This window comes from Lissotriton vulgaris, chromosome 2_1 (assembly GCF_964263255.1).
Source record: "Lissotriton vulgaris chromosome 2_1, aLisVul1.2, whole genome shotgun sequence".
NCBI classification, from domain to species: Eukaryota; Metazoa; Chordata; class Amphibia; order Caudata; family Salamandridae; genus Lissotriton; species Lissotriton vulgaris.
The window spans coordinates 1,277,573,731-1,277,717,909 of NC_141687.1; the positions used below are offsets into that span (position 1 = coordinate 1,277,573,731).

Consider the following 144,179-nt stretch of genomic DNA (forward strand, 5'->3'; position numbering starts at 1 on the left):
TATACAATTAACCTTATGATTCTTACTGTCGAATCCGAAGCTGCACCAGTTCTCCCTGCTATGTCAGTATTACCAGTCACTGGTGATTTATGTGTCAGAAAGAAGGGTTCAGTACACTTAGGTCATAGCAAATGTACTACTGTGGTCGAATTCAGTGATCAAGGCAAGTCTTCCTTTAGAGCTACCCGTCATTCCTATTTTGTTTGTGGCCATACCGCATACATACGCTTACCTCCAGATTGGGATGGTACCTGTTACATTGCATTCCTTCTGCCACCTGTTTTTCTAGCACCTCCTGATTATCACAGAAATACAAATCTAGTAAAGAATAGACTCCGAAGAGATCTCCCGATTGTCGACTATACTGAAACGGCATGGGAGCAATACACAGATTTCAATAAAGGATTCTTTTTCTTCACGGGTCCCGTCCAAAACAGTAAACTAATACGTAGATTAACTAGAACACTCGAAGCTGTAGTGAATGAAACTGCCTCCGCTCTAGGCAACTTAACAGAAGAGCAGTCCGCCATGCGGGTTGTTGTTCTTCAGAATCGTCTTGTTATTGACGTCATCTTGGCAGATAGAGGCGGAGCTTGTAAGGTCATCGGGTCAAGTTGCTGTGTTTTCATTCCAGAAAACGCGCCAACAGTATAGCAAGCTATTACACGTCTTCATAAAATTGCAAGTTTGATACATCAGAATCCAGGCACCTGGACTTGGTCGGTTGGTTCTGGACAACGTTGACCGCTTGGGGATGGAAGATCCTATCCTTCCCAGGCATTGCCCTTGTCATAGTATTCAGTTGCTGCCTGTGCCTACAGTGTGGGCCAGCGATTTGTGGTCTGTGCGCCACATCGTGCATTGCACATTCTAGTTTTCACTCAAAACGCGAAAAGAAGAAAGAGCAAATGATGTTACAAGAACAGACTGATCGATTCATGAGGATCGATATATCATGAAGGGTCCGTAGGGAACAAGGAGGGAATGAGGAAATATAAATTTTATGGTCAAGTAATGTTCCCTAACGTGTACCCCACCGTCTCCATGTACCAGCTTAAAGTGCATGTAACTTCCCTCCTGTGCCAGCTATGAAGACGCAAATACATTTGCGTCCAACGTTAACATGTCCTCTTTCAGACCCACCCTGAATGGGTTGAATATTCCGTTCCTAAGTATGCTATGCCAACGTCTTTTTGTGGTGTACTTTACACGTTTTTCAGCTCTGGCGAAGTAGGCCCTGAATTCTGCCATCGAGCCTTTTTCTGCCTTCTAAATCTGAACGCCTCAGCCTGGGCTGTCTCTGTGCCCGTGACCTCTGCCTTACTCCCTGTGCGGCTAACGGCGCTTAGCTCAGCCTGCTGCCTGCCAAGACTGAATTCAACCTTCGAAATATCTGTTCCGCTCCTCGAAAATGCATTCCTACCTATTAGTTTAAGTAAACATCCCCCCAGCTGCAGAGCAAAGGGCCCGGCCTTACTGTCTCCGTGCAAGTAATTCATAGCCTCTGTTACCATGGTAGGCCCATGCCCCCTCGCATCTCATGCAGACACTTAGACGCTTATACACGCACTCACAGTCAGTATAGAATAGCTTCTGCCCCAGAGACCTTTTCCTTCTAGATAATATGGTTCCTAAAACATCAGATACCAGATATGATAGAGGTACGAGTTGATCTGACATGCCAGACTTCTGTCTCTTTCCGTCAGTGTAAATGTCAAGTCCCCTGCACCCTCCAGTTTCACGTCAATCACACGTCATGCAGCTGCGCGCGCATCCAGGCCTCAGATTTCTGCTGACATTGCCAAATTCTGCTTTGTACCCACCTATTCGTGACACTTACATGTGACGTTTCTACCACACGCCTCTATGTTCACGCCTAGTTCACGCCTTCTAATTACGTATCACTACCACGTGTATGCTGTTATCTTGTTTCTCTCAGCTGTTACGCCTACTGTATTGGTTTCTATTATATGATTTAAGTATATAAGCTATGTATTGTCAATAAAATATTGCTCTATCCCTTCCTGCACCCCAGTGGTGGCAGGAACATGATATCCGATCTGGTACCATGACCATTCCTTTTTAAGGAATAAAACCCCTAAGAACTCTAACACCACGGACTCTGCCTCTTTCTTTCCGATTGAGTTATTTTTGCTAAGTACTTACCTGCATAGAAATTAGGACGGTAAATCAAATATTTACCACAGTGTGACGATTTTTGTGTGATGTGAACACACGTGTGCATGCCCTGATGTGTATAGCTCGACTAAATATACGTTGCACACATTTGGATGGATGAGAGAATTATTTTGTGCGTGACTTAAGTAATGATCGAACGACCGATGGAGGGGGGAAAAAGGGAACTGGACATGGTACCTATACATGACGGACAAACAAAGATATAGCATTCCCTTACTTACAAGTGACTCTCTCTGAACCCAGCAACTGGAAGAGTGGTCCGAAGTAGAAACTTGACGGGGTATTACAGTATGGCAAAATATGACTTTGCCTGATACCCCAAGTAATACAACCAAGCAAGGACGCGCACCAAAGAGTAAACTCTGCCCCGTTGTCCTCCCAGTTGATGCCCCTCTGTCGCTTCAGCCTGGAAAATCATTCGTTAGAAAAGAAAAAGAGAAATAATTCAAAGGCCCCACTGTGAGTATTAGCCCGACCAGATTAATTCCCGACCAATTAGCAGAGGTGTAGAGAAGAAAAAAAGGTAAAAAGCTCAACGCCCAGGTGAATTAAGTAGGATACTAAGAATGCGCAGCATGCAGGAAGAAATATTTTTGGCCAGAAAACTGTTCTATGTTCTGTCTTGGATCATTTGTGTGTAAATACATGTATTGTCACCTCCACCTGAATTCGTGTGTACGTAATGTATGGATCTATGTCGCCCTTCTGCCTGTGTTTCTATATTACTTAACCCCTGCTGTTCTGTGTTGTGTGCGCACTAAATGGCCTATTATTGTACATGTTTCTTTCTCTCTCTCTCTCTCTCTCTCTCTCTCGGTCATGCGTGTACCAAGTGGTTCATTTAGAATGCGGACGACTCTCACTCTCTATGAGAGTCCCCCTACTCCCTCTTCCTTTATGTGGTAACGTTGTGCCCCGCCGGCACGAGCCTAATTGGGTCTTTTTGAACACAAAGGTGTTCAGCAAAATTGACAGGAACTCAAACGATTGTGACTCTCTATGTTACTACCTCTCCTTTCTGCAAAATGAAGGAACTTGAATTGGCTAAAAAGGAAAGGACAGGTGAGACAACTGATGTCCCCTAATCTGGCCTTTTATAGGGGGACTATACGTCAATGGCCTTCTATTCTCAGTCCTTAGAAAAACAACCCCCAATGCCCAGATTGTCCCACCCATCTGCGCCCAAGTGCGGATGTCCAAAGCGTCCTCGTCTCTCCCGATTGACCCCAGCTCCATAACTGTTGCCCCCGAATTATAACTGATGACCCTGATTAACCATTGCTCTCCGGGAAAAGAATGTTTAGCCTCTGTCCCTTTCTCATGATGTTAGATGTTAGTACACCCACCTGTTCGCTAGAATTAGCAGACACTGGAGGGAAATGTAAGACTGCTAGGACTTGGGTTAATAAACGGGTCTTTCCCGAAGGATCCGATTCCGAGTTTGATAAGAATACACAGTCAATAGGAGCCTGACTTCTCTCCATACATGCCATGAATGAATGCCAAATAGACTTAGTACAAACTCAGTAGAAATGCCTGCATACATACTACATAGTGATGACTTCTGACTGTGACTGATGAACAAGTCCCCAGCCACTTAGGATTGAGGACGGGATTGAAATGTATAAATATCCTCTGTTGACCGGTTCTCTAAAAACTTGTTTTGTACCCATTCAAGGATACACAATCACCGGAGGAGAGGGGCCGGACGTGACGCTCAGCCTGGCCACAGATCATGAAGCACGTATGACCTGGACCAAAGGTGGAGCCGCAGAGCAACGAGACGCGGGACGAGGCACCACTTTCAAACACGGAAAATGAAAGAATGAAGGGCTGCCCTGAAGCCCCTGTTTGCTGACCAACCTGTGCCAGAAGTCCCCCGCCCCTCTGAGCCCGATCAATGGGCCTGCCTGCTCGTTATCATTTGCTCCCTGGGTCTGCTTCAGAGAATCTGACTCCACTCCGCCCTCTCTTCCCTCGATTACCCAACGACACCCCCATTCGAACCCCTGGATTTTGACTCAGAAAAAGGAACGACATTTAGGAAGAATAGGGTTTTGCCACGGAAGGAAAAGGAAATGCAGGTGCTGAGCGTGAGGCACCCCTAAAAAGATTAGTTAGAAAACAGGACTGTGATCTAACAGCAGAGGACAGATCGCACCCTGCAACGTGTAAAGTTGGATCCGAGCTGGACTCATAGCTCCACCGCCGGTGCTCAACAGCGCCAACGAAAGAAGACGGACTAGAGCCTACCAGTGATGGCTCACTGCTAAAAAGACACTGTGGCGAAGATATCATCCCCCTTTCCCTTGACTGATTGCTTGTACTGAACTGAATTCCTCCCTCAACCACTTTGTATTGTTTTCAAAATGTTTATCGGTCACTTTTACTGTACATTGATACCGCCGAAGAGAAAGTCAGAACGTCTGTAGTATGTAGTATGCTGATCCCTAGATGAATAACCCACCAAATGTAAATTCATATGTACTGCATTCTGCCACCCGTATCGACTGATCATGTTTATACACAATCTGCTAGTATTGACAAACGCTATCTCATTGACCACACGCGACTATATGTACGCCCATCGATGGGGAAGAACAGGAAAATGAACTAACTTATGTTAAAAAGCGGCGACTGTGGAAAATGACAATGTTAATGCACATAAGCGGCGTTCATTTGCGTTCATCATACCCTCACTGTAAGCAGAATGAATACCGTGAAGCGTTGACCGCATCATCTCGCCAGCATAGACCCATGCACGCACACACACAAACAACCATTTTAGACACCATGGCCTCTCTGCCCATTTGTTAAACTCCCGGCACCCCTCCTCCGCGCACTCTGGCTGCCCCCGCTCTCTCCTGCACGGGTCATAAGACTTCTCCTTCTGTGCGACTCTGCCCCTGGGAATCACACCCCGCGCCTGACCAACACCTCCCTTCCTTTCTTGAATACCCCTCCTTTGATGACCCCTTCCACTAAGCCCGACTGTCTGCACGGACCGCTGGTCATCCCTTAGCCTGAGGATACAGTTTATTGCCCGCTACTGTATGCACTCGCCCCTCTTCAAAGGAGCTACTATTGATCATGACCTCCCCACCCCCTGAGATCCGATCAGGCGCACACATTCCAAAGGAATCAGCGGAACACTCTGCTGCATTGTAGCCCCCTCCTATTGTATGGGGGGGTGAGGACCTCTACTGTAGCCACGTGTTGGAATAAACCGGAACGGGGGGGGTACCGGGGATGTCTTTTCCTTGCTTCACAATGTCTTTATTGTAATAAGGAATGTTTATGCATCATCAACTTGTGTATAAAAGACGCAGTCTCAGAGAACTTGTTAGAGCACCTCCCGAAGACACTGTGTTTCGTGTCTGAAATGACAGGCTCTCCTCATGAGTAATAAAACTCTGTTCTTGTGTCCCTGTTTCCAGCGCCCGTCTCTTTGTTTGGTAACTATTCAAGATGGGAACTAAGAGGCGCTTTGCGCCAGCAGCCTGGGCATCGGTAGTAGTTTGGGCTGATTTTCCTCAATGTCTGCCTCCCTCCATCTACCCAGAATGTGGTGTTATGGAGACAACTGCCAACCAGGTTAGAGTCTTGACATTGTCTCAACACCCTGTGCTTCTGGGCAAATAATCTCACCCTACCTATAAATAATTAATGTGACCTTGTGTAATGTAACTAAGGCTCATATAAAATGCACACTATATAAAAACTGCAGAAAAATGCATGAAGCAAATCCTTAACATAAAGAAAAACAAATCGACCTTTCCTGATAGATTTGTACAAAGTGAAACCAGAAAAACTGGATAAAATCACAGCTTCCCCACTTAAAGTGTGTGACCATAGGCAAATATTTTATGTAATAAAGACTCTTTTTTTCCCTTCATTATTGCGTATGAAACCACGTTCAAATATGTGAGTTCAGAATATCAGTTGTACAAAAACCTATTGCGTACTTTTCGATGCAGTGCTATAATATTATTTATTAATGTCAAAGCTTCACATGTTAAGGTATGACACTTTCTTGAATTTTGAAGTAGTTTCATCATATTTTATGTGATGTTGGTTGTATGATTTACTCAGTAAATACATTCAGCCCTCGCCTCCTGCACAGGCTCTAAGATCTAGACTTTTGGATCGACCCTACCTCTAAATCGGTTGACACGCCCAACCCCAAAGGCAACATGAGCACTTTGAAGCAGACTTAAAGAAAGAAGTAAACACAAAAATGAATATTACCATTATACATCATGCAACAGCATCGGAAAAACTCCAACAATGGCGAGCAGTTTTTGCTCTGTATATATGTAATATATATTTGTCCAACCATAGTCGCTCTATATTTTTCAAGCAAAAGTAATCTTGAGTGAATTTGCAACTTGTATATATGTAACTTTAACATCTATAGTAGACGTATGTACTTACTATTCTTATGTGAGTTTAGATTGTATCTGTTTCGTATCTTTTATGTAATTTATGTACTCTTAAGTCCTTATGTAATGTAACTGGATGAGGCTCCTTTGTAAAGCGCTCTGAAACCTTCGGGTAAAGTTCGCGGAATATAAAAACACATAAATAAATAAATAAATGGCTATTTATTGGCAGGTTGTTGGAGTCTGTATTTAGACCATAAAGCTGAACGTGCTTCCTAAAATCCTACCTCTGGGACAGACCTGGGCCGTATACAGCGGTACAACCCCGCACAAAACGGAACGACTTGCCAATCCGTCTGCAAAACGCATAATTAACCACGGCCACAGACCTGTTTTGTTGGAACTGTAATCAACGCTTTGCAATTTAAACGGAAATATCTTCAGCTGGTGCTTTGTGAAATCCCGCGGTAAATGAATGGAAAAGTTATTTCTGCATGTTTAGTTATTTAGATTCCCCGACCACCCCCTCCCCAAGACAATTTCGTCGCCTATCTACATCAGTGTGTGTGCTTAGCTGCTTTCGAACGATTATCGACAGGGAGTTGGGCTTCTTTTCATACCTGTTGTGGGAGCAACTTTCGGGGAGGGGCGGATTGAGCATTTGTGGTATTACCTGCTCTACCTTAATTTCAGTATATTCGATTTGCTTTGCTCACTGAGATTACCTACCTGTATCGCACAGTTTACATCTCTTTCAGAAGCTGTACTGTGCTGTCCTACCTATCCTACCCGCTACCCCATTCCCTCAACCGCTCGTTTACTGTGTTTCTGGAGTTGCAAATTCTACTCCACTTCCTGTATTACCAGTCTGCGTCATTTCCGGTATCACCTGAGTCTCCTTTAGTTTACGACAGCACCTATCAACATTCGAGAGAGCTGTCCCGAGCTGGAGCCGAGGAGGGGATGGGGCTCGGGAGGCTTCTGCTGCTGCTGTTACTGGGTGAGTCTCTTTGGCAGTGCGATGGAGCCCCAACGTTAATAGGACCTCAGTATTAAACTGACGCATCATACCATGGCCTTGTTCTGTCACAGTAGTTTATCGCCATTTCTCAGCTAGTGTACATATAGTACTTAATCATGTTTTATCAGCGCTTCTCGGCAGGGTTACTACATGGCTAATGGAACTTTGCCAGTAGAGATCGTAACTTTTTAAGGGACCCACACCAGCACTTTTTGTCAGTGTTGTTCAGTTTTATTCGAATTTCACCATCATTTATGAGCTTCGCTGTTACACTTTAAATGGCTCTCCAGCGTTCTCAGCACTTCAAAGCTGAGTTGCTCCGCTTTCAGCCGGACCTCAGTAACGTTTCACCACATACTTGTCCTTTTATTGTGACTTTATAGTAGTTTCCGCTTTTAGCGTGACCTCGGTAACACGTCACCACATAATTGTCATTTTATTGTGACATTATAACCACTTCTCGTATTTTCTATGACCTCAACCAGTTAGTAGAAACACTTATGAGCACCGTTGTATGTTGTTAATAACACCGCATTCGTATAAACATCCTATTACTTCGTTACTTCACAAGTTAATTTTGTAACGAGAAAGTGTCCTCGCATCTTAGCGGGGCTCTTTGTACCGCAAGTGACACATATCTAACATTACTCGCCAGGCTAGGTATCTATTTTTTAGTCCAGTACTTGTACTCTGTTAGGGCTGCAATAGAGTATTCGTACGTACCCGCTTTATGAGCACTATTGCTCAAGTGTGTGGAAGTGTTAACGCTCACAGTGTGCGCTAGACTGCGTTAATTCGTGGGATTTGAAAGGGCACTGAGACGATGGAGCCATGTTTCATCCGTAGAATGCTTACTTTTGACAATGTAAGTAAACCAGGGACAGCACTCCCCCCTTTTCAAACTATGTAAAACTTAATATGGGTTGAAAGCTACTTTTAGGCAAAAAAGAGTAAATGACAAGCGAAAGATCAGGAGCAGACTCCATAGAACATAAATATTGAGTAGATAAGAGTAAAGTTGGCGACCTTGTGGCATCGGTGTTTGTTAGTAATGGTCAAATGGGAAAGTGATTGCATATAGGGTTGCTTAGGAGCTGTTAAACGATTACTTGCTTCTTTGCAATTAGTGCAAACACTTCTTGGCGTGGAAGTTTTGTTGATTCTTTTAAAATTTTGATTTCTATGATGGGAACATTTTGCTTCAGAAATTGAATGTCCTCTGTACGATATCCAGGACAGTCAGTGAGATACCAAGTCACCCGTGCAACTGCTTAGGGGAATTGTTTGCTGGTCCCAGGAGATTTTTTTTTTTTTTTTTTTTTATTAAACTCAATCCAACAGGTACATAGCAAAGTAGTATTACAGACGGATCATAGGAACAAAAATAAGAAAAGGAAAATAAAAAAAATAAAAAGAACATATTAAATGAAATACAAGTTAAAATCAAAATCTTAAGACATCATACTCATGATCAAAAGTCAAAGTCAAAAGATTTATATAGCGCGCTACATACCCATAGGGTCTCAAGGCGCTTGAGGAGGGGTGGGGAATTACTTGTCGAATATCCAAGTTTTAAGTAGCTTTCTGAATGCTAGGTGGTTCTGAGTAAGGCGAAGGTGAGTAGGGAGAGAGTTCCAGGTTTTAGCTGCCAGGTAGGAGAAGGATCTGCCTCCCATGGTGGTTTTGTTGATGCGAGGTACAGTGGCAAGAGCTTGGTTGAAGGATCGTAGATGACGGGAGGGGGTGTAGAAGGACAGTCGTGTGTTGAGGCATTCAGGTCCAAGTTCGTAAGGTGCTTTGTGTGCGTGGGTTAGGTGGCGGAAGGTAATCCTCTTATTTACGGGGAGCCAGTGGAGGGTTTTCAGATGACCAGAGATGTGTTCCTTACGCGGGATGTCTAGTATGAGTCTGGCAGAGGCGTTCTGTATGCGTTGGAGTTTTTTCTGGAGTTTTGCGGTAGTACCGGCGTAGAGGGTGTTTCCGTAGTCTAGGCGGCTAGTGACCAGTGCGTGGGTGACCGTTTTACGAGTTTCGGTTGGGATCCAGCGAAATGTTTTTTTGAGCATGCGAAGAATGTTGAAACAGGATGATGAAACGGCGTTGACTTGTCTGGTCATCGAGAGTGAGGAGTCCAGGATGACGCCCAGGTTCCGTGCGTGGTCTGTCGGGATGGGGGCCTTTCCAAGGGCCTCTGGCCACCAAGAGTCATCCCAGGCGGAGGGGGAGGTGCCTAAGATGAGGACTTCTGTTTTGTCGGAGTTCAGTTTCAGACGGCTGTGCTTCATCCACTCGGCTACTTCTTTCATTCCTTCGTGTAAGTTGGTTTTGGCGGTGTTAGGATCTTTGGTGAGTGAGAGGATCAGTTGAGTGTCGTCAGCATAGGAGATGATGTTGAGGTTGTGTTGGCGAGCGATGGTCGCAAGGGGGCTCATGTATACGTTGAAGAGGGTGGGGCTGAGAGAAGATCCTTGTGGCACGCCACAGATGACTTCCGTGGCCTCGGACTTGAATGGTGGGAGGCGGACTCTCTGGGTTCTTCCGGTGAGGAACGAAGTGATCCATTCCAATGCTTTTCCTTGGATTCCGACGTTTCTGAGGCGCTGTAGAAGGGTGCTGTGACAGACTGTGTCGAAGGCAGCGGAGAGGTCGAGGAGGATGAGGGCGACTGTGTCTCCGTTGTCCAGTAGAGATCGAATGTCGTCAGTTGCAGCGATGAGTGCATTCTCAGTGCTGTGTTTGGCTCGGAAGCCGGACTGTGAGGGGTCGAGTGATTTGTTGGTTTCGAGGAAGGCGGTGAGTTGATTGTTGACAGCTTTCTCGATGACTTTGGCAGGGAATGGAAGAAGCGAGATGGGGCGGTAGTTTTTGAGTTCGGTGGGGTCCGCTGTGGGTTTTTTCAGAAGGGCGCTGAGTTCTGCGTGTTTCCAGCTTTCCGGGAAGGTGGCGGAGTTGAGGGAGCAGTTGATGACATCTCTGAGGTGTGGTGCTATGATGGAGTCTGCTTTGTTGAAGATATGATGAGGGCATGGGTCAGTTGGGGATCCTGAGTGGATGGAGTTCATCAGGCGGATGGTGTCCTCAGTGGAGATTGGGTTCCAGTCATTGAGGGTGTTCAGGGGGGGTGAAGGTCCTGCAGAAGGTTGGGTGGGTTGGTCTTCGGGTCGGTTGTTGAAGCTGTTGTGGATGTCTGCGATTTTGTTGTAGAAGAAGGAAGCTAGGGAGTCGCATAGGGCTTGTGAAGGGGTGATGTTGTTGGAGTTGGCCGATGGGTTGGTGAATTCTTTGACGATGTTGAATAGTTCCTTACTGTTGTGGGCGTTGTTGTCTAGTCGGTCTTTGAATGCGGCTTTCTTGGCAGATCGGATAAGTTGGTGGTGTATGCGGGTGGCGTTTTTGAAGGAGTCCCTGGTGCTGGTGTTTGGGTCTTTTTTCCAGGCCTTCTCGAGGGAGCGACAGAGTTTTTTTGATTTCTTAAGATCATCGTTGAACCAGGAGGCGTTTTTGCTGCCAGGTTTGCTTTGACGTTTTTTCAACGGGGCTAGAATGTCGGCGCTGTTGGATATCCATTGGGTGAGGTTGGTGGCTGCTTGGTCGGGGTTTGAGGAGTGGACAGGCGGGTTTTGAAGAAGCGAAGAGGAGATCTGGTTGATAGTGATTTTGTTCCAGTTTCTTCGCATGGTGGGTTGAGGATGGTTGTAGATTGTGGACTTGTTGTATGTGAAGTGAACGCAACTGTGGTCCGTCCAGTGGAGAGCAGTGGTATGACTGAAGGAGACATGTTTGCTGGAAGTGAAGATAGGGTCTAGTGTGTGGCCAGCGTTGTGGGTGGGGGTAGTGACCAGTTGTTTGAGTCCGAGGTTGGCAAAATTGTCCAGAAGGGTGGTGGTGCTGCCGTTGTTGCTCTTTTCCAGGTGAAAATTGAGGTCTCCCAATAGAATGTAGTCCTCGGAGGGGAGGGCGTGTGGGGTGATAAAGTCAGTGATGTCGTCACTGAATTGTGCACGGGGTCCTGGACGTCGGTAGAGGAGGGTGCCTCTGAGTGTTGTTTTGGGGTCGATGTGGATCTGGAAGTGGAGGTGTTTGGCGTTGACGAGGTGGGCGTCGGTGCTGGTTGAGATGCGGATGGAGTTCTTATGGATGATAGCGATGCCTCCTCCTGTTTGTTCAAAGCGGTCCTTACGGATGATCTTGTATCCATCCGGGATGGCAATAGTGATGTCTGGGGCTGATGAGGCATTCATCCATGTTTCTGTGAGGAAGGCGACGTCCGGTGAGATGGTGTCGAGTAGATTCCAGAGTTCAATGGCGTGTCTGTGGTCCGATCGGGTGTTGAGCAGGATGCATTTTAGGTGGTTGGTGTTAGGTCTATGAGTGGTGTTGGTGGATGAGGAGCTGGATTTGGTGCCGTCGAACTTGCAGGAGTTGCAGGAGAAAGGTCCATGGGTGAGTCCAGGAGCGGCTTGGACGCAGTTGGGGGGACGACCGGGGTTAAGGGCTAGGAGGGTGGAGGCGGCGTAAGTAATGCGGGAGGGCTGGGAATAGCGTGGACCAGGGAGACTTGTACTGGGTGCGGTCCAGGCGCAGACGGGCGTAGACGGGCTTACCTTTGGCGCGGATTGGGCGCGGTCGCTGCGCGTAGACGCTGCGCGCAGATATTCCTGTCATAAATGGGGGGGAGGGGCGAGGGCGGGTCAGCTGGGAAGGCGGGAGCGGGGTGGAGACTAGGGCAGGGCGATCAACAACAACAACACAACAACAAAATGGCCGGCGGCCTTACGGGAATGATCAGCTGGACTGTGCCTGCTGAAATCAATTGTGTCCTCTGTGACACACAGCGCAGCAAAGCGGCAAATGAAATGTGATGTCAGGCAGGTAGCAGCGGCCGGGGCAAGCAGCAGAGCGGCGCTAAACAGATTAAGTGATTTCAAAGCAGTAATTATAAATGCGCACAGATATCAGCAATAGCGCGATGCAGATAAGTCAGGCACTGTCAAGCAGCAATGTACAAGTGGCTAAAGCAAGCAGCGGAGCTGCGAAATGATACTCAGCTGAGAGGCAAGGCGGGTCAGGGAGCAGCGTGGGGAGCGTCCGTGTCCGAGGTTTACATATTCAATTTTTTTTTTCCCATTCAATAAGAAGGAAGAAAAAACAATAGAACAAGATTTAATACATAATTAAACTATTTACTATCTTCCACCCCTTCTGGAGAAATCTAAATAGGTGGATTTAATCCTGATTTCCACCTCAGAACTGGAGACCAGATTGATTCGCCCAACTTTTTCCATTTACTACCTCTTGTTGAATATATGGCTCTTTCGAAACTGAAAACAGCTAAAAACCGAGCTAGCCACATCTGGAAGCTTGGTGGTTCAGCTTCTTTCCATCGGGCCGACAAAATAATTCCAAGCACCGCAGTGCCTATAAATAATAGATTTTGCTCACTTTTTGATAGGGCGATTGAAGAATCATATCCTAAAATAAACAGTGAATCTGTCTCTGGAAGATTATGGCCAAACAGCACCTCCCAAAAATTAGCAATCATTTGTTTAATTTGACTAAGTTTGGGGCAGCTGCTTAGCATATGTATTAAATTAGCTGGTCCTTGTGAGCATCTTGGACAGAAATTATTCTCTCTTTTACCCCAGGAGTATAATTTAGCGGGTGTATAGTAGAGGTCAAAAATAGTTTTATATGTTTGAGCTTTAAGGTTACTGGCCCTGAACAGTCGTTGGCTCAGCTCAATACTCTTATAGATGTCAACATTCGGATTGCTAAATTTAATAGGCCAGTTAGATTCAATCTTTTCCTGATCATCTTGCAGGTTTACAAGAAGAAGATTATATATAATCCCAATTCGTGTGTTAGACCTATTAATGACCTCCAACAAATCTATTTTTCCTAGCCCAAGGGTAGATCTTTTTGCCTTAAGGTTTGTATATAATTGAATATATTTAATGTAGTCCCCGTTGGAAAGATGATATTTATCCTTTACATGTGAAAAAGTGGTTTCTAAGCCATGTATCAGAAAGTCTTTAACACGCAGGATCCCAAGTCTCTGCCATTTTCTTGCTATGGTATCGTTCGAAAATGCTATAAACGCTTTCATATGCCATAAGGAAGTGTACCTGTTCACATTACTAATATGCAAATGTTTAGCAACTTTGCCCCAAACCTTAAATGCAGCGTTTATAACTTCATATTTCCGATCATGTGAGTAGTCTCGTGCCTCCTTCTGTTGTAAAAGTAATCCATTGGCCACATTTCCCAATAGTAACTCATAAATTGAGGGTGGAGTATTATTATTCATAAAGGGTGTTGTTTGTAAATTAAAGCTAATCAGTGGGGTCATTTGTTTAAGGCGTGCAGCCCAATAATACATACTAATATTGGGTATTGCCATCCCACCCCTTTCACTAGGGAGAGACATTAATTTATAAGACCTTCGAATTTTGCCATGTTGCCAGATAAACTTAATCATAAGAGATTCAAGAGTTTTCAGAATCTTAGGGTCAATAGCCAATGGAATTGCTCTAAACAGGTAGAGGCATTTAGGGAGTATATTCATCTTAAGAAAATTAGCTCGTCCTATAATGGTCAAATGAAGTCCATTTACTCTATCCAGATCTTTTTTTATACTTTGAATTAAAGGGTTATAGTTGTAGTTAATTACAGATTTAATAGCGGGAGTAATAACAATTCCTAAGTATGTAGCACTTGCTGCTTTTCTTTGATCGTTATAGTCAATGTTGTCCGTACAATTGTCTTTGTCTTGTTCAAGGAATATCCAGAAAAGATGCCAAATTCTGTGGTTATGGCTTCAATTTCCCCCATAGCTTCAACCGGGTTTGATGTTACAACCGCGATATCATCAGTATATGCTAATACCTTAGTGGAATAAGGGCCAAGGACAATTGGAGTGATAGCGGGGCTCTCAATAATTTTCAAAATCAAGGGGTTAATATATAAAGCGAATAATAGGGGGGAACACGGACAGCCTTGCCTCGTGCCTCTAGTTATATTAATATTGTCAGATTCAGAGCCCATCAATTGTATTTTAGCTTTAGGGGATAGGTAGATTGATCGTATTGCTTTAATAAATTTGGGGCCGAAATTATTGAGCTTCATAGTTGCCCACAGGAATTTCCACGAGACGCGATCAAACGCCTTTTCAGCGTCTAGTAGTATCATTGACATTCGAGCCCCCGTTACAGTCATGGCATCGAACAAGGCTATTGCCCTGGAAGTGTGATCTGTTGTTCCTTTACCAGGTACAAAGCCATGCTGCCACGGGGAGACGATTTGCTCAATGACCCTGCTAAGTCTCATGGCTAACACCTTGGCATACAATTTGGAGTCCGCATTAATTAACGATATGGGTCGATATGATGTTTATTGTTCAGGTGATTTTCCTTTTTTTGGAAAGACAATTATATTAGTATTATTCCAGGAATCCGGGGTTTTCCCGTTCCACTGGATACCTAAGAAAAGATCATGCAGTATTGGACCCAATTGACAGCTTAGAACTTTATATAAATCTATAGGTAGTTTGTCAGGGCCTGCTGCTTTACCTGAAGCTAGTGCGGTTAGAGATCATATAACTTCATCAAAAGTGATTTCACCTTCCAGATCCTGACGTGTAATATCATCTAATTTTTTTAGGCCTTCGGTATTATTCATAAAGTTATTCAAAAACTCATATTCTGTACTTGTTGGGGGGATAGAATCCTCCGTATAGAGATTTTGATAATACTGATGGAATAAAGCAATGATCTCATCTGGTTGTGTATGCGATTTACCATTCACAGTTATTGACTTTATCTGGTTAGAAACATTCCTTTGTCTGGTGTATAGCGCCAACTGTCTCCCCACTTTTTCTCCATTCTCATAAGTATCTCTTCTATGAGCAGTATAAGTTTGAGCTGCTTTTTGGCTAAGGTTGTTGTTTAGCTCATTTCTTAATAGAGTAACTAAGTACATTAGCTGGGTAGCATCTATCCCCTGAGAAATAGCTGTGGTATGTTCCTCCTCTGCCTTTGCCAAGGCTAATACCCTAGTATTAAACTCGTTCTTATTTAGCTCTCTTACTCTAGCTTGATAGCTAATAGTCTCACCCCTAAGAGCTGATATATAAGAGTCTCATACAATGTTTCTGGGGGCACTAAAGCGATTAATGTCAAAATATTCCTCCGTCCATTTCTTGATGTAGCTAATATATTCATTGTCAACCAGTAGTTTTCGATCGAATGACCACTGTCTGTTGTTTTCTTTCGCCAACTATTACTGTAAGAACAAGGGGATTATGATCCGATATGATCTTGGGATATTTAGTTATTACTGCATTAGCCACTAAATCCCTTGTTACAAAAAAGTAATCTATCCGGACATGCTTTTGGTGTGGATGCGAAAAGTATGTACAACCATGAATCTTGTTGATTTTTTTTTTACACCCCATATATCCACTAGTCCATGACTATTTGTTAATCTCTTGATAGCCTTATATACTTTAGATTTACGTCCTACATAATTCTGCAGATTATAATTATTTTGACCAGTAAATAAGTATGTTTTTAAAGAAATATTAAAATCTCCACAAATTACTAGCGAACCTTGCCAGGTTGCAAGCTCAACTTCTAGTAGTGAAAATATGGTAGGATCATCTTGATTGGAGCCATAAATTGTGGAGATAACCAAACCGTTTGCTAGTTTCGCTATTGCCCATCTGCCATGTGGATCCGAAGCAACGCGAATAGGTTGACCAAGATAAGTTTTTGCGAGTATTGCTACCCCTCTTATATTTGATGTTTGGGTAGAAACGGCTATCAGGTTATATCCTCTAATCCTCAGTTGTGACCTTTTTGTCCATGGTATGTGTGTCTCTTGTAGACATAAAATGTCTACTGTATTAAGTTTGATTAATTCGCACAAGCGGCGTTGTTTTTCCCTATTTAATAATCCCCCAATATTCCATGTTTGAATTTTAAGTCTAGCCATTAGCTAATGTGTCAACATAGATAAGAAACTCTTTGATTCTCTCGTTATACTTGTCAATGATCTTTACCTTCTTTGTCGTACCTCTACTTCCTTTATTCTTACAGTATTTGGACTTTACACAAATAATGCTACCTTCTGGATCAAGATTCTTTTTCTTTTTGTTCCCCCCCCCCCCGAAGCCCCACCCACCCCAACAGGTCCCTCCCCCTCTAGGGACCCCCCCTCCCCCCCACCATTAGTGGGCAATCGGACTCTACCAGAGTCCTAGTGATGCTAGCAGTGTAGCACCCGAGCTACAGTGTCCATTAAACAATATATTATCGGTTTAGAATACAAGACGCAGAAAGTTACACAATATATCCTAAAGGATGCTTACTTAAACGGAGAAAGGAAAATAGAACAGAGAAAACATAAGCATCAAGCATTGTCAGGTACTAATAATCAATCAATGATATCAATGATATCAGTTACACAAAAAGCTCTGAGTTCCATATCACTATACAACATTATAGGCCTCTAGTTGTTAATCTCCTCAAGATAAGCCTTCGCTTTAATTTCAGAGGTAAAAAATGTTGCCTGCCCTGCCCATATAACCTTTAGCTTTGCAGGATTGTTTAAATACGCCTGGGCTCCTTTCTCTTGAAAGGGTTTAATTAAAGACCTTAGCCGCCATCGCCTCTCCACTGTAGCATGGCAAAAATCAGGCCTGGTAAAAAAAGAAATCTCATTACAAGTGATTTTATGATCAGGTCTAGCCTTTTCGGCCACTGACTGTCTCAATAAGAAGTTTCCAAAGTAGACAAGAATAGCCCGAGGATATGGGCCAGGTTTAGCAGGAGGGTTGAATGGCATCCTGTGGGCTCGCTGGATCTCAAGCTCCCAGTTCCAATTTTTTAAATCTGGCATAGAGTCCTTGAACAGTTTGATCACAAATGCCCGTACATTCTCTCCCTCGATTTTTTTCTGGTACTCCCAATAGGCGTAGATTGTTTCGACGCTGTCTATTTTCAAAATCCTCCAATTTCCATTTCATATCCATCAATTCAGCTTCCTGAAGTTTGATTTTTTTCTTCATTAGCTCGAGTCTCGTTTTCAGTGGTCATCACTCTTGCCTCCATTTCAGTAACCCTTTCAGCAACTGATTTACAGGTTTTAGTCAGATTTTTTACCACCCCTTGTATCTTGGATAAAGCTAGCCTTGATCTTTTGCTGTCCGCCTCTGTCTGTTCTCTATGGGCTGCGATGGCCTGTAAAATTGCTTCTACTGCAGTAGAGGGGATTGTGTCTTGACTCGGTGGGTCCGTGCTGTAAGGATCTCTTTGTTTAGCCCTGGATACATGTTTAGGTCTGGATTTAATTGTATTTGATTGTCCTTCTTCCTCTATGCTTTCTTCTGGTGAGGTTGTAAACAGAAGGCACTCGCCATTTTCATCATATTCCATATCACTCTCTTCACACTCATTGCTAGAGTTATCAGGATCTAATTCATCTTCCTCAGACTCTGCCTCTACTCCTGTTTCATCCGAAAAGGAGTAAAATACATTCCCTTCTTTTCCGGGAAGGGAGGATCCTTGAGTTGTCAGCTCCCCTCTGTCCGGTATATTACTGTCAATCAGCGGCTGGGGGTCAGTGTTCACTTGGCCGTGAGTTAAGATGTGATCTCTTAGAGGTATTTCTTCCATCACATTCATCGTGTTTGCTAAAGAGGAACTTTCAGTCAAGCCATTCTTAGGTAGCGTATCTTCAACTACCCCCACTATATTTTCACCGGACTCACAGAATGACATTGAAGGTTTATCTAGTGTATCATTTTGTGTATTAGGAGAGACAGTAAGTAAATTGTTGGGAGAGGGAGAAGCGGTTAGGGTGATAGTAGTATCTATAAAGTTATTATTACTAGTACCAGTACCAGTACCCTCTTTGGTGAATCTTAAAGTACTCACAGTTGCAATCTCCCCCTCCTGGCTCGTCTCCAGGCTCGATGTGTCCTGGACAGAGGTGGGACCTTTTCTCTCTGGTTGCTGTGAAGGCAGCAATATCTCAGGGGGTCCTCTTGTGTCCGGTGAGCATAGCGATTGCACTTGGATATCCTCTGTGTCCAGGTTTGCTGAAGCTGTTTGTTTTCTTCTAAGCAGGTCGATAACTGTATTGCCTGGGCTCGCCATCTCATGAGTGCTGTTAATCCTCCGTTTAGTGGCTACGACCTCCTGGCGTGGCAAACATGTAGTCGGTGTCTTCTGGTTTTGTTTTCTAGTACGAACACTGCTTTTAGGTGCCATTGATATTTCACCGCTCAGACTGCTGACAGACTGTTGTAGCTGCTGCTCTTCCAGCTCCGCCTCTCGTAGTGCTCTCGCTGCTTTCGCAAGTCTTGCCCTTGCTGCCGCTGATGAGGCTGATTTAGAAGGCATTACTCCGGCAGAGCTCAATTGAAACCAGCGATCAGGCAGTATCAGGGAAGTCAATTCTGCTAGCTCTGCAATTACCTCACCCAGCTGTAAGCAGAGATTATCGATACAAGATTCCTTGTTGTTACAGCCAAGACTGACTTTGTGCAGCTCTAAATGCTTACTATGCAGCGCCGGTATCTTCAATGTGCCTTCGATACAGGTCTCCCATTCCCACTCTCGTTCCGCTCCGTTTTGCTCTGCTGAGATGTCTGCTGTGGGCTCCGCTGTGAACTCCGCCCTGTGCTCTGCGGAGTCAGCGGAGTCAGCCCACCAATGCAGCCGCTCCCTCAAGCATAGCCTCAGCTGTCGATAGATTGACGGCGTTACCTTCGTGGCAGCCCAGCCCAGAATGATCAGCAGCTCTCTGCGGGTCGTCTCGTCAAGCGCCGGTAATTCACTTCCAAACTCGAGGGAAGAAGGTAAAATAGTTGTGTGCGAGCCCATAATATTTCTCGCTTTCCCTCTGTAACCAATTCCGACCTCTCACTTTCTTACTTCTCCGCTTCCGATTCAGCTCCGCTCAATAATCTTTCCTCTTAATGTTTCTTAAAGCGGACAGAAATCTATGTTCTAGCGGCTATATTTCCGCATTTAGTCTCTTTCTTATTTCCGTTCGTTCGACTTCGCTTTCTCCATTGTTAACTGCACCTTGTGGCTACGTTTCCACGGAGCTCGGGTAAACGCTGCTAACGCGATCTACGGCCAGATCGCCATCTTGTCCCGGTCCCATGAGATTTTTGTAGCATGTGTGACTCTCTTGTTCTCCATTTACTTTTCTAGTTAGCAGAACTTTAAATTGTTGGCACAACCGCGCTACGTGGGCTTTTATGAATCAACCTAGACAAAAATAGTGTTCATTAATCTATTGAAAATCGACCAAGCGGTGTGAAGATGTGAAATTTAAATTACAATGACAATTCCACAACTAGCAGCCCTGTGTGCAGGCATTCGCTTTAGGGATATAACTTTTTACCTTTCCAAGGGCCTCTGGCCACCAAGAGTCATCCCAGGCGGAGGGGGAGGTGCCTAAGATGAGGACTTCTGTTTTGTCGGAGTTCAGTTTCAGACGGCTGTGCTTCATCCACTCGGCTACTTCTTTCATTCCTTCGTGTAAGTTGGTTTTGGCGGTGTTAGGATCTTTGGTGAGTGAGAGGATCAGTTGAGTGTCGTCAGCATAGGAGATGATGTTGAGGTTGTGTTGGCGAGCGATGGTCGCAAGGGGGCTCATGTATACGTTGAAGAGGGTGGGGCTGAGAGAAGATCCTTGTGGCACGCCACAGATGACTTCCGTGGCCTCGGACTTGAATGGTGGGAGGCGGACTCTCTGGGTTCTTCCGGTGAGGAACGAAGTGATCCATTCCAATGCTTTTCCTTGGATTCCGACGTTTCTGAGGCGCTGTAGAAGGGTGCTGTGACAGACTGTGTCGAAGGCAGCGGAGAGGTCGAGGAGGATGAGGGCGACTGTGTCTCCGTTGTCCAGTAGAGATCGAATGTCGTCAGTTGCAGCGATGAGTGCATTCTCAGTGCTGTGTTTGGCTCGGAAGCCGGACTGTGAGGGGTCGAGTGATTTGTTGGTTTCGAGGAAGGCGGTGAGTTGATTGTTGACAGCTTTCTCGATGACTTTGGCAGGGAATGGAAGAAGCGAGATGGGGCGGTAGTTTTTGAGTTCGGTGGGGTCCGCTGTGGGTTTTTTCAGAAGGGCGCTGAGTTCTGCGTGTTTCCAGCTTTCCGGGAAGGTGGCGGAGTTGAGGGAGCAGTTGATGACATCTCTGAGGTGTGGTGCTATGATGGAGTCTGCTTTGTTGAAGATATGATGAGGGCATGGGTCAGTTGGGGATCCTGAGTGGATGGAGTTCATCAGGCGGATGGTGTCCTCAGTGGAGATTGGGTTCCAGTCATTGAGGGTGTTCAGGGGGGGTGAAGGTCCTGCAGAAGGTTGGGTGGGTTGGTCTTCGGGTCGGTTGTTGAAGCTGTTGTGGATGTCTGCGATTTTGTTGTAGAAGAAGGAAGCTAGGGAGTCGCATAGGGCTTGTGAAGGGGTGATGTTGTTGGAGTTGGCCGATGGGTTGGTGAATTCTTTGACGATGTTGAATAGTTCCTTACTGTTGTGGGCGTTGTTGTCTAGTCGGTCTTTGAATGCGGCTTTCTTGGCAGATCGGATAAGTTGGTGGTGTATGCGGGTGGCGTTTTTGAAGGAGTCCCTGGTGCTGGTGTTTGGGTCTTTTTTCCAGGCCTTCTCGAGGGAGCGACAGAGTTTTTTTGATTTCTTAAGATCATCGTTGAACCAGGAGGCGTTTTTGCTGCCAGGTTTGCTTTGACGTTTTTTCAACGGGGCTAGAATGTCGGCGCTGTTGGATATCCATTGGGTGAGGTTGGTGGCTGCTTGGTCGGGGTTTGAGGAGTGGACAGGCGGGTTTTGAAGAAGCGAAGAGGAGATCTGGTTGATAGTGATTTTGTTCCAGTTTCTTCGCATGGTGGGTTGAGGATGGTTGTAGATTGTGGACTTGTTGTATGTGAAGTGAACGCAACTGTGGTCCGTCCAGTGGAGAGCAGTGGTATGACTGAAGGAGACATGTTTGCTGGAAGTGAAGATAGGGTCTAGTGTGTGGCCAGCGTTGTGGGTGGGGGTAGTGACCAGTTGTTTGAGTCCGAGGTTGGCAAAATTGTCCAGAAGGGTGGTGGTGCTGCCGTTGTTGCTCTTTTCCAGGTGAAAATTGAGGTCTCCCAATAGAATGTAGTCCTCGGAGGGGAGGGCGTGTGGGGTGATAAAGTCAGTGATGTCGTCACTGAATTGTGCACGGGGTCCTGGACGTCGGTAGAGGAGGGTGCCTCTGAGTGTTGTTTTGGGGTCGATGTGGATCTGGAAGTGGAGGTGTTTGGCGTTGACGAGGTGGGCGTCGGTGCTGGTTGAGATGCGGATGGAGTTCTTATGGATGATAGCGATGCCTCCTCCTGTTTGTTCAAAGCGGTCCTTACGGATGATCTTGTATCCATCCGGGATGGCAATAGTGATGTCTGGGGCTGATGAGGCATTCATCCATGTTTCTGTGAGGAAGGCGACGTCCGGTGAGATGGTGTCGAGTAGATTCCAGAGTTCAATGGCGTGTCTGTGGTCCGATCGGGTGTTGAGCAGGATGCATTTTAGGTGGTTGGTGTTAGGTCTATGAGTGGTGTTGGTGGATGAGGAGCTGGATTTGGTGCCGTCGAACTTGCAGGAGTTGCAGGAGAAAGGTCCATGGGTGAGTCCAGGAGCGGCTTGGACGCAGTTGGGGGGACGACCGGGGTTAAGGGCTAGGAGGGTGGAGGCGGCGTAAGTAATGCGGGAGGGCTGGGAATAGCGTGGACCAGGGAGACTTGTACTGGGTGCGGTCCAGGCGCAGACGGGCGTAGACGGGCTTACCTTTGGCGCGGATTGGGCGCGGTCGCTGCGCGTAGACGCTGCGCGCAGATATTCCTGTCATAAATGGGGGGAGGGGCGAGGGCGGGTCAGCTGGGAAGGCGGGAGCGGGGTGGAGACTAGGGCAGGGCGATCAACAACAACAACACAACAACACAACAACAAAATGGCCGGCGGCCTTACGGGAATGATCAGCTGGACTGTGCCTGCTGAAATCAATTGTGTCCTCTGTGACACACAGCGCAGCAAAGCGGCAAATGAAATGTGATGTCAGGCAGGTAGCAGCGGCCGGGGCAAGCAGCAGAGCGGCGCTAAACAGATTAAGTGATTTCAAAGCAGTAATTATAAATGCGCACAGATATCAGCAATAGCGCGATGCAGATAAGTCAGGCACTGTCAAGCAGCAATGTACAAGTGGCTAAAGCAAGCAGCGGAGCTGCGAAATGATACTCAGCTGAGAGGCAAGGCGGGTCAGGGAGCAGCGTGGGGAGCGTCCGTGTCCGAGGTTTACATATTCAATTTTTTTTTTCCCATTCAATAAGAAGGAAGAAAAAACAATAGAACAAGATTTAATACATAATTAAACTATTTACTATCTTCCACCCCTTCTGGAGAAATCTAAATAGGTGGATTTAATCCTGATTTCCACCTCAGAACTGGAGACCAGATTGATTCGCCCAACTTTTTCCATTTACTACCTCTTGTTGAATATATGGCTCTTTCGAAACTGAAAACAGCTAAAAACCGAGCTAGCCACATCTGGAAGCTTGGTGGTTCAGCTTCTTTCCATCGGGCCGACAAAATAATTCCAAGCACCGCAGTGCCTATAAATAATAGATTTTGCTCACTTTTTGATAGGGCGATTGAAGAATCATATCCTAAAATAAACAGTGAATCTGTCTCTGGAAGATTATGGCCAAACAGCACCTCCCAAAAATTAGCAATCATTTGTTTAATTTGACTAAGTTTGGGGCAGCTGCTTAGCATATGTATTAAATTAGCTGGTCCTTGTGAGCATCTTGGACAGAAATTATTCTCTCTTTTACCCCAGGAGTATAATTTAGCGGGTGTATAGTAGAGGTCAAAAATAGTTTTATATGTTTGAGCTTTAAGGTTACTGGCCCTGAACAGTCGTTGGCTCAGCTCAATACTCTTATAGATGTCAACATTCGGATTGCTAAATTTAATAGGCCAGTTAGATTCAATCTTTTCCTGATCATCTTGCAGGTTTACAAGAAGAAGATTATATATAATCCCAATTCGTGTGTTAGACCTATTAATGACCTCCAACAAATCTATTTTTCCTAGCCCAAGGGTAGATCTTTTTGCCTTAAGGTTTGTATATAATTGAATATATTTAATGTAGTCCCCGTTGGAAAGATGATATTTATCCTTTACATGTGAAAAAGTGGTTTCTAAGCCATGTATCAGAAAGTCTTTAACACGCAGGATCCCAAGTCTCTGCCATTTTCTTGCTATGGTATCGTTCGAAAATGCTATAAACGCTTTCATATGCCATAAGGAAGTGTACCTGTTCACATTACTAATATGCAAATGTTTAGCAACTTTGCCCCAAACCTTAAATGCAGCGTTTATAACTTCATATTTCCGATCATGTGAGTAGTCTCGTGCCTCCTTCTGTTGTAAAAGTAATCCATTGGCCACATTTCCCAATAGTAACTCATAAATTGAGGGTGGAGTATTATTATTCATAAAGGGTGTTTGTAAATTAAAGCTAATCAGTGGGGTCATTTGTTTAAGGCGTGCAGCCCAATAATACATACTAATATTGGGTATTGCCATCCCACCCCTTTCACTAGGGAGAGACATTAATTTATAAGACCTTCGAATTTTGCCATGTTGCCAGATAAACTTAATCATAAGAGATTCAAGAGTTTTCAGAATCTTAGGGTCAATAGCCAATGGAATTGCTCTAAACAGGTAGAGGCATTTAGGGAGTATATTCATCTTAAGAAAATTAGCTCGTCCTATAATGGTCAAATGAAGTCCATTTACTCTATCCAGATCTTTTTTTATACTTTGAATTAAAGGGTTATAGTTGTAGTTAATTACAGATTTAATAGCGGGAGTAATAACAATTCCTAAGTATGTAGCACTTGCTGCTTTTCTTTGATCGTTATAGTCAATGTTGTCCGTACAATTGTCTTTGTCTTGTTCAAGGAATATCCAGAAAAGATGCCAAATTCTGTGGTTATGGCTTCAATTTCCCCCATAGCTTCAACCGGGTTTGATGTTACAACCGCGATATCATCAGTATATGCTAATACCTTAGTGGAATAAGGGCCAAGGACAATTGGAGTGATAGCGGGGCTCTCAATAATTTTCAAAATCAAGGGGTTAATATATAAAGCGAATAATAGGGGGGAACACGGACAGCCTTGCCTCGTGCCTCTAGTTATATTAATATTGTCAGATTCAGAGCCCATCAATTGTATTTTAGCTTTAGGGGATAGGTAGATTGATCGTATTGCTTTAATAAATTTGGGGCCGAAATTATTGAGCTTCATAGTTGCCCACAGGAATTTCCACGAGACGCGATCAAACGCCTTTTCAGCGTCTAGTAGTATCATTGACATTCGAGCCCCCGTTACAGTCATGGCATCGAACAAGGCTATTGCCCTGGAAGTGTGATCTGTTGTTCCTTTACCAGGTACAAAGCCATGCTGCCACGGGGAGACGATTTGCTCAATGACCCTGCTAAGTCTCATGGCTAACACCTTGGCATACAATTTGGAGTCCGCATTAATTAACGATATGGGTCGATATGATGTTTATTGTTCAGGTGATTTTCCTTTTTTTGGAAAGACAATTATATTAGTATTATTCCAGGAATCCGGGGTTTTCCCGTTCCACTGGATACCTAAGAAAAGATCATGCAGTATTGGACCCAATTGACAGCTTAGAACTTTATATAAATCTATAGGTAGTTTGTCAGGGCCTGCTGCTTTACCTGAAGCTAGTGCGGTTAGAGATCATATAACTTCATCAAAAGTGATTTCACCTTCCAGATCCTGACGTGTAATATCATCTAATTTTTTTAGGCCTTCGGTATTATTCATAAAGTTATTCAAAAACTCATATTCTGTACTTGTTGGGGGGATAGAATCCTCCGTATAGAGATTTTGATAATACTGATGGAATAAAGCAATGATCTCATCTGGTTGTGTATGCGATTTACCATTCACAGTTATTGACTTTATCTGGTTAGAAACATTCCTTTGTCTGGTGTATAGCGCCAACTGTCTCCCCACTTTTTCTCCATTCTCATAAGTATCTCTTCTATGAGCAGTATAAGTTTGAGCTGCTTTTTGGCTAAGGTTGTTGTTTAGCTCATTTCTTAATAGAGTAACTAAGTACATTAGCTGGGTAGCATCTATCCCCTGAGAAATAGCTGTGGTATGTTCCTCCTCTGCCTTTGCCAAGGCTAATACCCTAGTATTAAACTCGTTCTTATTTAGCTCTCTTACTCTAGCTTGATAGCTAATAGTCTCACCCCTAAGAGCTGATATATAAGAGTCTCATACAATGTTTCTGGGGGCACTAAAGCGATTAATGTCAAAATATTCCTCCGTCCATTTCTTGATGTAGCTAATATATTCATTGTCAACCAGTAGTTTTCGATCGAATGACCACTGTCTGTTGTTTTCTTTCGCCAACTATTACTGTAAGAACAAGGGGATTATGATCCGATATGATCTTGGGATATTTAGTTATTACTGCATTAGCCACTAAATCCCTTGTTACAAAAAAGTAATCTATCCGGACATGCTTTTGGTGTGGATGCGAAAAGTATGTACAACCATGAATCTTGTTGATTTTTTTTTTACACCCCATATATCCACTAGTCCATGACTATTTGTTAATCTCTTGATAGCCTTATATACTTTAGATTTACGTCCTACATAATTCTGCAGATTATAATTATTTTGACCAGTAAATAAGTATGTTTTTAAAGAAATATTAAAATCTCCACAAATTACTAGCGAACCTTGCCAGGTTGCAAGCTCAACTTCTAGTAGTGAAAATATGGTAGGATCATCTTGATTGGAGCCATAAATTGTGGAGATAACCAAACCGTTTGCTAGTTTCGCTATTGCCCATCTGCCATGTGGATCCGAAGCAACGCGAATAGGTTGACCAAGATAAGTTTTTGCGAGTATTGCTACCCCTCTTATATTTGATGTTTGGGTAGAAACGGCTATCAGGTTATATCCTCTAATCCTCAGTTGTGACCTTTTTGTCCATGGTATGTGTGTCTCTTGTAGACATAAAATGTCTACTGTATTAAGTTTGATTAATTCGCACAAGCGGCGTTGTTTTTCCCTATTTAATAATCCCCCAATATTCCATGTTTGAATTTTAAGTCTAGCCATTAGCTAATGTGTCAACATAGATAAGAAACTCTTTGATTCTCTCGTTATACTTGTCAATGATCTTTACCTTCTTTGTCGTACCTCTACTTCCTTTATTCTTACAGTATTTGGACTTTACACAAATAATGCTACCTTCTGGATCAAGATTCTTTTTCTTTTTGTTCCCCCCCCCCCGAAGCCCCACCCACCCCAACAGGTCCCTCCCCCTCTAGGGACCCCCCCTCCCCCCCACCATTAGTGGGCAATCGGACTCTACCAGAGTCCTAGTGATGCTAGCAGTGTAGCACCCGAGCTACAGTGTCCATTAAACAATATATTATCGGTTTAGAATACAAGACGCAGAAAGTTACACAATATATCCTAAAGGATGCTTACTTAAACGGAGAAAGGAAAATAGAACAGAGAAAACATAAGCATCAAGCATTGTCAGGTACTAATAATCAATCAATGATATCAATGATATCAGTTACACAAAAAGCTCTGAGTTCCATATCACTATACAACATTATAGGCCTCTAGTTGTTAATCTCCTCAAGATAAGCCTTCGCTTTAATTTCAGAGGTAAAAAATGTTGCCTGCCCTGCCCATATAACCTTTAGCTTTGCAGGATTGTTTAAATACGCCTGGGCTCCTTTCTCTTGAAAGGGTTTAATTAAAGACCTTAGCCGCCATCGCCTCTCCACTGTAGCATGGCAAAAATCAGGCCTGGTAAAAAAAGAAATCTCATTACAAGTGATTTTATGATCAGGTCTAGCCTTTTCGGCCACTGACTGTCTCAATAAGAAGTTTCCAAAGTAGACAAGAATAGCCCGAGGATATGGGCCAGGTTTAGCAGGAGGGTTGAATGGCATCCTGTGGGCTCGCTGGATCTCAAGCTCCCAGTTCCAATTTTTTAAATCTGGCATAGAGTCCTTGAACAGTTTGATCACAAATGCCCGTACATTCTCTCCCTCGATTTTTTTCTGGTACTCCCAATAGGCGTAGATTGTTTCGACGCTGTCTATTTTCAAAATCCTCCAATTTCCATTTCATATCCATCAATTCAGCTTCCTGAAGTTTGATTTTTTTCTTCATTAGCTCGAGTCTCGTTTTCAGTGGTCATCACTCTTGCCTCCATTTCAGTAACCCTTTCAGCAACTGATTTACAGGTTTTAGTCAGATTTTTTACCACCCCTTGTATCTTGGATAAAGCTAGCCTTGATCTTTTGCTGTCCGCCTCTGTCTGTTCTCTATGGGCTGCGATGGCCTGTAAAATTGCTTCTACTGCAGTAGAGGGGATTGTGTCTTGACTCGGTGGGTCCGTGCTGTAAGGATCTCTTTGTTTAGCCCTGGATACATGTTTAGGTCTGGATTTAATTGTATTTGATTGTCCTTCTTCCTCTATGCTTTCTTCTGGTGAGGTTGTAAACAGAAGGCACTCGCCATTTTCATCATATTCCATATCACTCTCTTCACACTCATTGCTAGAGTTATCAGGATCTAATTCATCTTCCTCAGACTCTGCCTCTACTCCTGTTTCATCCGAAAAGGAGTAAAATACATTCCCTTCTTTTCCGGGAAGGGAGGATCCTTGAGTTGTCAGCTCCCCTCTGTCCGGTATATTACTGTCAATCAGCGGCTGGGGGTCAGTGTTCACTTGGCCGTGAGTTAAGATGTGATCTCTTAGAGGTATTTCTTCCATCACATTCATCGTGTTTGCTAAAGAGGAACTTTCAGTCAAGCCATTCTTAGGTAGCGTATCTTCAACTACCCCCACTATATTTTCACCGGACTCACAGAATGACATTGAAGGTTTATCTAGTGTATCATTTTGTGTATTAGGAGAGACAGTAAGTAAATTGTTGGGAGAGGGAGAAGCGGTTAGGGTGATAGTAGTATCTATAAAGTTATTATTACTAGTACCAGTACCAGTACCCTCTTTGGTGAATCTTAAAGTACTCACAGTTGCAATCTCCCCCTCCTGGCTCGTCTCCAGGCTCGATGTGTCCTGGACAGAGGTGGGACCTTTTCTCTCTGGTTGCTGTGAAGGCAGCAATATCTCAGGGGGTCCTCTTGTGTCCGGTGAGCATAGCGATTGCACTTGGATATCCTCTGTGTCCAGGTTTGCTGAAGCTGTTTGTTTTCTTCTAAGCAGGTCGATAACTGTATTGCCTGGGCTCGCCATCTCATGAGTGCTGTTAATCCTCCGTTTAGTGGCTACGACCTCCTGGCGTGGCAAACATGTAGTCGGTGTCTTCTGGTTTTGTTTTCTAGTACGAACACTGCTTTTAGGTGCCATTGATATTTCACCGCTCAGACTGCTGACAGACTGTTGTAGCTGCTGCTCTTCCAGCTCCGCCTCTCGTAGTGCTCTCGCTGCTTTCGCAAGTCTTGCCCTTGCTGCCGCTGATGAGGCTGATTTAGAAGGCATTACTCCGGCAGAGCTCAATTGAAACCAGCGATCAGGCAGTATCAGGGAAGTCAATTCTGCTAGCTCTGCAATTACCTCACCCAGCTGTAAGCAGAGATTATCGATACAAGATTCCTTGTTGTTACAGCCAAGACTGACTTTGTGCAGCTCTAAATGCTTACTATGCAGCGCCGGTATCTTCAATGTGCCTTCGATACAGGTCTCCCATTCCCACTCTCGTTCCGCTCCGTTTTGCTCTGCTGAGATGTCTGCTGTGGGCTCCGCTGTGAACTCCGCCCTGTGCTCTGCGGAGTCAGCGGAGTCAGCCCACCAATGCAGCCGCTCCCTCAAGCATAGCCTCAGCTGTCGATAGATTGACGGCGTTACCTTCGTGGCAGCCCAGCCTAGAATGATCAGCAGCTCTCTGCGGGTCGTCTCGTCAAGCGCCGGTAATTCACTTCCAAACTCGAGGGAAGAAGGTAAAATAGTTGTGTGCGAGCCCATAATATTTCTCGCTTTCCCTCTGTAACCAATTCCGACCTCTCACTTTCTTACTTCTCCGCTTCCGATTCAGCTCCGCTCAATAATCTTTCCTCTTAATGTTTCTTAAAGCGGACAGAAATCTATGTTCTAGCGGCTATATTTCCGCATTTAGTCTCTTTCTTATTTCCGTTCGTTCGACTTCGCTTTCTCCATTGTTAACTGCACCTTGTGGCTACGTTTCCACGGAGCTCGGGTAAACGCTGCTAACGCGATCTACGGCCAGATCGCCATCTTGTCCCGGTCCCATGAGATTTTTGTAGCATGTGTGACTCTCTTGTTCTCCATTTACTTTTCTAGTTAGCAGAACTTTAAATTGTTGGCACAACCGCGCTACGTGGGCTTTTATGAATCAACCTAGACAAAAATAGTGTTCATTAATCTATTGAAAATCGACCAAGCGGTGTGAAGATGTGAAATTTAAATTACAATGACAATTCCACAACTAGCAGCCCTGTGTGCAGGCATTCGCTTTAGGGATATAACTTTTTACCATTTCCACAACTATCAATGGCATACTTTAACAGTGATTTATCGCTTGTACAATTTGTCTTTTTTGAGTATTACTGTCTTTTCACCCGAATTGATGATTTTGCTGGTATTTATTTGTAAAAGTGTTCATAACATTAAATGACTGACATGGTGGTTCATTTTTTTTTTTATATATTGCTACCATATAGCACGTCAAGGTATGGCAGTTATGTGGCCCTAGTGTGGCCTGTCCTGAGAAGACATTACTTTACAGAAATGTACTGAAACAAACTATGTTCTCCTTCACCCCACCCTGATCATCACAAGAAAAGGGAGAAGAGCATCTCTAGCGCAATTATTTTGAATACAGCATTCCTGGTTTTGTAGTTTACTTTTATCGGATTTTATGGAATAATGAAAGCATATTCATTTTAATTCTATTCACCCTATGAGTGATAATGGTGTCTGCTGATTTAACACATTCAAATAAGGTTGCTTCTGTTCATAGTTTTGCTTTCTATCTCAGAAAGCCTCCACAATATTCCTAAAAAAAAATTGCATGAAAACTGAGCACAACTTAAAACATCTAATATTACTGCCAATCAATGCATTAATTAACACACACCCTCTCCTACTAAAGATCACACCTAACTACTTTTAATTTAGCCTACACATAGAAAATGGAGTAAATGCATGGAATGGTTTCCTTAGAGTGCAGTACTAATCCCAATAACCACCAACGATAAAAAAAGAGGAGTTCCTGAGCTGTGTGCTGCTTGGTGTACAGCACTACAATGCCTCGTATGGGGTAGTAGGTGCTAAGCAATTGCAATGTAAATTATAACCCATACTAATATAATTCTCTGCAGTCGTGCAGACGATTGTAGTTCATTCAGGCTGCATAATAATTCCCTTTTACTGCTTGGTGCTCTTACCCATACACAAGACGAAACTGCTAAAGGCAATGCCCATCACCCAGTATTGTGCCAGCCCACAGCACAAAAAACACCCTTCCTTCTGAACAGGCATGAAATAACTGAAGAGATCTGCCATATGCCGCTGGCCAACTGGGGACTTTGTTATTCCTCCATTGCAGGTCCCAACAAAAAAAGAAACATTCTATAACCTTTTCCTGACACCTCATAATAACAATTGGATATGCGTTGATATTAACCATATTCATTGCAGCCAGTTTTCTCCACCATTCCCTCTAGCCTATGCCTCCTCAGGAGCATAAAATGTTAACGAAATGTCTCACAATGGACATGCCAGTGTAGTAAGCAGCGAAGAGGGCTATGGAAATAATAAATCCCATAAAGGGACAAACCGAGCTGTTCAAAGCTGCCAGTTTATTGAAAACCAGAAACTGAGTGGCTGTCTCTCACACTTCTTCATCCATCACACTGCTAAGTGCTGTCTCCCATAACACGATAACCTCATCTTGGCGGTCATCATGCACAACATGAAAACATTTCCCACATGTGATCAAAACGAAGACAACCCATTTCTAACCATATATAGAGTAGCATGCAGCCATGCATTTTAGCGTCCCATACAATGATCACTAATTGTTTAGCTTTAATGACTCAAGTTTAATGAAGCTCATGGGATTAGATTATCAGACTGATTCGAAGGGACCACAACCAAAAAAAATAGAAAAATCTGTAAACATAACTAACAGCAGACCATGCTTTCACAAGTTGCGAAAATGTAGGCCACCAGCTGCCCAGTCCTATTTGTATATAAGCTGTTATTTGTGCAAGGCATTATGCAGATTTTAGCTGTCCCAGGGAGAATCAAAGAAGCTCTCTGCGTGCCCGTGATCTCTCTAGAATGAAAGGAGGCGTTCTACGGTACACACATTTTCAGTCCATAAACGCTTCAGTAGCCATAAGACCAAAGGTGAATCTGTAGTTAAAGGGTAGCATCCTGGGCACGAGTTGGGGGAACATGCAGGTGGACGGCGTCCACCCACTTCTTTTACAGTGTGAAAGCCGTCCACCCTGCCAAGAATTTGGGCCCCACTGAATAATGTGCTGAACTCATCCCAGTGTAATTTCCAAACATCGGGACACTTTCAGCAGCGCCTACACGTTTTCTGCGTTCCATCTGCAACAAGCAACAACGTGCTGGCAGGGATGGGGCATTCTTATTTAAGACTCCTGCTGGGCCCACAATAAATTATTTATAACAAATAAGTGTCTCAAGCAAGGGTATTATTTTAAGGCCAAGTACATGTGGCACAATTGGTCACGGTGGATTAAATCCAAAGTGGGAGAAAACCAGGGAGACATTTTCTTGTAAAGGTAAATTGTATTTTAATCGATAGGCATGTTGGACATATTAAAATTCATATGTACAAGCACATGGAATGGTAGCACTGCGTTACATTAAATGACATGTAACCTACAAAATACTGTGCACAAGTGCTCGTGAAGGTTGGTGACGGCGCAAGTGACACGTGACGTGGTATATACAGTGATGGTGATGGGCGTGACAAAGAGACCTGTGCGATTTAAAATTCTTTACATATTTTGGATACCCAGACAGTTATGATACATTAATACAAAATAAGGTGGTTCACCTTTTGTTCTCATATCGCAGGGGTAAGAACCTCTTGGACCATCTGGTACATGCCGTCACATGGCCACAAACCAACGCCAGGGATAAAACAGTCAGAGGATTATATGACCGCCCACTGCTTCTTGGACACTACAAATGGCAAAGATGCGCTGCATGCTCCAGCACATTGAACACTAAATGTTTTGAACGTAATGGAGAAAAACATGACCTGAAATCCTTCACCAACTTCAGATCCCAGAATGTCATCTACTCAATACGCTGACCCTGTAATCTCCTGTACATTGACCAAACCACCCTGATGGTCAAAGAGCGCATCTTGCAACACTGTAGTCTCATTAGATGCAGTGTGTTGACAGCACCCCTGGTTGCACACTTCAAGGAACACAACCACAAAGAAACGGATTTTACTTGGATGGTGAGCGATCAACTGTCCATAACGACAAGAGGTGGTGACATCCGAGACTTCTAAACAGCTGCAATACCATCGAACCTGGCCTGAATACCTTGGATGAATGGAATACCACACTCACATAATCATCTTTGATCAATGCGATCAACAAGCTGAACTTATATCTCTATATCCCTCGCTGATAATACATCATATTTACCTGTTCATATAATGTTCACACCATTCTAAACTATTGATCAGCTGTTTTATTTATGTAAGAGTGTGACACTTTTTCTCTCTACTATTACATCAATCCGTGTTTGCACGTTATCCCTCCCCATGCCTTCTTGAAATGCACCACTCAAGGAACCAGATTCCATGTATATAATCTGGTAATTTATTTATCAGTGCCCATAAAATGTACTTCATGATATCACTACATTGTGCAGTCAGGACACCCTTTGAACAATTGATGTTTTTATTCATGACTCCAATACCTTTAAGAACCTATAATTCTTCAAATGTCTACTAGCTCTAACCGACAACATGAATATCTGGACCAACCGAGTCTCTTTCCCTCTCTATTTTCTTCTGTGTCCAAAGAATGTACCTCATGAAATTACTACATTGTGTGTTCTGGACACCTTTTGAAGATTGATTGTTTCTCTCATGACTTTAATATCATCGAGCACCTATAATTTTTCAATTCCTTATCTCTAACTGGAAGCATGAATACGGGTCCTCCTTGTCTGTCTTCTCCCTTTTTCTGTTCTACCCTAACACTAGGCACACACACACGCGCTCTAGTGTTACATTCCAGCCCCTCCCACGTGACCGGCAGCGCTGTACTTACTTGCGTCTACCCAGAGCCTCAGTGTTACAGCCTGACTCCAGCCAGCTTCATCAACAGAGCCCCAGCGACTAAGCCAGACTCCTGCTGGCTTTGTGACCACCTTTCCAGATTACACCTAGTAATGCTCCCTATAGAACCGTGCTCTCGGACATGGAGCGCCTACCCCCTTGGATTTTTCGCCCGCTCCGTTACTAATGAATGAATGAAAGCAAATTTATAACGCGCGTACTCAGCCCAATGGGCATCAAGGCGCCTAACCAAAATGTTTGCATGACCAAAGAGCTAATTACTAATAGGCTTTCCAGAAACACCATGTTTTGAGGGCCTTTTTGAAGAGGGGCAGTGAGGATAAGGACTTAAGCTCCAAGGGGAGTGCATTCCAAAGACGAGGGGCAACTGTAGAGAAAGCTCTTCCTCCCCATCTAGTCTTCTTAGTCCGAGGGATCACCAAGAGATTCAGTTGTGATGAACGCTCAGGAATTCCCAACACACGCAGATTGTTCCTGCGAAGTCTATTTTCCATTTCCTCGAGTTTCCAATGGATATCAGTCATTTGAGCACCATAGGAGCCAACTTTAGAAACCGCTGCAGCCACTTCAGTTTCTGTAGATACAATCCTGTCTTCTAAGTTTGCCACTCTATCACCAGTAGTAGCTGGTACTACTACCCTCCTGCCGCAACACGCTACCCCACCGAGCGGCCAACTGCCGTGGGTTACATCACGCCGATTTTCTCCACTGCGTGGATTCGGAAGGCTGTCTAGCCGTCTTCGTTAATTAAGTCCATGGGCTGCCTCGCAGTTACCGCTTCCCCAGTCCTCCACCACTGTGTTTGAACTTGCTAACACAGCTGCCGCATTCCATTCTTGCTCACGGTCTGCCATGTCTTGGCCCACCGCCAACCCCCCCTCCACCGCGCCCCACCCTCACGTCCTTAGCCATCCTGTTGCTGCTTTGTCCTCGTCCTTCACTTCAATTCTCTCTTGTCCTGATCATCCCTAGCATCCATACATGGGAACAGGGCTCTCCTTGTCCCCCGCCTCACGTACTCACTCTTCCTGCAAGTAGACCCTTCACTGGCTACCTTACCTATCTTCTAGCATCCTGCAACGCGCCTCATACTGTGCTTTCTCCGCACATAGGTCTCAACAGGTGCATTCCAGCATCTTCGTGGATCTAGCCCGCTCTTGAATTCAAGTAAGTTCTATTCCAGCACACATACAGGCGCCTTTATTCACACTTCGCCTCTATGAGCCTAGCCACGCAGTATGTCTGCAGCGCCCTTAAAACGTCTCCCCTCTTCTCTCATAACAGAGGCCGAATTTAAGGGGTCATTAGGCTGCCTTTTGTTCAATCTCTTGGCTGCGAGCAATCAGGAGCCTCACACCTGATACAAATGAAGTGAAAGCGAAACAAAGGCTCGCACCTTGTTAGCACTTCACACATACTTAAGAGAGGCAACTTTTCACTTTGTTCAGTCCCTATTTAGGAGATATGCATGCACTGTAAGAATATCAGAGGTGTTGGTCTTTTCCGGTATTTACACAAAGAAAATTCCATTTATATAGAGCTTACTTCCCTTGAGGAGGCTTTGAAATAATTCATAAGTACCACAATTTTGTCTTCTATAGCCCTACTCATTCCAATGCAGGGTGTCGGAGTGCTTTACATCAACACGTGCATATTACATGTACAATAAATTACATAAGATTGTAAATTAATGTACACAATATGTTACATAAAACTGGGGTATTGAAAGGTGTAGCAGTCACATATCATCTTCCTTAGCTCACTGTGCTATTGTCCTTGCAATGCGCTCAAACGCACACATGATAGAACTGCTAAACATATATGTGAGGGCTTTAGATCTGATGTCACTTCTTGTGATGCCACTTCCTGTAAAGTCGTGGCCTGTGATGCCACTTTTTATGATGTCCATTCCTGTGATGCCATGTGTGATGTTGTGCGCCGTGATGTCCCGTGCATACTGCCAAACTAGGTCAGCCCCCCCCACGTCTGTTTTTTAGGACTTGTGCCCTGGTAGCATCTGAATACAGGCACTCAATTAATGGACTGTGAAATCCTCTAATGAAAAATATAATCTGTCAAATTATTGGTCGTACATCAATATCTCTGTACAAAAGTGTTGACTGGCATCCAGACCCATTAGCAAGCCTCTGCTCTCATATAAGCTGGCACTTGATAAAAAATAGTAAATTGACCCAGCCTTCCTGTATTAAGGAGTCAGGAAGTGAGTTCTCACTTCTGTTGGAATTAGAAATATACAATCGGTTGAAATTTTTGTCGAGGGATAGTTATATGTAGGAGAAATTTTAGCAGTTCATATGTATAGTCTTTTTCAGTCTGTGCTTTTAACCTTTTCCACTCTCAAGCCTTCCTGGCTCTTCATAACGAGTATGAGGCCTCTGGTGACGTTTCAGACCTTTAACCAGCCCTGGCCATTTAGCCAACAAAACTTTTTTTAAATGTTATTTTTATTTTAAGCGAATACTTGCTGTTCACAGCTCAGCTTCCAAGTCCAAGAATGCAACTTGCTGTTGGTAGAAAGCTAGGATTGACTGAAGCCGTTGTAGATGACTCACAACAACTGGAAGCTGGCGGTGTTTGGTCCAGAAGCTTCTGGTAGGAGAGATGCCTCATCTGGTGTGTTGAAGTCACTTCCTGTGTATCCTGTCCAGCCTGACTACCAGGGCTGCATTGCAGGGATGCGCACAACGCCCGTCATCATGTTTACAGGGCATTTTACGCAACTGATGCATCTTCTTCCTGTTTTTTCTTGGCCTCCTTTAAAATTAATAGTCTGCTCTTGCCAGGAACAGCCGAGGCAGCAGTTGGATGACAGCCGCCTTGGCATATTGGCACAGGATTCTGCAGAGTGTGAAAGCCTAATTACTGCGTAGGGAAGAGCGGTGTGTTTGTAGGCAGTGCAGTCATGTACGTTATGTTTGACAAGTATATTTGGATCTGGCTTGACAGTGCAGATGTCTTTTTTGACTTATTGTAACCAATTATTTAAAATAATCGTAGAGAGATCTTTAATTCACCTTAAACGAATTGCAGCTAATGGAATGCATAAGTGACCATTTTACACTTGCAGAGTACACTCAATCATCATACTGTTTTTCACATTCATTCATCTCCGCTATGCATCTACTACACAAAGTAATCTTTATTTCCTCCCACCATGTGCAAAACCAATTGGGAATTCCTTAACGAAATAAACTACACTTGTGCTTGCAAAATAGCTTTTGTGAAGGCCTGCGTTTACGTGCGTTGTTAAATTATTGCAGACCAATTTGCTTTGCCAAAGCATTATTTTGTAAACTGTAAGATGTATGTAGATTGACCTGGCATTCATGCCACTCATGTGTTCCTTTATTTTGCTTTCCCTGTGAGGTTGCTACCCCTTTAGGAATTGTACTTGGAGGAGACACCATGACTGAGGATGTACAAAAAGGGGCGTTGAAAGTGTTGAAGAGTAGACCCCATGGTATATCAACATGCCTTGGTCTGTGACTTATCTCACTATTTGTGGCCACTCCCACACCACTGTCTGGAGATGTCTTCAAAGAGGTATGGGCTATGTGTAGTTCTGCCCAGGGGAACAAAGCCTTTCCTCTGATAAGGTCCATTGATCCTCTCTTTTTTCCACTGGTGGTGGTCAGGGACTGATTGTCTTGAGTCAACGGAGTATGAAACACTGGTATACTTGTTAGGTTGGATTTTTGTGATGTTTCTTCTGAACATAAATTAAGATGTCGGGATGGGAGTCTGCGATGGTACTGAACATACATTGAGATGTTACAGGGGATAGGCATGATGGTCTTAACATAAACTGAGGTGCCATATCAGCTGTTTGCATTGTCTCTAAATACCACCACAGTATTACTTGTGATATTTACTATTGTTCTTATTGTAAAATGAAGTGCCACATGGAGTGCTTTTGATGGTCTGGACACACAGAGTTGTCCCAGTCTATGTGGCATTTCTGGTGATCATGAATTTACTTTGAAGCATTGCATGCTGTAATGGTTCTAAACCAGTGATACTCAAAGTACGGCCTGGGGGGGCGCTTGCGACCCTCTTGACCTTTATTTACATGGGGCTGTAGTAACTGACTCCAGGCTGTTTGTAATGTTTCAGAAGTATTTATTGTAGTAGTTACAATTCCAGTAGTTCAGCCCAGGACTAGCTCCACCAGGAGCAGCCAGTCTGCTGCTCAACCCAGTCAACTGTGAACATTTGACTCCTAACATTCTATAACATGTCATCACAGTAAGATTTACAGGCAAGGCATGAATAGCATTGCACTCAGGATATAACATATCCCCCTTTCTCCCAAATAAACATCAATACAAAATTAAAAAATAATATGTAAAGACAAACGTGCATATTAATAATTCATAACTATATGCGAGTTTCGGGAGGACTATAACCTGAAAATGAACCCTTGAAAGATAAGGCAATACAGCAGTAACAGATGGGACTAAGACAAATAGGAACCATAGTCCTTGTAAAGTTGACATCGTGAAAAGAAAGAGAGGTTGAGTGATGTAGAAAACCAGATATGGGTAGGAACCCATATGATAATGCGAAACGGACTAAAACTCTCTCATATCTCCCAGGAGGAAGACAGAATAAAACTGTGCACATGTGAGAAGTGTACAAAATAAATTGATATGGATAGGAACCCATATAATAATTGTGCACAAGTGAAACGGGTAGGAACCCATATTGTGATGTGAAAAGGACTGAAACCCTTGTATAAAGAAGCACCCCGAGGCGAGGTACAGACCATGTGCGCTGAGCAAATGCAATAGAACCCATTGCGAGACACCTCGAGTGGAGGTAAATGTTGTGCACCAGTAGTGCACTGTAGCAACGGGACTGGAACCCGTGCGACACACGTGTGAGAATAAACATCTAGGCAACTGTAGTAGCTTGTCGCACAGAGAAAATTAATTAAAGGCTAAAGGCTATTCTCAAAGTTATGGTACCAAAATATTTTATTTAAAGTTACATCAGTATAAATTCTAAAATGAAAAACAAATAATTAATAATAACAAAGGTTAAAAAATGACCCTGACCGGGGCATACAATGCATAAACATCAATATATAAATACATACAACAAAATAGGGGATTAAAAATACAGCATAATATAAACAAATTTTTGTGGCACAATACAATATCTTCTCCGACGCGCCTCTCGGCGACCAGCGCCTTCTTCAGGAAAAGCCACGAAAAAACCTAGGTTTGTAAGCATATAATAATTAAAAAGCAATACATTCTACACAACAATTTATATACACATGGCACCATTCAGTTCAAAACTCTACATATTGAGAATTAGACTAAAGACCTATTTTTCCGACAAGTCTCGCTCATGTAATATCATGAGCAATGAATTAGAATTTCTGAGCTCATTGATCATATGTGAAACTGGAATTTCAAAAGAAAGATATAGCTATCGGGACTAGTTAATTTGAAAGGCAAGGATACGTGGTTCCATTTGTTATTTTGACTATAACTATATCTAATGTCACTTACTTTATTAATGTTGATATAGAAGCTTGATATTTTCTAACTTCTAGATGGAAAGTGGGTCATAGCTCCCGGTTTCTTTTATGGTAAGGATCGAAAGGTTCCAATTACTGTCAATGAATAAAACAAATATATTATATACAGTATCTCGTATATTATAGTTAGGGTATATATGATGTTCAATCACTAGTTTCTTCACTATATTAAGGACAAAAGGCCATGCTAATCAACTAATTTGAAACTACCTAACTAGTAGCTAGAGGGGGAATCGTGATCTAATGTCTAAATTCAATGGTAATTCTCTCATTTGAACGGCTTGGAGAGGACAGAAAATTGTTTCTTATGAATATCATATATCTCTCTATATATATATATATATATATATATATATATATATATATATATATATATATATATATATATATATATATATATATATATATACACGTCACTTACTTTATTATCAGTGGGGAGACTTGGTATTTTCTAGTGTCCTAGAGAAGAAAAGGACCAAGCTTCACAATTTCTTTTTATAAAAACAAGGAAGGGTTCAAAGTTCTGTCAATAAATGAGAACGGATATAATATACATGATGTCTCCAATATTCTAGTTTGACTCATTCGTTGTTCAATTGCCATTAGCTGCATAATACTAGAGGCAGAAGTACTTCTTCAAGTTTGGTAGTCTAGAATTTAGCAACGTCGCTACCTAAATTATAGCCACTAAAAACTTGATTAGAATCTTAAAGTTTTTTTTAAAACAGTTATGAGACGATAACGGGCCACAATGGAAAGCATGTTACCCTATATACGGAGTCTTCCGATGCAATTGTAGGCACAGCAGATTCAATCGTGCATGTCTTTCCGATGATAAATAAATGATAACTAAAAAACGTAAGAGGAAGCAGAATAGAGTAAAGAAAAAAGTTAATAGAAAAAGGTTAAAGATATTCGTTTTATTCAAAGTTCGTCTCTCTTGTCTTATAAACATCTTACTACACACCTTAAGTAAGTAATGTTTCCTTTTATAAATGAGAGGATACTATAAGAGCTGTCTACAAGGTCGTTCTGGGTATGGCTTCGACTTTTTTGTATTCAGTTCCAATGGACGTTAAAAACAATACCACAGTCTAAAAAAACAAAGATCAAACAATAAAGGATGTTGGTAAATGAACAAATTGTTAAACGAAAAAGGGGTAATTTAAAAATACGGAACTAGCATTTATTACCTAGAATCGGAAGAACTGCTTTCCGTCTCCACGTTGTAGAGCTGGATGAACGGTTTAAATGCTAATAAATGTAAAAGAGAGATAACAATAAAGGGCATTAGTTAGACGAGAGTCCGCCTCCTCGTATCAGCCACCTCTTATATCTTTTGAGACAAGAAGTTCTTTAGCTTAGTGGTGTTTTAAAGCAATACGTAACAAAATACCATACGGAAACGTATATCTTATTGCTAACGACGTTCGAAAAAAGCGGGAAAGGGACATCGGTACCGATATAAACGTACCTATGGAGAATAGTCCAAGGAGCATTAACGTGGAGACTCCGGATCGTAGCAGGAACCCTCGCAGGCTAACGGATAAGGACGCGATAGAGAATCGTAAGCGGCCGCGGGAAGATCTTATTTAAACGTACCCTTTCTAGTCTATTGGTTGGCTGAATTGCAATCACGTGAAAGGATGCGTCACGAACAGGAAGCCGAAGAGAAAAGAAACTAACCCGTATTAGGCTTCACATTTAAAGCTATATTACCTAATTGGACTATATGACTACAAGAGTCGTGGATCTGCCCAAGATAAACAAGCCCTGCGGATCAATCGCCACAGAGTTTCGAATCCCGTAATGTACACGTGGCACAACTATAACTACAGAGCTAAAATACCAACATAGCGACCAAAATGAAGAACCCGTGCGACACACCTCATGTGGAGGTAAAAACATTGTGCACTGCAATTATAGCAATGGAACAAACAACCCAAGGAACACACCTTGTGAAGAGGTCAAAGTACTGTGCACAGTAACAATAGGACTGTAAAAACATTGTGCACCATACAATTGGGACGTAAATGGTATAATTCTAACAATAGTCCCACAAAGGTCTGGACAAACCATGCACGAACACAAGACGAAAAACATTGGAAACACCTAACGAAACATTGGAATGCAAAGTAAAAACAGCAAACGTAAGAAACAGCATGGCAGATAAAAATGTGCCTTTGACACCGCTTGAAACGTTAGGACAACCATGGCCCGGAGATGTTGGGGACCCACAAAGATTCCGAATCGTGCGGCGAAGTATAAAAGTACCTCCAGAGTGTCACGGGTCAGCACGTGTCTCGGCTGCAGAGCTTCCATTGCTTTAACCACAGTCCTTGTAAAGGCTGACTGACTCCGACGAATCACCCGATCCCATGACGACAAGCCCTGAAGTACTTTGTGTAATAGTAACACACCGGTGTCCAAAATAACATCCCTTAGACTCTGAAAGATAATCTAGACTATCTAGAAATACAGACCCCCACTCGCAGCAAATAATCCCACAACACCGATGAAGACGTGGTTGACAGCACTGACAAGAATATGGAGCAAGTCCAACTACAAGATGGCTGAACGTTTTTTTACGCTGCACTAGGTGGCTCACAGCACGTCCGTGCAAGCAGGGAACCTCAAGCAGCATCTGGCAGGAAAAACGGAGGACGTCGCAGGCACCATGAGGAAAAAAAAGGTATAAACGTGCTCTGATTGACTCGCTCCACATTTTTTGAAAGAAAACGCGGCGGTTGACTAGGGGACGCATTCCCAATGTATGAAAGTTGCCCAACAATTAAAGAAAAGGCGTCTTGACGTAGGTACACATGTAACGTCGATCGAAAAAGACTTACCCCATAAATCCATATTTGCATAACTGTTAGATCGGAGTAACAACACTGTAAATGTGCACAGCTCTGCTTCGTGCGTTGTTGCCGGTGAGTAGTTTAGATCACAAGTACGTTGACATCTCACAGAATTGACAGGTCCGTTTTGGTGCAGGACCCAGCATAGAGACGTTTGCTTCTACTGTAGACGCTAGGGGTACATGAAAACGTCATGCAAGCACCTCCTTGGTAGAGACCACATTTAGATGTCCCGGCAGCAGAAACTGGAAAAACTTGAATATTGAGGCAGTTTGACAACATAGCCACTGGTTAAAAACTTGTAGAAAGTGGGCAAACGAAAACTTGTCCCAAACCAACTTGATTTTGTGAGGCACATGCAAAAACGCGTTTGCGCAGAAACCAAAAGTACCTAACTGGAGACACAAACAAGCAGCAGCTGATTACCTTCAGTGTCAAGGCTCTGTAGACGCAGCAGGAACTGGCTTGGGCTGCAGCTGAAACGGACGCTGTAGGGACAGCAGTAACAGACTTGAGCTGCAGTTGAAACAGACGCTGTAGGTACAGCATGCAGAGACTTGAGCTGGCACTGTTGGGTAGAGGGCGACCAATGTAGAGGTCACTGGTGGGGCTGAGGTGTGCCAGTTGGTGGTTGATAAGCAGCTGTAGATGCAGAAATGGCTTCTTTGATAGTAGGTTACCAGCTACTCACACTTGATCTTGAGAGCGGACGCAGGTTCTTGAGTCAACTCGTCACCATATAATTGTAGTAACTGACTCCAGGCTGTTTGTAATGTTTCAGGAGTATTTATTTTAGTAGTTGCAATTCCAGTAGTTCAGCCCAGGACTAGCCCCATCAGGAGCAGCCAGCATGCTGCTCAACCCAGTCAACTGTGAACATTTGACTTATAACATTCTATAACATGTCATCACAGTAAGATTCTACAGGCAGGGCATGAATAGCATTGCACTCAGGATATAACAGCGGCCCCATGGTGAACAGCAGCAAGAGATGCTGTTTAGTTGCTGAGCACTAATATTCAGAAGAAATTGTTAAATAAACGGACACGCATTTATTAGTCTGCAAATAAATGCTTGCCCATTTAACATTTTCTAGACCTCCTTGCACAATCCCTGACCCACCCAGACCTCCTACTGCCACCTTGTTGACATCAGTGCGGCCCTCTGTCACACCATATATCATACTTTGTGGCCCCTGGGCAAATGTTAGCGAGTACAAAAAAGAACAATTGATGGACAGAATGCAGAACAAAGTCACACATTCACCCCAGTACAGAGATCTGGGCCTAAATCAATTTTTTTTGCTCACCATGCGATTCCAGTTTGGATCCAGCCATATGCAAATCACTCCTGACCCTGCATCCTATGGGAACAGTCCAGCCCGAACTGCCAGGCCATGTTCCCACTGAACTGGAAACAAGCATACTAGGACTGGTTTTGGGGTTGCACCCCTCATCAGCCAGGACAGCTTGACTCCAGTGGCATGGAGAGCACGGGACCCACGTCTGAGAATACCCGTCCCACTCGGGATGACAAATGCTAACAGAACAATTGATGGACAGAATGCAGAACAATGTCATACATTCGCCACAGTACAGAGATCTGGGCCTAAATCCATCGTTTTTTTGCTCACCATACCGTTCCGGTTTGGACCAAGCCATGTGAAAATCAGTCCTGACCCTGCACCCATTGGGAACAGTCCAGTCCGAACTGCCAGGCCAGGTCCTCCCTTGACTGGAAACAAGCATCCTAGGACTGGTTTCAGGCTTTCAGCCCTCATCAGTCATGATGTTTGAGAATCCGCATGTTCTAAAAATTCACCGAGGTTCCATGAGGTCCTTGCAACAATTCAGAATATAGACCTGGTTATCAGAAGTGGTTCTTGTGAAGGAGCTGAAAATGTTTTAAAAGTTGTAGACGTACCCTGAGCTTTTACTTGGAGGGTTGGGGTTTTGAAATGCACTTTGACGTCGCATGTGATGTTGGTGACTTTAAAGGCATCCACTTCTTTGTTGCATATGGCATTTATTATGATTCAGACATAAACGTAAATGCTATGTGCGGTGTTTGTGAGACTATGAACGTACAAAGAGGTGACTTTTGGGATGTTTGTAAGGTTTTTGAACACATGACGAGGTCTTGTAGCGTGTTTGCAGTAGTTTTGTAATACATTGAAATGTTACATGTGGTGATTGCATAATTCTGCATGGGGTACTTATGATGGTGCTGAACCAGTTCTAAGGTAGGCTTGCATTGTTGCTAAACATATATGCTAGTGGTTGTTACATTTCACAGGCCTTGCACAAAAGAAACTAAACTTTGTAAATTCTTATTGTGACAACTCACATGATAATTGAACACTAGTGCATACCTTGTGCTCAAAGGTCGCCAGAGATTGGGTCTAATGGGGCTTTCTAAATGGTTGCTTCTGAATAGTTAATAGGCTCAGTTGGTAAATGACTGCCTTTTATTTATGTTTTAAAAACCAAAACATAAATAAAAGGCAAAGTCATCTAACCTCATAGGAGCGTCGAACGTTCAGCGCCCAGTGCTGAACGTTCGAAGAACGGGTGCTGGCCCGTCGGCCAACGGTCGTGCGCAGCACTGGCAAGGTAGTGCTTGCGACAACCGATGGCCGACGGCAGCACTTAAGGAGCTACAATACCAGTAGCTCAAACTCTCGTAAATGCAAGACTTATTGCATTGCTAATGCTAGTTTATGCTGGAACAAGGCTCCCGCAAAATCTTTTCTGCTCAAACTCGTCTCTCTCACCAACCAGACCTTTTCTGCACTAAACCGTACCATGTGAGAATTTTACTGCTGAAATACGTCCTCAGTCCAAAAAATGTTTAAAGTTTTGTACTCTCAAAATTCGGAGACACAACATTTGGGAATTTCGCAGGTGTAATAAAATTTTCATGAGTCTAATATATCACAAGGCATCCTGAGCTATATGTGATGGTTTTGAACATAGACTGAAGGGTGACGTTGGGCGTTTGTGTTGGTTCTGAACATGTACAGATGCCGAGCCGGTGGTACTTCGTACAATCAGCAGATTTCCACCTGCGGTTGGGCAGTCTCATTTGTTGTAGACTGAATCTGGTGTCAGGAAATGGCTCGCCTATTCCCCGTTAGAAGCTTTCTAAACTTCACAGATAAGATTAGCTGTTATTTATTTTTTGTAATCGGATCCTCACCGTGTTCCTAGTGTAAATAGTTAATGAAAGTGCAGATGTTTTTCCAGTGTGAGTTGTTTTTTTTTCACTTTGTCGTCATATCTAGAGCTTCTTGACTATCTTGCACTCAAGTATCATAAAAATAACACCCATCGTCCAATTTTCAGTTTCCCCTGCTCTCCTTCCTCTTGAAAGCCAGGTATTTGAACCTTTTATCTGTGTTAATGGTATTTTCTATGACTGTCGGGCAGGCTTTGACATTCCACACTCAGTGACTTTCTTCTAGCATTCCAAGCACGCTGTGTCCTATGAATGCTGAGAACGCTTTTTTAGCAGGCTCATTGACTTTTCTAGAACGCTTGAGAACATATGCCAAAGTAAGGTTAGGGGCTTCTTTTTAGAATACTTGCCACCCTTCCCTTCAGCAGGCTCATGGGCCTCTTCCCAGGATGCTGAACAAGCTGGGCTGTAGCATCGAATTATTTTAAGAAATCTGAGCATGCTGTGATATTGCCTCCTTTCCAGAATGCTGCTGTGTGACCTGTAAGCCTCTCTGTTGTCTTCTAAAGTGATTTACAAGCTGTCCTATGGCAGGTTCCCAGCCTTATTTCTTCGAAGTATGGAAACTTGTCACAGCAGTCTCATTGTACCCTCCTTCTCCCTTTTTGCACCCACTTGGCCTTCACCCCTGTATTTTATTCAGCCGTTTACATTATACTGAATCTTTATACTGGTGCTTTCTAAATTTCAAGTTGCCATTATCCTTCTCACTTGTGCTCATTTTATCGACCGCAGAAAGATGTAAGGCTGAGGTTGCACTGCTGGGCTTGGAGCTTGTGGCCTGAAGTTTACACACACCTCTCTGCAGTGGGCACGCTGGCTAGGGAGCAGTCTTATCTGTTACCTAGTAAACAAGACTGATGAAAATGACATTCATGTACATAACCTGTGCATAAATCCGATCTAGTGCTCCAAGACCGGCAACGTTTTTCGATTGTAAGGGGCCTGAACTTTTTGTTGTAAGGTTTGCCTAGTGAATGTGGTCAAGGCCTTTGGCTACCTCTCTTCCCTAATGAGATCTAGTTCCAAACTTTGAGGTCTGGCATTAGCCAATACTTTATGATTTTACTAAAATGATATATAATATACACTTATAGGTGCTTTCTGCCACCCCTCTTCATATATTAGTTTGTTGCGTCATTCACATTTTTTTCCCTCCCACTGCGAGTCAGTCCATTTCATTGTCTAACTTCACTGCGAGTGGCGACCTTCTGCTCTTTCACAAGGAGCATTTCCACACTCAAAATAGTTTTCTTCATTGCCAGGAACCACTCGGACGATGCGCTTTATGACAATAATAATGTTTTTTGCTTTTAGACAATGCATTTTTTTTTTAATAACGGCGAGGGCCCGACATTGCTAAAAAGAACGTTTTACAAAAGCCATGACGAAATAAGCTGTGACAAAGCGCAATGGCTGACAGCCAAAGCCAGATCTATTTGCTTTGCCAATGTTCGTTTTCCTTTCTTCTTGTCGCAGAATTTTCCACCGGCGTGGTGTTTTACATTGCGCCCTATTTAGGGGGACATATTTTCGGTCACACTTGCAGATTCAATCATGGAGTTGCACAATAAAGTGATTGTGTATGAAACAATGCCCCTCATCAGCTGAAGGCCCGAGCATTGTGTTTCAATCCACTCTTCCTCTCTCTCTCTCTGTCTTACCTTGGTTAACGATCCTACCTGCACCAGGGCTCTTATCTTGTTCAGTGTTAGGATAAACTAATTTACATAAGTGCATGGCCTTTCTGCGGCTCCCTGACGAATTATTAATCATTAGCTTTTCAACAGGCACCTCCCAGGTGTGGCTTCGACAGAACCGAGTCTCGCCCAAGGTAAGTCTGGGCTGCTAACACGTCAATCACCTTTCCAGACTCTCGAGCAGCAAAAACAATAGGTCTACCTTTGCTACCGATCTATTGGCTTTGTCATGGCTTGAATTATTCATATTTGTTATTAAAGTTTGGGAAAAGAATTTGAAGATCACTACTTCTGTTGCCGCCTATGTGAGTTTGCGCTCAAGCCTCTCACTTTCTAGGCATATTGCACTTTGTGCACCAGCAAAATGCTTTCACTCGCAATGAGAGGAGCCAGTGGTTGAAGTGGCCTGACCCATTTCCCCATGCTGCATACCATGATGGGCAGAAGCAAAATGTCAAAGTGCAACAGACCAATCGATGAAGAGGATTAACTGAAAGCTCTTGTAAGCATTGTACAGATAGGTATATTTATGCATTTGGTAAATCTATTGTTGGAAAATGATAAGTTCTTGACTAACCTCAGACCTAAAACAAGCATTTACAATGCAATGGTTTTGCCTTTGTTAAAGTTAGAGCTATTGGCATTGCTCTTGACATTATTTTTATTTATGTTTTTTTTAACATAAATAAATGGCATTGTCATTTACAATGCCAATAGCTTAATCTCTCGCAAATGCCACACACAAACACCCACAGAGAGCCCCCCCCACACACACACACAGCGCCCCCCCACACAACCACACAGCGCCCTCCACACATACACCCACACAGAGCCCCCCCACACAGAGCAGAAGTATGCTACATTTAATGCGAGTCACAGGGCTTTAGATCTCATCCAGAGAAGATACCAGACCCTTCTGGTGTGCATTAGTTATCATTCTGCGCAGTCTGTATTCGATCCATCAATCTCGGCGTCACTGGAGAGCGCGAGATACCCGGAAAAATAAAGTGCGCGCGCATGACGCAACCCCCACCTCCCAATCCTGACAGGAGCCGTTCAACACCCCCTTCGTACGCTGCGCTAGCCTCCAATTTTAAAGAGCAGTTTAGCTAAGAAATGGCACTTAAGTGAGGCACACTGATATATCCGCGGTAAACACAAGTACAATAACCGAGAATATGAAAATATATTTTTTTTAAACCCAGCCATAGAAGCTAAAGAATTGAAGCACTGAACATACAAAGTAAACTGTCGTAGTAGGTGAATGCACAACAATACACAGTGGGCAAAACTGGACTGCAAACCACAGGAAGACTGTCACAGATTGGGACGTCCTCCAGGATGTGAACAGGAGATACCACGCCACCAACAGAGATAAGAACACCACTTCGCCGAGGACACAAAGCAAAACGCACTTTAATAAAAAGCTGCCAACAACAACATTACTGTTTAAGCCGGATTTGTTTATTTTTATCTGTGTGCCTGCCAAAAAAGCTGCATTTCTAGCGCGACTACCACGCCCCGGGTAAAATTATTCCCTATTCTGCTTAAAATAACGTTTCCCATTCAGTGAAGTAATTTTCGGGGGGGGGGGGGGGGGGGGGCGGTGGCCCCTCCACGCTGAATGTGTCCTTTTATCCATTTCAAAATTCTGTCTCCACTCCAGAAAAGGACTGTGCCACAGTCCCCGTGCTGCGAACCGACTGAGCTCATAAGCTACATTTAGTTAAGAGTATGGACATTGTTTGGGGAAAGGAAATGGAGGGGGAGTTGTGGGGGTAATTTCGGACTTGCAATTAATGCACATTGGTTTGGTCCGTTTGCGGAAGAAAACCACTACAAGTTAAAAATGCCTTATGGGGGCTAGATATTTTTTGGGAAGAGCAGTCAGCGGATAATTCACATTGTAATCATCTTGAAAGCAAGAGATTGGACAAGGATTTGGAGGGCCTGTAAGGGAATATATCAACGAAGCCTCCAAAGAAATCTTACCTAAAAGTGCAGATTTTTTAGAAATCATTCAGTAGAAACTGCACATGAGGTCTTTTGTCCGGGATGAAACCCTGCCAATGACTGCCTGTTAGCAATCCAGTTCGCCATTGGATTCAGGCCAATATTGTACAGGTGAGGACGAGGCGAGAGGGCTCGATGAGGAGATACTCATTTTGAAGGATTGTGTTTCAAGGGGTGGCAGGTCGGACAGTCTTGAAATTGCTGCAGGTTTATGAAGAAGTTCTTCATAACTTCTCAGGAGAGGTTAGGTCAAGACCAATGTTCCCTCTAATTATTTTCCTCTGTGTGCGGCAGAGTAAGATCTCTGTGCGCTGCAGCCAAGGCTATGTGCGCCAAGAACCTGACCGCGCTTGTAGACCAGAGCTTTGAGTGAATGAAAATACTCGGGGATCTTTCAAAGGGGCGTAACCAATGCAATTAAGGGTGTGGCTTCAAAGCAATTAAGCTAAAAATGAGTGCATCATATAGTGTGCCACCCTACTGATATTTTGCTGCTTCTGTCATTGCCTCCCCTCACTCACCCCTTGGATGCGATTGCATCAGAGAAGCCAGCGCGTGAGCAGCGTTCTGAATGGGCTCCGATCTCACCCCAGAGAGGCCAAAGAGTGAATGTGTGGCTCCATTTGCTCCAGTTATCGAGCTCCCGGCAAAATAAGTGGGGGGACGCCGTCCACCCGCGTGGTACCCCGACTCGAGCCCTGGCCAAGTCAATTGGCTTTATCAATAGTTGTTTTTTGAATCAAGTTGTATATAATAATGAAAATGCTTCCGCTCTTGTGGTTGGGGTTGTGGCTTAATGCTTGAGCTGTCGATTTTGGAGATGGGTTTTTAGTCTCAGGTCAGCCTAAAATCCTGTGATTCTGGGCAAATCAATTAATCTCCCCATGCATACAAAAAAATATATAATAAATCATGTAAAGCGCTGCAATACTTTTTCGGTTGAGTACGCACTATATGAAAACTTGCTGCATTTCTTTTCTCCATGTTGTGTGGTGCAAACAAGACCCAAAACCCCTTCATAAATATACTCCTAAGTATCAATCATTACTTTTTCACTCGAGGGCTTACTAGCATGAACAAATTATGTGAGAGACCAGCGAGCACAGCGCAAGTGATTTCTCCCTGCATGCATAATTTACCTAAACTTGAATAATATAACACTTTGAAAACTTTAGTAAAATTTGCACAATGTTGGATGATAAAACTTCAGACATTTTGGCTGGTCTCAATAAAGTTTCACCCTGGACTACTTTTGTTACATTTTTTATAATAACTGCTGCATCTTCTTTCAAAATAATTACTAGAATTACTTGGAGTATGACAAATACCGCTATCTTTGAGTACGATGAGCTTTGCCTCTAGAATTGGTTAATGGGATATACTGTCTTTTACAAATAAATATAAAACATGTTCCTTAAGTACTCTGATACCAAGAGATGAAATATATTTCAAGAGAAAACAATACAGTACAAATAAAATATATCACATATAGGGAAACTGCCGATAGTAATTCAATTTGAAAGGACAGCTTCTGTGCCAGTGTAATTTGGTAACATGTCTAACGGCGGAACGATTCTTAGCCTTCGTGGGGATGACAAAGAAATTTCTGCAAATGACTGCCTTACGGCTTGCATTTACTTATTTATCCTTTCGAGGTGGCCAGTCAGCAATCCTGGCCCGAACTCCCATCTTAGGAACACCGGGGGTGGAAGAAATATGATGGGAACTTTCACTACATGGCGGCCCAACAGGAGACATTGCTGAAGACCCTAAAGTGCCATTCTGTGACCTGAAACGTCTCATAAAAATCATCGGAGCGGGCTTTGGAAGATACATCTGCACCAATAGCCTTTGCCACACTAGCAACTGCTCTATCAGTCTGGGACCGCTTTAGGCTGGTCATGATGTGAAAACGTGCTTGGTGCTAGTGTGCTGCAGCAGAAAACTGAGTTATTTTGGCTTCCCCAATGCCCAATCCCCTTTTGGAGAAAAGCCTCCAGCAAACAAAATGGTAGCATGGGAACTCAGAAGTGTTCATCTAGCATAGATTAAAATGTTGCACTCCTGTCTGTGCACGCTAGGTTTGTAAATTGGTACTGCCCAGAAGTCTCTTTAACTTCTTCATGGTTGCTGAAGCGCCACGTTCCAAAGTGCGAGGAAAGGCCTGGCATCACCTGTCCTGTACACATGTTGTTCGATGTATTGCTGGACATGTTTGGAGATTTAGACAGGAGTCATCCTAGATCTTGTGCAATGGTTGTCCTTCTCTGCAAACTCCTCGAAGTCTCATGTGTGGACTTTCATATTTATACGCTTGTTGTAACCGTACTGGATGCTCGCCGACATCTGATGGCAGACTGCAGATTCCTACACATCATGCCTTGTTTCACTTTGTTTTGCATGTCAATCCAAACAGTTCCCGGGTGCGACGACGGGTGGCACCGTGGGGTGGGGTTGTTCCTGCTTGTTCCAGTGGGTGTGACGAGGCTGCTCCGGTGTCCCCGAGTTTGGAAGGGTGTGGGTGGTCAGAAGGGGGTTTGGGCTGCAGCTGGAGCCCGTCCAGCCGTAGGGTGTGTTGTGTGTGTGGGATCTGTAGCGTTACTGCTCCATGCATCTCCTCAACACAGCTGTGGTACCGGGGGTCCTCAGCCCCTCTCTCCCCCACATAGCTGCCAAGGTTTCAGATTGCTATGTGTGACATTTTCACAATTTCAGGATAATTATGAGTGACATTTCAACAACTATGAGTGACACTTTCTTGCGAGAAAAAAAAACAAGCAATGAAGACGAGGGAAACGTATAAATATCAGAAATTAGACCTATTTGAGCAATGAGAAACTCTAAGAAGATTTTAAAACTGCTGCAAACGCCTGCGTGGGTAACTCATAATTATAATGAAAATATCAAAATTTCACACATAATCTTGGCTGCTTTGAAAGAGGGTGGGCATCACTTCACATGCATAGCATTGAAGCCGTGCCCATTCTCCTGTTCTTGACACCAAGTCTTCTTTACTTACATATTTCATAAAAGTTATAGGAAGTATGTGTTTTATTCTATTGCTATTTAATTGCTTCTCTTGTACAATGCTAATCATATAATAAACGTGTACATTTTGAATGGCACAATGTATTGGCGAATAAGGATAAAAACGTGGAAAAAATGCCAAAATAAAAGATAAGGAGCATATGTGAAACAAGGAGAATTAAACAAATCACGTTTACCGGGTGGTGATTGTTGTACATGACGAGGTCACTTGGAGTGAGGTGAATAACAGAGTTAAAAGCCGACATATAGAAAGCAGGACTCACATGGCTCCTATAAGAATTACCAGCAAAAAAAAAAAAGAGCAAGGACTTGTGTTCAGACGGCAGAATCACAGGACTGACTATAAAACAGGATGTGAGAGGCCCTAACACAGAGCTCAGCTGCGTCCGTCGGGCCATACCATAAATTAATTAGTCAGCTGACTTTCGGACTCTAGCCGCCGCAGTTAGTAGTGGCATGGAAGCCTGATTTCTATGCAATCCTCGGGAGAGGCTGTGAGACACACAGCGATCACAGCCAGGCAGGCTGTATTACTTTAAAATGTCACACCCGTAAAGTGAGCTGCCACAGTGTAATGGTCCGGCGCACAGAAGCTACACAGTTAACGTATTTGTGACCGCCAGTAGGAGATGGATATACACACACAATCATACATACACACGACGTGTGGCTAAACTTTTAAAGCTAAATTCGGAATCATATACATTAGAGCAAGTGTGCGTCACAGATTTAAACACCCTAAACACTACTTTACAGTTAAGGTATTTGGGTGCAGTGGTACTCCAGGCCGGTAAACCGGGCCTTGCTGCCCTCAAGTGCCCCCCCCCCCTACTTTACAAATGCCCTCAATCAGCCCGCAGCCTCTCTCTATTCAGAAAAGCCACGCATCAAGTTCAAAAGCATTACGTGTGCTTTACACGTCATGCTTTTGGACTTGCTGCATTCCTTTTCTTAATAGACCACGGCTAGGTGCTGATTGCGGGCCGTTGTGAAAGTATTGCTGTTAATGGCAGCACCCTCATGTGCTGCCATTAACAGCAATATTTTCACAATGGGCCACAATCAGCACCCAGCTGCGCTCTATTTAGAAAAGAAATGCAGCAAGTACAAAAGCATGACGTGTAAAGCACACGTAATGCTTTTGGAATTGATGCGTGGCTTTTCTGAATAGAGAGAGGCTGCGGGCTGATTGAGGGCATTTGTAAGGCCTCAGGCAACCAGTAAATTGCCGTTTTTCGCCGCTCGCGTTATGAAAGCGGGCGGCGGCCAGAATGTGTGCGCGCTTCACAAGAGGCACTGCGCGCTCAGTGCCTTAAACGTGCGCGGGCGCCCAGGCGCGCGGGTTAGGGGGAACACTGGTCAAGACTGACGTGTGTCTCACCAGCATACGGACGGAGTAGTTAACACAGGCTCTGACTATGTAGCATCATTCTGATTGCCGGGCAAAGTATTCGGTCAGAAAAGCAACCAAGTAAGGATGAAATGCTGAGACGGCTCACACCTGATTCACAATTGTGTCTGCACTGGGACCACCACCCCACTCACCCCGTGCAGACACGTTATCTTGGCCCACTGCGGCCACTCTACCCGGTCCGTGCCCAGCCCGCCCATCACCCCCAGAACCGGCCCATCTTTAACGCCCGTCACAATTCGTCCTCGGGACTCCAAGTTCGACTCAAGAGACGGACATCTTTACCCCCTGACACTGCGCTCCACCCCGTGAGCCTGCACGTAAATTGAATGCATTCGAGCCTTTCCACTGTGTTTGACACGTGATGCAGAATTTAATCCAGAATCAGGTGTTACCTTACTATTATGAACTGTAACATTATCACTACGATTTGTACAAAATCATTGTCAGTAGACTGCGTTCTACTTCCAGGAACACGCAAAATACTTTGAGATTTCCAACTGTTACTAACTTTACTTTCATAGACACAGCACGGGTCGTTCTAGAAGTGCTGGGCCCACGTGCATCCCTGGCTCAAATTAAGCACTGACTCATGCGCTCTCCTCGGTCTACTAAGCTGAATCTCCTTCACTCGCTCTCTCGCCCCCTTGTTCCTCCCACTCCACCCACGGATTGTTCGTGTTTGGCTCGCCCCCACTCTGTGTGTCCTTATGTCCAGCTGTTCAGAGAAGCCCAGCTGAGGGCCTCTAGGACGTCAAGGGGTTGAACACTCGAGTTGTAATTCTTTGATTACCCCCCGTCGGTCTGGCTCCTGTGTAAGGCGCTTTGCTTCTCCTGTAGGTCTGGGAGGACACGTGTGCGACTCTGCCCCAGCTCTTCTAGCCTGGTCTGACCCGAAGGAAGCCCGAAGCCCAGGGATGCCTGGAAGACCCCCCTCCCGCTCTTGTCGGTCTGGCTCCTGTGTACGGCGCTTTGTTTCTCCTGTAGCTCTGGGAGCAGAAGTGCGAGACTCTGCCCCAGCTTCCAGAGAAAAGAAAGGCAAGCTCTCCCCCTGATCAGCACTGGTGCCATTTCTAAATCTAACACAAACAGCAACCCGAGCAGAGCGGTCCAAGCACTGGAAGACACCACAAACCCTCTGAGTGAACGCTGCACCCAGCACTCCCCATGGCCCACTGCCCACTGCCCACGGCCCTACGCATGGGAGATGCTGCGTGCATTCCACGTGTTCTTTTCGGCCAAGTCATAAAAAAAAAAATCAGTCTCAATATTGTGACGCATGCCCCCGTTACGAGTGCTCGCTTAATTCAGATGGGGCCAGTAACAGCAGGTCCCGGGTCCATTGGGTTTTTCGGATCGCTGTCATTATATGCAGAGATTTCCACTGCTAGAAGCAGCCGGTGGAAGCTTTTTCTTTGATGGGGGGGGCTGGAAGGGGGGAGGGGGCCAGAGATGAGATTCGTTGTAGAATAGTCTTCAAACAAACGGGGCTGAATAGTTCAGGGTCACTACTCCGAAATGCACACGCGTCTGACAGTTCTGCAGCATGTCCCTCCCCCAGAACCACCTCTTACTGACAACTTCGATATTAAGACTACCTTGTACTGACAGACCTTTAGTATACACTGGCCCTACCTTACTGGTCCTCTCCTATTACCCATATACCTTTCGCTCACCTTCCGCACCCGACGCTTGAGCAGTGCCGCCGCTGCAAACACTCGCTCCCAGCGCCGTTGCTAAGGACTGAGCTCCGTGGAATATTCCGCTGCACCTCCATTGGCTGCAACGCCAGTACCGCCCCTCCCCTGTCCCAGAGTGTTGCTACGTGACCTGCACACAGCCGAGAGCTCCATGTCCGTCCCGTTCCCTACAGTGCCGGCAATGCCGGACCAGACTCGGGGGGCGTTCCCGGCGTCGCGTGACGTCGGCAAAAGCCAAAGAATGTCGGGAACGCCCCCGTGTCTGGTCCGGCATTGACGGACAGGCCCCTCATCCAATGGCTAGGCTCCATTTACGGAGCCAGCCAATGAATGACGAGGGCCGACCCAAAGCACACTACAGTTCTCATCAGGTTTTCGCCTGCGCGAAAAAGATGCGCAGAGCGCATCTTTTTGGCGAGGCAAAACCTAAAGTACTCTGCACAAAGGGGTTTTAGGCAGCCTTCGTCGTCCACAGGTTGGTTAAATTGTCATTTACATTATGCTTCCTTGCTCACAGAATACTATGTGGGGCAAAGATCTCATATGCAAATCCGCTTAAAAAGATTTGTACATTAGTGCCAGCGTTGGTGGTCCAGAATTTTAATTTGACCATGCGTATTCTCCTTTCGATTCTTTAACCTTTTTATCTTTTTTTGTCATCTTGTGTGTTAGAATTCTGCTTGAACTAGGTCTTCAGGTCGCAGTACTTCAAAGTTAATGGTATTTTTCTTTGTCCCAGTAATAATATTTTTCTGTGACTTGCATTAAACTAATACGGCTATCTATGCCTCTTCGAAGTATACATTCCTGATAGAAAGCATGCGTACTGTTATATTACAATTATTTAAAATGGTTACCTTTTTAAAACGTAACATTTTTTTGTTGTAAATATTTGCCCACCAGGTATAGTGGTGACCTGTTTTCTTTCTTTTTCCTTCTTATTTATCTTTGTGGAATATGCTTGCAAGGAAAAACAATCATTGAAAATGCAATAGGTCTCGCCTTTTGATTAAGGTAAAGCCACTTGCTTTGCTAATGGTATTGTATAGCAAAGCAAATGGCTTTAAATTAATGAAAGGCGAGATCTATTGCATTTTTAATGCTTGTTACTTTTTGCATCAATCTGACACAGAAGGATGGCGTGTCACTGCTGATATCAGTAGGCAAAGAGAGCTTTAGAGCTCCTATCTCCTACAGGAAGGTGTGAGGAGGCTTCTGAAGCCCAACCAAAATACAAGGCCTTTGAAAAGCGCAGGCTTAACTTAGAGTTGATATTACATGCATTACTGATTCTTGCCATATTCCACTCATGACTCAGTCAGAAAAGTCAAATACTTCATTTAAGCGATTTTGCTACTCATATGTCACAAATCCATCATTTTCCTCTCCACTGATATCTCACCAATAGCCTTTGAGCATTGATGAACCTCCCTCTGTTCGTGGCTCAAGAGACTAAACATGGTGTTATCAGCGGTTCTGTAACAACCTCTGTAAGCAGTTTTAAGATCAGGATGTGTGCTGGGATGTGCCACACCTAGTAATGTTACCTTACAGCCACCGTTAGGTTTACAAGCTCCAGCTGGACTTGTTCTCTTGTGACTCCGCGCAGTGACTTTGAACACAGGAAGAGGCACCAACACAATGCAACATGGTGGCTAGAAGGAGCATCGGGACTAACAAAGACACTATTCTCCACAGAAAGTGTGGTATATGCCAGGAACTGACTCGCATCACTGGTTTCCTGTCTGGCTTTGACTTTTGGCGTACCAGCAAATTAAAGGTGAGAGCTCAGCCAGGAATCTGGCATGGCCCTAAAAGACAAATTATGAGCAGGGCCATTTAAATATTTGGTATCCAAATTTAACAAAAAACGCCATAAACATGATAAAGGATTTAAATATGTGTATTTCTTTAACACTTGGAAGTGTTTTGATTTGGTACATTAATTAATCACTGCATCGAGCGAGGCTAATAAAAATTCTCTGAACCTGCACTTAAACCATTCCTGAATTCCCCCATTGACAACAATACCATAAGTGAATCGAGAAATGTTTATTGTATTCTGCCCTTTCATTTTGCTAGCATTGGTTTTATAGTTAGATTAACACTATGGTCCTACACCAAAACACAAAAAGTTTTTTTAGGGCACCCTCTGAACTAAATCACTTTGAAGGTGCTCTCCAATATGACGATCAAGGAAAAAGACACAGTGAAGTAAAACGATTTTACTAAGATTGCACAATTTGGTAAACAATTGAAGCCAGTATTTAATCCCAAGCTTCCTGTCACACATTGAGCAATTTAGCCACTAGCCTGAGGAAAAAAGCAAGTTTATATCTTCTTTATCCTGTTGAAATACTCGAGACAGTGCTTCTAGTTCATTTCTGTCTGGAGTGAAATAATTCACGGTGTTAAATAAATGCACCGATCGCATACGAAATATTTTCCTTAAAATTAAGTTTGATCCAACGGAAAAGGAGGCCACAATGTGTATGTTAAAATCACTGACTTCCTCTGACTTAACCAAGAAAATGATTTCGGGAAGGTTGAACATCTCGGCAAAGGCAATTAATTTACACATATTAGTAAAACAAAGAGGTGACCGAGATCCCAGAGAGTTGGCTCTCACGGTGCAATAAGCATTCAATGAGACACATAGAAGAAGAGCGTAGGTCGTCTGCTTTAAGTTTCACATGTTCTGATGTTGGAAAACAATCCACCTCAGTTCCCTTTTGGATTTTACTAGCACTCAAATATTCTGCGCTTTGCAATTTTTGTGCTCAAAACTGCACCAGTGAAGAGGAAGGGCATTTTGCATTATAAGCCTGGCTCTTTTATTGACAGACCAGTCCCCTTGGTTTGAGCCAATTTTGCGTCGCTTGGCTTGCACACCATAAGCTGTTACCATTGAAGCAAGTGGCCCGTTTAGGGTCACCCGGGTCACTCGCAACCACTTCTCAGCCTTCCATACAAATGAAGAGCCGGTCAAACAGTAGAGAATACAAACCAAAGATATTTATTAATGGTACACTCGAGTGGAGTCCGGTCTGACCAGCCTCCTTAGATTGTGGCAGAGGGACTGACTTCTGCCAACATGGTAACACATAATGTACATCTTCAGAACCACTAAAGACATGGCCAGACTTGAAATTTCCAGTTGGTAGCTGGTGAACAAAGGAGAAACAGAAGGATGAGTTGCAATCCTGGGACCGGTACATGCTATCTCAGCGTCCAGGTTACTCTTCCTGCGCCCGCCACTCTAAGGTTGGGAGCTGGCCTATCTAGTGAGAAATGTATGTGATGGCAAAAACAGTCTATTCATTAGCACAGCAAAGCTCAACCGTGGAGAAATACAAGGAGAAAAAAATACCATAGCAGCTGCTTTTTGCTGAGGCAGACCTAAAAGTGAGACAGAAGTTAGTTTCAATTGGCTCAAAATGGCGACTGAATACGAAATGGTGCAGCCAATGCTAACTTAAGTCGTACAATTCAGCAGCCGCTCCTCATGCAGCTCCCTGACCTACAAGCCTGGAATCGTAGCGCTTCACCGCTAGAGTGCTGCCTGCCACCTCGCCTTTGCTAACATCGCTGCGCTAGATTGCCTGACTGTCTGTCTGCCTACGATCTGTGCTGCACATTGCTTTTTGCTTCGTGACTTTATTTCCATTATTCTGCAAAGCATAATTAGACCGCAGCGCTACATTGCCATAGAGCGCCTGTATAATATTTGAACCTTTGATGTGCTGCCTGTAGAAACATTTTGTGCTTGATTGTACCAGTGACACTGCCATTGACATCGCGTTGTCTGTGTCCCATTCCGGTTTCGTTTTGCAGCTTACGGCCATTTTTTTGTTGTTGTGGGGCCTCCCTTGCCCGGATCTCCGCCCCGCCTCCCAGCTGAGCCTCCCTCGCCCCTCCCCTCCCACTATCCACATATGACAGATGCATTTTCGCGCAGCATTCACGCGCAGCGTTCGCGCCGAAGGTGCGCCAAAGGTAATCCCGTCTACGCCCGTCCGCGCCTGGACCGCGCCCAGCGCCAGACCCCCTGGCCCTCGCAAAACCCACTCCACTCACTTAACATATGACGCCGCTACTCTCCTTGCCCTTAACCCCGGACGCACCCCACAATGCTGCATAGCTACCCCAGGACACACCCACGGACCATTCGCCTGCCACTCCTGCAAGTTCGCCTGCATCAGGACCCATGCCAACTCCACCCCCTCCAAACACAACTCCGTCTCTAACCACCTGAAGTATATCCTGCTGAACACCCGATCCACAAACATGCCACTGAACTCTGGGACCTACTCGACACTACTTCACTGGACGTTGCCTTCCTTACAGAAACCTGGATGAACGCCTCATCAGCGCCCGACATCGCCATAGCCATCCCGGACACCTACAAGATCATCCGAAAAGACCGCACCAACCAAACAGGAGGAGGCATCGCCATCGCCCGTAAGAACACCATTCGAATCACGACCAGCTCCGACGATAACCTCGCGACCGCCGAACACCTTCACTTCCAGATCCACACCGACCCCAGGACCACACTTAGAGGCACCCTCATCTACAGACCACCAGGAACCCGCACACAATTCAATGAAGACATCACTGACTTCATCAGCCCACATGCCCTCACCTCCGAGAACTACATTCTACTGGGAGACCTCAACTTCCACCTGGAAAAGAATAACAACAGCAACACCACCACCCTTCTGGACAACCTGGCCAATCTCGGACTCAAACAACTTGTTGACACCCCCATCCACTTAGCCGGACACACGCTCGACCCTATCTTCACCTCCAGCAAACACATCTCCTTCGATCACACCACAGCTCTCCATTGGACGGACCACAGCTGCGTTCACTTCAGCTACAAAAAGACCACGACTCACATCCCACCACAACCTATTCCTCGAAGAAACTGGAACAAAATCACCACCGACCAACTCTTCACATCGCTTAACCAAAACCCTCCTGCCATATCATCGGACCCAAACCAAGCTGCCACCAAACTCACACAATGGATCACCCACAGCGCTGACGAATTAGCACCCTTGAAAAACCACCAGATCAAACAAGGTAGCAAAAAGGCCCCTTGGTTCAACGATGACCTTAAGAAATCCAAGAAGTTATGTCGTACCCTCGAGAAAACCTGGAGAAAAAACCCAACCACTAACAACCTGACCACCTTCAAGGACGCCACCCGCAAACATCACCAATTGATCCGATCCACCAAGAAATCAGCATTCAAGGATCGACTCGACAACAACGCCCAAAACAGCAAGGAACTATTCAACATCGTCAAAGAATTCACCAACCCCACCGCCGGCACCAACGACATCACTCCCTCCCAAGACCTCTGCGACTCTCTATCCTCTTTCTTCCACAACAAAATCGCCGACATTCATAACAGCTTTGAAAACCTGTCCGAAGAACAACCCACTCCACCCACCTCCGAACCAAAACAGCACTCTCACAACCTTTGCGCCTGGAACCCAATCACTACTGAAGACACCATCCGTTTGATGAACTCCATCCACTCAGGTTCACCAACTGACCCATGCCCCCACCACATCTTCAACAAGGCAGACTCCATCATCTCACCCCATCTCCGCGATGTCATCAACTGCTCCCTCAACTCCGCCACCTTCCCAGAAAGCTGGAAACATGCCGAACTCAGCGCCCTTCTGAAGAAACCCTCAGCGGACCCCTCTGAACTTAAGAACTACCGCCCCATCTCACTCCTCCTCTTCCCGGCCAAAGTCATCGAGAAAGCCGTCAATAGCCAGCTCGCCTCCTTCCTTGAATCCAACAATTCACTCGACCCCCTCACAGTCCGGCTTTCGAGCCAAACACAGCACCGAAACCGCCCTCATCGCTGCTACGGATGACATCCGAACGCTACTGGACAACGGAGAATCAGTTGCCCTCATCCTACTTGACCTCTCCGCCGCCTTCGACACAGTCTGTCATAACACCCTCATACAACGCCTCAGCAACGTCGGAATACAAGGAAAAGCGTTGGACTGGATCATCTCGTTCCTCGCCGGAAGAACACAGAGAGTCCGCCTCCCCCCATTCAAATCAGAGGCCACCGAAGTCATCTGCGGCGTACCACAAGGATCATCACTCAGTCCCACCCTCTTCAACGTGTACATGAGTCCCCTTGCGCGACAACACGACCTCAACATCATCTCCTACGCTGACGACACCCAGCTAATCCTCTCCCTCACCAGAGACCCCAACACCGCCAAAACCAATCTACATGAAGGAATGAAAGAAGTAGCCGAATGGATGAAGAACAGCCGTTTAAAACTAAACTCTGACAAAACGGAAGTCCTCATCTTAGGATCGTCCCCCTCTGCATGGGACGACTCATGGTGGCCACCGGCTCTGGGCACAGCACCCATACCTACAGATCACGCACGGAACCTGGGCTTCATCCTAGACTCCTCCCTCTCGATGACCAGACAAGTCAACGCCGTTTCATCATCATGCTTCAACATCCTAAGCATGCTCAAAAAAATCTTCCGCTGGATCCTCACCGAAACAAGAAAAACAGTCACCCACGCACTAGTCACTAGCCGACTAGATTATGGAAACACCCTTTACGCCGGAACCACAGCCAAACTACAGAAAAAACTCCAACGCATCCAAAACGCCTCAGCCAGACTCATACTGGACATCCCCCGCCAAGCCAACATTTCCGGTCACCTAAAAGATCTCTACTGGCTTCCCGTCAACAAGAGAGTAACGTTCCGTCTCCTCACCCATGCACACAAGGCCCTCCACGACCTAGGACCCGAATGCCTCAACAAACGACTGTCCTTCTACACACCCATCCGCCAACTACGTTCATCCAATCAAGCCCTCGCCGCGATTCCACGCATCAATAGATCCACCATGGGAGGAAGATCTTCTCCTACTTAGCGGCCAAAACCTGGAATTCTCTCCCCACTCACCTCCGCCTTACACAGAACCACCTCTCCTTTAGAAAGCAGCTTAAAACCTGGCTATTCGATAAGTAATGCACCCACCCTCCCCCAAGCGCCTTGAGACCCTCTGGATGAGTAGTGCGCTATACAAATTACTGAACTTGAACTTGAGAATTCGGCTAAAAGTAACTCCCTGAAGGGGGCGCAGAGGTAATGGGTAATGAGGTATAAGTCTGGCACAGATAGGCCATTATCCGGTCTAGAAGAAGGTTGGTTAGACTAATAACTAGCTTTTTCATATTGCTGAATCTTGGCTGGATACCATGTTTACCCATTTAGGGGTTTCTTTCAAAATTCTAATATATTGTGGGAGTTGTAGTCTTGGTGCATCTCAATTGTATTAATAAGCTTCACAATTATGATTTGAAAAGAGAGGCAGTAGATGGGCGCATAACCTAGTATTGTGCTGTCATGGAGATGTTTGCAACCCTAGTAGTCCTATTCTGTAGCGGGGGATGGAGAATAGTAAAGGGGTTTTAAGTTATGGGTATGATTGCTGCCACCTATAATTTCAAAAGGGGCCTAAAAGGCAGAACAGTAGTGATAGGTGGTGTAACTGAGTACTTTGTGAGGGGTTAGGAAACTTGGGGAGACCAAATGTTACAGCCAGTTGAATTCGTGGTATTGCAAGTAGTGAAGAGAGTATGGTCAGGGTTGTTCATATTTTAGCATGGAAGTTGGAAAATATATGATCAGCGTCTGCTTAAACAAGCATTAGAAATGCAATAGGTCTCGCAGCATTAGAGTTTGTGCTTTTAGAATTGTTTATGGGTTTTTTTGTAAATCTTTAGCATGAGGTTGAGGGTGAGTGAGGGTGAGGGTGAGGGGTTGAGGGTGAGTGAGGGTGAGGCTGAGGGGTTGAGGGTGAGGGTGAGTGAGGGTGAGTGAGGGGTTGAGGGTGAGTGAGGGGTTGAGGGTGAGTGAGGGGTTGAGGGTGAGTGAGGGTGAGTGAGGGGTTGAGGGTGAGTGAGGGTGAGGGGTTGAGGGTGGGTGAGGGGTTGAGGGTGGGTGAGGGTGAGGGGTTGAGGGTGAGGGTGAGTGAGGGTGAGTGAGGGGTTGAGGGTGAGGGTGAGTGAGGGTGAGGGTGAGTGAGGGGGTGAGTGAGGGTGAGTGAGGGGGTGAGTGAGGGTGAGTGAGGGGTTGAGGGTGAGTGAGGGGTTGAGGGTGAGTGAGGGTGAGTGAGGGGTTGAGGGTGAGTGAGGGTGAGGGGTTGAGGGTGGGTGAGGGGTTGAGGGTGGGTGAGGGTGAGGGGTTGAGGGTGAGTGAGGGTGAGGGGTTGAGGGTGAGTGAGGGTGAGTGAGGGGTTGAGGGTGAGGGTGAGTGAGGGTGAGTGAGGGTGGGTGAGTGTGAGTGGGGGTGAGTGTGGGTGAGTGTGGGTGAGGGGTTGAGGGTGAGGGGTTGAGGGTGAGGGGTTGAGGGTGAGGGGTTGAGGGTGAGTGAGGGGTTGAGGGTGAGGGGTTGAGGGTGAGTGAGGGTGAGGGGTTGAGGGTGAGTGAGGGTGAGGGAGGGTGAGGGGTTGAGGGTGAGGGGGGGTGAGGGGTTGAGGGTGAGGGGTTGAGGGTGAAGGTGAGTGAGGGTGAGGGTGAGTGAGGGTGGGTGAGGGTGGGTGAGTGTGGGTGAGTGTGGGTGAGTGTGGGTGAGTGAGGGTGAGGGATTGAGGGTGAGGGGTTGAGGGTGGGTGAGGGGTTGAGGGTGAGTGAGGGTGAGGGGTTGAGGGTGAGTGGGGGTGAGTGAGGGTGAGGGGTTGAGGGTGCGTGAGGGTGAGGGGTTGAGGGTGAGTGAGGGTGAGGGGTTGAGGGTGAGTGAGGATGAGGGGTTGAGGGTGGGTGAGGGTGAGTGAGGGTGAGGGTGAGTGAAGGTGGGTGAGGGGTTGAGGGTGATTGAGGGTGAGGCGTTGAGGGTGAGTGAGGGTGAGGGGTTGAGGGTGAGTGAAGAATTACAATACAATACAATACAATATACCAAGCCAGCTTCTCACACTAACTTTGAGGAATGTTTACAGTCTATAAAATACACAGAGTGAAGATAATGTATTCCAAATACTCTAAATCTGCTGTTCTGTAAACTATTAATGTATGATTTTGCCAGCATCATGGACAACACATGTACAAAGATTCCACTGCTAATGTCCGTATTGCTAGTGGAAGCTGGGTAGCATCAGCGCAGGGAAAGCATGAGGTACAGCTAACCAACACGCAGGGCGAACTACAACTCCCAGCTCGTCCCACTTCCTGCAGCTATTTGTAGCTCATCAGAAACTAACAGATGTATTCTATTAGTGAGCTCACAGTGCAGACATCAGATACCTACTCAACAAGAGATTTGTTACAAAGAGACCCTACCAGTATACAACTTGATGAATTTTGGTGTACAATTTAAAATATACTGCTGCCAGAGAATCCTGTGCATTTCTTTAAGAGACCCCATTAATAGTTTCACTCAGATCAAAGAGAGATAAGAGCGATGGCTGAGGGAGGAGGGGGAGGGCGAGGGGAAAACGAGAAGAGGTGGGGTGAGCCGCGGGGGAGGGGAGGGGAGGGGAAGGCACACGTCCGAGGACATGGTGGGGAAGCAAAGCAAATGAGAGGAGCAAGGGAGAGAGTGGGGTGACAAGGGAAGAGTGAGGCGAGTGATGGAATGGGGTTACAAGTAGAAAGACATTGGCGAGGAGAGGCAGGAGAGAAAGAAAACAAGACGGACGGACGGAAGAGAGGGGAGGGGGGAGGAGAAATGCGACACGGAGGGAAGGGGAGGGGGCGGAGCGGGTTAAAATATACAAACCAAAAACAAGCCTTTCACCGTAACACGGCGGGCAGGGGAGGGGGCGGAGAGGGGAGAGGTGCGACACGGCAGGATGTGACCGTTGCGGCGGTGTTACGCGGAAGGAAGGTAGACGGCGTTAGACGGAAGGAAGAGAGGGGAGGGGGAGGAGAAATGCGACACGGCGGGAGGGGGCGGAGCGGGTAAACAAAGACGGACGTGCACGCGCACGCGCTTTTAAGGTCAATGCGCATGCGCATAAGCTCAATGCGCATGCGCATTGACCTTAAAAGTCACGGGCACTGCAAGGAATCGCCACGATTCCTTGCAGTGTAGATAAAGAGTGGATAAGTCGCAATACTCTCGCTTGCTCGATGCGCATGCGCATCGACAGGCGAGACCTAAAAATGGTGGGATTGTTTTTGAGTGTTTGGTTATAGCATCTGTGGTGGTGATCAATGAGAATGTTTTGGTCTGCTGAAAGACCCCACTGAAGACAGATGAGTAAACACTGCAGCAACCCATTCAGCAGCACACAATTTCTTCCATTTACGGACGAGAGTCTGTTTATGCATCATTTGGATATGGGATGGTGGGGGACATATTTCTGGACGGGAGGAGATGCAGGGTGGATAGAAGGACATCAACCTCTGTCATTGAGCCGTAGGAGGCCGGTAGTCTGAGTTTTGTTTTGGTAGTGTGTCATCTTAGACGGTGGGGGCTGTGTTCCAAGGAGGATTGGAATCTTGGTGGATGAGTAGGGATTCCAGGCTAAGATTGTTTCAGGGTGATGCTGGAGGAACTGTGGTGCCACTGTTGGTGATCTGCCCTATTTCAACTGAAATTTGGCCATTGACCTCCTTCAGAGCAGTCAGTATCGCAGTACCTTTTGGCTTGGCTATCAAATTATTTTCCTCCCAAGTCCCAACCCTCCCACTAATGGCCACCAGTTATAACCATAATGTTTTTGTTTATAATTTTGTTTAGGTCCTCACCAATATGAACCTTTCATTTTGTCATTTATCAAAGGGATACTCTTATATTAAACAAATGAAAGCTAAGCTCCTGTTCAGGCACTTTTAGCATTAAAGTTTGGTCTTTTAATGGGCCTGTCAGGGAAATAATAGATTGTTTTCTGCTGAAGAATTATTTATAGTTGGAGTCGAAATTAGTGAAGATATGTATTTATTCAGATTTTTATAAAGTGTGTACAAGTCTCAAGAGAATTTTACAAATTACAGCAAAAAACATACACAGAAAAGCAAAAACAAACAAAGCAGGGAGAAGTATAGCAAGCAGAGAGGGGAGAGACCACGTGCAGCGAAATAGCTCAGTAGGTGACTGTACAATAAGTCTCAGTGAGAGAAAATTGAAGCAATGGACACAAGTCTGCGAGCTGAGTCATATTCAAAAGGACACCATACAGTACATAACCAACTGAAACTTCACTCAAAAACAAAGCAGTATTCGGAATAATGTTAACTTGGAGAAAGCCTTTCAGTTCTTTATTCAAATCTGAATGAGACGGTAAGGGCTGGATATGAGGGGAAATTGAGTGCCAAAGAGTGTTTGATTCAGAGTGCTCATTTTCTGGACTGTGGTAACCTCAAGATGAAGAGAGACCGTTCTCTGGAGTTGACGAGTACTGCTGCAAAGCTTCAGTTTGTTGGCCATATAATGAGAATGGTCCATGTGTAAAATCTTGAGCTATGCAGGCAATTTTGTACCTGGATCTGTAGTCAATAGGGTGCCAGCCTAGAGTTGACAATACAGGGGAGATGTGGTCTAAGCAACAAGATCCTGTGCCCAGGCGAGAACAAGTATTCAAAGATGCTTTAATGGGGGCTAGTGAGATTTTAGGAATACCAGGAAAAATGGTCTCCTGTAATCAAGTCTTCTAAGGAAAGTAGCTTGGATGACTACTTTTGAGGTCTTATTTGTGAAGGAATCGTTTGATGCTGAGAATATGAATGGGTTTGAGTTGTTAGTGTGCATGTTTAGCAGCAAGATTAATGTGGTCATTGAAGATTAGTCGGTTATCCAGGGTGAAACAAAGAGATTTAGTGTTGTTTGTAATCGATGGGGAGCAGTCAGGAATGCCGTTTGAGCATGGCCACATGTGCCAGGGCTGAGAGAGACTGAGGCAAACCGAGAAAGAAGTATGTTTCACTTGAATGAAGCGTGAGATGGTGTAAGGTCATCTAAAATGTAATTGTGACGAGTATTGATTAATTCGATTGGCCGATTAATCAGAGTGGGGCAAGCGCAGTTCTTTGTGGAGCACCTTGTCTAATGGATACCGGGTGTGACAGAGCATGCTCCACCTTCGTCAGATGTTAGTGATTTCCTTGGTTAGGAAGTAAACCAATTCAGTACTGGACTACTGAAACCGATGCAATCTTTTAGAGTGTGGATAAAAGTTTTGTGGTTGACTATGCCAAGAGATCAAGGAAAATAAGAAGGCAAGAGTTGTTGTTGTTCAAAATCATGAGTGCATCATCAGTTATTTGCAGGATCTTAGTTTCAGAACTCCGACCAGGCATGAAACAGTTTGAAATTCATTGTGCAGATTGTTTTTTATTGTACTAGTCCAATTGTATGTTGGCACAGCTTTCAAGGAATTTGGCCAGGAAGGAGCGTCCTGAGATTAGACAATAGTTGCTTGGGGTGCGAGGATTATCAGTGGGTTTTTTAGTACTAGGGAAAGGTGTTCAATTTTCAAGCAATCCAGAAACAATCCTTGGTGTAGAGAAAGACTGAAAAGGCTAGCCCACTGGGGTATGAGGACATTTCGCATTTCTTTGGCAGGTTGAGCAGAAAGGGCATAGTGGAAGTGATTTGAAGGTTTGAGGATGATGTTCAAGGGCACATCTGGGAGATGTCCTTGAAGGTAGACCAGTTGATGGGTGATGGAGTACTGTATGGAATGGTGGAACTGATGTCAATTGAAGTTCTTGTATTTTCGATATCTGTGTCAAAGAAGTGGGCAAATTATTCATTCAGTAGGTTAGTGAAACGGTTGTTGGTGGAATTTGTGTACTGTTAAGCACTAGGGTTTGGGAGTCTTAGAATTTGGCAATACTCTGTGTTGTCAATCGTAATGTTGTTGTTGCCTCTTGTCATTATTTTAGGTTGACCACTGGTTATAGATTTAGAGAGGGGCTGTTCAAAAGGAATTTGATGATGGTCGGACCATTTGACAGGAATGTGGTGTGAGACACCTATGAACATTTTCCCTGCGATGATTAAGTCTAGGGTAGCCCCTTTAATATGAGTGGGCTTTGGGGCATGCTGAGGCCGAAAGGAAAGTTGCAAGGTTTTAGAAGGGCTCATCCCAGGGGTCATCCCTGCTGAGATTAAAGTCTCTTGGGAATACACAATGATGGTTTGACAGAATTAGTTGTGAGGTGATAACGCCGATACAGTGTTCAGCAAGGATTGTTGTTCCTGGGTGGATAATAGATGATATTGACTTAAATGGGTTTGCAGATTTAGGATTTAATGTCTTTAGTCCGACATTAGAAAGATAGGCAAACTTCTTTTCCTGCTCATTTGAAGGAAGAAATCTTTTGTGAATAACTGCTACTCTGTCACCTGTTTTGTCTTCTCTGTTGGAGCTTATGATAACATTGTCATAGGGAATTAGAAAGTCTAGGAATGATAGAGCGGTATCGTTGAATCTGGTTTCTGTGAGGAGCATTTGGTCTAGGTTCAAGTTGTTGACTGAGTCCGCAATCTCAGGCTCCTGTTTTGCAGCAGATTTGCAGGTGTGGAGCATTCAGCAGAGGATAGTAGTATAAGAAGATACATTGGTGGTAGATTCTAGAGGAACTCCAATGAGGTTGATGGTGTTCACCCCTCTCGGAGGGTGACTGCTACTCAGGAGACCTCTCTATGCGGATATTTTCAGAGGTTCATGTAAATTGGTGTGCCTGATCACTGCATAGCGATTGAGTGCGGTGGGGAAGGAGGATGAGACACAACTTTTGCCTGTAGACACTTGGCATTGTACCGGCAGGGAACCTGTGTTCTAAAGATTAAGAGACTGAGCTGACCTGTGTCTTTGGGGAAGGAAGTGTGAACTGGCGAGGGTAAAGAGTTTCAGTTTTGGAGGTAAGGGGTTCATGTTTGGAGATTTTAGTCCAAAATAAGTTCAGATCTTTGATAAGAGACTTTATGCAGGCAGTGATATGGATGGACAAATATTAGAGTATGTGATGTGGGGCCGGAGGTGGAGGGAGAGGAGAACATTATGTTTGAATAGAGGTGGATGAAGGTGTGATGAGACAGAGAGAAAGATTGTTGGTGGGGTATAGCTTGAGCGTAAGGGTTGGTGGAGGAAGAAGAGATGGGGCAAGGTTTTTGTGGGTGGGGGAGAAATGGGGAGGAAGGTATAAAGGGAAAACTGCCTGTACTGCCTCTTCCAAATCAGTGTTACGTTACCTTTTATGGGACTAACCATTTTTCGTTTTTCAGCAGGTGTATCTAGAGTTATTTCTGTGAATGTCAAGATGGATTCCGAAGTGTACGGAGTTATTGGAGGTCAGGCAAAGCTTCCGTGTAGCTTTCAGTCTGACTTTACAATCTCTGAGAAGGTCACTGTGGACTGGAAGTACAAGCCTCAGACTGGCGGTCCCTTGGAGATGGTGAGTTGCCTGAATGAGGTTATGAAATCCAGAGATACCCAAAGCGTGGCTCAGTGTAGTCCTGCTTTTCGATCTTGTTTGTTGGCATGTTTTCGTGCTTAACAAATGTCTCAAAGAATTCTTTTGTTCTCGTAGATTTTGCATTACCAAGGTGAAGCATATCCGACGACCACTGGCATCTTTAAGGGACGCATCTTGTGGAAGGGGAACATACCTTGGAAAGATGCCTCCATTGCCATTGAAGGCCTGACCCTGCAAGACAATGGGACTTTCTATTGCACTGTAAAGAACCCCCCTGATGTCTTCAGCAACCTTCCACACACGGTGTTCACAGTGACTGAGAGAAGTAGGTGCTTCAAGGATGCTTTTGAGCAACTCGTGGTCCAGTGTATATAAACTGTTATTCCATAACAAGTCTGACTCGTTGTGATTTAATTACACCTACTTTTAACCAAATGGTTTGCATAGCGAGAAACAAACGTACAGAAAGTGATTGGGTGGGAGCGGGTGGAGGGGGAGTCAGTAGGTACAAATTAGAGTTAGTGGGAATGTTAGATATTGGGTTAAAATTAGCATTATAGTATGGGTCACGGGTAGGGTTCGAGTCCATTCAAGTGTTTAAATGAAAGATAAATCAAAGCATTGCATTTCCGGGAAGTGGGTTCACAAAAATCAAGGGGGGACGGTAAGGGTTAAAGACAAGAATTTTGTTCAGAGTTTAGGATTTAGATTTAGACAAAATGATTCAAATCAATGCCCTTTTCACACTGTTTCATTTAAACCATTTGATTCGAATCCGCTGCGTAAATCAAACTACTCTGTGCCATTATCAAGTGTCGGGCGTAAGTAAACTCATCTGTCGGTATCTTTGAACATATGGGTGAGGCACACCGGTTTCTTCCATTTGCACCTCCGATGCTGTCATTCTCAAAATGAGCCATTTGAAGATCTTAAAAGATCCTTTCTTGTTCCCTAAGTGGGGAAACTATTTCTTCCCATTACCAATTTATTGATATGATCGTTTGCTTATCCAATTCACTTATTAAGCAACAGTTAATCCAACTGTGGAAATAGTAGCAGAGGCTTCAATTACTGCCTCTTAAGGTGGTGTAATTAACTTTTTTTGTTTTGTATTCTCAATTTGTTACTTTCCTTATAATCGTGTGTTTCAGAAGTAAATGGTTTCAAGCGCTGGTTTACCTTGGTTATCTGTTCATTTTTTCTCTCAAAGGCATCTTTTTTCAACTCTCTGAAACAACACTGTTATCCATCCTGGTGTTTGCACCATCAACAGTCGTGGTAGTGCTGCTGCTGATAAGAATGGGGAGGAAGAATGGTGTTCTGGGAAAGCGAAGGAAGAGCGCAAAGAAGTCTTCCATCGAAGTCTCCAAAGAGTGAGTGGCTGTAGTGGAATTAGATGTTATTGGATGTTTAATCTCTTGCATAAGCGATATAAGCTTTCTACATGTACCTTGTGTGCCTCTGGATTGTGCACCAGATGACTTGTGGTCTGCATGCTACCTGCAGCGTGTACCTCACGCCCACAGCTTTTTTTATGCACCACATGCCTCATGAGCTGTGAGGCTCATCCTATGCATGCTTAGTACACATCATCCCTGCATTCCCTGCTTGCCTAGTGCACTATGTCTCGTGAGCTGCAAGCCCCTGCCTGTCATATGTTTGGTGGCCCACAAATCCTCGTGGACCTGAATGCCTGCCGCAAACTATATATAATTGCCAACACTCTCTGACACTTTAACTGGAATGCCTTGTGTACTGCTTCCCTTCTGCCATATTAAAGTCTATGGCAAGGTCTCTGTAGTATGGTCCTGCTTCAGGTTACGATTGAGATGCATTCGCACTTGAGTATGGTTCCCAGTGCTGGGCTAGTGGAGGGGTGAGGAGCTTTGGCAGAGCTGTATATGTGGGTTTCATTGAATGTATTTCAGGCATTGCTATGAGTTCACAACTGTGTGTGATGCAAAGTAGAAAAGCATGGACTGCTGCAGTTCAGCATTAAGGTGCATTGGCAGAGCTCTACGTAGTTCCTTTTTGGGGCACTATAGTCTTCAAATGGCTCCCGCAGGCCAGTAGCACAATCCCTCATCACTAGCAGGACTGACTGTGGCAACCCCTACTTCACTGAACTGGCATAGCCACGCACGTCAAAGAACTGCACTGTCTCCTGATCCAGTTACACAAACTCTTCAAGCTGCTTTCACACCCAAAACGCTCAACACAGCTTAGGCCCAGCCTACCTCAACAAATGCATCCATTTCCACACCCCCACCATGCATCTCTGCGCCGCCTGCCTACCTCTCCCTCCACATCCGGTGAGTCCAAGCTGGGGGTCGGCCTTTCGGACTCCTCGCCCTCAAAGCGTGCAACAAGATCCTCTTCCACATCAGATCTTTCAGCTGTGTCCTTGAATTCCATAATAATAATTATAAATCCACATTTGTAAAGCGCGAACAATCACCCGTAAGGGTCTCTAGGCGCTGGGGCCCGTCGGGAAGATTAAGCAAGCTATTGCCCAGAGTCACATGGTGCTGGGCTAACCTGCCGCCGGAGCCGGGGATCGAACCGTGATCCCCAGAATCCAGCGTCAGTCACCAATGCCGCGGCACCACACCTAAGAAACAAGAGGCCTGGCTCTTCCAATAGGCCTCCCTCAAACACCTCCTTCGCAGGCACCAGAATACCCTCTCGGGTGATATGTGCACCCTACAAATAAGAACAACATAACCGGAATGAGCTGCATTTGCAGAGCTCTAATGATGTTACTGCTGGAAAATGGTGGCGTAGATGAGGAGTGAGTTGAAGTTGTAGATTATGCGGATATACGTGAGATTACTGAAAATGTATCTGGTTGTACAACAGGAAACCCACCACTGATTTTAAATATCTGTCTCTTCTCTACACGTTAAATCTCTCTCCTATGCAGAACCGGCATGGACAAGAAGCCAGGATGCCTGATGCGCATGTGTCTGCGATGTGCCAACTGCATTGATGTAAGTTGTACTTGGAACACGTCTTGCACAAAAATTGTTATTTGTCCCTTGTGGAATGTTTGTTCAGGGTAGCGACACTTCTAGAGCCATTCCTATTCGATTGTAAGAGCCAAACCCTGAGGCTGTATACTGGGGTGTCGCTGTTAGTCTAAATGTTATGGACAGCTGTCCTTAATCTGAGGGGCTGTTAACACCTTCAGCGCGGCGCGAATTTTCGCGCTGTGCTGAAGGTTCTAATGAGCCAACGGGCTCATGACGGAACGGTTCCATCATGAGCACAGCTCAACCGATGCTCATGACGGAACCGTTCCGTCATGAGCATCGAAGGGGTTAAAGAAAGATGCAGGTGTAGCTCAGGGGTATCACACAAGCAAAAAAACATTAGAGCTCGGTCAGGTGGAACAATTTGTTTTTTTAACAGAGTGGATCCGCATGGGTCCAGCTGTCCGCTACAGCAATGATGAATATCATATGACACGAGGGACCCTGACTTGATAAAATAAAATAAGCATTGGAAATGCAATGGGCCTTGCATTTGTTTGATTTAGATTTATTGACATTGTAAATGGCAATGTCTTTTACCTATAAGTAATGGATTGTTTGTATGTGGTGTGTTGTGGAATTATGTGGGTTGGATGGTTTTAGTTAGTTGTGTAATTGTGTGGCATGGAATTGTGTTGTTGGAGTGAATTAGTGCTGTGAAATTATGTGGCATAGTGTGTTGTGGAATTATGTGGATAGTGATTATGTGGTATTGAGTGTACTTGAATTATGTGGAGTGGGATTGTGTTTTGTGAAGTGTAGTTTTGTGGAATGGGATTTTGTGTTGTGGCGTGGTATGTAGTGGAGTTTAATTATGTGGTGTGCTGTTGAATTTTGTGGCATGGATGTGTAATGGTGTGGATATATGTGGTGTGTTGATTTGTATTATGTGGTTTGGTGTCGTATTGTGTTGTGTCGTTTGGAAGTGTGTGGAGTTCCATTGTGTGGCGTGGAACAGTGCTATAAGCTTTGTATTTGAGAGCTTTTGGTATTATTAATTTGTTAATGTTTTTTAGCCATGTGTTATAGAGTGGATTGGATCTATGTGGTGTGGATTGGAATTATGTGGGTTGGATTGGAATTTCTTGTTGTGTAATAGTATGGTTTGGAATTGTGGGGTGATGAGGAGTTGTGTGTAGTGGAATTATGTGCTGTGGAATTATGTAGAAAGAAATTGTGGCATGAGTGTATTAGAATTATGAGGAGTGGGATTGTGTGTCGTGAAGTGGCATATAGTGGAGTGGAATTTTGTGGTGTTAAATTTCATACCATGATGTAGAATTATGTGTTGTGAATTGGATGTATGTGGTGTGCAGTGGAATTGTGTTGTGTAGTTGAACTATGTGGTTTGGTGAAGAATTATGTGGTGTGGAATGGAATTTTGTGGAGTTTAATTGTGTGGCATGGAACTGTGTGGTGTTGAGTGGAATTATGTTGTATGGTGTGGAGGGAATGTGGATTGTTATGTGGCATAGAGTGGATTTATGTGGGGTACATGTATGTGGTATTAAGTAGAGTGGAGTTAAATTGTGTTGTTGAGTGGTATTATGTGGACTGTAAATATGGTGCATGGTGTTTTATACCGTTTTCTGGTTGAATCATGGTTGTAGGTTGTAATGTTAACTCGCTGGCATCCAAGTCAATACCTATAATATACTGCTCAAGCATGCCTATTGCTGTACTGGTCTCCATCCAGAGTTAAAAAGACAGTCATAAGAACATAAAGCGAATTATATAAAAGGATCACATGGAAAAGTAAAGGCTAGAGTATTGATATTCTATGTGAAAGTTCTTGATTTCTCCTGTTATTGCACTATTTTCAAAGACAAACAGATGGCTGCCAGTTGTATGGTAAGTGAAACAAGCATTTGCAATGCAATAGGTCTCGCATTAGGAAAGTGTGAGCTATTGCTGGCTGGCAGAGATAGGCATTCAAGACAGAGCGCTGGGGTGGATAAACTCCTACCTATCTCAGAGAACGCAGAAGGTGGCACTAGGGACGATTTCTTCCACACCCAAAACCCTCAGCTGTGGAGTCCCGCAAGGATCGGCCCTCAGCCCTCTCTTGTTCAACATCTATCTGGCCCCCCTCTTTACGCTAATTGCCAACTGGGGTGTCAAGGCAATCTCATATGCCGACGACACCCAGTTGGTATTTCCATACTCTGAGATGACGCAGGACTCTTTCTCAAACTTTAAAGGCTGTCTCCAGGACATTGCTCACTGGATGAACACTAATAAACTAAAACTAAATGCCAATAAAACCGAAGTCATTTTCTTCGGCAAGGGTCCCACCCCCGCCCCTGATCTCTGGTGGCCTTTGGAGATGGGCCTCCCCCCCTCTCCCAGTCACTCGGCAAAAAACCTCGGAGTGAGATGGGACGATAAAATGTCCTTTACATCCCATATCCAACAAGTGGCCGGATGCTGCTTGAGCAAGCTAAGAAACCTCCGAAAAATTCTTAGACTTCTACCGGAGAGCTGCAGGAAAACGGTCGTCCATGCAACTGTCACCTCACGGCTGGACTATGCCAATGGTTTGTACCTGGGCCTCCCAAAATTCCTGACTCACAAACTACAGGTAGTTCAAAATGCGGCTGCAAGACTGTTACTGCGAATCCCTTTCAAGCAGTCAGTCCCTCCGCATCTTCAAACCCTGCATTGGCTGCCAGTGGCCAACCGAATAAAATTCAAAGCTCTGACGCTTGCGTTCAGATCTTTACATGGTTCCTGCCCACATTACTTAAAAAAACGCCTTCCAAAATACTCCCAAAGCCGCGCATTACGGTCCAATGACCGTGTCCAATTGGTCGTCCCGCGTGCAAAAAAGGCCCGACTTGGCGGTCGAACCTTTTCAGCAAATGTCTCCGCTTTGTGGAACTCCATGCCACAAGCAATCCAACAGGCCCCATCCGAACCCAGTTTTAAGAAGATGCTAAAGACCTGGCTCTTCACCCATCCACGCTAGTTCTCCCACCTTTGGCCCAGGTTTGCTGTGTTCTACTAGCGCCGGGACACCTCCTCGTGAGGTAGCTGTTCGCGCTGTATAAAATCCAGTATTAATATTATAGTATTATTATTGCTATTGTAAATGACAAATTATTTTAATATGTGTTGGCTTTGAAAATATCTAAATTAATAGCATTGTTATTCACAAAGCCAATAGCCTACACTTTCCTAATGCGAGTCCTATTGGCTATGGAAATGCTTGTTGGTAGCAAGCAAGGACAGTGCTGTTGTGGTGCTGAGTGATGATGTGGTTGGGCTGAGTGATGTGGTGGTGTATTAGAGTGATGTGGTGGTGTATTAGAGTGATGTGGTGGTGTCCCCGAGTGATGTGGTGGTGTCCCCACGTGATGTGGTGGTGTCCCCGCGTGATGTGGTTGTGTCCCCGCGTGATGTGGTGGTGTCCCCGCGTGATGTGGTGGTGTCCCCGCGTGATGTGGTGGTGTCCCCGCGTGATGTGGTGGTGTCCCCGCGTGATGTGGTGGTGCCCCCGAGGGATGTGGTGGTGCCCCCGAGGGATGTGGTGGTGCCCCCGAGGGATGTGGTGGTGCCCCCGAGGGATGTGGTGGTGCCGCCGAGGGATGTGGGGGTGCCGCCGAGGGATGTGGTGGTGTCGCCGAGGGATGTGGTGGTGTCGCCGAGGGATGTGGTGGTGCCCCCGAGTGATGTGGTGGTGCCCCCGAGGGAAGTATCCTTTTAATAGACCTGTAAACAAAACCCTTGTTATGTATATAACATTGATTAACAAAGCATGGGATGTGTTATGAAGAGAGACGAGTAGGCACAGATCAATACTGCAATGATTTTCTTTGCCAAGAATGGAAGTATGTCTGCGAGATGAAGAGAGGGTGGTAAATTGGATGACGAAGATGAATGAATAGGAGACAGGAACAGTAAGCGTTGGAGAGCCGAGGGAGAGAGGAGGGGGGGGCCGAGATCCAAGATCAGCGAGGGAGGAGGTTGGAGATAGGCCAAAATTCATAGGAGCAAAAGCAGCGAGCAACAGAAGTGAGCCTGTATGGAAGAGCAGAGCCAGGGCAAACAATATGAAACAACAAGGTTGAAAGTGAGAGAGAGGTAAGGAGAGAGAGCTGGATGAAGAACAGACCATGAAAACAAGTAAATAAAGGCTCACAAGAGCAAGGCTAGCAAGTTCGGTTTGAAGTCTGATGGGGGGGCGGGGGAGCGGCTTCCTTTGAAGTCTGATGTCGAGGCTCAGACAAATGGTGGTGCGCGATGTGCACGTGGGGGAGCGGCAGCCTTTGAAGTCTGATGCCGAGGTACAGACAAATGGTGGTGTGTTATGTGGCTGGCGATGGTGTGATGCGCATAGATCACATGAACTGTATGCGATCCGCAGCCGTTTTGGTAGACTTTTCTTTTCCGCTTACTATAATCTCCCTGGAGCAATGCGCAAGCGCATTGGCTCAGGCGAGACCTAAAAATCATGTGCATCAAGTCTGATCACTTTATTTATCGCTCAAAAATCACCTTTAAATATATTTTAGAAATTCAACCATTTATCACTAACCATCCGCTTACAAGCGCTAAAAATATACACATTTTCATCTTTGGATAATTAATTTTGTCGTACATATTTTAATTTTTAACAAACCGTTCCAATTTAAAAGGCTGGGATGCACATAGGAGAGCTACTGACGGGTAGCTGGAGAACTACCAGTAGGTCACGAGCTACTCTGTTGGATAATTCTTATGTAAACTGTATAACAATACGGTATTTGACCAATGAGTATGCATTCACTTTAAATCACCATCATTATAATTAAAGCAACACTACTTAACCTCTTCCGTGCTCATGACGAGCTCAGCTCGTCATGAGGCACGGTCGCGCTGTGCTCATGACTAGCTGAGCTTGTCATGACACGCACGACGCTCACACACGGGGATAATTCCCCCGCTGTGCTGAGCGTTCTATAGAAATGGGCGTGGTCATGACGAGCTCAGCTCGTCATGAGCACAGTGCCACCATGCTGCGTGACAAGCTGAGCTCGTCATGAGCACTGCGGCGCTGTGTGCGCCGCCCCTTCCCCCAGCACAGCGGGGGAATTAGCCCCGCGGGGAAGGGGTTAACCATATAATTATTCCTTAGAAATCATCATCTCACTAACAAGGCTTTGCAACTCCCTTAAGGGTTGAAAGCGTTTTAAAAAGTTAGATGAAACCCATCCTACCAGCTGTAGAGCATTAGCTCCAACTATGGGCCAATGACTTTAAAACTCAACACACTGTGGTAAAGGTGATTATTTTGGGGTCCCCCAACTTAAGGTGAAGACCCAGAAGATGCCCATGATAGGAAAAGCATGCTGTGCAGAATTATTTCTACATCGTACTAGGACCACCGCAGGCTGAGTTATGGACAAAAATGTGTTTTGAATAAAAGGTCCGCAAAGCATTGTTGGGCGAGTTTCCGTAGTGCAGTGAATATTATAGTATCGGCTCCCCCGCTGAGCCAGGGAGAGCGCAGTAATGTTTTCTTACCTTTCTTTTTCCTTTCTGCGGCCTGGCAGCTCGTTTCCCTTTTTTTTTTTTTGTAAATGGGTGCACAAAAAAGCATTTGTTTGTCAAGTTGACACAGAAATGCTATTATTGTAAAATCGCCCCTTGAAGTCTTTTCATGTTAATGTCTGCTGCTCCCTTTCTTTACAAAAGCCGCATTTAAGTAAAGGGGCCTGGCTGCCATTTTAAAATTAAAAAAAGAATGTGTTGGGAGAGAGCTTGTCTGTTCTGCTGCAGTAGAAAACCATTTAGCAAAATTGTGCTTGGCCTACCGACTAACGACATGTTACAGGGCGTGTTACAGGAGGTTACAAATTGAGACAAGGCATTATTATGGAGGGACTACTGAGCCTTTCCGCTAATGAAAAGACAGTTTCCAAATGACAATCATGCAAGCCAATGAAAAATATAGGCGGAGAGTGGGTAGAGCTTCAAGTCCATACCACAATATAGCATGCCCCGCAGTGCATGCGCTGCCAGGCTCGACCTAAAAATGTGTCTTGTGGGGCCACTCCCATTTCGAGGTTTCAGATCATTAAAAAAGCTTATATCCTTTGTTTTTATTAGTCAACTCACATCAACAAGGTAGGGAGTGGTGAAAATAATGAGTTTTCTATTCCAAGCACACCTTCATGAAGGCTTGTTTCTGTTCCAGGCAGCAATGCGATTTAAACACACTTCATAGTTTTGTGCACGAGGAGCTTCTGATCGACTGTTGATCCTCTGTGCTTGTGTTTTGTGACCCTCTTTATTTTTCTCGTCTACTGCAGGATTCTGATGACGAGCAGCATGTCCCAGAGCGCTGAAAGCTGAATTTTGGTGGCGCTGGACTCTTACCAATGACAAAAACGTGCCTTTTCTATAGTTGCCGGGGTGTAGGAGGAAGCACTGCTAGCCTGCTGCCCAACTCCTTTCTTGTGGACCCCTCTTTAAGTAACCGAGAAAAGGAAAACTCCATTGTTCCAAGACACTTTTTCTATTTTTATAGGAATATGTATATATTTGTTTACAAATCAGAATATTTGCAAGAGATCCAAACATTATACTGCTTTAAAGTATGTGTTTGTACATATATATTTATTTAAATGGCCAGCAGAACAAAAAAGCAATGTTGGTGTGTACAAAATGGCTTATTTTATCCCTGACCGCGGTCTCCAGTTCTTGTGGATGTCCAAAGATAGGTGGCACAAATCCGTTAGATGACAGTTGTTTGGAAAGCAATCCTGTTCAGTGGTAGTTTGGCATTAGTTCCATTGGATGATATGATTGTGTGAAACCTTTCTGGTTGATTGCCAGTTCGGTGGTAGTTTGGCATTGGTAGTTTGGCATTGGTTCCATTGGATGATATGATTATGTGAAACCTCTCTGGTTGGATGCTGCGGTAGGGTGAAGTCATTGCTTTAGATGTTTAGATAGGGTGATAATTCACAGTTGGATACTGTGATTGATAGATGATTTGCTGTTAAATGATGTGAATTGCTAATTTGATATTGGTGATCAACCAATGCCCCTCCTTGTCATTATTTAGAACTGGATGTAACTTCAAGGTTTTTTTCTGATTAGGTTTTGCTTTGAATAGTCATGTAACTAGGAATTGGGCCTCTATTGGTACCAGTGGCCTGGCCACACTTCTATTGGTTTTAACTGATTGGCTGATGCCTCTATCGTTGAATATGAGTGCATGATGCACTCAGCTCGAGGGGATATAAATCCCCTCGAGCTTCGAGAAGCCTTTGTAGAACATTGGAATGTTGCTCTGCGGGCCTTTACTGGCCCGTAGAAGCAGGGAGCACTCCATTGTCTGCAATGGAGCTCCCAACATTCCAATGTTCTAATCTGCATTTAAACATAGTTAAGGATTCACGTGCAGCTTTGAAAGGGACCGCTCTACGAATGCTGTAGATGCCACGAAGGCATAGGGCACGCAGCATTCATCTTCCAGTACACCCAGCTGCTGTAGCATGCTCCACTTTAGGACGTGTACAAACGAGTGCCTTGTTTAGTTCGAGCAGCTGTGTGTCCCTTCTGCTCTTCGAGACGATATGTCCTGTGACTGTCACAGTGGAGCATAGGGGGGACATCTTGGCCAGAGCATAACCTGGCATAAGAAATGGGCGCTTCCTACCGTGCTACAGCATCAGTTTGACGCAGAACTAGGATCCCAAAGTAGCTGTGTGTACATAACCACGTATTTAATTTATAAAATCATTGCATTAACAAAATGTATTGCTTTATTAAATATCGACTTTGAACGAAATGTATGCAGTAAATGAGAACCTTGAGAGAGTCTTTTCTCTACTGAACTTGCACCTTGGTCTGTTCTGACCCAGAATTACATATGCTTGTGCAGAGGGCAGTCTCTACCCTTCAACCCACATCATTTCTGCACTTCTGCTGATGTCTGCATCTCTGCACCCTAGAATTGCTGGCACCACGTTGTCTTTGCGGGTGGGAGAAATGAGGTGCTTTTCTATTCGACCAACTGAAGACCAAGTGAATTACAGCTTTACGCTCACTTGAATTGTTATTCTGTATTCTGTAATGAGCTACCGGAGCTTGTGGGGAGAGGTGTGGAACGCTCCAGAAACCTGCCTGAGTAACTGATTAAATCATATTTTATCATTCTTAAAGGTGAAACTTCCTTCTGTTACCATGCCTACCTCAATGTGTTTTTTCCAACTGTCCAGGCATGTATGATTATTCTATGCATGTATTAGGAAGAAAAGGTGCAAAATGTGCTAACCTCACAAAAAGTGTAGCTGGAAATTAAATTGTCATTGAGTACACTGCCTCCAAGAAGTGTTGGTATCCCCGATTGTGAAATCTTATCAAAAGGTTTCGTGATATATAGGTATGTGGTGCCGCTAGAGCATACAAAATGAGCACTTACAAATCCTTGCTCAGCAGTTTATGCTTCTGATTTGGGTAAATATTGCTTTCTGGACAAATGAAAAACGTGCTACCTGTTAACAAAAACTACAAACAGCACTTGGCACACACTACACTTTTGGGTCTCTTGGCACTTGCCTTATAAATCCTATTTAAATAAACCAGCCGAGCTACAGCTTATTCTTGAAAGGCACTAGCACACAGTTTGGTAAAAGTAACATTGAAGACCAAGTAGTAATCAAAAAAGGACTTTGAAATGAATCCTTGTTGGGCCCATGTTTGGGGTCTGGCTTGACTGCGCAGATATCACTAAACATAATGGGGTCAACCTAAGGAAGAGCTTTCAGTAGCGGTACACGGGGTGGGGGGATTTGGCTCTACCCACATGTTGGTAGACCGACTACATGTTTTGATTGTGCAGAAGCTGTGTGCTTCCACAGAAAAAAAGTGCTTCCTCCTCCATGCAGTAGTGATTATTTTGTTTATTTATCCATCAGCAGCAGTATGGCTACCTGAAAGTTAGGTGTATATACATGGCATTGATATGCTGTTAAAGCGTCTTAGAATGCAAAATAATTTACAGTGTTTGTATTTCTCTGGCAGTAGCACAGATGGAAGGAGATCAATCATGAGGAATGTATTGGAGTCCCATAACACTTCCCTCATTAACATTAAGACTTCAGGGTGCACTTTTGTGTTTGAGAGCAGTATATGATGCGCAGGGCTACACTAATCAACCTGGATTTTTAGGTATGGCTTTTGTGACCTTATGTGATCAACAAATATGAGCTTTCCAGGTACTAATGAGAGGGGCCATAGGCTCCACCACATGACGGTTCACAGGAGTATAGGATTTGATTGGTCAGAATTTTTGCTCTTTCAGTAACACTAGTTGTATTGCACTTTTTGGATTGTGGCAAATCATATACTTGATACAGCTGGACTCCGTTAATTATGATGGCATGCCAATGGTAATGGTGATCGACCTGATCTGTTTATTATGATATGCTATGATGAAGGCACAGAGCCTGAAATCTTGATTGTGGAAAGCATATGCTAAAGTCAATAGCCATTTAAGTGTAGATTCTTATTAGTTTGTCCTACAGAGATATTTTGTTTTTTTAATGGAATTATACAGATTACCATGGTAGGCAAGAATGTTGGTGCTGGTTACCATATGTGAGAAACCATGGATATAGAAGGTTTAATCTGTTAGAATCCTAGTTAGGCCCCTTAGGAGAAATATTATTTTGCTTAGCCAATTGTTATTTTGTATACATTTAAGACTCTGTTCCTGATGGTTGCTTCGTGGAATAGTTTTGGCTCAGTGCTGTAGGCCGGAGTTGGTTATGGTGGTTAGCTCTAGATATGATTGATGCACTGAGACATGTTTTGTCCAATGTCATAGGTCTGGTTTATTTATTATGAAACCTGTTGACAAAGTCAGTTGGCCTAGCTTATTTATTATGAAAAGTATTTGTTAAAGCCAGTAAGACGTTAGCAGTTGGTTGTCATCACATTATTCCACAGGCTATTATTTTACAGTATTTTGTTGCATGTAATCCTGCAGATTACTGTAGTAGGCAAGGGTTTTGTCGTTGGCCATCCACTCAGATAAACCCTGGAGATTTTCACTGTGATTAATTGTTGTTAGTGTGAGAAGTTGGCCTGATATGTGATGTCCACTATTCTAGTGGGCACCCTGTATCAGTCCAAACAACCCTTATGGTGATGGTTGTAAAGTCAACCTTATAGACCAGCTATCCTAGTGGTAGCATGGACATAGCGTTCTTAGGCTAAAACTTCAGAGAGCATGTGAAGCCAGCTGTTTTACCATATGTAACCCCTTTAAAACCAAATGAAAGGACACCACACAGGTTATATATAAAATATATATGTATTTTTTTTACTAACACAACCCCTCTGAACTCTTTATGAGGTTAGAGGCACAAGCACATAACAAGATACTTAATTATCATACAATAAGTCGCACAAAATACAGTCGAGCCCTAGGGGCGTTGCAAACCATGTACTAAAATAGTGGTATAAGAACCACGTCGCGAACAGGTAGTAGGCCTAGGGCATCGCTGGGGCTACACTGAACTACCAAAGGTTAGGAAACAGGAGGCCCATGGGAAGCGTGTGCAGTGTCTTAACACACACGTGGGTTCTCATATGAATACAATGGGAACAAAAGAATTAGAAGCTAGTTGATTTAGGGCACTTCCGGATGGACTATGAGAAAGCTACTGAAAACTAGGACATTTGGATAGTCAATACCCACAGTAGCACCGGAGTACTCTTGTTACCTCACCCACAGGAGCCGGGTGCATAAGTGCCAAAGTGTGTCGCGTTTCCTCGCTGAATCCTATGGAGACCTGTGAAAAGATGCTGCAGGCGACCAGGAGAGAAGTGTCGGATTGGATCGAAGATGAAGAGTACCTGAAAGCAGAGGGGAAGGAACCAGGCGATGTCGTGAAGCAATCAGGCGATGTTGTGAAGCTTGTCTCTGCAGCCACGTGCACCAGGAGGCGTCGACGACGACCAGGAGCTGGATACGGACTGTCCCTCCACCAATCTCACTGTTGACCGGACAGACGTGTCGAGCACAAAAACACTAGCAGGCCCCACACAGCATTCGTGGAGTGTGGAGGGCTGTGCGTCGGTCCAGAAGGTACTTGGGGCTGGGGCTTCTCAATCCCCAATGCACAACTTCGAGGGTGCCTCAGAAGCTGCACAAGTAGCAATGAGCAAGTTTTCCAAGGTGGCCGGTCCCACTTCTCTCGTCGCATCCACGGGTCTCCGCTTTGCTGTGGCTGTGGATCAGGGTCAAAGAAGTCTGGAAGTCCAGTTCTTGTCGGGCTCTGTGCTCGGGCTCCAGCGGGAGCGTCGACAAAGCAAACCGCAGATCGCTGGATGGTGCCTGTTTGCACAGGGTGGTCACTCCTTGACCACAAGGGAGATTCTTCAGTCTTCTAGTTGCAGTAGAATGTCGAAGATCCAGAGTTTTGTTTCAAGTTTCAGTTCAGGAAAAATCTAAAGTCCTAGACTCCGCTCCAACCTATATACTAATCTAAGGGGCTGGATTACCTGCTTGGTCCCTCCTATGGGTGGGACCAGGGAAGGGGGTGGTTACACCCCTTTCCCTTTGTTCAGTTTCGCACCAGAGCTGGTGCTGGAGTGCCCCAGCAACTGGTTTGGACCGGCTATGCATGGAGCACCTTGTGTACCCCAGGCAGTGTCTCATTTCATTCAGCCCTCCCTGCCCCAATACGCTATGGCTTGTCTGGGGTGGTGCTAGCACCTCCCAAGGCAGAACATCTATTGTCTAAGCCTCCCTCGCTGGAAGGACTCCCAGCAGCAGGAGGTCAGACTTGTGTCTGTGGCAGCAGCATCCTTTTTGTGATGCTGAGGCTCTGGTTAACTTTAACCGGGATTAACAGGAACAACATGTCTGGCGACGGGGTAGTATTCCAAAGCGTATGACACCTTACACAACATGTTTTGATAAAGCCAAACCAAAGTTAGCATTAACCGCGAAGATTATAATGCACTTAAGAGTATATGGTATGGCTATATCGTAGAACAGCTATAAGGACATGGTTCCGAAAGCTGCAGACAGGCTCAGCTCATGCTAGAGCCTCATCTCACATAAAACCATGCACTCTGCCTACAGGATTGTTAAGGCCTGCCATAGGAGTGACTTATAGGTATATATGTGTCTATATGTAATGGTAGGTATAGGGATACTACACCTAAGCAAGGGGTGATTACACGGCCTTGCCCCAGCTGAGTGATCAGCCAGTTGTGTCAATTTGGATGGCCAGCCAGGGGTGGCATAATACATGCTGCAGCCCCTGGTAGGCCTTGGATGCACCTATGCCCTGGGTACCTATGATACAGGGGCTCATAAGGTGACCCAATATCCAATTGAGATGTACCTAAAGTACATGGAGTCCATTTTACAGAGAGAGCAGATAGCCTGGGGCCCTGATTAGCAGGATCCCAGGCCAACTAAATCGAAAACCAGCTAAACACTAGGCAAAAAGTTGGGGTACCCATATAGTCAGATATCCACCTTCCTATAGTTAGGCCCTGGCAAGTAGGCTTGTATGTTGTTTTGCAAGCTGTGTGCTTCTATATATTTTTTATTGTAAACTCTATGCATAATGGTTGCTAATTTATCTACATTTGAAAAGGCCTCCGTAAGGTGTCCGAGAGAGAAACGGAGGCAGAGACCAGAGTGTCAGAAGTGGAGGATGTAGTGAAAGACCTCCAAAAAGGGGTGAGAGAAATGCACAGTACCACTGCGGACATGCTGTAGAGGATTGATGGCACGGAAAACCTGGCCCGAAGGAAGAACCTCTGCTTTGTGGGGTTTCCGGAAGGGGCGGAGGGTACCAATGTGAGAGCGTTCTTGACAAAATGGCTGGTACATCATGGCGGAACTATTCTCCCAATATTTCATTATAGAATGGGCGTATCGGCACTGAGCTCTAAATCCCCACCAGGAACCCCACGAGGCCTATTATTGCAAAACTGATTAATTTCTTGGATAGAGACATGATACTTCGAGAGAAGCACCGCAAGGGAGAAATTCGCTATGAAAATCTAAAGATTATGACATCCCTGGATTACAGTTGAGAGGTCGGGAAGCATCACTGCATGTTTGATGGGGTCAGTGTCAAGGCCAAGCAACGGCCCTTGCAGATCCAATACATGCTCCTGTTCCCTGCGAAACTAAAGGTCATGTTCCAGGGAAAGGCTCTCTTCTTCCAGACCCCGGAGGAGGCATGGGCCTGGGTGGGGGAAAGACCAGTGCTTCGTTCCTTTGGGGGGGATTAACTCCAGACAACCGCAGTCCACAGTCCGTCGCTGACGGGGTGGGTCCCCCTGACAAAGGAGCCACACGACCATGGGCCGACCGCGGAGACTACACAAGGGGACGCCATATACTAGGAGCAAACTCGTAAAGGACAAAGAGAGTCCGGACCATCGCAGGAGTGAACACTCTCAATCCGGAACCGACACGGAGCAAAGATCTAGATCCCCCAACCTCCAATCAGATTCTGACGACACTGATATATCTCTTGGACCAGAATTGAGGCACCCACTAGAGCAAGTTCAAGTTCAAGGATTTGTATAGCGCGCTACTCACCCATAGGGTCTCAAGGCGCTTGAGGGAGGGGGGGGCTTTACTTATCGAATATCCACGTTTTTAGTTGTTTTCTGAAGGAGAGGTGATTCTGTGTGAGGCGAAGGTGGGTGGAGAGAGAATTCCAGGTTTTGTCCGCTAGGTAGGAGAAGGATCTCCCCCCACCCCCCCATGGTGGATCTATGGATGCGCGGAATTGTGGCGAGGGCTTGATTGGACGATCGTAGTTGGCGGGAGGGGGTGTAGAAGGATAGTCGCGTGTTGAGGGATTCGGGTCCTAAGTTGTAGAGGGCTTTGTGTGCGTGGGTGAGGACACGGAACGTTATTCTTTTGTTGACAGGGAGCCAATGGAGGTCTTTCAGGTGGCCGGAAATTTGAGCTTGCCGAGGGATGTCCAAAATGAGTCTGGCTGAGGCGTTTTGGATACGTTGGAGTTTTTCTGTAGTTTGGCTGTAGTTCCGGCGTAAAGGGTGTTACCGTAATCCAGTCGGCTGGTGACCAGTGCGTGAGTGACCGTCTTTCTTGTTTCGATGGGAATCCAACGGAAGATTTTTTTGAGCATGCGTAGAATGTTGAAGCATGATGATGAGACGGCGTTAGCTTGTCTGGTCATCGAGAGGGAGGAGTCCCGGATGAATCCCAGGTTCCGTGCGTGATCCGTAGGTATGGGTGCGGTTCCCAGGGCCGGTGGCCACCATGAGTCGTCCCAGGCTGAGGGGGATGATCCTAAGATGAGGACTTCAGTTTTGTCCGAGTTTAGTTTTAACCAGCTGTTCTTCATCCACTCGGCTACTTCTTTCATTCCTTCGCGTAAGTTGGTTTTGGCGGTGTTTGGGTCTCTGGTGAGGTAGAGGATCAGCTGGGTGTCGTCTGCGTAGGAGATGATGTTGAGGTTGTGTTGGCGTGCGATGGATGCGAGGGGACTCATATAGACGTTGAAGAGGGTGGGACTGAGTGATGATCCTTGTGGTACGCCGCAGATGACTTCGGTGGCCTCTGATCTAAAAGGGGGAGGCGGACTCTGTGGGTTCTTCCGGCGAGGAACGAGATGATCCAGTCCCGTGCATTTCCTTGTATTCCGACGTTGCTGAGGCGTTGTATGAGGGTGCTATGACAGACTGTGTCGAAGGCTGCGGAGAGGTCAAGTAGGATGAGGGCAACTGTTTCTCCATTGTCCAGTAGTGTTCGAATGTCGTCTGTTGCTGCGATGAGTGCGGTTTCGGTGCTGTGTTTGGCTCGGAAGCCGGACTGTGAAGGGTCGAGGGATTTGTTGGATTCAAGGAAGGCGGCGAGCTGATTGACGGCTTTCTCAGTGACTTTAGCAGGGAATGGGAGGAGCGAGATGGGGCGGTAGTTCTTAAGTTCAGTGGGGTCTGCTGTGGGTTTCTTCAGAAGGGCGCTGAGTTTGGCGTGTTTCCAGCTTTCCGGGAAGGTAGCGGAGTTGAAGGAGCAGTTGATGACATCGCGGAGATGGGGTGCGATGATGGAGTCTGCTTTGTTGAAGATGTGGTGGGGACATGGGTCGGTTGGCGAGCCTGAGTGGATGGAGTTCATCAGGCGGATGGTGTCTCTGGTGGTGATTAGGTTCCAGGCGCAAAGGTTGTTGGAGTGCGATTTTGGTTCAGAGGTGGGTGGAGTGGATTGGTCTTCGGCCTGGTTTTCGAAGCTGTTATGTATTTCGGCGATTTTGTTGTGGAAGAATGAGGATAGCGAGTCGCAGAGGTCTTGTGAGGGAGTGATGTCGTTGGTGCCGGCGATGGGGTTGGTAAATTCTTTGACGATATTGAATAGTTCCTTGCTGTTTTGGGCATTGTTGTCAATTTGGTCCTTGAATGCTGATTTCTTGGTGGATCGGATCAGTTGATGGTGTTTGCGGGTGGCATTCTTGAAGGTGGCTAGGTTGTCAGTGGTTGGGTTTTTGCTCCAGGTTTTCTCGAGAGTACGACAGAGCTTCTTGGATTGTTGAACCAGGGGGCTTTTTTGCTGCCTTGCTTGATTAGATGGTTTTTCAAGGGTGCTAGTTCGTCGGCGCTGTGGGTGATCCATTGTGTGAGGTTCATAGCTCTGGAACAAGACGAGGACAATGAGAGGCCAGAAGAGAACGCCCCACACCCAGAAGACTACCCCACTGAATTGGGCGCTTCATGCTGAATACCGGCGGGATGACTTCGTGGGTCAGCCCTTATTCCCCCTTTCTTTCTCTCTTCTCTACCTTTTCTCTTTCTGTCAATCATTTGCTGTCCCCATCCCCACCCTTCTCCCTTCCTTTTTTCCTGTGTTTCCCTTTTCTTCGTGGCAGATCGCTGACCATTGAACGGCAGACAGCTGGGACATTTGAGCAACGAAGTGTAAGAGTTGGGGTTTTGGGTTTTATAATTGGGTGGGAGGGAGGTTGCGACAGACCGACCTAATCTCACCGGCCATGGGCCACTTCCAGAGATGGGGATGTGGGGGTGCCAGAGGGTTGAGGGGAGACTAAGGGAGGTGGCGTGGAGGGAGGGGGGGGTCTACGTACAGTTGGGGTTTACAGGTTTACGTTTTGATTTGTTGAGCACAAGGGCCGTCACAATAGGAAATTCCTGCACACCAAGACGCATAGGAACACCATACCACCACCTGTCCCTAGATTGTAGTACTATTGATATGATGCCACTAAAAACTTGACAATGCAGCCTACTTTGACTGTCATGATCTGGACCATTAACTGACTGGGGGATAAGATAAAATGTGGATTAGTGTCACAACATACATATCAAGAGGCTACATCCGGATGTCGCAAAGTTACAAGAAACACATTGTGGTTTTATTGGCTGCGGGGCCTATAAGGTTCTGGCACCCTCTGGGTTCACGTCTGGGGCAAGAGGGGTGATAATCCTCATTAAAAAGAGCATCCCCTTTCAAACCTCATGCCTTTGGCAAGACCCCTTGGGTAGATACGTAGGAGTCCTGGGGTTATGGGGAATAACGGCGGTCACATTGATATGTGTATATGCACCCCTCAGGCTGCAAGCGCCCACCATGACCAAAGTGATGGATATTCTGATTGAGACACCCTCTGCTTTGCATGTGGTGGGTGGTGACTTTCATGATGTTACCCAGTTCTGGACCAATCCGAGGGGCAGAGAGATCTATTACGAGCACACCACTAAGGTGCTTCTCCATAACAATGGGCCTGACTGATATTTGGAGAGACAAGCACCCCCTAGTTAGGCAGTTTTCTTATCACTACAGGGCACATGAGACACATTTCAGGTTGGATTATATAGTCATTCCCAAGGGGGGGAACTACGGGACGCAGGACACGCAGATTATACTGCCAGGGACCTTTCCAACAGTTCCCTGCTCTTGATCGCGATGGGGTTGAGGGCATGAGAAAGTGTCCGCAATTGGAGACTAAGCCCATGGGACCTAAATAATGCCAAAACTGCGAGAGGGCTTAGAGCTAACACCAAAATCTATTTCCTGGAGAAAAAAAAAGACTCTGTCCCCTCCGGAGTGGTGGTCTTGGAGGCTACAAAACTGTGTTGCAGAACAGAGCCCAAAACCGAGTAGTGTGGGAAAAGAGGGAGAAGGACAAGTGCTTGGGAGAACTGGAACAAAAAATTAATGAGATGGATATGCAGACTGCTCAACACACCGACCCCAAGTTGTCCTGTAGACTCGTTGCCCTACGATTGGAATACAAGGAACTGGCCACAGACCACGCCCAAAAAATTGCATTTGGCGACATAACACCGCCTCTGAGGTGGGAGACAAGGCTGGGAAACTCCTAGCTTAGCTGAGCTGACAAGAAGCTCAAAACAGATGGGTAAAAGAGGTGTTGAACCCCCAGGGGAGTAAGCTGACCACTTACAAAGGCATGACTGAGGCATTTGCTGAATACTACAAGGACCTATATAGAGCTCGTCCACTCAAATTGCGGACCGAGATACTCAAATATCTGGAGCCAATGTAATGTAATGGTACTTGTATAGCGCACAAATCACCATGAGGCATCTCAGCGCTTTTACGAATACCGCTGAGGAACCCTTCCTGGCCTTTCCCTGTGATGTGCCCACTCCTGGGCACCCCCAAGGTGAAGCCAGGCATCCTAGCGTTGTTGGGGCTGTTGTGGAGATTAAGCAAGCTATTGCCCAGAGTTGCAGAGTGGGACCCGTGATTAAAATAGGCACCGAGGCGAGAATTATCAGGTCCAGGGAAATTGAGCCCAAGAGCCGCCGAGGCAGGAATTGAACCCTGGTCCCAGGCCAGACCTCTGCATCAGGGTCTGCCACTCTAACCATTGATTAAAGAAACAATGGTTCTGTCGGGTGACCGAATAAATTGCTTTTAGGTAAAAGCTAAGTTAGCTCAGAACACAATGTAGCAATTAAAGTTCAATTAAATTGGATAAAACCTCTCTGAAAACAGATGTAGTTCAAAGTTTTTATATATAGGAAACAGCGTCACATTTACAAAACACCGGAATTACTTCATTCCTTTTTAATTTATACAAATTCGAAGAACATGTGCAAAGTGACTATTGGTGAGCAAAGTGAATGGTGCAATAAATTGAGTGACATTTATTTACAAATATATACAATATTATACACGGGGAAAGGGGGGAACATTTTAATGCTCCAAGGAGACAGATGGTTACTATGCCCGTTCCCGGAGATTTCTTGACCAGTATTGTGCGTCGGCGTTTCGACCCTAGTGTGCCCCGATTGGTGGTCACGGCGGGTCTTTATCAAGACAGGGGAGGGGGGGGGAACCTGAAAGAGAATGAAAGTGGGTTTCAGAGAGGTGTGGAACATTGGATTATGCAGGTAAAATCATGTGAGTGCAATATACTCACAGGGGGGGTCGGACTCCCAGGAGGCAATAGTCATGCCCTGGTGGGAATGCCGGAAAGTCAATCTGGGGAAAAAGGTAGCTGGAATGAGTCCCTTTACGAAAAGCATATTGACTTGACATGTGCTCCGTGGGAGTGATCATGCACCGCCTACATATAGCATGTGAACTCATCAAGTTAAATCAATTGGTGGTAGGAGCCAGATAGTGTGGAGTAGGCACATAGGCGCTCAAGTTATTTGTGAAATTTATTATTTTAAAAATTATTAGACAACTGTTTAGGGCGAGGGCGGCATGTAGCTAAACAGCACTCGAGGTTGGGCTGCGGAAGGTGAGTTTAAACGGTGCCGCATGGGACCACCAGACGTGTGTGGTTATTAAAAACATAGTGCTCGTGATGTAAAAATAATTGGTGCCTAAGCTGAATTTACATAAAGCACGCAGAGGGTGGACAGTGCCTGTGTGCACTGGAGACAGCACACGGTACTATTCTGTGCATCGAGAACGCTTACCCTGAGTCGAAGGATCGAAAGGATTACGCTGCTTTCTCTAGAAGATACGAGCACCGTCTGGCATAATTCGCAGAAGCTCGATCAATGGAGAAGCGGGGCGCGAGGACGTTAACCACGTCGGTCGCGTAGCAACGCCGTGGCGTCCGTAGGAGACGTCCTGGTGCTGGCCTGGTACTGGGCCCTCATTGACTGGAAGGTGCGAGCCCCCGAGTAGCTAGGCAACGTGGATATTATCATCCGTCGCGCTAGAGACTGTGTCAAGTGACGGCTTGCGCGCACGTAGCAATGCGCTAGGCGGCGAACCTTTGAAGACGGAAGTGAAGCTAGATGCAAATCATACAGGATATGATACATTTTAGGTCCAGCAACTTATAGATAAGCATAATTCAGCGTGTAGTGAAGCCTAATTCAGCGTGTACTAAAAGGCAAAAAGCTGGGAGGAGGACCTTTGGAATGGGTAGTGGGGCTAGGAAGATGCCTCAATTCGTACAAGTTTTTTACTAGTTTTTAGGCCCTTTTATTCCAGCAAGTTATACATGAACATAATTCGGCGTATAATTGACAAACATAATTTGGCGTATAATTAACAAACATCATACGGGATCATTTGGATAAAAACTTTGAATGGAGGATTGAAAAATATTGCAATTATGTGAAGCTGGAAGAATAACCAGATTGGTACAGAACACAACAAATGAACAGTCCAGCATGTCATAGATGAGCCTAGTACAACATATAGTTCACAGGCATCATACCAGATTAGCACAGAACATAATAAGCATATAGTCCTGCATGTCATAGATGACCCTAATACAACCTATAATTCACAGGCATCATACCAGGAGGAAGAAGGTACAAGGTTAAGGAGATAACTCATGTTCATAACAAGCCCATTTGCTTCGATATCTCTTAATGTTTGTTTAGACCCTGACTTACAGAGTTCAAAATGTGGATCCATTTGCACAACACTATTCTGTTGAGTGCAAAAGTTATGGAGCCACCACGTGGGTTTGCATTGATTTTTTCCAGTATGCGCCAGCGTATACTGTTTGGATCATGATTCTGGCTAACAAAGTGATCAACCATGGGGGCTCCCTGGACCTTACAGCGGATTCTACTCATGTGCTGTAATATGCGTACCTTAACTTTCTGTGTTGTTTGGCCCACATAAGGTTTTTCACATGGACACAGAATGATGTATATGACATTCGAGGTGTTACAATTTGTCAGGGAAGGTAATGTGTATGTTTTATTGTTGTGGGAGAAAGATGGTCCATCAATGCATAACGGGCAAGCCTTGCATGTACTGCATTTAAAGTGTCCTTTCACTGGAGGCAGGCCCAGATGATCCCTGAGGGTGACCAGTTTAGGAGGTTCAAGGAATGCTTTGACCACTTTGTCCTTTATGTTCCGCCCTCTTTTGAAGGCAAATAATGGACTTTCATTGGTATTGAGCTCTGAGGCAACCACGTTCCAGTATTTCTTTATAGTCTTCTTCATGATGTTACTCCTGGAATGAAATGTGGTGACGCAGACCAGATTGGGGCAAACATCTTTCTTCTCTTTTGGGGCAAGTAACTCCTCTCTTGGACAGTACCAGGCTCTTTTTTTGGCACGTTTGAGTAACCCCATTGGGTAACCTCGTTCACGTAGGCGGTTGGTGAGTGTCTCACACTCCTTGAAGAAGTCCGTTTTTTTGGTGCAGTTGCGTCTCATCCGTAGATATTGCCCAAAGGGCAAGTTGTCACGTAGATTACGTGGGTGGTGAGAGTCATATTTTAAGAGGGTGTTTCTCTCTGTAGGCTTTCTGTAAAGGTCACAGATGATTAGTCCGTCTTCAAGTGAACAGAAAAGAAAATTCATAGTAGTGGACAGAAATTATTCACATTATTTGATAAGCAATATCAGACATATGATGTATTGAGTACCTGGCCAAACCTTTTTTCAAACTTATTGCAATCAGAACGTTATTACATGCAGACATATATGTCTTATGGAGAATAATTTCTGTCCACTACTATGAATTTTCTTTTCTGTTCACTTGTTTCACACTTCTGATCACGCTTTTTCTTTGCACGCTCTTTTTTGGGCAACCATTCTGTTTTTATCTACTTTGAAATTATATATTGTGTATAAAATGAACTAATAACAAAATGAAAAACAAGTTAAAAATTAAAAGTATTTTTCTTTAACCGTGGTGGAGGTTTATCTCGTGGTACTAAGCAACTTGGGTACAATAAAGCAGACTGGGTGTGGTTGCTCTACATACAAAAAACTGTGGGTATTATAATTGATTAAGTTAATCATCACAATTAATAGGTTCAGGGCCATTGTTTTTCGATATCAATATATACCCAGGTCCATGCCTTATGGGTTACCCCATTTTCTTAATGCCCACCACATCTTCAACAGAGCCGCCAACACCATCGCACCCATGCTCCACCAAACCATCAACCGCTCCCTGGCGACCGCCTCGTTCCCCGACGACTGGAAACACGCCAAGGTCAACCCCCTCCTAAAGAAACCCTCAGCGGACCCCACCGACCTCAAAAACTACAGACCCATCTCCCTGCTCCGGTTCCCAGCGAAAGTCATCGAGAAAGCCATCAACAGCCAACTCGCCACATTCATTGAAGAACACAACATCCTCGACTCCTCCCAATCCGGCTTCAGAAAAAACACAGTACGGAAACCGCCCTCCTCACCGCAACAGACGACATCCGCACCTTACTGGACAAAGTTGAAACAGTAGCCCTCATCCTCCTCGACCTATCAACGACGTTCAACACAGTCTCCCACCGCACCCTAATACGCAGACTCTACGATGCAGGAATCCAGGACAAGGCCCTCGACTGGATCTGCTCCTTCCTCTCCGGCAGGACGCAGCGGGTCAGACTCCCCCCTTTCCTCTCGGACCCCACACCTACCACCTGCGGAGTCCCCCGGTGCTCCTCCCTCAGCCCGACGCTCTTCAACGTCTACATGGCTCCACTTGCCCCCATCGTCAGAACCTACGGACTCAACATCGTGTCATATGCAGACGACACCCAGCTCATCCTCTCCCTATCCAGCGAGCCCAACACCGCCAGACGCAACTTTCGAGAAGGCATGGAAGCCGTCGCCAAATGGATGAAAAACAGCTGCCTACAACTTAACACCAACAAAACAGAAGTACTCATCATGGGCCCAAACCCTGACGCCTAGAGCGACACCTGGTGGCCCACCGCCCTCGGAAACCCGCCAACCCCATGTCCATGTGTATATATATTTTTTTCTTTTTTTATTCCTTACAGGGTTCCACTATTTTTGGATTGACCCTGTTGTATTCAGAGAAGTGTTTTCTTCTCTTATGGTCTGTGCATCTTAGACCAGTGTGTTTATGTATGCTTTCTCTCTACAGGTTTTCATCGCCAATTGGGCGCAACAACACTCGCCTACATATATAACATTGTTAGGTATATTACACATTGTTGTAATTATTTTTTACACTTTTACATTTACATGTGAGTAAGGGGAGGGTAAGTGCTTATCCTTGTCCTGAAGAAGGAGCCTCTGAGCTCCGAAACATGTTGACACTTTTTACAGTGGTTGTAATACCCTAATACGTATTCTCACAACCACGCCTTGCACTTCTTTTTAAAAATACCAGCCGGGGATTTAATAAAATTATTTTTACCCACGTGCCAGGTATTTTTTAACCATTCACATTTTTTCACCTCACCTCACCTCACTCACACTTTAGTAACACACCCCCTCACATAGTTCACTTTCAAGTGCTCCTGCGCACTCGCGAGTCGTAGCACGCCGCATCCCGTAGAGGGTTGCGAAGGCCCCGATGATGAAGCATGACACCAAGGGGCCTGTTGGTGTGTGAGGGGCATTTAAACAACACTGTGTGTTCCCCATCACGTTAGGGATCACCACCACTCTGAGTGGATTCTACTTTGTTTATTCATAAAACTAGGGAGGCTGAATCCACTGACTCTCTCTCCCTCCTCTTGTTAAATTCTTGTTTATAGACAGCGCACAGCTGTGGGAGCCCCCTTTCCCATTGTAACTTACCCACTTTGGACAGACACAGACACTCACTCATACAACACAGAATATCATTTTGAACCTTCCTCCTCACCTAATATCATGGAGGATGAACATGGATTGACCTTTAGTGAGGATGACATCGACCGTATTCTAGCAGATGTCAATCCCTTTGAAGGCCTTAGCAACAGTGACCCAGGCCCTGCTGTAGCGGACTGGGATGAATTAATGAACGCACGTAAAACCCAGATCAGAACAGCTCTTCATGGCCTACTGATGAGGGAATACTTACAAAACAAAATGGCCCCGCAGGGCCTTTTGGTAAAAACTGAACCGTTCATCTTCCAAGACGACCTGGTTTTTAAAAAAGCATGGTCACTCATCTCATGGCACTGCACCAGGGATTGGTTGATGCTTATAGTCCAAACTGCCGCTAGAAAATCTGTGGAATTGAAAGTAGAGATCCAAAAACTGGAAGTCCAGTTAAAAGCTTTCATTTCACCAGCGGACTTAAAGAAAGGTTTAGAGGAACTGAACCAACAAATGAAAGAGTTTGAGGCAACCTTGAAACAAAGTAAATTAAACAAATTGAAAAAAGATAAAGATCGATTTACCCCTGAAAGAGCCTACCCATACACACGAGCTGATTATGTTATGAAAGACAATACAAGCGACACGGACAGTGTGAACTCGGATGGTAGTAACTCAAGTACTAAGTCAGGAGGCTTCCCACAGAGAAAGCAAAGAGGTGGGTTTCGACAACAAAGAGCCCAATTCCCACGCCAGAGAGGCTGGCGTGGTTATCAAGGACCTCAATTCAATCCTTACCAGCCCCCTTTCCAATTCCCACAGTACCAGTTCGTTCCCCCACAAATGGGACAAATGTACCCCCAATGGGTCCCAGATCAAACCAATGCACCCCAGAATGCACAGCCTTTTTTATCCTGGGGCCAGGGATCCCGCAGGGGGAGGAACAAGAAGGGCAACAACGTCAACTGGCATCCCACAGAGGAGGCAGACCCACGGGTGTTGACGAGGAGCATGACGGCGAATCAAGCTTCAACGAGCAGCAGGGGGACCTAGTTATTAATACAACCCCATGGCCCCTTACTGATTTGCAAAGAAAGGTACTCAACAAAGGTTTGGGATATGTCCCCACCAACAAACCAGACCTTTTTTTACTGCACAAGGAAATGCAGAACTTCATTAGAACCATCAAGTTAAGGGCCTTTTTCAAAGATAAGGAACCATCTACGGAGACCTCAGATACAGGTTTAAAACCTAGGTCAACCTTTACACCGATGGATCACCAACTCCCGGTTGAGGTATTGGCCTTCGAAAAAGCAATAATGCAAGAACTGAAATGTTTGGAAAATAAACAAAAGATTTTTCAGAATATGACCAGAATGGAAAATGAGGCAATCAAGGAATTGAGGTTGAATAGGAACCTTACTATAAAACCCGCTGATAAGGGTGGGGCAGTGGTTGTCCAAACCACCCTAGCCTATGACAAAGAATGCAGGAGACTTCTCTCTGATAATAGGAACTATCAGATCCTAACTGAAGACCCCACTGAGTCACTTCGAGTGCGAATAGGTGGCATGGTTGAAGAGGCTCTTGCACATGACTGGATAACCAAAAAAGAGTCCGAGTTTTTGATTCAGAAGAATCCACGCATCCCTTACTTTTACACCATTCCTAAGGTGCATAAAAATCTTGAAAACCCTCCAGGACGCCCCATCGTATCCGGCATTTCATCTATCTTGGAACCTCTGTCCAAGTTTGCCGATGCCTTTCTGAGACCCATTGTACAAACCACCGATACGTATCTGAGAGATACTAAAGCAGTACTTCAACTGTTACATAACCAGACTTTTGATACCACCTCTCAAATGCTCCTCAGTCTGGACGTGGAGAGCCTCTATACGAGCCTCCCACATGATGAGACCCTACAAATTATGGAGGAAGTACTGCACTCTACCAATTGGGAATACCACACCCCCCGGAGTGTAGTATTGGAATGCATTTCACTGGCCCTTACAAAGAATGTCTTTGAGTACGAGGGCACCCTTTTCTGGCAGAAACATGGGACCAGTATGGGCAGCACCTTTGCCCTGAGCCTAGCGGGTTTATATGTCCATCATCTGGAATCTACAAAGATCCTCCATCCAGACAATCCATACAGGGCGAGGATTCATACCTGGCGAAGGTATATAGACGATATTTTGGTTATCTGGGAAGGAAATGAGACCACGGTGTCTGAATTCACTCATTGGTTGAACAACCAGAATGCATTTCTCAGATTTACACACCAGGTGTCAAATAAGAGCATGGTGTTCCTGGACTTGAACATCTATCATGAAGCAGGCATCCTAAAAACAGAGACCCACTTCAAACCGACGGCCAGGAACTGTCTCCTCAGATTTGACAGCTTTCATCCGCGTCATCTGAGGGAGAACCTACCCTACGGACAGTTCCTCCATTTACGTCGGAACTGTAGTGACATTACCAAATACAAAACTCAGGCAAAAGACCTCAGTATGAAACTGAGACAGAGACAGTATCCAGAAACTGTGATCCAAAAGGCGATGAAAAGGGCTAGAAATAACAACCGTGAGCCCCTCCTGGAGGACAATCCAAGGAGTGATAATGAAGGGGAAAGAACAGTATGTGTCACCACATGCAGCCCAGTTACAAACCAGGTTACAAAACTGGTCAATAAGCACTGGCGCACACTGACGAGCGGTAGTCTGTCATTGGAGAAACCTCTGTTTGCGCACAGAAGGGGTAAGAACTTGAGAGACATGCATGTCCATACAAGACCATTGCCTACAAAAAGTGACCAGCCAAGACTGCAGGGCATACACGGCCACCATCCATGTGGCAACTGTAACAATTGCCATCTCACCAAAAAAAGCCTGTCTTTGACTTTTTCAAACGGGACAAAGTGGGACCAACGTGTGTTTACTAATTGCAACAGCAAGAATGTTGTGTACTTGATCACATGTCCCTGTGGAAAAGAATATGTGGGAATGACTACAAGACCAGTAAAAGTGAGACTCAATGAGCACAAAAGCAACATCAGGTGCAAGAAACTTACAACAAAAATGTCAGCCCACTTTATTGAACATCAACACTGTGTCAATGAATTACAGTTGACAGTAATAGAACAACTGCCCTCAGATGTGGGCCTCCTGGAAAAAGAACAGCGATGGGTGTTCCGTCTTGGAACTGATACCACTGGGCTCAATGATTCCATTCCTTGGAACCTCTTGAGATAAACTGTATTGGGTCATTCCACTTAACATTGTTTGGATGACTCCTTAGAATCATTATGTTGGGTTGTATCAGGTCATATTGTCACCATAGAGTTAGTCTCACCCTCCTTCTTCTTCTGCCAGTACCCCTGTGAATCGATATGAGAAAGATATAGCTGATGGGGCTAGTTATAACTAATTCTGGGTTCTTGTAGACATAACTCATTGAGCTAGTCTCCATTTCCATCATTAAACCCACTGCCCCGTCCAGAATATATGGTAAACTAATGTCTGGATTATCTCCTCTTAGCCCTGTCTATTTTCTGCCTCTTTCTTTAACCTTTAAACGTTGGCTCGTATGTTTATTCTATCTATAGCATTCTTTCTAAACTTTGAGACATAGGCTCTTGTGTCAATTCCATCTCAGCGCGCATGCTCGCTGTACTTTCATCTCTCTCCCACATGCGTTTTGACCCTTAGCGGCAGTGCCGCTGTTTTGCGCATGCGCGGTTACTTCCGTTTCCGCGCATGCGCATTCAACACTAGTTCTGGTGGGGATGCGCATGCGCGGTGTGTAGCGGTGGCCGATCGCGCAGCACCGGACTTCCTCGACATACGAATTCCGTATTTGGGCTTCCCCCGGGCCTCATTATTCAATTTACCATCGTTAATGACCTAACGGCAGAGTATATAAAGGGTAACTGACGCGATGCATGCTCACTTCATCGGAGCCGCGTTGAGGGAAGGCAGGCGACTAGTCATTGCAGTAACCGTGAGTTTGGGTCATAGCAAAGAGCTTGATTCTGGCGCTTTGGTGCATTTGTACCTACAACAAACTGAATCCCATATATTAATGTTTTTATAGGTCATTTTCTGAACAGAAAGGAAGGATCCCCCAATAACACGCATAGGCTCATGAGGTCTTATATTTGAGAACTTTAAGTAAGCCTTGAATTTCCTACTTTGTGCTCTCTTTCCATCAGAGCAGAGAGTAATTCTGTGTTCTGTGTATATATATATATATATATCTGTGAGCGTTGTGTTATGTCCATGTGTATATATATTTTTTTCTTTTTTATTCCTTACAGGGTTCCACTATTTTTGGATTGACCCTGTTGTATTCAGAGAAGTTTTTTCTTCTCTTATGGTCTGTGCATCTTAGACCAGTGTGTTTATGTATGCTTTCTCTCTACAGGTTTTCATCGCCAATTGGGCGCAACGACACTCACCTACATATATAACATTGTTAGGTATATTACACATTGTTGTAATTACTTTTTTACACTTTTACATTTACATGTGAGTAAGGGGAGGGTAAGTGCTTATCCTTGTCCTGAAGAAGGAGCCTCTGAGCTCCGAAACATGTTGACACTTTTTACAGTGGTTGTAATACCCTAATACGTATTCTCACAACCACGCCTTGCACTTCTTTTTAATAATACCAGCCGGGGATTTAATAAAATTATTTTTACCCACGTGCCAGGTATTTTTTAACCATTCACATTTTTTCACCTCACCTCACCTCACTCACACTTTAGTAACACACCCCCTCACATAGTTCACTTTCAAGTGCTCCTGCGCACTCGCGAGTCGTAGCACGCCGCATCCCGTAGAGGGTTGCGAAGGCCCCGATGATGAAGCATGACACCAAGGGACCTGTTGGTGTGTGAGGGGCATTTAAACAACACTGTGTGTTCCCCATCACGTTAGGGATCACCACCACTCTGAGTGGATTCTACTTTGTTTATTCATCGTTCCACAAGGATCATCACTCAGTCCCACCCTCTTCAACGTTTACATGAGCCCACTCGCATCCATCGCGCGCCAACACAACCTCAACATCATCTCTTACGCCGACGACACCCAATTAATCCTTTCCCTCACCAAAGGCCCCAACACCGCCAAAACCAATCTTCACGAAGGCATGAAAGAAGTAGCCGAATGGATGAAACACAGCCGCCTAAAACTCAACTCAGACAAAACGGAGGTGCTCATCCTAGGATCTTCCCCCTCTGCCTGGGACGACTCTTGGTGGCCTTCCGATCTGGGCACAGCACCCACACCCACAGACCATGCACGTAACCTTGGCTTCATCCTAGACTCCTCTCTCTCGATGTCCAGACAAGTCAACGCAGTCTCATCCTCCTGCTTCAACGTACTTCGAATTCTCAAAAAGACCTTCCGCTGGATCCCCCTCGAGACAAGAAAGACTGTCACCCACGCACTGGTCACAAGTCGACTGGATTATGGCAACACACTTGTGATGGGGTGGGCGCGCAAAACCCCGTGGTAGGGGATCAGACTGTGCATTGGTGGGCAGCTGCCCCTGTTTCACCTACCTCCATTGCCTCCATGCAGCCCCCTGACAGCCCGGACAGAGAAGACTGGAAGGCCGGGGACCCGGATTATTGGTGGCCGACGATCCAGGAAAACGAACCGTACACCTTTAAGGGTTGGGAGTCCTCCATGGTAGCCACGCCCCTCTCCCTCGACGTGGCGACGTCAAAAGAACCCCGGAAACAGGAAGGGACGGACAACGTTTTCCCTGAGTCGAGTGGACGAGAGGAGAAAGCCAGCCGTTGCTCCGAAGGAGAGGATATCCTGACGAGCCCAGCAGACGAGACCCTGAAGAGCCCAGCAGACAAGACCCTGAAGAGCCCAGGAGACGAGTCGAGGAGGCCAGGAGAGCCGCGGAGGAACGAGCCGCCCCGCCACACGCCCACGGGAGGGGTGTGGCTTAAACAGGTACGGGGGCGTATGGCGGGTTGAATGGGACAACGCACCCTGCCCCCAGTAGAGTAACTGTACAGCCCCTTGTACAGCCGTCCTGCTTCCCCTACCTCACGAGCACAAACCCGTCACGAACCCTCCTTATGTAAATACACGCGTGCACTGGTTTCCCTCACCCCCGGTCCCTGAGAGTTAGTGTGTATATGATCCTAATACTCCGTTTCTCTTGTCCACACGGTACTGGCGGAGCTGCCTTCGGGAGAAGATCGGACCCGTGATCCCGGCACCCTGGATTCTCCCCGGACTACAACCTATGACCCCGCAGCATTCGCCCGAGAGCGCCTCACGAGCCGACAAAGAAAGACTTATTCCAAAGTGATCAAAATAAAGCCCTCCCTGAAAAGTCTGTTACCGTATTCAGCCTCTCCTTCAGTAGAAGCGACCCTTCAGACCACCCCTAGGTCAGAAGTAGCCAGCCATAGCCCGGGGCCCTTCCCCAACCCCGTACAACACTATACGCCGGAATCTCAGCAAAATTACAGAAAAAACTCCAACGTATCCAAAACGCATCAGCGAGACTCATATTGGACATCCCTCGCCAAGATCACATCACCGGACACCTAAAAGACCTCCACTGGCTTCCCGTCAACAAAAGAATTACATTCCGTCTTCTCACCCATGCACACAAGGCCCTCTACAATCTAGGACCCGAAAGCCTCAACACTCGACTATCCTTCTACAAACCCACCCGCCAACTAAGATCGTCCAATCAAGCCCTCGCTGCAGTCCCGCGCATCCGAAAATCCACCATGGGAGGAAGATCCTTCTCCTTCCTGGCGGCCAAGACCTGGAACTCACTCCCCACTCTCGCCTTACTCAAAACCACATCTCCTTCAGAAAAGAACTTAAAACCTGGCTATGCGACAAATAATGAACCCCTTCCCAAACGCCTTCAGACCCTCTGGGTGAGTAGTGCGCTATATAAATGCCCGAACTTGAACTCTTATCTTCCTGCTTCCACACCCTCCGCCTCCTTTGTAAGACCTTCAAATGGATCCCCCTCGAACACCGAAAGACAGTCACTCACGCCCTGGTCACCAGCAGACTCGACTACGGCAACGCACTCTACGCCGGAATAAACAAAAACCTCATCCGCAAGCTACAGAACATCCAGAACGCCGCCACAAGATTGGTCCTCAACCTGCCAAAACACTGCCACATCTCCCAGCACCTGCGCACACTCCACTGGCTCCCCGTCGAGGCGAGAATCACCTTTAAGATGCAGATCATTTGGCACCGGCCAATATTCAGTGGCCCTACGGATTCTATTAACAGAAACTTCTGCCCTTGTAGTTTGTGGCATCTCAAAATTTTTAAAATGGTCTTGGTTGATCCGTTCAAATAGGCTTTCTGTATCAATTTAATTCCTTTTTAATTGTATTTATCCCAATGTTTTTATCGTCTTTTTTTATCCCTTTGGATGTTTTGTAATGTACAGTTGGTGAATGCCTTTTTTAAAAATATTTGTTGTACGTACTACTTTTAAGATATTTTTATGTATCGAAATAAAGCATATCAACCTTTAAGATGCTCACCCACGCACACAAGGCCCTCCACGGCACCGGACCAGCATACCTGAACAGCCGACTCAAATTCCACGCACCCCAAAGGACCCTACGATCAGCCCAGCTTTCTTACGCCGTGGTCCCCCGCACCAGAAAGACCAGATCGGGAGGCCGCTCCTTCTCCTTCCTCGCGGCCAAAGCATGGAACGCCCTTCCGCTCCACCTCAGACAGACAACATCGCTCCCCATCTTCGCAAGAAACCTCAAAACCTGGCTCTTCGACAGACCCCCTCCTTGATGGAATGGAACCTGCACCCCCCACCCCCCTAGCCCCTTGAGACCCTTATGGGTGAGTAGTCGCGCTTTAACAAACTCCTGATTGATTGATTGATTGTTTGGATATGAGGCCGACAGGCGTCTGCATAATGAGATGGCAGGGGTCTGGATATGATGCTGGAAGGGTTCTGGGTATGATGCTGGCAGGGGTCTGGGTATATTGCTGGTAGGGGTCTGGATACGAGGCTGGCAGGGGTCTGGGTATATTGCTGGTAGGGTCTGGATACGAGGCTGGCAGGGGTCTGGGTATGAGGCTGGCAGGGCTCTGGATAGGAGGCTGGCAGGGGTCTGGAAACGAGACTGGTACTGTCCTGGATATGTTGCTGCTCTGGGTCTGGATACGAGGCTGGCAGGGGTCTGGGTATGTTGTGGCAGGGGTCTGGGTATGTTGTGGCAGGGGTCTGGGTATGAGGCTGGCAGGGCTCTGGGTATGAGGCTGGCAGGGGTCTGTGTGTGTGTGGGGGCTCTGTGTGTGTGTGTGTGGGGCTCTGTGTGTGTGTGTGGGGCTCTGTGCGTGTGTGGCCCTCTGTGTGTGTGGGGGGGCCCTCTGTGTGTGTGGGGGAGGCTCTGTGTGTGTGGGGGGGCCCTCTGTGTGTGTGGGGGAGGCTCTGTGTGTGTGGGGGGGCCCTCTGTGTGTGGGGGGGGGGCTCTGTGTGTGTGTGTGTGAGAGGCTCTGTGTGTGTGTTGGGGGCTCTGTGTGTGTGTGTGAGAGGCTATGTGTGTGGGGCTCTGTGTGTGTGGGGCTCTGTATGTGGGTGGCTTTGTGTGTGTGGCTCTGTGTGGGTGTAAATGAAATAGGTCATGCATTTGCGAGCTATTAAGCTATTGGCATTGAAAATGACAATGGCATTTATTTAACGATTAAGCTATTGGCAATGTAAATGACAATGCCATTTATTTATGATTTAAAAAAAAAAATTAATGAGCCATGCCAATAGCTCTACCTTTAATAATGCCGAGACCATTGCATTGTAAATGCTTGTTTTTTAATAATTTGTAGCGGAGGTCACAGAGTTTATTACGAGATGGTTGATTAGCCGCCCAGGCCCCACACACATTAGTGAAAACACAGCCCAGGCCTGTAAGAACGGTGAGATTGCTGAAAGGACAGTCTGCCTTTCACGCTCTCATACCGCAGCCCGCCTTTTCTCCCACCCTACCATTACCCAGTGTCCATGCGCCCACCTTGACTTGACATTGTGATCACAATCTTTACGTTCTACCCCGTGTTCAAGTCTGCACCCTCCTATCTCTGTGTTCAATTTGGTGTCTATTTTTGAGATATGTTACTGGCCCCTCGCAGATGTTTTTTCTGCATCAATCATCTATAATTCATTTATTTTTCTCCAAAGCACGTTCTTCGTACCTTTTCCGTATTTAAAAAACTCAACCTCTTTCAGCCTGCAGCAAGAGATCATTGCCCAGCCAGAATCTCCACTTTGGCTTTTTCACAAGTCTCTGCAAAGATTGTTAGTTTGTGTAAATTACTCCACGTGATTCCTCACATTGTAATGCCATGTTTTCATCAAAGAATTATACCCAGAAGGTCTCGATTCGAGCAGTAGCGGGAAGCATGACAGACTGGTAGGGGGAGAGAGGGTGGAAATGGGGTCTGTCGGGGGGAGGTTTGGGCATGGGGGAGGCGGGAGGGGTTTGTTTAATTAAAAAAACATAATAAAATAAAACGTAACTTACTGTCCTGCGCCTGCCACCGCAGCTTCTGGATGGGTCCGTCCTGCCTTTTCCAATTCCTACAGGCAGCTCTCATTGCGACGTCATCAGTCAGGAATAGCAAGCCTCCCTCCCTCCCCTCTGTCAATCACAACGCTGCAATGGCAGCATTGTGATTGGTGAGGCGCAGCGGAGCGTGCCCCACCTGGGCCATTTTCTCTATGTAGGCTGCTGCATGCAGCTATACATAGAGAAAAGGGGATAGTAGGCGGTCCTGCTCGAGGGCAGGACAGAGTGGTTTGCCCACTATTGTGCATACAGCCTGTTTGGTTAGCCCCAGGGCCGACCAAACAGTCAGTATGCACAACAGTGGGCAAGCCACTTCCCCCTGCCTTTGAGCAGGACCACCCACCCCCAACCAGGCACTTCTGCTTTCTCGCCGTGCGAGAAGGCAGAAACATAAAATGGTAGTTATTACCATTTATGTTTCTGCCTTCTCGCTATGCGAGAAAGCAGTGGGGCAACGCCCCCACACCCCAATGGGGGAGCCACCGCTGCTAAGGGCAGCAGTGAATCTGTCTCCCCCCTGCATGAAACTTTTGAAAAAAATGGATTCAAATGGTGGTTTTTACACCACCTATTTACTGCAAATTGTTAAAAATAGGGGATCAAATATAGAATTAAAAAAATGTAAACTTTGTTAAGTACAAAAAGCATTTGCTTGAAATAAGTACTTTTTATTATACTACTAATTTCATTTACACTTTTTACCTCTGCCTAAATTTTTTTTTTAACATTGTTCATTTTTAATTATGAAACACCTGTAAGGCCACACAATCCTTTTTCTAAAAATTCCAAAAATATCCAAAGGGAGCTGCAAAATGCAGAAACATATAAAACACATGCCAATCTACAACCACATTTTATATACATTAATGTAAATGTTCCTTATGGGGCACAATTAAACTAACGTGTGGCCTACTCTATTTGTCAGCCCAGAGAGACCTGCTGAATTCACCAGACAGGATAAAGCTGGAGTGAAGGGGAACGACTACTTGCATGGGGTGCCAGACCTAGAGGAGACTTGTCATGAGGATAGGGGGGCCAGAGAGATGCTATGGGGGAAGGTGTAGCCAAGGCGACCACTGTATTTAAGTGGACAGCTAGGGGCCTGTCTGTCAGTAGCTAAAGGATGGTCGCACAGATTCTATATTTACCCCTGGCATTGTGACTATGACATTATGCATCGGAAGTGCGATCATCACAGCAGTAGTGCGAGGGCACTGGAATTATGTAGCTATAGAAGACCAAAATATGTGGCACAGTTGACAAGTTTAAGTAGCATACAAAGGTAAATGACGTGGCACAATCCAGCACATTCTGTAGAAACAAAGCATGTTAGAAACAAAAGGCAGCACATTTCATATTTTAATTTACATTGTAAATGAGATCATGAAATGCACAGCCTTTCGTGTCTACCATGCGTCCATATACAACATACACACACACTGTGTGTGTATGTTGTATATGGATGCATTGTAGAAACGAGAGGCCGCGCATTTCATGATTTCATTTACAATGTAAATGATGAATCCATGAAATGCCCAGTCTTTTGTTTCTAACATGCGTCCATATACAACATACACACGCACAGAGGCGCAACTAGAGCCAAATTTCGGGGGGAGGGGGGGTCTAAGAAAAAATTTCGGGGGGGGGGGCTGAACTTTTTATCAGTAGGCAGAGTGGAGCTGCAGGGGCTCTTAGAAGGGGTGAAACAACTGCAAGGCCTGATTAACATTCAAATAGTCTTTTGATAACCTGTGACACGTTCGGGTGCGGCTCTGTGTGTGCCCGGGATCTGTCTCATCCCGGGCTGCCACACACGAGAGGGGGGGGGGGGAGAGAATCATGAAAGGCACAGCCTTTATTTCTACCATGCGTCCATATACAACATACTCGCACAGTATATACTGTGTACACATACTGTGTGTGCATGGTGTATATTGACACATGGAAGAAACAAAAGGCTGTGCATTTCATGATTTCATTTACAGAAACCGTGTGTGTGTATGTTGTATATGGACGCATTTCAGAAACGAAAGACTGCATTTCTTGATTTTCTACCATACGTCCATATACAACATATACACACAGTATATACTGTATGTGTATGTTGCATAAGGACGCATTGTAGGAGTGAAAGGGTGTGCATTTCATGATTTCATTTACACACACACTCTCTTTCTTTCCCTCTCTCCTACGTGCCCCCTATATTGCGTTCTGGGTCCTTCCTAATATGGGTGCTGCCAGTCTCTAAGTTGGCATCGATGGGTGAAGGGGGGCTAGGGGCTCTTTCACTATTGCACACCTAGGCCACGACTACCCCCATGATATCCTGGTGCTCATGGAGACATTGACATATTTATAGTTCGTTCTCTTTTATTTCAGCACCAAGATGCTGTGCTGACGAGTGATGTGCTATAAAGCACTTAGCGCTCTGCAAATCTCTGGTAAATACAATAAGTTATAATACCAAATAAATTGTCTTATTTGATCATTTCTACTAACCGGACAATCCGCATACAGGACAGGGACGCACAGCCCGGCTAGTCCCTATAGCACTGCTAATAAACACCCCCTTAAAATAACATCCCCCACTGTCTGATCCCCAGTACAATGCATGATTGCAGAAAAGTGTGCAAAAACCATGCACAATTTTCCACCCAGCCTCCCACTTCAAGTGCATTGTTCTAGATTTATAAAATCCTTCAGGCTGGAACAAGAAAGGGTCAAGTTGACTCCTTGGAGGCAAGGTGAAGCCCGCACTGCTGTACATCAGAGACGGGTAGCGGCCTGCAGAACTCACAGCACTGCTGTCCTTAATACATGGTATTGAACCGTCTGAAATCACTGTGTGTATATGTTGTATATTATGGACGCATGGTAGAAACTAAAGTCAACGCATTTCACATACTCGTCCTAAACTACCTTTACCTCCTCTGACAGCAAATTAAGAGCAGTTGTAGAATAAAAGCCTAGAGAGTTCTTGGTCGTTTTATCTTAAAACGACCGAGCAGTCTCCAGGCTTTTTTTCAAACCCAGCATCTCTCTTGATTTGTATCAGTAAGTACAGTATTGTAACTAAAACTCACCTATGGAACGTTCTCACTCCTGGCGCCTCGTGACTGGACTGCACTGCGGACCGTGTGACAATGGTGGCACCAGCCTGGGAGCCATGGGAGAAACTAAAAAAAGCTGGAAGACTCCTTCTCCAGACTTAACCCCACCAATCATTTTAAAAAGAAGCAGCTGTTGCTGGGTCCCGTGGAAGAGAGTCGGAGACCACTGACACCCCCCCCCCCCCCCCCCCAGTCCTACATTCTCGTAGCTGGTCTGCCCTGCCCCCAACCATTGAAATGAATGGAGGGCTTCCTCCCTGGGCCATGGGAATAATGCCCACAATCAACAGCTATTCTGGCAGTAATACACAGACCCCGCCCACCAGTGTCTCGTCACTGACCTACTTTCTGGCTCCAGGTCGAAGAAAACTTCACCCAGCTAAGTCATGAGCAGAACCAAAAGCCATCCTCCCCCACCCTCTAAAAAAAAAATCAGATTTGCACTTTTGTTCACCGAGCAGCTCGGTGTTCCTTCTCGCATTTTTCTAATCCTCCAGGGTGGCACAACGACTCCCATATCGCCACTGTATACCAGCCATCCCTGAGGCTCTTCCTTCTCTGACAGCATCAGTGTGCCTCCTCATCTGCGGGTCACAGTGACCTCATCCCATGAATGCCTGAATCTGTCCTCTGAAGGCCAAATTGTACTGCCTCATCCTGAAAGCCATGGTGTGTCTCTTCTGGAAGCTGCAGAAAGCCTCCTCCTTTATAAGTCTTTAGTTTGCCTCCTTAGAATGCCATGTTTGCTTCAACTGATGCTAAAGGCTACAGAGTTCCTCCTCCGAAGGCTGCAGTGTGCCTCCTCTTCCTTCTGTAAAAGGCTCAGTTTGCTTCCTCTCCTGAAGACTAAAGTCTGTGTCCAACCGTAATTAAGGCCGCATTGTACCTTTTTGTAAAAACTATGGTGTGCCTCTTCCCCTGGTTTGAGGACCCCTGGGTGAATCCCCAACCCTCTTACGCTGCAGTGTGCATCCTCCACTAAAGGCTGCAGTGTGCCTCCTCCACTGATGGATGCAGTGCGCCTATCCTCCACTAAACGCTGTAGTGTGCCTATCCTCCACTGAAGACTGCAGCATGCCTCCTCACTGAAGGCTACAGTGCGCCTCCTCCACTGAAGGCTGCAGTGTGCCTCCTCCACTGAAGGATGCAGTGCGCCTATCCTCCACTAAACGCTGCAGTGTGCCTATCCTCCACTGAAGGCTGCAGTGTGCCTCCTCCACTGATGGCTGCAGTGTGCCTCCTCACTGAAGGCTACAGTGCGCCTCCTCCACTGAAGGCTGCAGTGTGCTTCCTCCACTGAAGGCTACAGCGTGCCTCCTCCACTGAAGGCTGCAGCGTGCCTCCTCCACTGAAGTCTGCAGCGTGCCTCCTCCACTGAAGGCTACAGCGTGCCTCCTCCCCTGAAGGCTGCAGTGCAGTTTGCCTATCCTCCACTGAAGACTACAGTGTGCCTTTCCTCCACTGAAGGCTGCGGTGTGTCTCCTCCACTGAAGGCTGTGTTGTGCCTCCTTCACTGAAGGCTGCAGTGTGCCTATCCTCCACTGAAGGCTACAGTGCGCCTCCTCCACTGAAGGCTACAGTGCGCCTCCTCCACTGAAGGCTACAGTGCGCCTCCTCCACTGAAGGCTGCAGTGTGCCTCTTCCACTGAAGGCTGCAGTGTGCCTCTTCCACTGAATGTTGCATCTTGCCTCTTCCACTAAAGGCTGCAGTGTGCCTCCTCCACTGAAGGCTGCAGTGTGCCTATCCTCCTCTGAAGGCTACAGTGTGCCTCTTCCACTGAAGGATGCAGTGCGCCTATCCTCCACTAAACGCTGTAGTGTGCCTATCCTCCACTGAAAGCTGCAGTGTGCCTCCTCCACTGATGGCTGCAGCGTGGCTCCTCCACTGAAGGCTGCAGTGTGCCTCCTCCACTGAAGGCTGCAGTGTGCCTCCTCCACTGAAAGCTGCAGTGTGCCTCCTCCACTGAAGGCTGCAGTGTAAATGTAAATGTAAATGTGGGATACTTGTATAGCGCACAGTTACTCTACCCGAGTGTCCCGGCGCTGTAGACTGCTGGGGAACCCGTCCTGGCTTTCCCTGTGAGATGGTCCCTTTTTTGGGTATCTCCAGGGTGAAACCAGGCATCCCTGGCGTCTGTGGGGGCCGTTGTAGAGATGAGGCAAGCTAATGCCCAGAGTTGCCGAGTGTGCTCCCCGGTCGGAGTGGGCACCGATGCGAGAATTATCAGTCCGCTGACCCTGGTCCAAGACCCTGCCGCGTCGGGAATCGAACCCTGGTCCCGGGCCGTTCTCTGCACTCGGGTCTGCCGCCTCTAACCAGTGAGCCACCTCCACTGATGGCTGCAGTGTGCCTCCTCACTGAAGGCTACAGTGCGCCTCCTCCACTGAAGGCTGCAGTGTGCTTCCTCCACTGAAGGCTACAGCGTGCCTCCTCCACTGAAGGCTGCAGCGTGCCTCCTCCACTGAAGTCTGCAGCGTGCCTCCTCCACTGAAGGCTACAGCGTGCCTCCTCCCCTGAAGGCTGCAGTGCAGTTTGCCTATCCTCCACTGAAGACTACAGTGTGCCTTTCCTCCACTGAAGGCTGCGGTGTGTCTCCTCCACTGAAGGCTGTGTTGTGCCTCCTTCACTGAAGGCTGCAGTGTGCCTATCCTCCACTGAAGGCTACAGTGCGCCACCTCCACTGAAGGCTACAGTGCGCCTCCTCCACTGAAGGCTACAGTGCGCCTCCTCCACTGAAGGCTGCAGTGTGCCTCTTCCACTGAAGGCTGCAGTGTGCCTCTTCCACTGAATGTTGCATCTTGCCTCTTCCACTAAAGGCTGCAGTGTGCCTCCTCCACTGAAGGCTGCAGTGTGCCTATCCTCCTCTGAAGGCTACAGTGTGCCTCTTCCACTGAAGGCTGCAGTGTGCCTCCTCCACTGAAGGATGCAGTGCGCCTATCCTCCACTAAACGCTGTAGTGTGCCTATCCTCCACTGAAAGCTGCAGTGTGCCTCCTCCACTGATGGCTGCAGCGTGGCTCCTCCACTGAAGGCTGCAGTGTGCCTCCTCCACTGAAGGCTGCAGTGTGCCTCCTCCACTGAAGGCTGCACTGTAGTGTGCCTATCCTCCACTGAAGGCTGCACTGTAGTGTGCCTATCCTCCACTGAATGTAAATGTAAATGTCAAGGTATTTGTAGAGCGCACTGCCACCAAGCGGTTTCCTGGCGCTATTACTCATACTGCTGTGGAACCCTTCCTGGCTTTCCCTGTGAAGTGTCCACTCCTGGGCACCCCCAGGGTGAAGCCAGGCATCCTAGTACTGTTGGGGCCGGTGTGGAGGTTAAGCAAGCTATTTCCCAGAGTTGCAGCGTGGGGCCCATTATTAGAATAGGCACCGAGGCGAGAATTGTCAGGTCCGAGGAAATTGAGCCCAAGACCCGCCGAGGCGGGAATTGAACCCTGGTCCCGGGACAGAACTCTGCATCAGGGTCTACCGCTCTAACCATTGAGCCACACTCCACCACACTCGTCCAGTGAGCATATCCTCCACTGAAGGCTGCGGTGTGCCTACTCCACTGAATGTTGCAGTGTGCCTCTTCCACTGAAGGCTGCAGCTTGCCTCCTCCCCTGAAGGCTGCAGCTTGCCTCCTCCCCTGAAGGCTGCAGTGTGCCTATCCACCACTGAAGGCTGCAGTGTGCCTTTCCTCCACTGAAGGCTGCGGTGTGTCTCCTCCACTGAAGGCTGTTTTGTGCCTCCTCCACTGAAGGCTGCAGTGTGCCTATCCTCCACTGAAGGCTGCAGTGTGCCTCCTCCACTGAAGGCTGCAGTGTGCCTATCCTCCACTGAAGGCTACAGTGCGCCTCCTCCACTGAATGCTGCAGTGTGCCTCCTCCACTGAAGGCTGCAGTGTGCCTCCTCCACTGAAGGCTGCGGTCCACCTATCCTTCACTGAAGGCTGCAGTGTACCTCCTACACTGAAGGCTACAGTGTGCCTCCTCCACTGAAGGCTGCAGTGTGCCTCCTCCACTGAAGGCTGCAGTGTGCCTATCCTCCACTGAAGGCTACAGTGCGCCTCCTCCACTGAATGCTGCAGTGTGCCTCTTCCACTGAAGGCTGCAGTGTGCCTCCTCCACTGAAAGCTGCAGTGTGCCTCCTCCACAGAAGGCTGCAATGCGCCTCCTCCACTGAAGACTGCAACGTGCCTCCTCCACTGAAGGCTGCAGCGTGCCTCCTCATCTGAAGGCTGCAGTGTGCCTCCTCCACTGAAGTTTATGGTGTGCCTATACTACACTGAAGGCTGCAGTGCGCCTCCTCCACTGATGGCTGCAGTGTGCCTCCTTCACTGAAGGCTGCAGTGAGCATATCCTCCGCTGAAGGCTGCGGTGTGCCTACTCCACTGAAGGTTGCAGCGTGCCTCTTCCACTGAAGACTGCAGCTTGCCTCCTCCCCTGAAGGCTGCAGTGTGCCTATCCTCCACTGAAGGCTGTAGTGTGCCTCCTCCACTGAAGGCTGCAGTGCGCCTATCCTCCACTCAGGGGCGTAGCTTTAGCTTGTGGCGCCCGGGGCTCTCCTTCAGATTGCCGCCCCCCTCGGGGGTGCTGGGGAAAAAGGATGGCAAGCACAAGAAAGAGGTCCGAGAGACACGTAGTATCATCGCTAATTTTTACCTTTGAAAATAATTCCTGCGGTGCGAGGCACGCTCATTGCCCCTGGGGCCTCCCCAACTTAAGTCTCACTCAGGCACTGCAGACACCTGTTGATGCCGCATCGGGCAGCAGCAGGAAGTCACATGACGTGCGGTGCTGCTGTGCAGCGCTTGCTCTTCAAACGGCGGCCGCGCTGCACTGGCCTGTTGCGACGGCCTTTATAATTTATTTGGGTACACTGTCAGTAGCATGGCCCTTCACGGTGGGCCCCTGCAGCTTGCACCACCCATTGCCCCACCAGTGCTGCCAGTCACAGTACCAGCACAACTAATAACCCTCTCACTTCTACAAGCGTCAACATTCTGAATACGCCAGGCCACCCAAAGGTATACGAATGACACTAGTGGCAGACATTATCCATTTTTAATATATGTTCAACTATTAAACACTGTTTGCTTATCTCAACATTTGATAAACAGCACCACCACTGTTAGAGCTAGTATTGAGAATAAAGTGCAGTGCAGTGCACCGGAAATCTCCGGCTCAAATTAAGCACTGTGTTAGACAAGAATGAATGACGGGCAGAGGGGAGAAACAGGGATGGTGAGGTGGGGGTGGGGTTGGTGGAGCAGACAGGCAGGGAAACAGGGAGAAGGAGGCATACATATATGGGGAGAGGGACGGAGATGGGGAGAGATCGATGGAGTTTGAAAGGCAGACATTAGAAAATACAAGCAAAGAGGGGGCAGACTGGCAGGGAGAGGCAAACAGTGGAATCAGATAAAGTTGGACAGAGGTTGAAGATATATACCGGGGACATGTACAGATAAACTGAGAGGGAGAGGCAGGCAGAGTAGATAAAGACAGACAGGTGGAAGACAGAAAGAGTGGTCAGTGTGGAGGCAAGATATACACATTTAGAGGGACACATTTAGAGGGAAAGAGATGGACAGAAAGACAATCGGAGACAGTGACAGACAGAACTAGAGAGGGGGAGACAGGCAGAAAGGAAGTCAGAAACAAAGGGGCAGAAACAAAGACAGATAGGGAGTCAGACAGGTGGAAAGTAAGTAGACAGAGGGAAAGAGATAGCGGAGATGGCAGACACAGGCAGTCAACAGTAGAAGAAAAAGAAAGGCAACTAGGAAAAAATACAAACAGTGAAACAGAGATAAAAGATAGACAGAAAGGGGGGAAATGGAGAAGCATAGAGGTGGGCTGGCATACAGACAGAAAAAGATAGCTTGGGACAGGCGTCAAGGGATAGGCAGGTAGGAAATCATGCTGTCAAGAGAGATACACATACTAATTTATTTATTTTATTTTATTTATAAAGTTTTATATAGCGCAAACAAGATCTTGAAGGATATCAGAGCGCTTTAAAAAAAGGACGGAAGCTTGCCCCACAATCCTACCCCCAATAACCCCACATGTCATGGTACAGGGGTGAAAGGCGTTTAGGGCTCCCACTGTTTTGCTTACTACCAAGGAGTAGTGGTAGCGCCCGCCACAACGTTTTGTGATTCGACTCTCGAGTGTCTTGTGACTTCGCTTTACATCACACTTGGTTCTAACGGTGTCTAACAGTGCAAATAAAAGTTAACTCTTTCCCTACATGCGTCAAGTTAAGGGACATTTTGTGTTACTTTGCTTGAGTTAAACACCCGCTGCTGACATCCGTGGTCCACTCACACCAAAAATTGAGATCGAACCCCAGCAAAGCTGGCTCAGCCTATCTTCCTTCTGGGGGAGGTAAATATAGTACCAGTAAATAAGATATTAGCAGCGTTGTATTTGTATATTGCTAATCCACTGCAGAAACTCTACAGCAAGAGTTCGTTAGTGTTCATCCGTCTCTTTTCATTGGCATGACAACTGCAGGGAAAAAGTTAACGTTCATGTCTGGAGTGCAGGGGTCTGGAAAGAGGGGTGTCATTCCCTCTGGGATCCTGCAACCTGAGGCCAGCAGGTGCGCCTGAAACACTGAAAACACCTCAAACCGCGCACGGACATTTGATATGTTAAGTCTGGAACAGTCCGTTCATCACGACGTGGACAGGGTTGTGCCTGGAGTGTAACCGCCTCGTGCGGGGCGCATCACAGCCATTATTCCCCGATGGAGCAGTGGGTTAATTGTACACAGGCACAAGACATGAATGCAGAGTTAATTAAAAATGTGCAAACATTCGTGACAATAATTTTCAATTCTATTAAGGACACGGAGGCGAGGATTATGCTTTCTCCATTCCTTTACTACCAACAGCAGCCAATAGGAACATAGTAAAGAAAAAACAAACTACACCTCCCATGAGCCCTTAGGTAACCATAGAGAGTACACACTATATAAACCACCATAGAGGACAACACTTCCTCTTTCTTTGTCCAGGAAATCATAAACAGTCAAAAGTCATTGAAGAAAGTACCGCCGACCATCCAGAAGGAAAAGTCCGAAGGCAACCGCCAAAGAAGCCAACAGGAAACAGGCAACCATCCAAAAGCGAAGAAGTCGCATCAGGAAACACATTGGATCCAACATCCAAGGAAGCGGAAAACAGCGCAGGAGAGACCACAACGAAGGATCACTTCTGGTCCGAGCCTGAAAGAAAAACAGAGCCGTAATATACAACCCCAAAACCTCGTAAAGGTAGCATCACATAGGGTGGGGAAAAAATCAATGCAAGAAACATTGCAGATCATAGCAAGGCAAAATGCAACATAAACAATGCAGTAGAATACAAATGGGTGGAATAATCCTCGCCTCCGTGTCCTTAATAGAATTGAAAATTCTTGTCACGAATGTTCGCAAATTTTTAATTCTATTGCAGGACAGGAGGCTCAGATTATGCTTGTTCAAAGCTTGTCCACCACAACAGAGGCAATATCCACAATGGGTTTGAAATAATACGTCTTAAACACAGTATCAGAAGACCAATCAGCCGTCTTCACAATGTCCTGCAAACTCACACCAACATGAAAAGCCTTGGAGGCCATAGCACCCCTCGCGGAATGAGCTCCAAAAATGGAGACATCAATTCCTGCCTCTGACATAAGCCAACGTACCCAACGAGCCAGAGTAGCTGGCGCCACAGGCTTAAAAGGTTTTTGCAATGCAATTAACAACTGTCCAGATAAATCCTGTCGAAAAGGAGCAGTACTCACCTCATAATCTTTTATGCAGAGGACCACACACAACTGTGGGTTGTGAGGAAAAGCTGGATAAGTGACGGTAGACAGATTAGTCTTTGTACGTCTGGAAACCGTAAAAGTAACGCCTTCCGGGGGAAAAGAACGACCCGCGAGGTCCAGCGCGCGTACATCCGAGACACGCTTACAAGAGACCGAGCATAAAAGCATTTTCAATTTCGCAGACAATTGTTTACGAGACAAAGAAGCGTTGGGAGGCCAAGCTTCCAGAAAACGTAACACAACTGAGACATCCCAAAGAGCTACATACTTCGGACATGGTGGCTTAGCCATCCGAACTCCCCGAAGCAATGTAGAGATTAGATGATGTTCCCCAATCGGCTTCCCGTCTACAAAATTATGGCCCGCAGAGAGAGCGGAGCGAAAAGAATTGACAGTCCTGTAAGCAGAACCAGAAGAAGCGATGGAAGCAAGAAAATTAACAACTAAAGAGACATCCGCTGAAGCGGGATCCAGTCACACCATCAACGCCAAGCTGACGCATAACGCTTGCGCGTGTTGGGGGCCCAAGCCTCCTTGATAAATCGTTCAGCGTCTCCAGATAAGCCAGGGACTTTCCAGCGTTCCCCGAAAGACGCCACGCCACCAGACGGAGCTGATTCAACAGGATCAGAGGATGTGGACGGAGCAGAGGATCCAACAGCAGGTTCCACTTCGTTGGAAGCAGGAACGGAGTCGAGCAACTCATTTCCAGAAGGTTCGGAAACCACGCTTGAGCCCTCCAAAGAGGAGTTATCAGAATGATCTCCGATTGAAACTGCTTCGTCCTGGCCAAGACTCGTGGAATCATCGCGAACGGGGGAAAAGCATAGCAAAGCTGAGGAGGCCAAGTCTGGAGGAAGGCATCCGTGGCAAGAGCCTCCGGATCCGGACGCCAGCTGTAAAACCTGGGCAGTTGAGCATTGAGGCGAGAGGCAAAGAGATCGATCCAAGGCAGACCCCAAAGGCGCGACAGATTCCGAAATACCCGGGGTGAATCCGCCAGTCGCTGAAGTCCAGCAGATGGCGAGAGTTCCAGTCTGCTACTTGATTCTGGCGACCCGGGAGATACTCTGCAATAAGAGTGATCTTCCTCTGAAGGCAGAAATGCCAGAAATCCTTCGCAATCTCCGCCAACAGTTTCGACCGTGTGCCCCCCAGTTTGTTCACATACCTCACCGCTGAGATGTTGTCCATGCGGAGCAAAATGCAACAGCTGGTGGCCTGGTGAGCAAGGCTGCGGATCGCAAAAGATCCCGCCAGAAGTTCCAAGCAGTTTATGTGAAGGGCTAATTCGTCCTGAGACCAACGGCCGCCCGTCGACACGTCCCCGCAACGGGCTCCCCAGCCCCACAGACTCGCATCCGATTCCAACACCAAGTCCGGAGTCGAGCCGAACAGGGCTTTCCCGTTCCAGGCCTCCATGTGCTGGAGCCACCACAACATCTCCGACTTCGCGTCCTGAGACAGAGGAACAAGGTCGGAATAACGAAGGCCCTTCTGCAGGTGCCGGATCTTGAGGCGCTGCAGGGCCCGATAATGTAAGGGACCTGGAAAAATCGCCTGAATGGAAGAGGCCAAAAGTCCGACAATCCGAGCGATCGACCGCAAAGACACGTTCGGTGTGGTCAACAGTAACTTCAATTCCCTCTTGATAGACCTGATCTTCTGGGCAGGCAAGAGAAGTTGGCAAGACATCGAGTCCACAAGGAAAGCCAGAAACTCTATCGACTGAGTGGGTTGTAAATGATATTTCTAAGGATTCACCAGAAATCCGAGAGATTGAAGTAGATCGATTGTCCACGATAAATGGGAACGCAGTTGCAGCGGGCACTGAGACATCAAAAGAATGTCGTCCAGGTACACGATCAGCCGCACCCCCGCGCTCGCAGCGATTCCATAACTGGTCTGAGGAGCTTCGTGAAGCACCATGGAGCGGACGATAGGCCGAACGGGAGAACGGCGTATTCGAACCACTCCCCTGACCACTGGAACTGAAGAAAGCGGCGATGAGGCAGAAAGATGGGAACGGACAAGTAAGCGTCCTTCAAATCCAGGCGAACCATCCAGTCGCCCTTGCGAAGAAGATCCCTGAGAAGATGGATGCCCTCAATCTTGAAGTGGCGATAGACCACCCCGTTGTTGAACTCTTTGAGGTTGAGCACAAGGCGAGATCCTCCCCCTTTCTTCTCCACCAGAAACACATTGCTGACGAACCCCTGTGGATGTAGGATCGTTCGCACAATGGCCCCTTTGAGAAGAAGAGAATCCATTTCCTTGGAGATCACCTCTCGATCTCGTTGGGAAAAAACAAGGGGAGAAGGGATGGGACCCTGAAGGGGAGGGTGATAAAACTCGATGTGGTACCCCTGAACTGTCTGTAATATCCATGCAACGTTTGAGATCGAGCGCCAATTCTCTAGAAAAAACTGCACCCTGCCCCCCAGAACAACACTGTCGTAAGGAATCAAGCTCACCTGTAGAGGAGAAATCTTGTCGACCTCCTTGGTTGCCACCGTAGCCTCCCTTGTTGCCTTGACCACGACCTTTGCGGGAGGGGTAGAAGGTCGTCTTCGAACCGGAATAGGATTGTTGGTGATGTTGTCCGCCTCCACCCTGGTGGGACTGTTGGCCTCGTTGTTGACCAGAACCTCGGCCGAACATACGTCCCCCAGATCGTCCGGCCTTGGCAAAAACCGGGCGGAACGCCCTGCGCAAGGAAGACTGCGCCTTGTCGAGGCCACTAAAGGTCGCCACGAACTTCGTCAACTCCTTTAAAAATGGTTGACCAAACAGGAGACCTTGAGCCAGAGCACCAGACTCAGACGTAGCAAGTTCCGACAAACGTGGGTCCATTTTCAGCAATATGGAACGCCTACGTTCAGTGGAAAGGGCACAGTTCGCGTTCCCCAGAAGACAGACAGCCCGTTGGGCCCAACCAATAAGTTCATCGGGGTCAATGCCAGACGCCGACCCCTGAGCTTGATACCCCAGATCCAGGATTTTTGTCAGGGGACCAAAAAGATCCAGCAACTTGTCCTGGCACAGGCGCCAAGAGCGGTCAATCCCCTTTTTTGGATCTTTATTAAATTTCTTAAGGTAGGTCAAAATCGTTGGGTCGACCTCCGGAGTGTCAGCCAATTTATCCGCTAACTCCGGGCGAGGGCACTCGGAGCGTAACCGAGAACGCACCTCCTGATCGAAAGAATCACGGATGTGGGCTTGGATGTAATCTGCGACCTCTGGAGCAGGGCACCAAATTTTGGAATTAGGGTGTATGATATCAGTAGGCTCAAAGGTCAAGACAGGTGGATGGGAGGAGGCGTCAACAAAATGTTCTTTGCTGGACTTCTTAGCAGGAGGGGGACCAGAGGGACCTGAAGAAGACGAAGAGGAGGTATCCTCTGTGTCCGGGGGCGGAAGCTGGGAGTGACAAACTTTAGTAGGGGCAGACAAAGACTTGGCCAATTTCACAAAGTCTGACCTGTGAGAATTTTTGGGCGACTTAGAGGAGTGCTTGGAAGCAGAGGATGGAATCCAGCCCTGTTGTTGGGCATAGTCGGTCAAGTGACGCTTCAATGGCCCAATTGCTCGGACTAGCGCGGTATTGACTGAATGTTGGACCCCTTGGTCAAGGGCATCGACCAAATCGTACTCAAACGATTCCTCTGGCTCCTCCTCATAATAATATTCCTCAGCGTCAACATATTCAGCCATGGTGAAGAAAATACAATGCACACCACTGAGGAAAAACTATATATAAAAATATAGATATATATTGAAATGCCCACAAAATATCAATAAGCAAAGGTCAGGTATAACCAAGCGACCCTGTCAGGGGGGGTGACAGCCCCACGCAAGCCAAAGAGGTAGAGCAAGCACTCGACCAAAAACAACAAGAATAGAATGTGGAGGGACCAGCTTGCGTGTAAAAGACACCCTAGGCACCGCCTCTAGATATTATACAGCCCAAAACCCTTTTGAGATGTAGAGGGCGTCAGGAGGGGCTCTCCGGCAGGCAGTGGGCAGAGGCAAGAAGAAAAACGCCGCCTCACAGCGTGTCCGGGCTTGTCACACGGAGCGTCAACAAATGCCAGCGCGCATGCGCGGTGGCGTGCCTGAAACCCGGAAGAGGAGCAACGCGCGACACGCGCGCGCGAGTCCCCGAGCCCCGGTCCCACTCCACAAAATACAAGACACGGGCACGAAGCGCCCGAATGTCAAGAGAGGCGACACGCGCTCTCGAGGACTGAGAACAACGTTCTGAAAACCGGTGAAAAAAAACACCCGCGGCAGCGCCACAATCACACGCAAAGCGGCGACAAGTAAGGCATACAGCGCAAAGCGGCATACAGTAACGGTAGCAGAACCAGAATACAATTGGCAATAAACATGCAAGAAAAAACACAATGAATGTAGAAAAGCACTTAACTGGCTGCGAAGCAGCAAAGAAAGAGGAAGTGTTGTCCTCTATGGTGGTTTATATAGTGTGTACTCTCTATGGTTACCTAAGGGCTCATGGGAGGTGTAGTTTGTTTTTTCTTTACTATGTTCCTATTGGCTGCTGTTGGTAGTAAAGAAATGGAGGAAGCATAATCTGAGCCTCCTGTCCTGCCATAGAATTCCCTGTATAGGCAGGTGTTCATTTTGGCACAGGGCGATTTTCTCTGTCGCAGCAGCCTTAGTACCTCGACACGTTTGGGAATGTTTTCAAACCCCACATGTTATGTTTGAGTTCTGGCTAAAGTAATTCTCGACAACACAGGTTTTACAAACAGAGGACCCTTCCCTCTGGCCTCACAATTGAAACACGACTAAATATCACACAGAAAAGCCGCCCAATCAGGGGCATAACACAGCCCCCACGGGAGGTATGCCACTGCCCTCAATTCAACTTCAGCCTGCTTGCTTGTTGGAGCCATTATATAGCTTTTGGGAAATCAGTGTAAATTACACACTCACCACCGAAGGCGGAACAGGCTGCCAAGAAAAGAAAATGATTTGCTAGCTTCGGAATATAGGGCTTGGGAATGTAAGCAGAATAACCGGGGTTACTGATTGACAACATCACACCACTTTGATAGGCTTGTGGGTGATTTGTATTAATGAGATCAGTGTTGGCGCCGTTTTCAAAAAAGTAAATCTTTTATTGCTCGTAATATCCTCTGGTCTAGATGACCGCACTGCCATTCATTCCGATCGTCCTGGATTATGTGATGATGTTATTTTGGGCCTACAATCTTAAAAACATCCATCAATTTACCTCCATGGTCTTCGGAATCCAGTTTGCCGGGCCCTGCCCTCGCGCTCCTTTCACACACACCCTACATTTTCCCCCGACGTCCTGCTTCCTGCAGCGATGATCCCACCCCCTCTGTTTCCTGTGAAGGAAAGTCACAGCCTGTCAGGGCAATGATTCAGATGGTAGGTATGCGCATCCATGTGACGTGCGGTGCTGCTGCGCAGCGCTTGACTTGCACTTCAAACGGCGGGCGGCCGCGCTGTACTGGCCTGTTCCTGCGGCCTTTATATTTTATTTGGGTACACTGACTGACAGTAGTGTCAGTGAGTGTCCCCAAATAAATTATAAAGGACGCCGCAACGGGCTAGTGCAGCGATGTCACCGTGACCGACGCCCTCACAATGGTGCCGCCTGGGGCGGACCGCCCACCCCGCCCCCCCTAGCTACGCGGCTGCCTCCACAGTGATCTCCTACACTGAAGGCTGCAGTGTGCCTCCTCCACTGAAGGCAGCAGTGTGCCTCCTCCACTAAGGGCTGCAGTGCACCTATCCTCCACTGACGCCTGCAGTGTGCCTCCCCAGCTGAAGCCTGCAGTTTGCCTCCTCCACTGAAGGCTGCAGTGTGCCTATCCTACACTAAAGGCTGCAGTGGGCCTCCTCCACTCAAGGCGGCTGTTTACCTCCTCCACTGAAGGCTGCAGCGTTCCTCTTCGACTGAAGGCTGCAGCGTGCCTCTTCCACTGATGGCTGCAGTGTGCCTATCCTACACTAAAGGCTGCAGTGGGCCTCCTCCACTCAAGGCGGCAGTTTACCTCCTCCACTGAAGGCTGCAGCGTTCCTCTTCGACTGAAGGCTGCAGCATGCCTCCTCCCCTGAAGGCTGCAATGTGCCTCCTCCACTGAAGGCTGCAGTGTGCCTCCTCCACTGAAGGATGCAGTGTGCCTATCTTCCACTGAAGGCTGCAGTGCACCTCCTCCACTGAAGGCTGCAGCGTGCCTCCTCCACTGAAGGTGCAGTGTGCCTCCTCACTGAAGGCTGCAGTGTGCCTCCACCACTGAGGGCTGCAGCCCACCTATCCTCCACTGAAGGCTGCAGTGTACCTCCTACACTGAAGGCTACAGTGTGCCTCCTCCACTGAAAGCTGCAGTGTGCCTATCCTCCACTAAAGGCTGCACTGCAGTGTGCCTCCTCCACTGAAGGCTGCAGTGTGCCTATCCTCCACTAAATGCTGCAGGCTACCACCTCCACTGAAGGGTGCAGTGTGCCTCCTCCACTGAAGCCTGTAGTGTCCTCCTCCACTGAAGCCTGCAATGTGCATCCTCCACTGAAGCCTGCAGTGTGCCTCCACTGAATGCTGCAGTGTACCTCCTCCCCTGAAGGCTGCAGTGTGCCTCCTCCCCTGAAGGCTGCAGTGTGCCTATCCTCCACTAAAGGCTGCACTGTAGTGTGCCTCCTTCACTGAAGGCTGCAGTGTGCCTATCCTCCACTAAATGCTGCAGGCTACCACCTCCACTGAAGGGTGCAGTGTGCCTCCTCCACTGAAGCCTGTAGTGTCCTCCTCCACTGAAGCCTGCAGTGTGCCTCCTCCCCTGAAGGCTGCAGTGTACCTCCTCCACTGAATGCTGCAGTGTGCCTCCTCCACTGAATGCTGCAGTGTGCCTCCTCCACTGAAGGCTGCAGTGTGCCTCCTCCCCTGAAGGCTGCAGTGTACTTCCTCCACTGAATGCTGCAGTGTCCCTCCTCCCCTGAAGGCTGCAGTGTGCCTCCTCCCCTGAAGGCTGCAGTGTGCCTCCTCCACTGAATGCTGCAGTGTGCCTCCTCCCCTGAAGGCTGCAGTGTGCCTCCTCCACTGAAGACTGCAGTGTGCCTATCCTCCACTGAAGGCTACAGTGTGCCTCCTCCACTGAAGGCTGCAGTGTGCCTATCCTCCACTAAAGGCTGCAGGCTACCACCTCCACTGAACGGTGCAGTGTGCCTCCTCCACTGAAGCCTGCAGTGTGCCTCCTCCACTGAAGGGTGCAGTGTGCCTCCTCCACTGAAGCCTGTAGGTTGTCTCCTCCATTGAAACCTGCAATATGCATCCTCCACTGAAGCCTGCAGTGTGCCTAGACTCCACTGAAGGCTGCAGTGTGCTTTTCCCCTGTGAAGGCTGCATAGTCTGCGCCTGTGATTAGGCACCTGTAAACAACAGCACATCTGCTACCACCTGAGGGAATTATAATACCATAGCCATTTTGTCATGCAGTTACAACAATGTACATTATTTACGGGCATCTGTACCATCACCCCTAAACAGCTTGTTGTTAAGTCCATTAACAATCAACACAAATGAGTGGGGAAAATGTGGAAGGATAGATGGTGGGTTGTAAGGTCACAGGTGAACGATCCCTGCCTCGATCCAGGTTACACGCAGGGAGCAACTGAACAAAACAAGCATTGGCACGTCCAATAGTTCTCGCTTTTAATAAGAAGGCACCTAGCTATTGGTTTGGCGGATGCTTATTTGCTTTGGGAAACTGTGGGGCAAAGCATTTCAAGTTGGCTGTGTATGCATGCCTGTGGGTACAGGGTGCACAGGAAGCCATCTAACAGTATATTTTTGTAAAAACTACAAGGAAAATAATGATAAAATGGCTTGAATTCTTTATATAACATACCACATATAGGGCCAGATGTATCAAGCATTTTTCCGGTTGCAAACAGCCCTATTTGCAAAATTTTGGTATGCATCATTTCCAAATTGCAATTCGGTAACATGTTACCGAATCGCAGTTTGGAATTGCGAATACATAATGATTCGATATTAGAAAGGAGCATGTTTAGGGCGTCCCTTCCTAATACAGAATCGCAGTGGTATGTAAAAATGTTTAGCGACTGAAATGCGGTCGCTAATCATTTGCATTTTACCACTAACTTCAAGTAGGTGGTAACCCACTCGCAAATGGAAAGGGGTACCCATGAAACCCCTTGCCCTTTGTGAATGTTCATTAAAAACGTTTTTTAAGAACAGGCAGTAGTTCTACAGATCACTGCCTGCTCTTAAAAAATTAAAAGGAAATTTTTCATTTTTCTCTTTGTTAAACGCAGCCCGTTTTCCTTTAAGGAAACCAGGCTGAATTAAAAAAAAATTATAGATTTATTTAAAAGCAATCACAGACATGGAGGTCTGCTGATCTCAGCAGGCCACCATTCCTGTCATTTTAGCGATTCCTAATGGGTCGCAAATTGCGACCTACCTCATTAATATTCATGAGATAGGTCGATTGCGACCCCACTAGGAATCGCTAAATGAAACTCCGAGTTTACAAACATACATTAGGATTAGCAATTGCCTCATTGCGATTCACAGAGAATTGCAATTAGGTAATTGCTTTTTCCAATATTGATACATCTGGCCCCTACAGCGGCTGGAGTGACACATTCTGCACCGAATTGAAAGTCAGGAGTGGCATTTGTCTCACCTTAAAAAACATTTGGTGCTCTTGCCTTTCACCCAAAATAGAATTAAATACATGCCACGAGCAAGATAGGAACCATTGTTTTAAGGACCGTATTCGACCTCTGCACTGGTAGATTATAATTCCTATAACAGCACTCGGAGCAATGTGTAAAAAAACATTTACAAAGCCAGTAAAATGGAATATGTTTTTTTCCCTGCCTGAATGTGTTTTGTGACGGCTTGGTTTAATTCTGAGGTGTGTACACGTGGGGGAGAGTACATTATGGAACAGAGTGGTATAAACACAACATCGAGGGAAGGCATTTTGAGTTGAGCTCAGTGTGGGAGACTAGAATGGTTCTGGGCCAAGCTGATTTAAGTTGTTATGGTTAGGAGGAAGGTGCACTCAATGTGGGGAAGTACTAAGGAGTACGGAGGGATGAGGTTGTCACACTAAAGGTAGAACATTGTATTACCTGAAGTATCAAATGCCTCAATGCCATTCTGCTATTTGAAAGTTCTGTAGAGCATCATGTTGCACAATAATTGGGAGTAGCATCCACAGCATTCACGGAAACCCTTCTGTAGGGGACTGGGTGAGGGGGCGTGGAAGAGGCCAGAACTGGAGGGGAAGAAAGCAGATAGGGCAGGTGATAAGAGGGATGATTTACAGACTAAGTGTAACTGCTGGCCTCAGACCTCTTTGAAACAATAATTTGACATGGTGACCATCTAAACAAGCATTGGCAAATTCCATAGGCTTTGCCAATGTCTATGAACCATGTTGTACAGCAACGTGAAGTGGCATGGCGTATAGCGTGGAGTGGTGTAGAGTGGAGTGGTGCAGAGTGGTGTATAGTGGAGGGCAGTGGCGTGGCAAAGAGTGGAGTGGCAAAGAATGGCATGGAGTAGTGTGCTGTACAGTGCAATGGTGTGGAGTGGCATAGAGTAGAGCAGAGTGGGGTTGAGTATAGTGCGTAGAGTAGAGTGGGGTTTACTGGGGGGCGTGCAGTGGGGCACAGTGATTTAAAGTGGTGTGTGGTGGTGTAGAGTGGAGTAAAGTGACGTAGAGTGTAATGAAGTGGCATAGAGTGTAATGAAGTGGCATAGAGTAATTGGCATAAAGTGGAGTGGAGTACAGTGGCTTGGAGAGGTGTAGAGTAGAGTAGCATTGTGTGGAGTGGAGTGGTATAGAGTGGCATATAGTGGCACTGTGGCATGGAGTGGTGTAAAGTGGTGTGGAGTGGCACAGATTGGAGTGGCATACAGTGGAGTCTCTTGGAATAGATTAGAGGGGAGTAGAGTAGAGGGTAGTAGAGTGGAGTGCCGCAAAGTACAGTGACGCAGAGTAGAGTAGAATGGCATAGAGTGCAGTGGCATAGAGTGATGTTGAGTGCAGTGGCATAAAGTGCAGTGGCCTAGAGTAGAGCGCAGTAGCGTAGAGTAGGGAAACTAAACAACAGGAGTAAACCCGTTAATCCAGGTGAGACCGGCTAATAGTTATAATAATAATACAATGTCTCAACAGGGATATTATGCAAGCAGACAAATAAAGAGTGGGTCAATCACACAGCACCAGGCAAGGAGAACAAGGGAGACCAAAGGGTAGTTAACAGTTATTATTTGCATATAGAAAGACACAGGAACAAATGAATTTTAGTAACCAAAACCATCAAGAGTGTACTGGCAAGGTGAAAGTGGATGGACGGCGCAGTGACACAAGTGATTATGTGACAATGTGAGGCGGCGCAAAGTGGACAATTCTAATGTGAAGGTCAAGATACAGTATTTACAACTATATACAAAACATTTTTATCATTTGCAATTTGACCAAAATGAAGCCGCAAATGGCGTTGCAGGGTCGACGGCGTTTCAACCTCTATGACTTTAGGTCATCATCAGAACAATGGTTACATAGATGTGGTCCTTTCAAATAGTAATTCAAAAATATCTGGGTAGCACTCCATTTTTCATTACAAAATTTTCACCAGTTTTTTTACTCAAATCATCCAGCAGTTTCAACGTTCTTCATGCAAGGATGGATATCTTGGTTCATGTAACAAGTTTATTTTTAGGGAAGTCACAGAAGACTGAAATAACTATGGATATATTTTCCCACATCATGAATGCGTTTGTAACATGTTTTTTTTATAACAGAGCTCAAGGCAAATACATTTAGGAAAAGGCTTTTTGCATTTTCTGAATATGATCGTTTAAATCACACGAGAAATTTAGAGGATGATGGGAGTTGTAGTGTTTCGGTTAGGCATGGATGGCTCAGGTGTGAATTGTTAAGTGGTAAAATGATGGCGGGTACAGAGAAAAGAGGCGGGAAAGTTGAGTTAAAAGGAAAGGAAGAGTTAGTGGATAACGTAGAATCCGCGGGGAAGATGGAAACACGAGGATGACTACTGTTGAGCAGGTACGCGCAAAGGGGTTAATGGAAGGAAACAAGGTGTATAAACAGTTGAAGAGTGTTCGTAAGTTTGTAAGAGGGTGAGGGACACAGGATACGGTAGAGAGAAGGCGGATAGAGAGGGGGGATGAGACTTCTACTGAGCCATCTAGGAATGTTAGTTTATGAGTCATTTAGATCTTTGAAGCTTTGTAATATTTGAGCAAATATGTGGAGGGGAAGTATTTATAAGGATGTTTTTGTTGTTATTTACAGTTACCCCTGACGAAGGACCCGTGGGGGTCCGAAATGCATTGGGCTGGAATAAACTGCTAGTGACGAACAAAATGAATGGTGTTTTCTGCATGTATTCTTGATCATGAGAAACTATGAAAAATTGGCATTTACCTTGCATGACTTTTTGAAGGACATAAAGAGTATAAAAATGAGTAAATGAAAACAGAGTACAAAAAACAGAAGTAACTTAAAAGAGGAGGAAAAGAATTGTTGAATTAAAGATAACTGGATGCAAATGCATATTAAAAAAGAGGCTGTCGCCACTGTCTTTGGGGCAAAGAGAAGCCCCAAAACAACGTTGTTCTGTTCAAGCACGTGCTGTTTGGGCTTGGCACACTAAAAGTGAGCACGCCACATGTTGAAGCTGCTGGATGATTTGAGTAAAAAAACTGGTGAAAATTTTGTAATGAAAAACGGAGTGCTACCCAGATATTTTTGAATTTAGGTAACGTAGCCCTATTGGGTAGGCACCCACGATGAATGAGGACATAAGAACTTTCTTCAAAAACGGGACGTTCTTCATGCAAGGATGGATATCTTGGTTCATGTAACAAGTTTATTTTTACGGAAGTCACAAAAGACTGAAATAACTATGGATATATTTTCCCACATCATGAATGCGTTTTTAACATGTTTTTTTTATAACAGAGCTCAAGGCAAAGACATTTAGGAAAAGGCGTTTTGCATTTTCTGAATATGATCGTTTAAATCACACGAGAAATTTAGAGGATGATGGGAGTTGTAGTGTTTGGGTAAGGCATGAATGGCTCAGGTGTGAATTGTTAAGTGGTAAAATGATGGCGGGTACAGAGAAAAGAGGCGGGAAGGTTGAGTTAAAAGGAAAGGAGGGGTGGGTGGATAACGTAGAATCCGCTGGGAAGATGGAAACACGAGGATGACTACTGTTGAGCAGGTACGCGCAAAGGGGTTAATGGAAGGAAACAGGTGTATAAACAGTTGAAGAGTGTTCGTAAGTTTGTAAGAGGGTGAGTGACACAGGATACGGTAGAGAGAAGGCAGATAGAGAGGGGGGATGAGACTTCTACTGAGCCATCTAGGAATGTTAGTTTATGTGTCATTTAGATCTTTGAAGCTTTGTAGTATTTGAGCAAATATGTGGAGGGGAAGTATTTATAAGGATGTTTATGTTGTTATTTACAGTTACCCCTGACGAAGGACCCGTGGGGGTCCGAAATGCATTGGGCTGGAATAAACTGCTAGTGACGAACAAGATGAATGGTGTTTTCTGCATGTATTCTTGAACATGAGAAACTACGAAAAATTGGCATTTACCTTGCATGACTTTTTGAAGGACATAAAGAGTATACAAATGAGTAAATGAAAACAGAGTACAAAAAACAGAAGTAACTTAAAAGAGGAGGAAAAGAATTGTTGAATTAAAGATAACTGGATGCAAATGCATATTAAAAAAGAGGCTGTCGCCACGGTCTTTGGGGCAAAGAGAAGCCCCAAAACAACGTTGTTCCTTTCAAATAGTAAAACAGATTCCAGGTCTGGAATCAAAGAACACGTCTTCAGCAGAGTGGAGGTCCAGAACTAATCAGGAAAAAGTCTGGGGGCTTCAGTGGGAAATAGAGACTCAAACTCAAAATATGACTGAAAGAAGTCCGTAACCAGGGGGCCAAATCCAAATTATCGACAATGCATGGGCGTGCCAAGCAAGTCAGGCATCCACATGAAAGAAAGAGCAATTGGTGCTCGGAAATTACTTCCGTAACTCCGGAAGTTGACCAGGGAGCAGGTTCGACGAGTCAAGCATCTCCAGCCAAGTAGCGTAGAGTAGAGCAGTGCTGTAGTGTAGTTCCTATATTGCCAATAGGCTCTGGGAATTGGAATAATATATCCTATAGATATGACGTAGGACTTAGGTCAGTAGGTCTCTATCGAATATATTATTCCAATGCGCAGAGCCTATTGGGAATATAGGAACTGCACTACATGGCGTCCAACGTTGGGCGCCATGTATTGTAGTTCCTATATTCTCAATAGGCTCTGCGCATTGGAATAATATATCCTATAGATATGACATAGGTATTAGGTCAGTAGGTCTCTATCGAATATACTAAACTTAATTGTAAGTGTCAGCTAGCTCAGAGGTCACTAGAAACTTTCTCGCATTCACAAGAAGGGATTCGTTTCTGACAACCGCATAAACATAACATCTTTGTTTCCCTAGGACTGGAATAAATATCTTCAGAGTCGGGGAAACAATAGATAAGTATTTCACTCAGTCAATCGTGCATGCTTTGTTTCTACAGAGTTTTCAGAGAAATAGTGAGATGGGCGATTTCAATAAAAGGTTTATTGAACAGTCTTCTTTCTCATGCAAGAGAGGTGAACTGCTACAATCGTTAGACAGAATGCAATGTATAATGCGCACAGCGAGAATAGTATTATAAAATAATACTGCAATAGCATTGTATGGTTTCTAAGCCATACAAAAATACATACATAAATAACATAGGCTAAAATAGTCAACTTGTGCTTCTAAAATACTCCTACCCCAATGTACCTAACCTAGGTCTAGTACGAGGGAAGAAGCAAGTATGGTCTTTAGCATAGGTTTAGTTTTTGCCAAGAATCTACCAAAGGTTTCTCTAGGTTCTAATCAGCTCCATACCTTAGAATGAAGGAGGTCTGGTATCTCTGTCTCGGGACTCAATTTTCAATACCCCGCAAGGGGAGTCAGAAACACTGTAGCTGGATTCTCAGCAGTGGAGGGCAGCTTCCTGATCAGTGCTTCAGCTGGAGTGTCTGCATCCTTCGGCACTTGCTGTAGCGAGCTGCGTCGGGCAAGTAGGTTGTGGTACTGCTCCGAACCACCGTGCTTTGCCATAGCAAGTGAAGGTATATTTATACCTTGAAGTTGTTTAGGAATGCCATGTTTGACGTAAAGTCGGGCATATGAACGCCATGAATGAACCCCTAAGGAGTAGATGTTCATTGTAAAACTAACTGAGTTCTAGGAAAAATCAATATTCAAGCAAGGGGAAGTCCCTAATGGCTTAAGCTGGTTTTCCAAGAAACCGTTGTGATGTTTGGTGAACGGATGGAAGTAGCCATGCCTGTATTTGGGTTGCATGGGCTATGCCTAAATAAGGTATTGATTTCTATGCCAATTTAAGGGCAGCGAGAATTGTACCTATATAAGGGCATGAATTGGGAAAATCCATTTGGAATCTAAAACGCCATACAATAGTGCAGAGTAGAGTGTCAGAGTGCTATGGCATAAAGTGCAGTGGTGTAGAGTGCAGTGGCGTAGAGTAGAATCGTGCCCGGTAGAGTGAAGTGGCGTAGAGTGCAGTAGTGTAGAGTAGAGTGCAGTGGTGTAGAATAGAGTGCCGTAAAGTTGAGTGGTGCAGAGTAGAGTGCAGTGGCATAAAGTACAGTGGTGCAGAGTAGAGCAGCGTAGAGTGCAGTGGCATATAGTAAAGTGCAGTGGCGTAGAGTATAGGATGGGGTGGAAGGGAAAAGAAGCAACATGGAAGGCAGGCAGGAGGGAGAGAATAGAAAAAACATGGATGGAGATATGGGAGGACTGAAAACACAGGCACTCATATAGAGTGTCTGAACTCATAACAAAGTAGCTCAAAAAAACAGAAGCAGGTGATGGACACAAGTGCATGGTCAATGCCCCAGGGGAGAGCCAGACACAGAAGAGGAAATGACGCCTGCAGGCCATGATAAATGGGAGTGAAGCAAATCTGAGTGACACTGAATCTAACAAATGATAAGCTATAGACACTCTGTAAGCCCACTGTATCTAAACAAAAGTATTACAGAGACAGGGCATGCACTGTCTAGGCCAAACCTAAAAACTGGAGTATATCTTCTTTCTTTGCACTCAGGGTATTCTATGGTTCTCTTATTTTATTTTAGGTTCATAGAGAAATACATATTTTAAACGCAGACCTTTTAGCAAGTTACATTTTTGGAAAATGTGCTGCTTCTTAAGAAACTGTAGTGCGTGTATGCATTGCTCCAAGGTCATGTATTGTTCCATGCCCCACTGGGAGACAACATAGAGGCCAACAACAGAGAATCCGAACAAGTACATATCTGGGTTTAAATACCCCGAATAAATTATAGTCTGTGTCCTGGACTGCCTGAGGTTTTCATCAGACCTCTTTCTATTTTCTGGAAGACTAATGGTTCAGGAACAGGAAGGCCATATTTACTTTAAAGTGGAATTGCTCAGTTTTTTTGTAGCCAGGAACAGGAACCTCCTCAACAATCGCTTATTCCCTACCTTCCCCTCCTTCCCCTTTCTATGTAAGCCAAGGGCGTAAAATAGGCCCACGCGCCCCTGTGGTGCAGTGGTGGCCCAATCTTTCAGTCACCCACAATCTTTCGGGGTGGGACATTCCGGCCCAAAGCAGATGAATAGTATATATGGAAGACATTCTGCAGGTGGGGTCCCATCATTTTACGTTAAGCAACTGATTTAAGCCACGTTAGTGGTGTCATTTTATATTCTGTTACGTTACAAAATAAATAATGCACCCATGTACAAATGTGAACAAAAATCCGTGTGAAGCCTTTTTGAAAATAAACCTACTCGATAAACATCCACCCACTGCAGAGCCCCTGCTGCTGTGTGAACTCGTGATTTTGAGCAGCAGAGGAGTGCTGTGCTCCTTTTCTACTGCGAGTGATTCCTGCTGAAAGGCGTTTATAAGTACATGCCATTTCACTGTGCCAAGAGAGGGCTGTGATTCATTTCTTTAATGGCAGACTACCAGCCCTGCATCTTCTGAGCTGTTTACATATTTAACTTCTCAACCTTGGAAAGCAGGAAGTAGAATCTCCATCTGTGTGCAAGAAGTGCCCTTCTGATATTATATGAAAAACTCCTGAATTAAAAAATGCATCTCTGTGCTGCATTAACTGAAAAAATACAACACAACTTGTGTTTCAGTAGATGCCATGTTATTGTGCAAATGCACACAAGCATTTAAATTAGCATCCAAATGACTAATTTGCGGTCAAAAATGTCAAAACAAACAGGTATCTATTTATCTACCATGAGCTTTAATATTTAATTGAAGTGCGCCTTAAACAGAAATGTTCATAAATGCGAAATATTGCATCCTGGCCAAAAAAACAGTTGGGGAAAATGATTTCAAGAAAATTTTTGATTAATATTAATTTTGTCAAACTCTAAGGATCAGGAAAGCAGCACACGAGAGAGACAGAGAGAGAGCAAACAAAAGCATGCACTCTCATGCAGTGCTCAAAGGAAAAGAGAAAAGTAGTTCCCAAACAGTGAGTACAGGAAGGGTTGAAGCCAGCCAATCCGAGAGATTGTAAAGACCAGGCAATCAGAGGGATGGTAAAGAGACTGTGCTCCAGTGGAGGGACAAACACAAGATGGACAGGCTGAAATAAGGAAAGCCAATGAACAGAAACCAAGCAAATGAGAGTGACAATAAGGAGAACCAGTCGTAACTTATGGATGGGCTGCAAGCCCCTAAATGTTCTAGGTAAGCCTAGTGTGGTTGTGAAAGCCTAGTATGTCTTTCACAACCACACAGCTTGTGCTGTTTGATAGGCTTGACATAACCAAGGCATTCCAGAGCGTTCCCTCACAACTTCCAAAAAGGGAGAGGTGTTGTGCCGCGGCCAGGGTGACTGACGCTGGAATCTGGGGATCACGGTTCGATCCCCGGCGGCAGATTAGCCCAGCACCATGTGACTCTGGGCAAAAGCTTGCTTAATCTTCCTGACAGCCCCTAGCACCCAGCGCCTGGAGACCCTTACGGGTGATTGTTCGCACTTTACAAATGTGGATTATTATTATAATTATTATAATCAAGCACAGCAGACCCAGCAGCTGGAATAACACAAAAACCCTTGTAGCTGCAAAGTCTGGTTTCAGTGGGCCTCCTCCTCATCTGAAGACCTCAGTGTACCTCAACTAAAGGCTACAGTGTGTCCTGTCATGTTCCTCTCTTCTATTTGCCCTGATTTTTTTGCCACCCTCTGCCTTCTTCCCACTGGATTCTCTAGTGGGGGAGCAGATGGTCTCCGTGCCCCAACTCCATTTGTCCTGTTTCCCCCTTGGACCGGACAAGCATAGCTGTTAAATGTGCTAGAAGGTGACAGAGTAAAAGAAGCATTGGCAAAGCCAACAGGTTTCACCTCTGCGAAATCTATTGATTTTGTCAATTTTTTAGACTTGTTACACAGCAGCGCGAGCTGCTGTGCAGCATGGCTTAAAGTTAAAAAAGAAAGCAGTATGACGCGGTCAAGGCTGGCCACGTCATAGTGCTTTTAAAAAACATTAAGCCATGTTGTACAGCAGCGCACTCATGCCGTTGTGAAACATATCTCTGAAAACTTGACGAAACCAATAGATTTTGCAGAGGTGAAACCTATTGTCTTTGAAAATGCTTGTTCCGATTGCACAGATCTACTGGGATATATATATTGTGCCTTTGCTGTGCCAATTCATTGACATAGCCAGCGCACACACAACAGCAAGATGCACACACAACAGTAAGATGCACCTTTCCACAGCAGTTCGAGGCACTTTTAAATAATACTTGAGCAGTGTGTGCTCTCGGAAGCATGCACAGATTCGGAAATCTTGAGGCATATGTACAAGCCCATATGGCCACGGAAACGTCACTTTTTGGGATGTTCCCGCAGCGATAGGGGCCTTGCCTTATGTACAAGGAAGCGTTAAGTCACTTAATGTGGGTTAAAGCTGCCTTGTACATAAGGCACTGTGAGAAGTTGGCCTGATATATGATGTCTCCAATTCTGGGGGCACCTTGTATCAGTCCAAACAGTCCCTTATGGTGGTGGTTGTAAGTCAACCTTATAGACAAGCTATCCTAGGGGTAGCATGGACTAACAGCCTTCAGGCTAAACTCAAGAGGGCATGTGAAGCCAGCTGTTTTACCAAATGCAATCCTGTAATATCAAATGAAAGGACACCACACAAGTTATATCTTATAAAAATATATGTATTTATTTCTAGAATAATCCTCTGTACTCTTTATGAGTATAGAAGCACAAGCGTTTAAACAAAAGCACAGTAAAACATAGGAAAGTTGCACAATTATGGATGAGGCCGGGGGCCACTCAAACCATATACTAAATAAGTGGTATAAGTATCACTAATCGAACTGTGGTAAGGCCGAGGGCCTTGAAAATCGCTGGGACTTTGCTGGGACTACTCGAGACTAGCAGTGATGAAGTCGGGAAAAGCCCATGGGATTCAGGTGCAGCGCTAAAAGCACACGCATGCACCAATGCAAAGTCAATGGTGCGTAAAAGTTATCGAGTTACAGTTTTAGGAGTCTTCCGACTGGACTAGAAGTACAAAACTTTAGACTTAGACACTAGAGGTGTAAACCACTACAGGAGCACCGGCGTTCAAGAGTTACCTCACCCACAGGAAGCGGGTGCAGAGGTGCAAAGCAGTGTCGGGTTTCGTCGTGTAGATCTATGGAGCCTGGAGATGAAGATGCTGCAGGCAGCCAGAGGAGAAGTGTCCGGTGTGATCCAAGGGTGGATCGAAGATGTAGAGTACCTGAAAGCAGAGGGGACAGAGTCTGGGTCACTCAGCAGTGACCAGGGTGGAACCAGGAAGGAACCAGGCAATGTCGGGCGCAATCAGGTGGTTGTCGAGAAGCTTGTCTCCGCTGCCACGTGGACTCTGGGGCACCGAGGATGTCCAGGAGTGGATCACGAGCTGTCCCACAAAGGCTCTCGCTGTCGGCGGTGTCGGCTTCCGGATTGGAGCTAACAAACCTTGGAAAGTGAAATCCACGCAGGATTCGAAGATCGCTTCTTACTCGGACCAGCAAGGTCAGAGCGGGTGCTCCTTTTCAGGGGAGCGAGGGCCAGTCTGGAGCAACCAGACTAGCAGAGCAAATTCACAGGTTCGTCGGTACTGAGGCCGCTAGCCAACGGGCATGCGACCGGACCAATGCGTCAAGCAGAAAGATGCAAAAGAGCTCCACGCAGCACTCGGTGAGTGTGGAGGGGAGAGCTTTGGTGCAAAAGCTGCTCGGGGCTGGGGCTTCTCAAACCCCAATGCACAGTGTCGAGGGAGCCTCGGGAGCTGCACGGTCAGCACTTCGTGGTTTTTCCAAGATGGCCGGCCCCACGCTTCAGGTCGCCTCCACGGGTCTCAGACTCTCTGGGACTGTGTATCGGGTTGTTGAAAGGCGGGAACGCTGGGTCTTGTCGATCTCTGTTGCTCGAGTTCCGGCGGGAACTGCAACAAAGCAAACGGTGAGGCGCTGGATGGTGCCTGTTTGCACAGGGTGGTCACTCCTTGACCACAAGGGAGATTCTTCAGTCTTCCACGTCGAGTGGGATGTTGAAGGGTCCAGAGTTTCATTTCATAAGTTTCAGTCAGGATAATCTGATGTGCGTTGGCAGAGCTCCTACTTTTATTCCAAATCAAGGGGCTGGATTACCTGCTAGGTCCCTCCTATGGGTGGGACCCAGGAAGGGGGTGGTTACACCCCTCTCCCTTTGTCCAGTTTCGCGCCAGAGCTGGGGCTGGAGTGCCCCAGCACCAGTTTGAACTGGACTATGCATGGGAAGCCTTGTGCTCCCCAGGTAGTGTCTAATTTCATTCAACCCTCCCTGCTACAATCCACTATCTCCTGTCTGGGGTGGTGTGACACCTCCCTGTGACAGGATATCTATTGTCCAGGCCTCCCCTGCCGGAGTTTCGATCAGCAGCAGGCCAGACTTGTGTCTGTGGCAGCAGCATCCATTTTGTGATGCTGGGGCTTTGGTTAGATTTAACCGTGTTTAAGCAAAGTAACATGTCTTCTCCCTCTGGAAGGGTGGAATGCTACCCCGTCACCAGGACTGGCGAGGGGGTAGTGTTCCAAAGCATATGACACCGTACACAACATGTTTTGATAAAGCCAAACCAAAGTTAGCAAGTAACCGCGAGGATTAAAATGCACTTAAGAGTCTATGGTATGGCAATATCCCGGAACAGCTAAGGGAATTGGTCCCGACAGCTGCAGACAGGCTCAGCTCCTGCTAGAGCACCATCTCAAATAAAACCAAGCACCCCAGGATTGTTAAGGCCTACCATAGGAGTGACTTATAGGCATATATATGTCCAGATATAGGTTTAGATATAGGTATAATATATCAAAGCAAGGGATCAGCCAGTTGTGTCAGTTTGGATAACCAGCCAGGGGTGGCAAAAGATATGCTGCAGCCCCTGGTAGGCCTTGGATGCACCTATGCCCTGGGCACATATAGTGCACTGTACAGGGGCTGATAAGGCGACCCAAGCCAATTTAGTTATGCACCTAGGGTGCATGGAGTCCATTTTAAAGAGAGAGCAGATAGCCTGGGGCCCTGATTAGCAGGATCCCAGGCCAACTAAGTCGAAAACTAGCTAAACACAAGGCAAAAAATCTGGGGTAACCATAGTCAGGTATCCACCATCCTACAGGCACCCTTTAACGCTAAGTTTAGCGTGAAAGGGGTGTGCAGTGGAGGTTGTGGTGGGCGTTCCACCGCAACGCCCATTGCATTTAACGCTGCCCCCTATGTACAAGGGTGGCATACATAGGAGGTAACACCAAAATAAAGACCAGGAAAACCCTAGTCTTAAGGTGGTGAAACCAGGAGAAATGCATTATTTCTCCTCGTTTTTGCTTTTTCCATGTGTGCTGCCTTGTGCAGCACAATTGGAAAAAGCAAATGCCATGGTTTGTTTATGTTCAGGAAGGTATACCTTCCTGTACCTAAACAAACCTTTTTAAAAATGCCATTTTGTAACTTTCATGTGTGCTGCATGAAGCAGCACACATGAACATTATAAAATGCACTTTTAGGATTGTTTATGTGGAGGAAGGGACACCTTCCTACACATAACCAATCCTCCCCTGCACACAAACACCCTTGCACTCTGGTGCAAGGGGGCCTGCGTTGGCGCTAAGTTGTGAAACTTAGCTCCATTGTAGGGGGAATTGCAAGGCTACACCACATTCTTGTAAAAATGATGCAGCTTTGCTTTTCCGAAGTGGCGGAGCATGTCGTTGAGCCCAGGAAACTAACAACACGCTCCGCCACTTCATTGTACATATGGCCCCTTGTCTCTTAAATGCCTAGAAGGAGTAAGCCTTTTGGAAGCAGCGTCCATGGTGCCATTTTAGAGGTTCTTGTAAACTCTTCCTCTATACATTCTACACTAAATCACTTAGTGTGTGCAGTTTTAACAAAAGAACACGAGATGGAGGGTGGGAGGGAAAAAAGCAACAGGACAGCAGAAAACGCTGTGATGCGGCCACCGCTGGCCATCTCATATCGCTTTATTTTCATATGGGAATGAGTAATAGGGACAATGGGAGGGTGAGGGTTAAGAGGGGAAGAAGTAACATGGTTGTAGTGGTGCCTTGTACAGTACGGTAGAGCGGTGTGTCGTAGAGTGATGGAAAGTGTCGTAGAGTGGAGTCGAGTGTTTTACAGTGGGGTGTCGGCCATAGAGTGGAGTAGATGGTTGTACTGTGCAGTGTTGGGGCATAAAGTGGAGAACAGTGTTGTATAGTGGGACTCAGCATAGTAGAATCTTGTAAAGTGAAGTTGCATAGAGTGGAGTAAAGTGTGGTACAGTGGGGCAGTCTAAAGTAGAGTGCTGTATGTTGCCATAGAGTGGGGTAAAGTATTGTGCAGTGGAGTACAGTGGAGTGGCATAGCATCGAGTGGAGTAGCATCTTCTAGAGTATACTGATGTGGAGTCGAGTAGAATGGTATGGTGTAGTATACAGTGGAGTAAATTATTGTAGAGTGGAATGGTATGTGGTACGGTGAATTAGAGTGGTATGTTGCTGAGTGTTGCAAAGTGTTGTAGAGTGGAGTTGAGTGTCACAGAGTAAAGTGTTGTACAGTGGAGTGGTGTTGATTAGAGTAAAGTGTGGCACAATATGGTAGAGTGGAATGGGATAGACTGTTGTACAGTTGAGTGGCATAGAACAGCATACAGTGGAGTGACATAGAGTGCAATAGCGGGGTACAGTGGAGTAGTGTGTCAGAAAGTGGATTATATTAACTGGGATGCAGCAGTGTAGTGGGAGTTGCATAAAGTGTCGTAGAGAGGAGTACAGTGTTTGTAAATGGCTATAGAGTAAAGTAGAGTGCTATACAGTGGTACTGACAGGAGTACATTGTTGTAGAGTGTTGTTCTATACAGTGGAGTACAGTGGAGGGGCAAAGACGGTTGTTGCGTGGAGTATAGTGTTGTTGATCGGAGCACAGTAGAGTGATGTAGAGTATAGTTTGGTAGAGTGTAGTTGAGTAGAATGGAGTGGGGTACAACAGGGACATGACTACAGGGCCCGGAAGGGAACCGTTTCAATGGCCATTGCTTATATCCTCACAATACATAAGCAGTATGGTTTAAAAAGAGCACATCCCTGAACACAGAGCCGCAGTACACATTTTATAAAGTAAAATAAGGAAACAGCTGATAAGGAACACATGAAACATTTTCCACTCTACACGTCAACCTGGTATTGCAGGACCTCCAGGAATGGTGCACTTCCCGATCCAAAGAAAGCAAGTTGTTTAAAAAAAGTCAAGAAATCAAAAGTAGCGCTTCACTGGCAAACTCTTTAAAGTGAGGCCAATGTGTGTGGGTGTGAATATCACCAACGTGGCCTGTTTGCGGCTAATTTGTCCTGCTTTATTTAGTTTTTGATTTCGTTTTTGTATTTTGAACCTTTTTTTTCTCTCTGTCTGATGTTGCACTTATGAATAGAAAAAAATCATAAAAAGACGACAGTTGCAGCAAAAGTGTTTCTTTCTTTTTTGGATCCTTTTCACAGGGTCACAAATGAAGGAAAGGAGAGGAAAGAGAGGGTAAAGCCTTTGGTTGAAGGACCATCACATTTTTTATTTCCTTCACCCTCTATCCCTTGGTTTCAGTAAATGAGGAGGAGCGAGACAGAGACTGAAAAAGATTAAATAAGAGGAAGAAAAGAGAAAGGGGGGGCTGCCGCCAGTGGCAGAGCAGGAGAAGTGAACACTGTAGAGAGGTGGGGGGTGTGAGATGAGTGTGGTGAGGCGCAGGGAGATGGGTTTATTATATTGAGAAGGAGGCCCCTAACCATGGTGAGGCAGATAAATCCATGCGATCGGTTGGATTTATTGCAAGTGGACCAAAGACGTTGTTACATCCTAGTAAGGAATTCCAGAAGACTTAGATAGGTTACAGATGATAAGTTTATTCTTCTTAGATGGTTATATAGGTTTTCCAGTATATAAGTAAGGAAAGCCCCACCAGGAGCATCCTCTCTGCTGCTCAGCCCAGGATCCAACTGACAGTCCACTCACAGAATACCAAACACTCCAATGACATCACACTCACGCTAACATTCCACTCACACTGGCTGAACAGCAGAGGCAGAGAAACAGGGAAGATGTAAGGTAAAAACCTTAGATATAACACACCTTCCCTCTTTACAAAATGAACAAAGAGAAAGCAAATGTAAATAGCAACATTGCAATAACATCACAGTATAATCAATAAAAATGTTGCAGTAGAAAGATTGTAAACACACATAAGTATGAAAAAACATACTAGAAATAAGCAAGGTGAAATGTGACGTAATAATAAGCAACGAAGGAAGAACATGTAATATAATGCAGAGTGAGAACAGTATGACAAATAAGACACACACACATACACACATCTCCTTCCTTAGCAGAGAAAATTAAAGTAAGACGTTTCAAAAGGAAGGAAAAAGTCAAAACAGAAAAGCAAACTGAGAAAAATTACATAAGCAAGAAGTAATAATACCACGAAGATGAACAAGAAGTAACGCACGAGTGTGACCACCACAACTACACCAACTGGCCAGGCTAGCGAGAAGTATGGAACCACTGAACACAGCAACAGGAAGAAGGAAATAAGGAAGAAATGAAAGTAAAGAACAAAAATAGGTGGCATACACCTAACACATCAACCAAAAGGAAGACACGTAAAAGAAAGGTCTGCGGTCTGCGTAAACTGTCCCACACCAAAGATAAAAGTACAGTCACACCTAAAATTAGACCACAAGTGAAGAATTGCAGGGAAAGTGCGATCTGGGAAACTGAACTAGACAGCAAACAAAAACTCAATAACACCTTAAATTAGACCACATAAGTAAACCTGCGTGCAATATAATAATTAAACAGTAAATATCAAGTACTCATATCAGGAATCAGAGGAACAAAAAAATGTTCCAGGAAAATGCGATCTGGGTAAACTGAACTACACATCAAAGAAGTACAGTCACGCCTCAAGTTAGACCACTCATCAAACTGCAGGAAAATACGATCTGGGTAAACTGAACTACACAGCAAAGAAATTCAGTCACGCCTCAAGTTAGACCATGTATGAATAACCTGCGCACTAAATGAAAAATGCACTGTAAGTATAATCATGAAAACATCAGAGGTAAAAGAAAATTGCTCCAGGAAAACTGCGATCTGCGTGAACTGAACTACACATCAAAATAATCTAGTCACATCTCAAGTTAGACCACAAACAAAACCTGCGCACAATATAATAAAGGCACTGTAAGTGAAAAATCATGAACAGAACCAAAGAAAAGAAAGAAATGCATCACATCAAAATACAGAGAAGAAAATGTAGAAAACCTACATGCCAAGCAAAATAAATTAACAAATGCTTCAGAGAAAATGGCAGTACTACAGTAAAATAAGAAGTGCACAAACACATTGTAATAATGCAGGTAAGATGCCAATAAAATAATAAGATAACACAAATAAAGTTGTCACCGTTGTCATAGTGTGCAGCTGATGCTCAAACAAAATTGAACAGTACCTTGCCATGGAATTAGTGGACAGATGACCCACAAAGACATCATGGAGCAAAAACTACAGTATGAAGAATTCCCTGGAACAAGTGCAGTACTGTTAAATAACCACTAGATGGAACTGTTACCAGTTTAATGAAACTCCACATGCTTACGATGCGATGAGAAAGAAGATTCTGGTGCAACAAACCGGCAAGAAAAAAAAAATGCCGATCATGAGGCAAGGAAAACAGCAAAGCGTCTTCAAATGTGAGTTTTTAGGTCCGAGGGCAAAAAGGCTGTAGACAATATAAAAATAATATTGACGACCCCCGATATCAACAGTAACATTAAGCTGTCTGCATCAGCGTAAATGAAACACAATGTTCAAAAGTTAGTTGTTAGCTGTGTGCATCAGCGTAGATGACGCACATACTTAAATTATGTCTCCGAGCTTTGTACATTAGCGAAGATAAAACACACGTTGTATTGCAAAACTGAAAAATAATTAAAAATACCTTAGTTCAAAAGAAAATATAACTTCGTAGCTGTGTGTGTCAGCGAAGTTGTTTAATCCCTTGAAAAATAACCGCTGTTTAAGATCAATTACACACAACGATGCTTCCGTGTTTCTTGGTTACTCAAAATGGCCCTGACGCTGTTTAACATCACGTGAAGACATGGACGTGGACGTATAAACGTGGTGACAATTTCCTCCACTACCAAAACATCCAGAACAGTCAGGATCCTTGAACACGTCACAGAGGATGACATGGAGGAATGGCAGAGGAGCTGAAAGCAGGTAAGACAGCGCGCGCAGAATGTACGTGCGCATTAAACAGCTCGTGACATATTTTAAATGACAATAAGCAGTTGAAGTGAAACATGTTAAGGGGCAGGAGCGAGAAAAAAAATGAAATTACCGACATGGCTCACCCAAAAGTCCTCCATCAGCGTAATTTAGGCATTAGTTTGTAAGTTCAAAGGCATTACTTGCTGACATGAATAAATCTTCATCCCTGCTCAGATCGCTCCCAATATGCTGGCACAAAACACGTAGACAGAATATGTGAACTGTTCCTTTAAAACAGTCAACACAGTGAAGCAGTAAGAGTAATCAGGGTCAAGTTGTCTAAGGCAGAAGAAGTCAGGCAGGAAGAAACAGCAGCAAAGTGCATGGCAGCAGTAACACGCCCAGTCAGATGCAGGCTGTAAAAAAAATCAGGAAGCTTATACTTTGTCAATGGCAGCAGGAATTAGGCAGAAAGAATCAAGTAGCAGGAAACTTATGTCCTGTTTGAAGCAGGCAGTAGGATTTAGTCAGGAAGAAGCAGGTAACTGGAAATCTACGCCTTGTCAAAGGGCTGTCCGGTGAAATATGGACACTGGTGGGGCGGGAGGGCGTAATATCCTTAAGTAGGTTCGTTTTGAGCAAAAGCTTGAATAAAAGTACCTTTAAGAAGCTTGAAGAAGATCCTCACGCGTAGTTTTTATTCCACCTCGTCGCCAAATTTATGTTACATCCTAGTAAGGAATTCCAGAAGACTTAGATAGGTTACAGATGATAAGTTTATTCTTCTTAGATGGTTAGATAGGTTTTCCAGTATATAAGTAATCAAAGCCCCACCAGGAGCATCCTCTCTGCTGCTCAGCCCAGGATCCAACTGACAGTCCACTCACAGAATACCAAACACTCCAATGAGATCACACTCACGCTAACATTCCACTCACACTGGCTGAACAGCAGAGGCAGAGAAACAGGGAAGATGTAAGGTAAAAACCTTAGATATAACAGACGTGCATTGTGACAACACATTTGCAAATAAATAAACCATCCTTGCTTGTGGATTAAAAAGTTTCTGCATCTTTTTTGTCTGTTAATGAGTTACAAGCACATTTTGGGGATAAAAACAGCAGTGACTGCGCTCGTTTAATTTATCATGACACTGCCTTTAAAATAAAAAATAAAACGCTGTAGGCGAGGTGGGGTTAGGGTGGCAGAGGGCATGCATCCTCATTTTTAAGGCGCTGTTAAAGCAGTGCCTAAAACTCATCTTTGTGTTTCAAAGCGAAGTGAATACCACCTGTATGCATTATGAGGGTGTCCAGGGCTTCCAGCATGTGCAGAAGAGCAGGGAACATTAAGCAAGCTTGGTGTGGTAACACTCGTTTAAGTTCGCAGAAAAGGAAAACAGCTAATAAGGATCACAATAAACATTTTCCACAGTACATATCAACCAGGTGTTGCAGTACTTCCAGGAATGGTGCACTTCCCCACCCAGGGAAAACGTTGTTCAAAGAAACACGAGAAAATGAGTAAAAAGTCGCTCTTCGCTGGCAAACCCTGTAAAGTGGCGCAAATGTGTGTGGGACTCTCTCCGGGGCATATTACCAAGCAATAGCGATAAT

General features: G+C 45.8%; 1 protein-coding gene and 1 pseudogene across 1 annotated transcript; one reads left to right on the forward strand and one right to left on the reverse strand.

Annotated features, from left to right (window-relative positions):
* The first annotated feature begins 7,203 nt into the window (after positions 1-7,203).
* On the forward strand, positions 7,204-81,242 carry MPZL3 (myelin protein zero like 3). Its single transcript, XM_086957004.1, has 6 exons — positions 7,204-7,581; positions 69,867-70,036; positions 70,172-70,382; positions 71,268-71,430; positions 72,981-73,047; positions 79,383-81,242. The coding sequence occupies exons 1-6, from the start codon at positions 7,545-7,547 to the stop codon at positions 79,416-79,418; spliced, it is 684 nt and encodes a 227-aa protein (XP_086813130.1). The 5' UTR covers positions 7,204-7,544; the 3' UTR covers positions 79,419-81,242.
* A 35,009-nt stretch (positions 81,243-116,251) lies between these two features.
* On the reverse strand, positions 116,252-119,899 carry LOC147732492 (uncharacterized; annotated as a pseudogene).
* Positions 119,900-144,179: the final 24,280 nt, after the last annotated feature.

Bases quoted from the DNA above. Each gene is read 5' to 3' on its own strand.
- MPZL3 (XM_086957004.1), top strand. From the start codon at position 7,545: ATGGGGCTCGGGAGGCTTCTGCTGCTGCTGTTACTGG. The intron at 70,037-70,171 runs GTGAGTTGCCTG...TTGTTCTCGTAG, and splicing joins CTGGCGGTCCCTTGGAGATG to ATTTTGCATTACCAAGGTGA. The intron at 73,048-79,382 runs GTAAGTTGTACT...CGTCTACTGCAG, and splicing joins GATGTGCCAACTGCATTGAT to GATTCTGATGACGAGCAGCA.